General features: G+C 34.2%; 2 protein-coding genes and 1 non-coding gene across 3 annotated transcripts; all 3 read right to left on the bottom strand.

Annotated features, from left to right (window-relative positions):
* Positions 1-27233: 27233 nt before the first annotated feature.
* LOC147063227 (uncharacterized) lies at positions 27234-131090 on the bottom strand. Its single transcript, XM_085959756.1, has 10 exons — positions 130343-131090; positions 55243-55399; positions 54847-55012; positions 47035-47168; positions 36904-37063; positions 36083-36251; positions 35883-35960; positions 34736-34853; positions 30628-30803; positions 27234-29484 (listed from the first exon to the last, which is right to left on the bottom strand). The coding sequence occupies exons 1-10, from the start codon at positions 130519-130521 to the stop codon at positions 29265-29267; spliced, it is 1557 nt and encodes a 518-aa protein (XP_085815882.1). The 5' UTR covers positions 130522-131090; the 3' UTR covers positions 27234-29264.
* Positions 53714-54298, bottom strand: SmE (Small ribonucleoprotein particle protein SmE). The gene has a single exon (XM_085959757.1). It carries the CDS (start codon positions 54201-54203, stop codon positions 53910-53912), a length of 294 nt encoding a protein of 97 aa, XP_085815883.1. The 5' UTR covers positions 54204-54298; the 3' UTR covers positions 53714-53909.
* Positions 131091-131740: 650 nt separating the features above from the next.
* Positions 131741-131812, bottom strand: TRNAH-GUG (transfer RNA histidin (anticodon GUG)). Its single transcript has one exon. It is a non-coding gene; the product is annotated as a tRNA-His (tRNA).
* Positions 131813-144179: the final 12367 nt, after the last annotated feature.

Raw genomic sequence — 144179 nt, 5'->3', positions numbered from 1 at the left:
TTTATTGAAAACCAAATTATATTCGTTCGGATAAAAGAAATAATACTTTAATTTTAATTATTATGATCATAATATACACACAATATGACATGGATTCGACAGAAAAAGAAATTGCTATTATATTGAACATACATAATTTTATCTGAGAAAATGTATTATAACCAATAGAAAAAATCTTTTCTAAAAGTAAGACACCCAGCAGGAATCAAACCAGCATCTCTCGGGTATCGCGCCCATGCACATAGAACACTATGCTAAAGTAGTCATACTTAATTGCGACAAATTTTAGCTAATGGCTTTTAATACTCTCTGAAGCGCTTTCCAAATTAAGCTACTATTAGCGATCGGCTTTTGTATTTTAAAGCAAAGTATGTATTACTTTAATTACTAACCGACGTCACGGTTCACTCATCAACCCACTGATCAACCCACGGATTGCTTCAGAAAGTATTAAAGGCCATTGGTTAAAATTTGTCAAGATTAAGTATGACTTCTTTAGCATAGTGATCTATGTACACAGGAGCAATACCCGACATATGCAGGTTCGATTCCTGCGGGGTGTCTTACTTTTTTCAAAAAGATTTTTTCTCTTGGTTATAATATATTTTCTCAGAAGTGTTTTCAAAATTATGTATGTTCAATAAATTATTGAAATGTTATATCCTTAAATCTTGTGAATTATTCGTTGAATAAAACAATAGTTAATTAAAAAAAGCTATATTGTTTGTCAATGTGTGTTTGAAGTCATTGTATGGGCCTTATAGGTTGAGCAAATGGCTAACATTCATTTCTCGTAAAAACAAAAATTGTCAATACAAACCTCCACTCTGCGCAGGCCCATATAATCATCCGTATCCGGAAATTTGTACGTAAACAGTTCACCGCAGGACACTTATTCGTGCACCGCAGTACGTGAAACATGAGTTCGTGTAACATTTAATCAAATAACGAGTTCTTCGTTGAACATTTCACCGTGGAATACATTTGTACGTATGCTACAACATGTGGAGATGTCTTTACTATGTTAGGTTAGGTTAGGGTTAATCTAATTGGAACAGTACTATTTGCAAACTATCGCCGCATTTTGTAAGATACGTACAAATGTATTCCACGGTGAAATATTCAACGAAAAACTCGTCATTTGATAAAATGTTATACGAACTTATGTTTCACGTACTGCGGCGCACGAATAAGTGTCCCACGATGAACTGCATACGTACAACTTACATGTAACCATAATCATCTTAGGATCGGGCATGGTCAACAAAAATATTATTTGGAAAACTAAAACTCTAGGTGACAAGGTATTTTTAAGTGTTGTTTACTTGAAGTACCGATTCATGAAATTTTCCATTTGGAGCACTGCTTCGATTGATTTCTTTAATGCAATTCTATCGTGACATACCTAGATGAACGATGCACTTTTATGACCGCGATGTATGATGCGTTCAAAAATTACTGACAGGGTATGTAGGAATCCAGATTTGGTAGCACTTTGACGTAAATGATCTCTGATTCACAACTGACGCCAGGAATGTGGGAACAATTTATATTGACTCAACTTCACGTCATAAGATTATAATACTGTCTTGGCTACAATCAATAATGGATCTATTGATATTGAAAATAGCAGGTATCACTGTTTACCTCTAACATATGAGACGTAAAGTGGCATTACCTAGTCAAACTACACAGAGATGTATTTGATTTCATTCCTTCATACTTATACATTTATACTTCATACTTATACATTATACCTATAAAAGACAATATTTATATTATATTATACATTCATTTTTATAATTAATTTTCTGTATACTTATATAGGTTTGTAAAACAATTCGTCAGCTGAATGCAGAACTATTCTTACTTACCTACATTACAAATTTTTGAGGAGAGAGTTTTTTGAAACAACTTACTGAAATTATTTATTATCTTTATGGATAAATAATTGCATCATATTTTAGTAAAATTATTGATGAAAAAAATGATGCATACACTTGTCCATATAAATAATAAATAAGTGAAGTAGGCTGTTTCAAAAAATTCTTCTGCAAGATATTTCAAATGTGAGTTAGAATAGTTCTGCATTCAGCTGACGAATTGTAAAACTGTGCCTTATAAAAAACACAACTTCAAATTTTTCAAATATTTATTTACTTTTTACATATAGTTAACATTTCAAATTATTAATTTAAGACGTTCACAACATGACATTTAGAAACAAAGAAATATTATTAAAACAGTATTATATAAAAAATAAATAGATCTGTATTAAGTTATTGAACAGTAGAAAAGTGTAAATACAAATAAATATAAATTAAAACGGTAAAAGGAAGTACACCGAAATAGCTATGCAGACCCTATTTTAAGAATGTATTAAACAACGTCCACTATAAATTTAATACTCCTCCTCACGTAGGTGGAATATATCAACATCGGTTATTGCCATTCCAATCGGCATCACCAATGGCAGGTTAGTTCTGCTCATTAGGAGAACAAACAACTTATGCTCCCGATTTCTAAGATAGTTATCAGGCACACACAAGTCAATACTACCAAGAATGGCAGAGTTCTCATTTACACCACAGTCGAAAAAAATACGTGGCCAAATATTGATATCTTCTAGCAGTATGTAAGCATACTTAAGGCCATACTTCAGCTGGGGCAAGGTCTAAAACGATCGTGACTACGCGACGCGAAGATTGTGCAAATGACGTGTGCAGAACAAAACATAATTTGTCATAAAAAGTCAACATGCGTCCATTTAATGTTGTTTATTGTTCTATTACTAATAATAATAATATATTCATTGACATGTTTTCTTTTTCAAGTAAATGGGTAACGTTTTTTAGTCATCTTAACACGATTTAAGAATTAATTCCCCCGTCGCCATCATAAAACAAATTGACGTGTTCACAGCTCGACTTTCGCTCTCGGATTGCCAGCCAGTCCAAAATTTCGTCGGACCTATAGTTGAAAATTATTTGCCGTTTCACTGAAGAGAAAGCCAGTTGGAACTTGCAAGCTTTAGCCAGTTGCTGACAATTTTGATTGTGAAAAGGTAATTTATTTTCAGTTGGATTCAAAATTCGCGTTATACTCGTAGAAATTCTACGAAGTAAATCACCTGAATTTCTCTTGTTTGCTCGTCTTTCCCACCAATCTATCTCGTTATGAATCCCTTATAAGTGTAACTCTGCATTACATTGATACTGATGTATGGAGGCGCACGCCAGCCATAAACAACGAAGCGATAGCCTTTTCTTGGTATGCAAAATAGGATCAAGGTTGTTCCACTCACAACACTACTGCGAATGTTATTTGTATTCAAAAGATAACAAGCATGCTCAGTAATACAAAAATTGTATCAAATCTTACATAATACAATATAATATATATTTTTGAAAAATTTAAAAAAATATTTAAATAATTACAAGATAAAAAGAACTTTTTATATATTTACAACGTTTTTAAATTTTCTGTTGAATTATTATGCTCAATATGCTCAAACTTGTACTTGATATGAAGTAAATAAAAAACAAACAAACAAACAAATATAGAATACTGAAATGTCATTTTGACATTTCATATTGATTTCCATGGTAACGCACGTATAATATATCTATAATTTAGTTGCTAGGACCCTAGACCCTTCTAGCAACCAATAATAGTGTTTTACTTTTTACGGATTTCTTCCGAATGAAAATGGTTTCAATGAAAGTATTAAAAGTATGCATTGGCATCGTGTTCTGATATATTCTAAAAGTTTTAAATGTCTAGCTAGTCGGGAAGTTAGTTAAAAATCGATTGCAAGATTTTTACTGGACAAACAACCACCGGACAAACAAGAATACGAGCTAATAAAAACGTAAAAAGAACAATGTTTACTTATAACGTATCATTACTAAATACTAGTAAGTACCTACTTACTATTAATATTATAAATTCATAATTTCAATTTAAATCCAAATACAAAAAAAAAACAAAAGAATTATGGTGAATTTATTTATTTATTGCTAAATGGCGCATGCAGCTATGAAAGAAAATATAATGTGAAACCTAACCGTAAAATAGATCATACAAAACGATAATAATAAAATATTACAGGCAGGTAAAATAATAAAAACATAATATATTATCAAAATACAATTTATCATTAAATAGGAAATTTAAATAAAGAAAATGCACAATAAAATCGGCATATTGTATTATGAAAAACAAATTCAATAATAACACAACAAAAAAGATCATTTACAGCCAGGGAACTCAGAAATAATGGGAACTTAAATACCTAACGGGTAAGGAGAAGCAGGCAACCGATCTTGAGTAAGGAAGAATACGGGATAAATTTAAACACGTGTCAATAATACGTCATACGTCGAATACTGACAACAATTACTGCTCTCGGTTTATGCATTGACGCTCATTTAATATTGGTGTATTACACACACTATTGCGTGGTTCATTTTCGTAGGATACTCACACATTCAAAACCCTGCGCCAAAATTTACTGTATTAGTATATAGCCAATAGGAAATATATTTATTATCTGTTGTGTGTTTACAGCTGTGCTTGAGTACCTGAACGGAGGTATTGTATATATAGCAATAGAAGAACTATTCGAAAGAACTCAATAGTTATGGATAGTTGACGATTGAATTTACTATCTTAAACTTAACTAAATAGTCTAGCTGTTTGTCGCCTTGATTTTAATATAGATAGATTCGTCACATCTAAAGAATTACTGTAGTTAATGTAACTATCGTACGAATGTTAACATAGATCGTGATAATTATTGTTATTATTACAATACACAAGACTTCTATCGGCCGCTATTGGCAGGAGGCTATCGAGGGTAGTTTTTCATACTCTTATATCGAAGTATTAGCACTTATTGTAACAATTACAATAACTTAGTTTTGTTACAATAAGTGCTATGTTTTAACAACACCTCTCTTGGGTGTGCCAAATTTTAGAGCGGTATAGACAGTTTGCCGGTTTAGACGGCTAACTTATTGTAACAGTTATAAATAATCTTCGATGCAAATATACGAAAAAATACTCTCGATAGCTGCCAATGGCAGTCTTGTGTATAGAATAGATGCGCAGAAATTGCAATAGTTGGTTTTGCAAATTATACTGAAAAAAAATATATGGGATGATAAATGAAGATATTTGACACAAAAAATGCTAGATTTCCTGGAAATAATAAAACCCAGCTACAAGGCCTGAACAAAAACGATGCATGAGTGCGAGTGAGAAAGTATTCGGCACCCTTACAATCTCTGCGACACGCGATAGAGTAAGATAAAAGGTCTACTAGCTACAAGCTAGTTTCCAAAAGTATCGCCATCAAATCGGGGCGAAACGCTTCACATAGCGTCGATAATTTGCGAGCTCGTGTTGCTAAAATTGATATTTTTGTGTTAAACATAAAGTCAGTGGTAAATATTTTTGGTTAATTAAGTAGAAAAGATGGTTCTGTGTGTTGTCTTAAAATGTGGTAGCCGTACTGATAAACAAGAAGATGGTATTACGTTTCACAAGTAAGTTGATACATGTTCGTGATAATTTATTTGTATTTTATTATATTTATTTTAATATCAGTGACCTAGTGTTTCCTTAAAATAACTTAAATTATGGATATCTTTATCTAATGGTTGCATTTTGACCGCTTAAAAATACTATATAACGTAAAAAAAAATAGAAAATTATATTTTAATTTTGAGCGTCTAGTGCGAGCACTTTGGGCGAGCACTAGCGAAATGGTCTATGGTCTCGAACATTTGTAGACGAATGCGTTCGCTCGCTCACAAACCGAACGCAAGGAACGCGGCTTCATTTAGCAATGCAACGGGTGGCGTCTAGATGTATCTATAGTCTAAGCCCAGCTACCATTATTTTGACGCTTAGTCAAAAAGTCTTGAGGAAAAACAAGATTTTTGTTACTACTTGGGGGAAAATGAACCTCTTAGTGTACGAGGCTTTTTTTAGCCTTTCCCTTGAAAATATTTCTGTATAAATGTAATGATCAATTTCCTTGAAATATGTTTGTGAATATATCATATATTGTGTGAATGTGTCAATATTGTGAAGAATGGTCTTTTGTTTTATCCGCATGTGTACGCTACACACTTTTCACATAATATTATGTAGGCCAGCGCACCTAGTTGAATGATTTTATGCACGCATTTGTTTTAATGCCAAAGATGAGTTTGTGTACATGATTAACAATACTGTGCTAATTAGATAGTTATTTCCACTTTAACTACTACACGCGTTACATACTATTTTACCATTAGATGCTCTAACAAAGTTATCGTTCTGGTCAGGGACGGATTAGACCGGAAAATTTTCCAGTTAACATACAAAGTGAACCTGAATAAAAAATAATGAAAAAAAATAATGAAAAAATAGTGAAAACACGTCTTGTTAAATGCATTCCATGCAAGATTATGGCATTTATGGAATCACGCTTTAGTTTTGGACTTTTTGGCGTGATATAAGAAATGCCTTTTAGTAGGAAGTTGGACATACCACACCGGCATGTCCTACTTCAGGCATATCAAAACCGGCAGTGATCTATCACATAATCCCGTTGTCATTTTCCATTTCTAACTGTGTTATATTTGAGTGAGGATACAAATTAAACAACAAAACTCCACAACGATTAAAAAATATTCAATTTCCCAACGTCGTGAAAATAATGAATTTTGGTAATCTTTTGGATAAGCATTCCACTCATCGTCAAATTATTATCCTACTATGCAAAGAGCCTACTATGCAGTAATGTAAACCTACGCCTCAGTTTAAGGCGCGGGAATTCACATCTTCTCTTTCTTTCACTCTGAGTGAAGCAATTCGAATATAATAAATAATAATGGTTAAACATACATTATTTAAAAACACTTCTATATTATATAAGCACACGCAAAGGTATTTTTGAAAAACAATACGACACACAGCAGGATTTGAATCTGCGCCCCCGGAATTCGTGCCTACGTGCCCTAACCATTTAGCTATGCGTATCTTAACTACAGTTTCATAAACCATTTCCGATTTTTTTTAAATTGTTGATTTTATGAACATTTCACTTTTTGTAGAAGCGAATTCTTCGTAAGTAAAATAGTAAGTACCTACCTACAAGTCAATATTATCATCCAATGACGTCCATAAGAAAAGTGCCGCCCTTAAGCAGACCTAAAATGCCATCCCCTTTCGTTTTCAGCTTCAATTTCAATCTGAAAATTTGTGAGGTAGGTACGTACTTATTTATGTTGTTATTTATTTTCGACAATTTTAAACAGACAAATACACACACAATCTTAAAATTTACACATACACACCATCTACTGAAAATTAGAGCATTTCCACAAAACCTACTCTCAAAAATTTAAGTTAATAGCCCCACCAAACCACACCCGCCCCGCACCACACCGGTCTTAATCGGGCGTATCATGGGACCCAGCGTTACGATATGAAGCATCAATATTTTTTATGACTGGGAATGTCTCAGGAGCAGTTACCCAAGACTAATGTCGCCATGTACCCAAATGTGCTTTGACTAAATTTATATGACTTTAAGTTAAGGTACCCATGGGAGAGGTGAGAACGTAGAGGCAATATTAAAAATTGTAGTAAGTAACAAATTAAAGCTAATACAAAACTGCCGAACATTCTAAGTGAAGAGATCTAAACGTTGGCAATATGATGCCGCAAATTTTCTAAATGCAATAAAATTGGCCTTTGTGGCGACCACTCAAACAGTGGTGGTTTAATGTACGTGGAGGTCTGTGGAAGTCTGTGGCGCTGACAGGTTTGAAGACACCAAATTTGCCTTTGTGATAAACCGTCAATAACATTCAATATTAAACAACTTTACAGTAGTTATGCCATCAGGATTTTTTATGCTTCGAAGGCTTATCTTTATGCAATGAAGCGACCGCATTGTCTGCTCCATTGAAAACCGACGCCGCTCTTAAAAGTTGTAATACATTCGTTTCTTCATTCGTCGCCCTTTATAATGAGCCGTCATACAACGTATGACCTGGGGGTCTACGGGACGTCACTGATGTCATCAATAGAAGCGAATGTTTGAGTGAGCAGAATCCTTAGTAGTCCAGCCAATGAATATAAGTGAATGTAAGTCCTGAAGTCAAAAATTGTGACGTATTCCATGCACTCTACACCCATCATTTGAGCACTCATTGACTGGACTATAGGTAAAGTTTAAACAAATTTTACGCGTGTGCACTTTTCCTATGCATATTGTATTACATTGTTGGTCCGCCACGGTATTTGAAATGAACTTTACCGATCCGTTAATAATTCTATTTCATTGCTTTCCGTAAGTCATTTATGAGAAGCAACCAACGTACAATAATATTGTTTTTACAATGTTTCACATATTAAATACATACATATTATTATTACGTCTTCTAGTCACCGTTGGTTCACAAACTTTTTATTCTCCTGCAGTCAATAGATAAGTACATTTATGTATAGATTAGATAGGATAAAATTGATTTAAGGGCGGACGTGGTCAGCGTGGGTCAAAATGGAGCTTTTTTCTAATTTCAAAGCATGATCCTGGACATTCCTTAAACGTTGTAGATAATCTATTTGTGTGTTTTTGTAAGTGTTTTTGCTTTTTATAGCTTGACCACTTGGGAATGCCAAAAGAAATGGCGTATTTCAAAAAAACACTACCTTATTCTTAGGTCAATAATTATTATAAAGCAATCATAATTCATAGGATGTTTATCACACTTGAATGGTCAAAGACATAGCTTATAATTAGTATCATTAGAATTATCATCAAATGTGTTAATCTTGCTCATTTTTTGAACAATAAAATGCCTAATTCTTGTCAAATTTGGCGTCACAGAGATTATCAATATAATTTTTTATAGTAAATATTTTACTAAAATTATCTCGTCATAAATTATACTAATGGTTTTATAAATGCGTTTAAAAATTAATAAATGTAAAAAAATTTAACACCACTGCACATTTATGTACTGAAATATGACTATATTCTAAAACATTTAAGCGAGAGATTTAAAAGAATACTATGTTATGTAACAAAAATACTTTATGCAGTCGTCAAATCGTCGCTATAGGATTTGTTTCCCGAATATCCATTTTTGTCGAAATCGACATTTTAATGCAGTTCAATTTCTTTTATCGAACTCTACCGTAATCATTTATAAAAACAATATATTTTTATCTAGGAACAGAGATATTTTTTTAAAAAACCCGAATACGCCATGTTAAGTTACAATTACTCCGTGGTGTTCTCCCGAATGTCCAACTATTCGTACCTGAATATCCAAGTTAATTTCGGTCGAAATATATCTCTGGCTGAGTGTTTATTTCCCGAATATGACTTTAGCCAATCAAACCGCGCTCACGACGTGCATCTCGCTCCCACATTCACGCTGTCTAGCTCTAAAACAATCACGCCCACTTTCATATTTTTCCGCCGTCTGGAGACTTCTTTCAAATTTCGTCTTATTGATATTATTTTTAACGTTACTATTGTTTTAATAGTGAATTCATCAAATTTGAAGAGATCATTCATAGCTGATACATCACCAGTTCGCCCTGAACTTACAATAGAGTTGTGGAAGTGAGTATTTTAACCTAAATAACTGCATTTTGTTTTGATAAATGACACAAAATCCCAACGGTTATATGAATTCTACAGTATGACCCGGCAACTACTATGACGTAAAAAATAATTATTATTTCAAATTATTATTAATCAAACATTGTTTGTCTTTATTTTACTTTTAATCTAGGTATTTCTATGAAAATAAAGGCGATGCTATTATTTATTTTTGAATGCGCTGATAATTAATATTTTAATTTAATATGTATGTTAGTAACTATTTATTTGGTGGATATTATATACTTAGGATATTGGTACATACTTAATATTAGCAGCCAATGGTAATTAATTTATACATGCTATTATTTTGTGTTGTTGTTCCTTACAATAGTAAATATATAATATTTATTTGGTGGTTTGTAATAAGTTTAATTGTCAATTATAGAAATATATATATATATATAATAATATACAGATATATATAAATAGATTTTTTTTTTTGGAAAAAGTATAAATATAAAATTGTTAGCAAGTACGAGTAAGTACCATCATAAAATATTGGAGAAATGACCGTGACGTCGGTTAGTAATTGAAGTAGTAGATACCTTATAATATATTTTCTCAGAAGTGATTTAAAAAAAATATGTAAGTATGTTCAATTATTAGAATGGTACATTCTTAAATCTTGTGAAATATGCGTTCAATAAAAAAAAAGGTTAATTACTTAAAAACTATTTTATTACTTAATCCGAAAAAAACCGAAAAAAGCGATTGCCGCGTGTTATTATTACATACGAACTTGGGTAATTACGATCATTAAGTATTTAAATAGTAGAGGTAATTATTAACAATTATCGTGTAAATAAATATAACATTTGAGGCGCGTACTTTTTGACCACTCAGTAATCTGTGGGCCGTGCAGCAATACGCTACGGTCTTAAATCCCGAACATCCATGTTTTGTCCCGAATATCCATTATTCTGAGAGAGCGCTAAAAATTTCCCGAATATCCACAGTGAGTACTTGTAAATAAAACGCATTTTCTGTGCATTTAATGATTTATACCAGTATATTATTCTTGGAATCTATTCTTAGATAATGTTGCAATCATACAGTATAGAAAGAATGATTGATACATCTACTGATATTAAAATATACGACAGTGAAATTTGTTTTTCGTCTCCTGTAAAATTGACATTTGGTCTATTCGGGAAACAAATCCTATAGCGACGAAATGTTTAAAATAAATATAAAGGATAATAAGGCTTCAAAATTATATAAATATATTATCTACAACGTTTAAGGAATGTCCAGGATCATGCTTTGAAAATAGAACAAAGGCTCCATTTTGACCTACGCTAAGCATGCCCCCCCTCCCCCTTCATGTACAGAGATGAAACCTAAACCTATGAAAGTAAGGCAAAAAAGGACATCTAGGAATACTGCACTGATGTTCATACACACTTTCAGGATTATAAGGCTTAGTGTTTTTGTCAAGCCAGAACTTACTTCAGATTTTATAAGGAAACTGCAGAAGGCTGCTGAAAGAAAAATTAACATACATATGGGCATAAACAACTCAATCCGTGTCAGCATATTGATCGGCGATATTAAATATTCATTTCCCGTAGTGTCCAATTATGGCAAACTCAGTAGATAGCTGATTGCAATGATTGTTTCCGCGATATCCATTTTTCCACATAGTCAGCTATATCCGATGACGCAAACTCCACATAGTACCTAACTGACTCAATTATAATAATTAATTATTTCCTAAATATTATTTTCAAGATATTATTTTGATTGTGAGTACATCAATAAATAACGAATCATAATTCATTGGACATGTCACTCGAATACGTATAAGTTCCTGGTCTGTTAGTATCTCAGTCTCGGAATCGCTCCGCACAACATCTCAGTCTACCGATATCGGACCTCGGAACAGTATCATAAGTATTGTAACATAACTACTGTAACATACTCTTGTACCGACTGTTGCTGCAAATAAAACTCGCTCCTCCATCCATCGGAGCAACCACCAAATCTCGACTTTTCATCTCTCCTTCTGACGACCTCTTCATCCATCCACACCATGGCTCCTATATACCAAACTATTTTTTTTGTGAAGAGAAATAAACAGTTACATTGCTTATAAATACATATAAAATGGATAAAAGCAAACGTGTTACTAGTAGTAATGTTTTCATAGACTAATATAACCTAATTAATATTCCTTGATTTAATACATAACATTCTTTAGTCAACAATAGCGCAGTTTGATGAGCATTTCATGTATGACCTACTAGTTTAAATTGTCGTAATTAAAAGGTTCGTAGCATAATTGATTAACGCGTAGTTGGCGCGATACCAGTTGTTATACGGGTTCAAATCCCATCGAGCATGTGTTTAGTGGGTATATTTCTGAGGTGTTTTCAAGTTATATGAATACCTATTCAATAAAAAATATATAATAATATTTAGTATGGCTTGAAATCCTTTTCATTTATATCGCTAGTATTCTGGTGATTTATAATAATATGTATGTAGTTAAACATTGTAATTTTGTTTTAGAAGCATCGTTTTGACCAGTAAGTTGAGCAATAATCACTCGGAAGACAAAACGTCATGCAGATTTATTTGTTTCCATAGAAACCTTGGTTATGATTTATTACCTGCTTCGCCTTCGTGGACTGGATTTTATTTTGCCATAATAAATAGCCATCGCATATTGCATTATTCTCAATTTTATTGTCCTGGCGCACTCACGGAAACAAAAACATTGCTAACTACAATCATCGTGTCATCTTTGAACGGCAATTATTATTAGTTGGTAATTTTAGTTTTATTTGAAACATACAGTGGCAGATTGGTCGCAGGAAATTGGGGACTTATTGCGAGGGCTTATTGTGGGGTGTAGTAGTTACATGGGCCCCACATTATGAAGCGGGCCCCAAGGCTAGGATCTTTGGTGGGGCCCCCTACCTATCATTGCTATGGATAAAGGCAGTGTGATGCTCTACAGTAGCGTTTTCCAAATGTTGTACGCGGTAAAATTAATCTGTATAGGTATTTAGTGTTTTATTGTACATTTTAATACATCCATTGGAATTATGGAGATGTCGAGTATTGATACACAATTAAAAATTGTACCGTACAACCACATTATTTAAAATAATAATAATGTCAAGGAAAAAAGCGCTGCAAGCGACTTCTTTTACTATTAAAGCAAATTTGTAATGTGTGTTTATCTCATTTATCTGGCAGGCTCGCCTCGGCGGGCCCCTCCTGAGCCCGGGCCCCCAGGCTAGAGCACTGTCAGCCCCCCCCCCCCTCTTGTGGGGGCCATGAATAGTTGTGTTTGTCAACTACCCCCGTTAACATTATCGTGTCCAGAAATTTGTAAGTATACAGTTTGCCGTAACACAGTTCATTGTGAGAAGTTCTATCGGAAATAGATGACCGTATAAAATATATAAATCAATTCCTTACCTAAATAAACCACTTCTTCGTCATGTCGGGTCTTCAATAGCTCAAGTGTGTCGCTCCAGAAGTTAGCGAAGGCATCACCATTTTCCTCGGCTTAGGATCTCGTCGAAATTGCAGTTTACTGGGTAAGCCTTGCATGAAAAAAGGTGCTCCATGCTTTGCATTTCACCGCACTCGCAGGTTTGGTCATCGGAGAACCACCACTTCGCCATGTTGTCTCGAGTGCGCCCTACCATGGTTCTCAGTCTGTTCAGGCCTTTCCATGTACGGTACCCGAGACTGGCTCCGGGTGGGAGATGCTCTGCTAGCTTTACTCAATCTTCGAGACCCTCAGAGGCTAGGTTCGCCTCACACATCGCAAATAGTCTATCTTTTTTGTAGCTTTATGGCGACAACCATACTTCTGACCGTCCCACCCGAAGAAGAATAAACCACTTAAAAATACGTTATAAAAACACCGGAATAAAAGGGAACGACAAAAAAAATAGTTGCGTTAGTAAATAATTAGAAATACAATCATAATGTCGTATAAATTATATAAAATTCTGGTAGGTATCATGTCGTACCTATCAAATATCTGATTAGAATGACAGCGTTATTATCAAACATTTGATGCCAATCAATATCAAATGAATGTTCTTATTGAATCTAATAAAACTGGAACAGTAGATACTGTCTGCAATGCACCACGAACAATTGTTTTTTTTATCTCAATGTTATACGGGAATTTCTTTCCGGTAAGATAGCTCACAGAAAACTGTGCTACGGCAAAATGTAATTCGTACAATTTGCATGTAACATAATAATATATGTTCAGCCAGGTTGCGTTTAGATGTGTCGATGCAGCGCCATCTTTATATCAATAAAGCCTGAGCATATCTTTTTGCACAAGCAACGAGTGGTCCAGTGTTCAGGTGTCTAAATCAGATCCCAGATTGCTTGACATATTGATTCGCCCATTCTCGTTCAAATTCTCAATCAAATATATTAATAAATTATAAATAATATACATTCCTGTTATTCATCAGATGTCAAAGTCAAACTAGTCCTTCACACAAAAACCGGTGGTAATATCGATTTCTTAAAAATATGTAGCACTGATCTATGCATTACATTTGTAGAAGTTATGTTAATGCTAGTGTATTATTTATCATGTAACCTATCTATTCAAATCAAACCATTCCCTGTGTGAACACGACAGACGTGTCAGTATGAACACTCTGTAGAGAAATGACAGGCAATGTCATCCTTAGACAACAATGGGAGAGGTGAAAAAAGTAGGACCAGTCGTTGTGAATGTATCGGCTTTCTACTTGAGTCGGCAATGGACAATGTGATATTATGTAGGTCTATAGAAAAAGAAACGCGCGTGAGTATTTATATCATTTTGTATTTTGTAGGAAGCACAATAATATTATATTTCTGCTGAAATTACATGACAGGATGCACAAAAGTATAGTATTCTATGATGTACACGTACAGGTTTATAATGATACTTTTAACTTGATATTTTAGGAAATGACGAGAGCCTCGTAATGTCTATATATTGAAGCTGTCTAGACTCTAGACAACTGAAGTTTTTGACGTTTCCGTCTGCTTTTTGTACATTATTCTCATTTTTAGAGAATAGGCATGTCAGTTGTAGAGTTGTATAAAATCTCTACAGGCCCTTAGTGCCCATACGCACTTGCGGCAGGCCACCTCGCGGCTAGCCGCGGCGGCCTGCCGCCTATCGTTTTTTGTATGCAAAGTGCGATATGCGGCAGGCCGCTGCGGTTAGCCGGCATACAAAAAACGATAGGCGGCCTGCCGCAAGTGCGTATGGGCACTTAAGGTAGCATATGACGGAATATTTATGGGGATTGCTTATTATGCCTCCAGTATATGGCACCCTAGAATAAAATCATTATCTAAAGTAAGAAGTACTTTAATTAGCGAACAGCGATTCTCGCTGATCTCATCGACAAAAGCCTACAGGACTATTAGGCGTCCTGTACTGGCAGGGGTGCAACTCCTCAACCTGCATGTCCGAGTACGAGAATCGACCACCCTCCTATTGAGAGGGATCATCTTCACCATCGAAGAAATCTGAAGACTTTCATACAGGTATACTAACTGTCAGCACGTCACTTACAGTCGAGGTAGTCGGTATCCACCAAGTGATGATAAATTTATCTGTTTTTTCCAGATGTGTCCTGCAGGCATCAGATGAGACAACTAAGACCAACACACTAAGAGTTCGCAGCCAAGCTGCACCGTTTTCATTAGATAGGGCATGGGCCGGAATGTACATGCGGGCACGACTATGAAGACACTGAACACGTCCTCTTGGACTGCTTGCTGACGGGATCCGACGTAGCGGAGCTGTTTTTCATTGGTTGATAGTGCTGATACTAAGTTCCATAGTACAAATATGCACGTAATGCAGAGTGGAGAGGGATTAGAGTATTTGTGTCGCTAGATTTTAAAATCAGCCAAGTCCATAATATATGAATAGGAGGAAAACAGCTTTTTGTTTTCTCAAATACACAGTCACAAGGGTGAAAGTTTATATTATTTCGAGTATAGAATATTGAAAATTAATAAATTCCACATTTTGATAATGCAGAAATGTTAGAAAGCAGTAGTTCTTCAGCAATTCACAAAAAAGTCAAAAATACCTGAAGGTGGACTTGGCTGATTTTGAAATGTAGCAACTCATTTGATATGTAACTAATTTTAAATAATAGAATGTATGTCTAGTCTAGTATAATGGGGGATGGTTTCCAATCCTGTTCTCCTAAAGAATTTGAATTTCCATGCGCCTGTCAATTACCTACGTCGTCGCAGCCATGATTTATTCTGGATCGGAACCGTTTCCTCGTGTCAAGCCTATCGGGCACCATTAGCGAGGGGTGCAATACTAATTATTGCGCTCCCCAAAGACGTAGACATTTTCAGTGACATGCTATGTATTTTGTTTTTATTTTTCTGTATAAAATTGTACGTATGTTTTTATTATTATTATTATATAATATTCTCTTCTTCTCTCTTGTGAGGGTAATATTTGTAAATCTTATGTTGTGAACGCCTTGAATTTAGATTTTTTATGTCCACAATGTTTTATTTTCTTAAATAAACAAATAACTAATATAGGTATCATTATTTTTAAACACTTTTACCCGGTGCACCTCGTGAATTGATAAATCTATAAATTGGCCCTTCTGTCAAATAGGTTGTGTACCGCTGGAGTAGAGGATAAAATTCTGCCTTGCTAAGTAAAAAGACAGTGTTTTTGGTTTTAGTGAAATGGTAACCAAAGTTTTAAGCTACCCTTTCTCTTAAATTATGTAAAATATTAGATTGTTTTGACATAATCTCTAAATAGACGTCTGGCAAGCCAAAATCTGTGAAGCCTATCCTACTCTAGCCTAGCCTATCCAGCAATGGTTTATTTAACAGAAGCTAAAGAATTTCTAACCACAATATTATTTAGTTATCAAAATCTGGGTTCTAATTTACATTTCTATTACCTACGCAAAATAAATTATTAGTACATGAGACTAAACAAATTTAGTCACTTTTTTTTAATAAATTAAAGAATTAAATAAGTCATTAAGTGTTCGAGTATCAAGCCTGATGAAATGTTTCGATAAGAAGACATATTGTCGCTCACCACGGCTTGATTGATTGGTACTACCTTCACAAGAAATACTAGTCTGTTCAGTATAGTAATGACTGACCAAAACGTTAATTATATGTTTTTTAATAAATAAAATCTAAGAATCATTTAGTTTATTATCAGTGTTAAATACATTTTATAAATTACCATGAATAATAAAATAATTTAAAGTGTAAACGCTACATCTATTGAAAAGACGTAAATTTTTACAGAAAAATCACAATTTTTGTTGAAATATATAGTATATTTTTTTTAAATAATTATTTGCATTGATTACAGTAGGTGCATGCTAATGTTAAAATAACATCAAATATTATATAATATAAACTAGTATATAAGCCTTTTATCCGAGAGCTCCGGATTCTATTCTCGGTGACTGGCGAGGATACAATATATGTATGTGATTTTTTTCTCCTGGGTGTTTGTGATTGATTCATTTCAAATTAGAGATTGCAATATTGGTATTCCAGTATTTATCAATACCAAAATACCGGGTTTAAAAATCCAAAATACCGGAATTTTTGGTATTAAGAAAGCACACTCATTTACGGTTTTGAAAATGAATTATAAGTTATGTGCTGCTAAAATGCAAATATATTGACTGAATCTAACAGAGGTGGGAAAAAAAACAAATTTTATCAAATATATTTATATAAGTAATTGCCGCGATGAATTATCATAATATTATTTCGAAATAGAAAACATCCGTGACAAAAATGTTCAATTATTCTATAATTATTATTGGCTGTACAAGCGTTGAATTTAAGAAGCTTTTCCTGCAGCCGGACTTATTTGCACTTGATGAACTTTTGAGGGCTTTTGTTAAAATTATCAATATATTCAAATTATTTGTAAAAAATAATTGAAACTTTTAGAATATATCAGAACACGATGCCAATGCATTCTTTTAATACTTTTAGCCATATTTAAGCAGAATTGAATTCATTTTCAATTAATTCTGTTTTGTATGAAAAGTTATTTCGGAAGAAATCCGTAATCCAATCCAATATTATTGGTTGCTAGGGGTCTGGGGTCCAAGCAACTAAATTATGAATATATACGTGCGTTACTATGGAAATCAATATGAATGTCAAAATGACATTTCAGTATTATTTCTATCAAGTACAATTTTTTTTGATCGTTTAAGCTTGTCAAGTCAAGTTTATATGATTCAACAGAAAATTTAAAAACGTTGTATATAAAAAGTTCTTTTTATTTTGTAATTATTTATGTGCTATGTTTTAAAAATAATTAAGTACCTACTTAATTATTTTTTTCTCGTTTTTTTTAATTTATTGATTACGTATTATCTACCTACTCTACAAAATAAACAAATTTTTCAGATAAAATTTCAGGATTTGTGGAATATTCTATTGTAGAAAAAGTATGGAAAGCCCTCATTATATGAAACGGATAATGCTTTTACGAAAAGGTTTACAACCTTTGCGGATTAACTATCTTATTTTATATGAAAAAAACGTTAAATGTGAAGGTTCATATTATTAATATGCTTTGTTTTGGGCGAGATTGGTGGTTTTATTAAAAAATGACAATAATATTTTTTTCTGCGATATTGCGCGTTCAAGTATAGAACAAAGTATACCGCGTCATCTAAGAGCAATGGTACCTGTTCTAGCGTGTATAGCAATTTGTCAACGGTCGTGTCCGAACCGATCGGTCCATTAAGTGCTTTGGGCCAGCGCTAATTAAACCGTCAACCATGCACGCGCGCACAATTCCACCCAATCGAATATAATAATAATTATTTATCAGCAAAAACAAAAGTGTTAAAGAATTTTTCCTTGGCGGCGGTCGGCTTCTTTCATAACCAGTTTCCGATATCTGGCTTAATTTATTTCCTCGCCGAGCTTAAAATCTAATACCCTCAGTCACCTTTCTTGGCGCGAGGAAAAAATATTATTCAACTATCGCAAGTAATCTATATTGATCCAGAGCGTTGCGTATTTCAATCGATTTATATTACAAAATTCACATAAATCTAGGCCAAAAATTTAAATGTACTAATTAATTTAGTTGTTCTGACAGACGTGTGAGATTTATTGTTATAAATTCTCAATCAACCGAATTCAGTGACTAATAAATTCGAGGATTGTGTATTAAATTTCGTAAATGCAAACCTGATAGTTTTTTTATGCATTATATTAGCATTATTTATTCAGAATAATTATTATATTATTCTTCTTTTCAACTCCAGTCCATATGCGGAGAATAAATGGACATCACCATGGCGCCACCCAATTAAATTAAATGAATATTTAATTTTTAAGTAAACCCGCAGGTAAAGCAAATCGTCACCTTACTATTAAGACCTCGTAAGTCCGTTTCACATTAGGAGAATCACGACAATTCTATCAGAATGAGAAACATATTTTTCTTATACTTTTGTCCTTCAAAATATTGTTTTAATTACATTTTTCCTTCCACTCTACACTCTTTTCATTTATACTTTATTTAGGTTTAAATAGTACGATGACGAAATATTTCGCACGGGTTTTCTGCACACAGTTCCAATTTTGGAATAACATTGTTTTGAAGTAAAACTTGATGACAGATAAACACAAGAAAGAAAATAGCGTTGTTTTTATTCGCATTACGCTCTAAATTGTAATAGGAGGGCGACAATTTTGGTGTGGCACCCGGACGACAACTCACTTCGGCGCATCCCTAAAGGTAGTGTATAATATGCTTCATAACTTTTGCACTCCGGCTCTACGATGAAAATGATGTAATCAGGTAAATAGGCGTATTAGTGTAATAAAAAGTGCAAAGTTATAAAATCTAGAGCTACTCCAGCGGATGAATCTTACAGCAGAACAAAGAAATATAATATACTTTTTTCTAAAGTCACAATCCTTCCCTTCACCACCCGCCATATCTCCACACACATCATGGCATAACGATCTGTTATGTCCCTCGGCGAGGGAGGCAAAGGAAACAGGTAGCTTGTCTTGACATCGACCCGATGTGGCGTGATGGTATAACCTTTCCTTCGTCTCCTTACCAAAGACAAGACTTCTGTGCAACTTCTGATGTATGTAATACTCGTTCGTTTCGACCATGTCCGTTCCTAATAGGAACATATGGGCCTCCACAGACTGGAAGGTTTATCTTAACAGATTTTTGTTTTTACGAGAAATGGATGTCAGCCACTTGCTCAACCTATTAGGTCCATACTCTGACTTATACACAAATTGAAAAACAATATGTGTACTTACTTGCCAGACCCAGGATTCGAACCTGGGACCCACGACGCTATAGAGCGACGCTTAAGCCGCGCGGCCATCGTCACTGAGTATTTATCAAGTTTAGAATATTATGTAATAAATTGTATCATATTACATGTTTATAGTTTATTAACTCTTATAACGTGTAAAGTTTGGTAGGTATAATATACTTACATAACAAAACATAACATACACTCCTAGAATATGTGGTCTCGCCATCTTGCAATCTGCTGAGTACCTGAGCGTCGAAACGAAAGTGACCGGCTAAGAACTTAGAAGTCCAAGTTTCCCGAAGTCAGCCAAGACCCACATTGGGTTGCAGTGCCAGCGATGACGTCGTGACAAATTACATCTTAACAGTCAATTAATAGCATTATTTAGCCTTCTTCGTTCGAGTTTATTTTAAGGCATGAAACGTTTCATCAAATTCACTCGATTAAAACCAGTTTAGATTAATTGAAACGATTTATTAAGCGTGGTGTTCACGCAGACCACATAAATCACTTGGCAGTATTTTAACCGTCGATTAATAACCGAGCTTTAGCATGTTGATATGTAGATATGATACACTGATATTTTTTATTGGTAAGTACACATTGGAGAGAGTTAATAGTTTTGTTTTAACAATATTTTGAGTAAATCAATTATATGCGTATTTGGGTAGACCCCGTACGATTGGTCATAATGTCCGGATGATTACGAAAACAAATGAATATTCAATAATCGTCGATTTGATCAGAAGCATTAATATGTCCACACCCCTTCAGACACTTTAGCCGAATGGTACCGAACACGCACCTATTGTCGCGAATTTCCGGACACCTGCGCATCTATTCTATACACAAGACTGCTATCATCCGCTATCGACGGCTGTCGAGGGTGGTTTATCATAATGTATTGAGGTATTATAATTGTCACAATAAGTTATCCGTCTAAACTGTCTATCTCGCTCTAAAAGTTAACACAGCCAAGAGAGGTGCTGTTAAAACACAGCACTTATTGTAACAATTATAATAGATACCTACCTCAATACATACATATTATGATAAACTACCCTCGATAGCTGCCGATAACAGTCTTGTGTATAATATAGATGCGCTGAATTAAATGTAGTTACTATACCAGGGATGGTGAACCTATGGCACGCGAGATATTTTTGCATGGCACGCGAATGTTTAATTTTTAAGAGAAAAGAAATGACTATTTTATATATTTAAGAATTTTTTTTTACAAATAAATATTATATAAGTACTCACTTATATAAGTAATATTTAAAAATAATGATGACGGTTCCATGACAAAACAGAACAGTGACAAAACAGAACATGATAAAACAGATCATGACAAAACAGAACATGACAAAACAGAAAATGACAAAACAGAACATGACAAAACAGAACATTGACAAAACAGAACAACGATAAATATAACTATGACCTTTCAGGAAAAATATAAATTTAATATTGAAATTGTCCTATCGCTATTATGTTGATAAATTTTTAATAGCACAGATTTTCAATACGCCATAATAAATCAAATTATAAACATAATTTCTGCATTCCTAATCGCTAGAAAGCCTCAAATAAACGGGTGTTGTAACTCGGTGTTGCCGGCAAGCTTAGGATATCTCATCTTAATCAATATAATAATATGTTCAAAATGATTGAGTGACTAGGTACAACGAAATAATGACCTAACCTAACCTAAATAGATTCCACAAAAACTAATGTTTAACTTTCCCCCTGGCTGTTCTGTTTTGTCATTTTCTGTTTTGTTATGTTCTGTTTTGTCCGGTTACCCTTGAAATGATAAATTATTTTGGAAATTTCCTACTGCAACATTATGAAGCAAGTTTTAATTTGGTTTATTCTACATATCTAATTATTACCTTTTTAACACTTCTTTTGAAGGTTAGATGATTTATTTATTGGAAATTAAATTATTTATAAATAGGAAAATCTAATTAGGTGCCTAACTCGTTATGAAACTCCTAATTGTCAATAAAATGATACAATTAATTACGCGTGCGAAGTGAGCTATTAGTGTAATCAAACTTTGGGCTGAAATACTTATTACTAGAGTTGTTATTAATCTCCCGCACAAAATGAGAATTTCTGACTGGTAATTTGAAAAAGGTCATTGTAGCTAAAGGGTTAATTAATACCCAAATCTATTTCGATTGACAATGGATAATTTGTATGGTTTACATCATCATAAGGGCTATAAACAGGGGTGAATATCTTTTTCATGTTGAAAGGCCGCATTATGTTAGCTGTCACTTGATAAAGCTGCATTCAAGAAAATTCGATTAGATATATGTACTTACATCAAAATGTACGTAACTTTTTAAAAAAATCCAACTAATGTGTAGGTACTTACTTCCCTAGGTACTAACTTTCCAAAAATGTAAATTTGAAATCGACCACATTGAATGTCATTTCCGTTTAGACCAGCGGTTTCCAACCTGGGAGGCGCCAAAATTTTTTAATAAATTAATTTTTATACCATAATATCTACAAATAAAATATTTGGAGCGGAGAAATTTAAAAATGGCGCTTTTGCAAACGCTCTGTTTCGGTAATGCACAAAACGACCGCTGGTTGCATGAAAACAATAACCTCAAATTTAAATGTCACTCGTAGCTAAAGTGTCAACTGAAGCGTGTAGGCAGGGTGTGATATTGTTTTTTTAAATTGTTTTTGACGTGATTTCTTTAATATAATATAACAATAATACATGTCTTCACTTTTAAATGATTTCTACGCCAGATATATTGAAGCAAACAAAAATCTATTTCCTGAGTTCTTGGTTAGTTTGCTAATGCATTTTTCATATTATTTTATTAATAGTAAAAAAGTCGCCTGCGGCGCTGCTTTGTTTCAGGGCTATTAAATATTTTAAATATATGGGTGAAAGATCCTGGCCTGTGGGCCCTATTCAGTATGTGGAGCCCATGATAGAATCCATTAATTTTTGTCAATGAACGATGATGAATTTGGTTGACTTCTATTAAAATTGATTGTGGTAATAAACAAGCTCATTCGTCGCATGAAAAAAAAAAATAATTAAAAAATGAATTTAATATAAGTAAGTAGTAAAAACTTGTGTGTTAAAAAAGGGTCTGTATTATTTAATGAAATAAAGGGGGGGAGGCGCCAAGATTAGATTTTTTAAAGGGAGGCGTAGTAACATAAAGGTTGGAGACCACTGGTTTAGACGGTATAGTTAATAGTTCTATCAAAAATCATATCCTAGGTAGAAAGTCGAAATTAATTGTTAAGTGTGTTATTCTTGGCTCCTTTTATTGCCAAAAATCTTAATTTTATGTAGTCACCTTGTCTATTTGAATAACAATATGATCAAATGGTTCCAGCGTAATAGATGAATTAATCTACAGTGTGACCTACGGAGGGGTGGAACTACTGCACTCAGGAATATCGGAGTCAATTGGGAAGAACGGAAACAGAATGATGGATAGGAGTCAGGTAAAAGTAACAGGTACAACAAAATTAATGTATGACTACATAAAAATAAAAATTCGGTATTGCTTATATATATATATTTTTTTTTATTATAATTTTTTAAAAAGACAAAAAAAATCATTTAAAAATGGCAAGAACTCATAATACTGGTAGTTAATATCATAATTATGTATAATAATAATGTAATTTTTACATATATGTCATATCATTTCAATACATTTTCTTATATATATTAAAATTATATCTAAATCTTACAATGAAGAAGTCCGTAATATCTAATTTATTATATTAAAATTGGAGTAAGCAGTTTAAAAATGTATATTCAAGAAACGACATTAAATTTTTAGACCATACTAGAAATAATTATAAGATAAAAAGAACATTTTTACGTTACGTTACATCTGATGTTTTTAAATTTTCTGTTGAATCATAATAAACTTGACAATTCTATGTATTATTAAATACTTTTTTTGTACTTGATAGAAATACTGAATAAATATAGAATACTGAAATGTCATTTCCACATTTTATATTGATTTCCATAGTAACGCACGTATATATTAATAATTTAGTTGCTAGGACCCCCTTAGTAACCAATAATAGTGTTTTACTTTTTACGAATTTTTTCCGAAATAACTTTCCATACAAAACAGAATTAACTGAAAATGAATTCAATTCTGCTTAAAGATGGCTAAAAATATTAAAATAATGCATTGTCATCGTGTTCTGACATATTCTAAAAGTTTCAAAATGTCTATCTAGTCGGGAAGTTAGTTAAAAATCGATCACAAGATTTGGACTAACAAGAATTCGAACTAATAAAAACGTGGTAATATAAGAAAATTAGCTAACACTACAGAGAATTTGAAAACTATAGGGTCAACTTATATTATGAAAGTATGGCTTCGCTAAAGAAATCGTATATAGCATAAATAGTTGTTGCAGTACACAGTAAAAGTCACTGTCAGTAGAAACATAATTTACATAAAGGCATGTGAAAAATAGAATAAAGATTTAGACATATACAGGCTATTGATTTTCCATAATTATAGTAGTATATTTTTTTTTTGATATTCAATATAAATAAACATGATGATGAACATATGAATGATGATGAACATATGTGATATGAAGCCCTAGTTACCCAATGTTTTTAAATAATTAAGACAATTCGAAAAATAATGGTGACTCTAATTAATTTTATTATGACTCTATGTTTCGAATACACATTCACAAATAAATTCCATAGGAGTTTAAGAGTTTAAAACATCATAAAACAAAGTTGATCAAATCTGCTCTGAAAATTTTGCAAAATCGGTTCTGGCCATTTATAAATAACGTTACATTTCCTCGCGAATTCAGCATTTGTCATTACCATTTTATGTTGGTTAATAATATGATGAGAACATAAAATTATATATAATATTTATGTAATTGTAGTAGGTATGCAATGAAAACTGTGTTTTGTGACTCGATGACTCTTTTCAGTTGTTTTTTTTTCGATTTCTTTGTTTAATATGACTGCTGCATTATTGAAGAATAGATAAAAATAAAAATCCAATAGTCTAACTGATTTAATTGGCTACAGCCTCGAATTATACAGAATTATAAAGGAAACACTCCAATATATAATTATTACTAAATATTATTTGTGGTGAAACAAAATGGTCAATACATAATTAATTCTTTTGTAATTTCATGGTGATTATTAATTTTTTTCAATATCACAGTGAGTAGATAATAGTTTTTATTTAATAAGCTGGTGAATCTATCTGTGTGTGTCATTGTCCACTTAACCATTTGTCCGGATCATGGCCCTCACATCCTGAAGCGGTCCCCCCTACCTATCGCTAAGAATAAAGACAGTATAATGCTTTCCAAACAGTAGCGTTTTCCAAATGGTGTACGCCGTAAAATTAATGTGTATATTTAGTGTTTTTTTGTATATTTCAATCAATTTTTAATATATCCATTTGAATTATGGAGTTGTCGAGTACTGATACTTACACAATTAAAAATTGTATCGTACAACCACATAATTTTAATTAATAATATTATTGAAGGAAAATAGCGACAAGGAGCAGGCAACTTTTTTTTACTAGTGAAGTAAATTTGTGATGTGTGTTTATCTCACTTATCTGGTCGACTCGCCTGCCGGGCCCCCAGGCTACGGCCCTTTCAGCCCCTCCTTGTGGGGGCCATGGTCCGGATAGTGCACTATTCAATATTTTGTGACAATTAAAAAATATTGCTTAATTCCCAATCTATCTCTTATATTGTCTTTGGTTTTAAAAATATTCCAATGATAAAATTTTATTCCTAATAAATAACGATTTTGAAACTGGATAGGTTAATTAAAATCAGAACATTGAGGGTAATAGCGCCTGTACACGTGTATGGATTTACTGGCAGCAATAGTGCGTATTTTAAATTATCGTGACAATAACTGTTTACACGTAAAAGTGCTCACTGTCTCTCCAATCTCATTCCTCAAGAGTAAGCAAGACGCGATGTTGTTGTTTTATAGTACTATTTGACAGGTAGTGAAAATCGGTTAACCTCAAAATGAATATAGTTGGTTTTATTGCCGGCAGGTTCGCCACTATCAAAACTAAATTCAGAAGCTTTCAAACTTTTTTGATTCATGCATGCAAGCTTGCAACTGCAGGATAATACATGTTTACCCATAGATTTTCTTGTTATGGCCGCGATAATATTTACTGTCAACAGTAAACCCATGCACGTGTAAACGGGGTATAAGGCCTGAGTGGCAACATTTTGCGGAGTGGGGCGTGCGGCGTGCATGGTAAACAACTGCACACAATATGCACGCCGCACGCCCCGCTCCACAAAACGTTCCCACTCAGACCTTATGCTAAGAAATGTGTAGATTTATGATCAAAAATAATTTATTATAATATGTACTTAACCTTACAATATGGGCAATATTATTATTTTATCAAGGCAAGAATTAATTGTCCTATTAGGACATGTCTTAATTTGAGCAATTTATATCAACTGGATATACGTACAATATGATAAGCTTTCTTCTTCAACTCATTTAAGTAAGGCGTTGACGAATCGTTACACTCTGGTGTGCATGCAGCTCTTCAGTCATAATGCGTGAAAATAAAACTAAGATATATCCAAATTTGCTAAAAAAAATGCCTCTAAATTTCATTATTTGAGGATAGCGGTTTTAAGCCTGAGGGAATCTTTTCTGTGAAGGTTTCTAGAATTTCTAAATAGTGTAACTATTCTACCGTTATTGACCTATAATTTTTTTCTCTATTTAATATTGATATGCACACTATTGAAATGAAATTGTTGTACTTAACCAAAGGGGTTACGGCAGCTTCAAATTTATATTTCTCGATATGTACTTCATATTAAAATTTGGAGAATAAAAAATGCAATCCGATTTCATAACACATTTGGGTTATTCTAAATCAGTGGTCTCCAAACTCAATAAGGATATGAGCTAATTTCAGAAATTGAAAATGTCTGGTGAGCTACTACTTATACATATTCTTCCTTCTTTATAATTTTTTATCATCGTCCTTTATCGTACCATACACAATATTATTATATTACTTAATATAAATTAGGACATCGGACTTCTAATAAAACATAAAATGCTTAGATACTTGAAAAATATCTTGAATACGTGTGCGTAAAAGTAAAAATAAATAGTGAAAAGAATGGCATTCACTTTCGTCACATTTTTTTCAATTCTTGGCGAGTACCTTGTCAATAATTATCAAGATGTACATCTGTGAGTCCACCTTCATAGTGGAAAACGTTGATTCACATAAGTAGTTAGTACAAAACAATGCCTTCATTTCATTTCGGAGTCAAATAATAAAATTTGTGAGGCAAATTTATAATTATGACAAAATATCCTACGCGAGCTACCGGTAGCTTGCGAGCGACTGTTTGGTGATCACTGTTCTAAATGATCTACCTACAGAACGTAGGCACGATTTTATCTTGCGGGTATTCTTCCTCTTTCACTCTTTACACTGATAATTATAACCAATCTCCAAAGTTGTACGCCATCATGTAAATATATATTATCTATATGGTACTTGAAAATAAGTATTTAAATTGTTGTGCCAATTATATTTGGCTCTTATGTGTCAAAAGCTTTCCAATCACGGATCTAGTTACCTACACAATTTGTAAAAACATACAATATTCATCTATTAACATCCTATGTAGGCAAGATTACAAGATAACTTCACTAACTTCTATAATAAAATAATACATAAATATCCATCCATTTCTTAAAAGTAAAATCTATACAATATCAAAAGTCTGTAGGTCGAACAACTTCTTGGCTGAAAAACCTTAACAAACTATTCGGTCACACCAGATAATACAGGACCAGATTGAGTAACTACAATGGGTTTGAGCAAGGAAAATTCCTTCTAGATTTGATTATTCTTCTTCTTTTCCTATCGCAGATTATACAACATCGAGGCTACTTTCACCCTTGATACAGCTGTTTTAAACAATCAGTGACATCCCTAATCAAAGTGCCGGTTTAAGGCAGACTTAAAATACCATCCACTTTCATTTTTATAGTCTCAAGTTGTATGCAATTTTGTTTGGGTGTCTATCGACCTATTCTATTACCAAGTTATCATCTACTAAGGATTAAAGCTTTTCCACGAAATATTTTTAACCGGTTCTATGCCTTCAGCGAGTTATCTCGCTCCATGAGGCCGTGATCGCACATACAAATTTTGCGAGTTATCTCGTTCGACTTTGAACTCAAATTACTAGCCACTGTCGATTGATTTGCATAGCCTAACAAATTAAACACACAGTGACATCTGTTTGAATAATTATGAAATACTAAGCTACAAATTATCAGTATTACAGCGATTATAGTAAGAACTTTGATCTACATACAACATGTGTCGTTAAATATCTGCGGCCTGTCAGATACTGACATAGTAATATCGCGAGGCATAGAAAAGGTTAAGTATGCGGAGATCTGAGGTATTGTGAAAATGTTTACTGTGTGATAAGCCGCTATTGGCTATTAGGTTGCACGTTTTACAATATAAAAAATAAGAATAATACGTTAGGTTACCAGGATTTTTAATGCTTCTATTATTTTTTAAACTTAGATGTCACCGTTTTTTTATGAATCATCTACTTCGTGGAAAACCGTCACTACTCTCAAATGTTTCTTTGTTTGCCGCCCTTTATAATGTGCTGGCTCTAAGAAACACATGACTTGCCTACTCCCACGGGACGTTACTGTAAACAATGGTTCTGTTCTTCAATTTTACCATACAGACGAGTTATCTAACCAGAAAACCTTTCCTCCACCAGTATTCCTATGCTCTTCTATTCTTCCTTGAATGATCAGTAGCAACCACCTGTTTTACATCCGATTATGCAAGATCTAAGCAATACAGAATACAGGTAATATTGTTGACATCTGATCACTGAGACTGACGGTCTGAAAGTTTTGGTGTAAATAGAAACTGTTTATGCATATCATTACTATTATGGCTATTGCTGGCTTATGTAATTACCTTTTTTTTGATCCTCTTTACACTCTGTCGCCATACGAGTCTATTTATTGAGATAGTTTGATCATTACATAATGTCTTTGAGAATTATCACATATTTTTCACAGGAAATATTCAGTGGAACTATAAAATACTAGCGTAACCATGGAATTATCAATTAACTGATGATATATTCTTGAAAATGAATCACTTTGGATACTGACATGAAGATCGATGCAGAAGGCTTTATTGGTATCGTTCATGTTTGAGGCCTTTAGGTGGGTGTGTCGATTCAATAGTGAACACTTCATAATTGACAACAGTGAAGTTGTAATCTCCCATGAGGCTGGCTGAACTCGCGCAATCTCCATCGTAAGAATGAGGCAGGTTGGAATAACTCTCCATGTTAGTGTTGCAATTGTGCGAAATCAACAGGTCTGCCCCTGCGCCAAATATGGGGCCACATCTAGAACAAATAGAATATCGATTTTTAATTACATTTGTATATATATTTTATGAAAGCTTCAGGAGAACAATATTTTACATATTTTCAAATATCTTTCAATGTGTGAAGTTTAAATCTTTCCTATCACAACAATAAGTGTTTAAATTTGCATTTTATTATTATGGTCGTGTTCTTATTATGTAATACGTTCTGTCAGCAGTCAATCCACACATGTGTAAAACAGGCTATTACGTATATTTTGTTACAGTGACTAGAGAAAAAACAATCAATAGGATCAAAAACAAAATGTAAGATTTCATAAAAGGAACAAAAGAGCATTAAGAGCAGTGTTGTCAACTATAGAACTGTCATAGATACAATATCAATAATATTTTGGGATGAAGGCCCTCCTCCGACGGAGCAACTCATACGGGTCATAAATAAAAAGGATTTCAAGTTATACACATTTATATTTTTTATAAAAATCGATGTTTTTTAAAATAGATATAAAAAATATTAAAACTATGAATTAGTCAAAAATCTCTTAGGCGATGCTTAAAAAACTTAATAAACTAAATTTTAATAATAAATATGACCATAAAATATATGTAATAATAAGATGCGGTCCGATTCAACCAGTTTATCTTTGACTTCAAATAAAAAATATTTTTCTTTTTAATGTTTTCAGATACATATTTATTAATTAATACAGTTTAAATTGTAAATTATCAAAAAAAATCTCAAATTGCAAGCTTTGTATTTTTCCGCAAGGTGCCTCTTTAAAAAAGGCTCAGTAAAGGCTTCACCTTAAGACTGTGTGTCTCATAATAATAACAGCTAAAATAATATTGATACAAAATAATAGTATAGCAGAATATGAGATTTAGATCAGGATTGAGATGGCAATGAGTACAATTGAATAATGAAACATCTCTTCTAAAATTGAGACACTCCATGGAGGGCGATCACGTCGTATATCGTAACCGTTTATGGTCTACGGAGTCAATGCCTGAACGTTAAAGGAACGGACAATAAAAAGACTGAAGGCTTTCGAGATGTATTTATACCGGCGTACCATGAAGACATCCTGAACTGATCGCATTACCAATGAGGAGGTTTTATGATGAGCCGATAAGAATGAGATAATAGATATTTATAACTTACTCTGGGTGATAACAGATGGCGTAAGGTTTCTTAACAATGTTGTACTTTGCGGGCGAATCAGAGTTGCCGTGCAGGGAGAAAAGGAATGCCTTATCGGAAGGAATGTAACCTCCTTTATGGCTAGTCTTGTGCCAAGCCACGTCGCTGAAACCGCCACACACATCTCCTCGACTACCCTATTAAAACAGAAGAAACACATTCAATATTAGACAATACTGAGATAATAATATATTGATATGTAGTCATTTTCTTTTCTTTTATAAGTATGGTTCTGATTAGATAAGCGACATTCATGTACGACTCATTAAAAACATACAAAGTCAGGAGTTGCCTATTAATTGGTTTAACACAATCTTCTACGCATATCCGTCATGACTAGGGATCCCGAACTATTTTCGATACTTATGAATCCCGGGATTGGTAAACATAATCTTGAAACTTTCGGGATTGATTTTTTTATCAATTTTTATGGAAAATAAAATAAAAACGAAAATATAACAGAAAAAATACTTTTAATAACATTTAACTACATTAGAAATAAACTGAGTTTGAATGAAGTTTGATTTATTACCCATGTGTTACCAATTCATTTTATTTTTTCAAATAAATTAATAAAAATGAGAAAGATTGGAAAGAAAACAATGTTTCGCACTTTTGTGATATTAATTTGAGAAATAGAATAAATAAATCAAGAAACATTTAGTTAGACGTTTCTACCAGAAAATGCTATTCTGGAGACCCACTGATCACAGGGGAATCACCGGATAATAAATAACCATTTTTTGCTGCCTTGCGCAATCGTAACAACATCAGAAAAAACTAAAAAAACTAACACTTCATGTTAGCTTGTATTTATTGTCAACACAATATGTTATTTTTTATTTTAATTGAACTTGTATTTGTATTTGTTATCTTTTCATAAATAAATATAACTGTTTTACTCTCACGTTATCATTTATATTACAATATTATTTACTCCATTACACCTATGTATTTCCAAGATTGAACGTGCACAATATTAACAATAAATGTCTTAAATAGTATAAATTATTTATTTATTAATTGTTGACCGATTTTATCAATGTTTTTTGTATATATAAAAATTTTATAAAAACTATCGAAAAAATGCCAATCCCGGGATCGTCAAATTGTAATCCCGAAATCCCGGGATCAAAAATTTGGCTCGGGATTGGATTCCCTAGTCATGACTGACTCATGATGGCATGGCTTAAAGGCTACATTTCCACTTAGCGAATGTCATTTGTAAACTTTTTTAACACAGGAGCGAGTCAGAGCGTTCTCTGTGAACACGTTCGAGGAGATATTCTATTGCCCGTGATTCGAATGAACTAATCAATCAGAACGAATGAAATTGACGCTATGACTTACGTTCGTATTTAAATGATTCAAACAGGCAAATTAAGAACTTTTGCACTATAATTATGATATCATGCTTATTAATTATTATTAGATAAATTACATGAACAGAAAATGAGTTACAGATTCACAACGACTGCTGTGAGCAATCGTCAATCATATAAAACTATCATGTGACAATTCAGATACCTATGTTGATGTTGCTGGTATTAAAAAATGTTATAAGAACTAAAATGTTTTTTTCCTCGCCTTGTTGTCTACTACATATTATTTATTTCGTTCTTTATAGACTTTATAGCGAGGCTAATACTACAAAGTTCTAAGTGTTCGTCCTTGAGAAAACAAACCCACGTATTCTAAGCTGCCTTATTGTTACTTTTGTTTCACCAAGGACAAACACTTGGAACCTTGTAATTCTCCACTCACAATACCATTGTCGTGTGAGAAGGAAGGGCTAGGCAAACATGTTTTAAAGAATATATGCAGACCATGAGAAAATGTTCGGTATTTAAATTTTTTTTCAAAATTTCAAATTTCATTTATTTATTTTGACATAAAGTGAACATTACAAATTAGTAATTTAAGACGTTCACAATATGACATTTAGAAACGAAGAAATATTATTAAAACAGTACTTATCTATTATATGAAAAAATAAATTGATCAGTTATAAAAGTGATATAAGTTATTAAACAGTAGAAAATTGTAAATACAAAAATTATAAATTAGATACAAGGCAGTACAAATGAGCTTAGCAGTCTTTAGCAGACCCTATTTTGAAAATTTATAAAACAATGCCCGCCTGTACTCATCCTTACGCAGGTGGAATATGTCAATATCCGAAGTGATTTGGTTGAACTAATGACATTAATATGGACGAATCATCTGGAAAAAAAATGACACTCACTTTTTTGTCGGGTCTGCCGAATGGCATAATCTGTTCTAACGCCATTACAATAAAGGTGATATTGCTATAAATTCCTGATGCTTTTTGTTGGGTCTGCCAAATGGTTCGGTTCGAACGGGTTCGCTCAAATGAACATTGACATTAGAAACACTGCTCTAACGCCATTAGAATAAAGGTCATATTGCTATAAATTCCCGATGCGTGATATCGCATAATGGAAATTGCGTGACGTCTACCTATACATGCGAATGCGCAAATTTACTTGCTAACTACTGTATTGAGTGCGTCGTCCATTAATAATGTCATTGGTTCTAAAGCCATTTACAATAAAGGTGATATTGCTATAAATTCCCGATGCGTGATATTGCATAATAGAAATTGCATGACGTCTACCTATACATGTGCGAATGTCGCTATGCGCGAATTTACTTGCTAGCTACTGTACTGAGTGCGTTGTCCATTAATAATGTCATTTGGGTTGAACGGAGTTATTGCCCTCCCAATTGGCATTACCAATGGCAGGTTAGTTCTGCACCTTAAGAGAACAAATAACTGATGCTCCCGATTTCTAAGAGACTTATCAGTGACACAGGTCAATATTACCAAGAATGGCAGAATTCTCATTGTCATCGCGTAAGTCGGAAAAAATACATGGCCACATATAAATATCATCTAGTGTTTAAGCTCCAGTATGTAAGCATACCTAAGAGGAAGCCAGTTGGATAAAGCCACGGATACATCCATACAACCTCAAATAAAGGAGTCTCAAAACTTTCTTTTGAACTCGCTCCACAATAACAAATATCGTAGAATTAACAAAAAGCTTGTTTTTAAAACACTTATAAAACTTAAAACGCAAATCAAACTAATTTACTACATTTTGTTTCTAATTATTATTGTGCATTATTCAAATAATCAATAACACCCAAGCAACAATTATAAAGCCAAACATCTGATCTTACGGTGGTAGTGTCATCGTAGCATTGGGTGGTCCATGTCAAAGCCTTTGGAGAGAGTCGTTGACTATTATAGTCAATGAATAATTGGACGAAGCATATTGAAAATAAAATGACACTCACTTTGTGTCGGGTCTGCCGGATGGCGAAATTCATATTTTAATATCGGTATCCTACGCTCAAATGAACATTCTGCTTGCAAGCGGTCTGGCGACACCGCTGGGTCTGCCCATACAAAATTTCTGACTGTCAGGTTTCGACTCCACCGTTATTATTGTGTTACAAAATGCCAATGTGCCTAGTTAAAAATTGTAAAAAAAATCTACTAAACACTCCAAGAAAGATGGGATATCACTTTTCATGTGTTAGTATTATTTATTATTTATAAAATGCCATTTTAAGATAATGTTTATTCAATGCAATTGAATGACAGAAACTATTGGACAGTCGCCTGTGATGCGCTGGGCTCACTTGCGTCTAATCTCCGAGAAGTCGTAAGTAACCGACGCAATGAGTCATGACACTAATACGCCATTACAATAAAGGTTGTATTACTATAAATTCTCGAAGCTTGTATCGCATAATGGAAATGGATACATCATATGGTCACGTGACATCTACCTATACATCTGTGAATGACTTTCATGCACAATTTCTCGTGCGCGCCGGTATGAAGTGAGTTGTCCATTTAATATGTCATTGATTATAATAGTCCAATTGAGTCGGATAAGAATAGAAATTTTTCTATTTCGCTCCGAATTAATATGATATTTTTACGATACAGACAATGGGACCAGACAGTCAATGTGTAAAACGTTGTTTTTTCTAGTTTGTGAAATAAGGATGTTGAAAAATGGATATAGCTAACCATAACAACAATCATTGTTGGCGCAACTCCATCGCAGTGTGCATGAAAGGCAGCAGCTGAAAATGCGTGAGATGACGCTCGGAAAACAAGCCGCCATGTCTGTTTGGGTACACCATACCTGAAAATATATAAAAAACCACAATATAATTAACAAAGCTACAAACCAAAAAGGTTGAAGAGTACTACAATCTAGCATTTGACAGTAAATCGAGAACATTGTTAGTATGGTTGAATTATCGGTACCTACCTACCTACCAAACTATAAAAAAAATTGTATTCTTCGCGTTTGCAACATTTTTTGTAAATAAAAAGGAAAATCATGGCTGGTCATTGATACCTTGCATTGGTTTTCGTAATGTTACTTACGATTTTATGTGATGTGTGAATAATAGTGCCTGTACATGTGCTTAGATTTACTGGCACCAATAATGTGTAAATTAAAATATCACGATAATATCTGTTTACTAGTAATAGTGCACAGGTTTGGCACGACCGTTCTACTGCACATGCGCATACGTAATGCAAATTCCAACTATCGGGTGAAATTTCAGAAGCTTCTAAACTTTTTCGATCCATGCATGCAATCTTGCAACTTGTACGATAATACATGTTTACACATGTGTTTTCTTGTTATGGCCACGATAATACGTACTATCAGCAGTAAATCCATGCATGTGTAAATGAGATATAATGTTAATTCATTGTATAAGAAATAGGTACTTCCTTTAGATTTTAAGACCAATGCAAGACAGGCACAAGTTTGCTACCAATGAATCTGCAATATGACATGACTTACAGTTAACTTAATCATTACTAGGTAACCTTTTTTTTATTCTGCTGTGAATGGCAAAAAAAATGTGAAATTTACAGACAAACATGCAAAAGTTGCTATACATATTTCCAGGAAAATTTATACAGTTCATCGAAAATAGCGAAATGATGTTATTTTATTAAAGTGCGCATTTTGTATGATGTGGACTGTCGAAATTACATTTCATTTTATATCAATCTTTGCAGTAGTGTGCGTTGAGTTATGAACAAAATGATTGTGTATGTGCATTGGTTTAGTTACTTTATAGTTATATTTTTATCCCCTGAACAATACGGTTTTGTGTACATAGCGGGTGTAAAAATATTTAATACTAACCAGTTATTAAGAATGCTTTGTAGAGGACTTCTCTCATGTTGCAAAATGACAGAACCGGGATATAGATGCAATGATAACCTGTAACAAATTATTTAGATTTATTATTTTCGGTATTATAGATAGATATTGTGTAGGTATTCGCAATTTAAAATATCAATGTTTCATAGTGAATAATGATGATTATTTGAGAAAATATTAACCTTGGTTGCAGTCTTTTATCATGATCGGTGTGTGGATTACGGGCTCTGGTTCCCGGAGGTGGTGGCCCTCCTCCGGCCCCGCGCAGGGCAGCTCTTCGGTAACGCTCCAAAGACACTTCCATCGCCACTGCTCCAGTCGGTTCTACCTCTTCAGCAAACACTTGACTATCTAAAAAATACATTTTATTTAGAAACATACTTCCATTAATAATAATTTCATTTTGATCCAGTTCATCAGGCGTATTATGGTATAATTACATATTTCAGTATACTCATTGTATTTAACCGGTTCTATGCCTTTAGCGAGTTTTCTCGCTTTATGAGGCTGTGATCAACAGGCCGCACATACAAATTTCGCGAGTTATCTCGTCTAACTTTAAAGTCAAATTACTAGCCACGCAGTAACAAACTGGCAAAGAATACATTTGGGCATGTGGATAGTATCTTCAAAAGTGACCTCTCATTGTGTCTAAAGCGTAAACTATTCAACCAATGTCTGACTGCTACATATTATACATGTGACACATGTATCATTAATATACAGGAAATCCAAAAATTATGAGTTATGTATGGAAAGGTGGATGTTGGGCATAACACAGAAATAACAACAAGAGTAGGTATTGTGATAGAGGTTACCAGCACATGATATGACAATGAGTCTGACATGCCACTCGGCAAGTGTATAATCACTGAACAAATGCAGCCCTAATTGGATCGATTAACTAATAAGCTTCCGCAGAAGTACTTAACAGTGAAGATCTATGGAACGAGAAAAGTGGAAGGAGATATAAGAATATTGAAAAAATATTTTTATGCCGTACCAATCAAAAGTAGACGAACATGGGCCATCAGGGGAGCAAGATGCTGGCAGACTCTTGCTCTTTCTTCTTCGGCCCAGTGAGCTGTCGGTTGAGTGACGCCAGCTTGATGCTTTGCCCATCCAAGAGCGCCCCGCCACACATCTTCTTCTTCCAAACACAACTGAAAGAGATATACATGCATGTAGTTCGAAACTCAAAGTATTTGACTAATTAACATTTTCGGAACTGTTGAATTGGTAACAACTTTAAAAATAAATATAATTAAAATAAATATCTTTATTTTTCGTGTTGACAGCGCTAAATATATTGTTTGTATATTCAATGAAAATGGTGGCCTGTAGTTGACAATATTGCTTTGATTACCTACATACTTGCTGTAGTGTATGATATTTTTCATATAAATGATAATGAAAAGATAATGTTCATTGCAAAAACGCTCTTTGAGATTTCTAGCATCAATGCAAGGCGTTTTAATGTCAGTGCAGCTTTATATCAGCCTTTCATATAATATACAGGTTCCTTTTTCATAGAAGTTTTATAAATTGTAGCAATGAGAGAAATGCCATTTTTAACCCATTCACTGGTACAAGACGTCTGTGTTTGGTCAGAAGAATAGATGCAGAAATATGTTGATGGCCTAATGTTAATATCCCATAAGTGACTTTTTACAAATTGTGTAGGAAGCTAAAAAAAGGTAAATATTTAATATCCCATATCTGAATGTTAAGGAGAGACTGAGAAGGGTTTGCGATGTAATAGAGTTCATTAAAAACCTAAAATGGAGATGGACTGGAACACAGCTCAGAGAAGAGACAATCGTTGGACAAATTTAGTCATCCAGTGGTATCCAAGAGGTAAAAAACGTCCGCAAGGTAGACCTAAAAGCCGCTGGATCAATGAAATGATAAAAATCTACGGAATCTACGGAGCAACGCACAGGACCGAGAGAAGTGGAAACAGCTTGAAGACGCTTACATCTAGCAGTGGATAGATTCAGGCTGATGATGATGATCTGACTGTTAATAGTTCACACTCTTGTTGTAACTGCATAGCATGCCATTAGCCCATAACGTAAAAAGTGGTAAAGCTAAGCACATAACGCCTGATATAATGATAACATCCAATAAAATGTGACATATTATATATAAAGATAAACATCCAAATTTGTTATATTACTTACGGTTTTACCTTTTAAATAATTCGAAAGTGACATTTTGAAGCTGAATTCAACACATGTCATGCAACACGCTTGACAGCTTAGAGGCAAGATACGGGCTATTACAGGCATATTCCTGGAATGTTCAGATAGAGGAAATTACTAAAATGGCTGTATCATTTTTGTTAAAATAACTACAGAGATGGGAATTTCGCAGTCGATGGGCAGTATTTTTGTTGTTTTTAGTAGGTACATCAAAGTTATTTTCGTCATATAGGTCAGATATGGGGTATTGACATTAGACCATCAATGTATAGTTGTGGGGTACTGGCACAGTAAAGTTTACTGGTAAAAAATCTCTATACTTCATAGCTATGCTCTCATAGGTATGTATCTTCCGAGTTTTTATTATTTTATTAGTAATTAGATTGTACTACAGTGGATCAAAGAGCATGTCAAGCGAATATCATCTACAAGTATAACCTCCAACTTAACCTTCCCTTGACGATACTAATAAATTCTGTCTGTTCCGGTGATGTCACTTTCAGCTACCGTATGAGTCAGTGGCGCACCCAGGATTTAATATTGGGGGGGCCCAAGGAGGAGAATGTAAATTAGTCCCATAGGCTCTTTTCCTTCTTCACAGCCTAATTTCTCGTTTATCGATCTTTTGTCTATTGCAATCGGTGTACCTATACAATGGTCCCCACATCCAGAAACGGGCCCTCAGGCTAGGATATTTAGCGGGCCCCCTACCTACCGCTAAGATTAAAAGCAGTGTGAAACACTACATTAACGTTTTTCAAATTGTGTTTTAGTTCAAATTAAAACTTAATTATACAATTAAATTACTTATACAGTGAATTATTGGCGATTTTTAATACATCTACTTTAATAATGGAGCTGTCGAGTATCGACACATAATAATCAAAAAATATATAGCACAATTATATAAGTAATTGAAAGTGTTCGACTTTTTTACTATTAAAGCTAATTTATGATGTGTGTTTATCTCACTTATCTGGTCAACCCGACTAGCCGGGCCCCCCCACAGCCCGGGCCCCCAGGCTAGAGCCCTGTCAGCCCTCCCCAGCAATGACCTACTCCGGAATTCGGGTGGACACCGAGAATTTTTTGACAGTTCCATTAGGGATTGGTTTTCTAAAAAAACCTGACATTAGTGTATCGAAATTGCTGTGTTAGAAATTAAGATCTAAGAAATTTTTCTAAAAAGGGTGCCGGAGAATTATTACAAATCATTTTTTTGCCGTGTTTTTATTTTTCTAAGCCCAAAGGTATAGTTTATTGGCTTTCAATTTCAATGTTTAAAATCATCCTGATAATTTTCATGTTTGGGGGGTGCCATAAGATCCTGCAGGTAGATTGTTTATGAAGAAATGTCAATGTCTTCTAAAATTTTCACTATCTTAAAATAATATTCATATCGCATATTTTGAAAAAAATGTATTAGGCTCGCATAGAACGCTGCAGGTAGATTCTTTTTAAAAAAATGGCAATGTCTTCTAAAATTTTCAACTATCTTAAAATAATATTCATATCGCATATTTTGAAAAAAATGTATCAGGCTCGCATAGAACCCTGCAGGTAGATTGTTTTTAAAAAAATTGCAATGTCTTCTAAAATTTTCACCTATCTTAAAATAATATTCATATCGCATATTTTGAAAAAAAAGTATCAGGCTCGCATATAACCCTGCAGGTAGATTGTTTTTAAAAAAATGGCAATGTCTTCTAAAATTTTCACCTATCTTAAAATAATATTCATATCGCATATTTTGAAAAAAATGTATCAGGCTCGCATAAGATCCTGCAGGTAGATTGTTTATGAAGAAATGACAATGCATTCTACAATTTTCACCTATTTATTACTACGCTAAAATTAATATTGATATTCCATATTTAAAAAAAATGTATTAGGCTTTCATAATATAGATAAGGTAGATTGTTTGTGAACGAAATATAAAACCATCATAATGTTCTATTTTTCAAATATTATCGGTGCACTGGAAAAAAAGTATTAGGCACTCATAAACTTATGTAGGTATATATTGCTTTATAATCAAATAAAGACAATTCGTTTTTATTATTGTTTAATAGTTACCATGGTAATTTCTTTTAGAATTTTCGCATTCTTACTAAATTTAAATAATGAATAAAGATATTTTCATACTAGGCGAATGTATTAGGTTCTTATAAAATCCCTGTATAGTGTAGGTAGTAGATGATGGTTTATGAAATACAAAAGTAGGTGTCATGATACTATTTACTTTAGTCTACATTCTTATAAAAGCACTGGAAAATGTCTAGGCACTCATACAACCCAGGCGATGCTTTTTTTTGAAGTTATACTTATATTGGCGCGTTTAGGAAAACAGATCAGAGTGTATTTTTTGCGTGTGACCAGCCGCGATGTAACACATAATTTTTATAATTTATAATGCATTCTGGTTGCGTAATACTTTGAAATATAGATAGTTCGATGAACCAAAGAAACACTTTTATTTATTTTGTGAACCTGATTCTAAATCACCACACCAGAGCTAGCCGAAGAATCTAGGTTATTACAAGTTTTGTTTTTGTTTAGACGCCAAAGAAGAATAACTTAAGTACACACACCGATTTATGCAATATTTTTGTTTGTTTGAAACTAAATACTGTAATCTAAGCTCAAATTTTGTGGTGTGAATACGCAAAATAGATGCGATATGGTTGTCTGTTAATTTTGATCTTAAGTTTGATTTATTAATGCTCATTGTAGAAAATGTTTTTTCACAAATATAGGTACTTCCAAATAAAGAAGCGTTTTTAACTATATTTGGATATACCTCAAGTAAAAGTCCTTTGTATAATTCAATTAAAATCTTATCATGATATAGATACATACTACGAAACGGCCACAGGGTCGCCCTAAAAGCCGCTGGATTGACGAACTGGTAAAGTTCGGCGGAAATACGTGGCAGCGAAAGACACAGGACCGAGAGAGTTGGAAGAAGCTTGGGGAGGCCTTCATCTAGCAGTGGATTGACCCCGGCCGATGATGATACATAGTTCATATCACAGAATAGATTAATAAATATCATTCCGATAGTCTATTCCCCAATACATTACATTTTGAAGCAGGTTTTTGAATGTGTGAGTGTCCTACGAAAATGAACCAAACATTATAGACATGCAATAGTGTGTGATGCAACCTTCAATACACCAATATTGAATGAGCGTCAATGCATACACCGAGAGCAGTTGTCAGTATTTGACGTGTGACATTCTTGACACGTCGTGTTTAATTTTATCACATATTCTTCCACACTCGCGATCGGTTGCCTGTTACTCCACACCAGCACCGTCTTTAGATTAATAAAGCCTGAGCATATCTTTTTGCACAAGCAACGAGCGGTCCACTGTTTAGTTGTCAAAATCAGATCCCAGATTGCTTGACATATTGATTCGCCCTTTCTCGTTTCAAATTGAATTATACAAACATCTCAAATCAAAATATATTAACTATCAGTGTTATTTATAAATAATATACATTCCTGTAATTCATCACCAGGTCAAAGTCAGACTAGTATTTCACACAAAAACCGTTGGTAATATCGATTTCCAAAAAATATGTAGCATTGATCTATGCATTACATTTGTAAAAGGTGTGTTAATTCTAGTGTATTATTTATCATGTAACTTATCTATTCAAATCAAACCATTCCCTGTGTGAACACGACAGACGCGTCAGTATGAGCACTCTATAGAACAATGACAGGTCATCCATAGATAACAACGAGAGGGGCGGAAAAAGTAGGACCAGTCGTTGTTAATGTATCGGCTTTCTAATTTAGTCGCAAATGTCCACACTCAGAGTTCCCTGATAGAGTATATGCTTCATAACTTTGCACTCCAGCTCTAGGATGAAAATGATTTAAAATATTCTAAAAATTTTTTTTTTACATGTATTGTTTGTCTATTTATTTATTAGTAAATAATATATTATATTAATACAAGTAAATATCATTTGATCTAATTTTATGCGAGGTAATTACGCAAAGAGGCTTATCAGTATAGTAAAGAGTGCAAAAAAGTGCAAAGTTATAAAACGTTTACTCTGGCAACCCTTCGATATGCAGTATTAACTAAATTAGCCGTGCAATTTTAGAATATTAATGGAAGGGGTTGCATTATTTTATTCTGCTTTAGGGCGGCACTTTACCTAAAGACGTCACTGTGTCTATGTGCTTGGTCAAACGGAATCTTTGATGGAATCTACTATTGTTATTGAATATATATACAATTATAGTTGATTACAGTGGCGCACCCAGGATTTATTATTGGGGGGGGGCCGAAGGAGGAGAATGGAAATTAGTCCCATAGGCTCTTTTTCTTCTTCATATAAATATTTTTACATAATTTCACAATACACGGCGATATATTTGTACAGTTTCTCCTAGTTTCTATTAAATTGGAGGCATAGTGGCGGTAACCGTTGAGCGTGTCATCAGCGACTGGCGGATTGGAAGTGAACAGCGACCATGCTGAACATGTGAACCTAGTATGCTGAAACATTACTTAAATAATATCGGCTGTGCTACCCGCTTGGTCTAGAGCAGTGTTTCCCAAAGTGTGGTACGCATACCCCCTGGGGTACGGGAAGAGTTTGGTGGGGGTACGCACTGCACCGGGTTATGGCTACGCCTGGTGCAACAAGCATTAATACAACATCCATGCTTGAAGGTTTATCGCATGCGGAAGAAGTGCAATTGTTGGAATTATTAGCTTCAGACGGATTCTTGCAAAATAAATATAAGGAGTGTACTTAAACATCATTTAGGTTGCAAATGCAACATGTGTATCCAGTTTTAACAGAGAAATTCCTGAAATACATTTCCTTTTTCAACTTCATATATGTGAAATTGCTTTTTCAGCATTTGTAGACATTAAGTCAAAAAAAGGAACAGCCTTAGGGTGTGGAACGGCATCTCAGATTAAAATTAATAACCAGGGATCCAAATTATGATGATCTGTCGTTTTAACATAAATAATTTCATCCTTCTCATGGTTTATAATGAATGTTATTTTTTATAATATAACTTTTATTTATATTTTATTATGAATGAATTTTATTTTTCGTTTATTATTATTTTGTTTATGTACTACAAAAGGAATATATTTTGATTGTTATTAAAGTACTTATATGCATTTTTCTTTGACGAGGAGTACTCAGTGTTACGAAAATTATAGAAGGGGTACACAAAGTTTGGGTAATACTAGTCTAGAGAGCTACAATATTTATGTCGAATTCCACCGAAAAAAATATTCTTTTGATTTACACCACCACCGTAGTGGGTGTAGTCGTTCTTTTCGCCGAATGTTTATCGCAGATTTTTGGTTTTTTAATATTGAGGTTTCAACATATTAATTAAAAATGGACAAAAAAAGTATTATTGCTTTTAAATTATACACAACCTACTCAATACAACACAGCCTAATATCTCGTTTATCGGTCTTTTGTCTATTGCACTCGGTGTACCTACACCATGGCCCCCACATCCTGAAACGGGCCCTCAGGCTAGGGCAGTGGTCGGCAAACTGCGGCTTTTTGGCCCCTTGAGTGCGGCTCTGCCACAGATGCTCTCTGCCATATTTGACATGGCTACAAAGAAGACGCAAAGAAAATGGAAGAGGATAACCGTAAATGTAATGTTGAATAGACCGAGACTTCGCGTTTATTCAAAGCTTAAATGGCTTACCGACCTTTATTTATATGTTGGGAAAAATTAGCGCATTCAAATTTAGAGAGATACTACAACTAAAAACTCGTAATTTTGCGCTAAATATTCTGTCGATGATGCAAGGAAGAAAGCAGCTGAGGAGAAGAGTCAAGAAAAATAAAGTTCTGTATTTAATTAGGTACTGAATAAAATCTTTCAACAATGTTAATATTGCAAGTTTTGTGGTTAGTAAAAAGATTTCCAAGAGAGGAAATCAAGAATAAATATTGAGAAATCGATTTATTGATGAGAACCTGGAATCGTGCTTAAAATTAAATCAACAACATACGAACCTGACTTATCCACATCCATTATTCACATTAAGTTTGTCAGTCATTGTTATGATTCAATTTTATGGATACCTGACATACAATTTAATTTTATAAGATCATTCTTACGTATGATATTCAGTTTTATTCAGTGTACCTACCTATAATTTAATTAGGACTTAAAACTTGGCCTAAAGTTTATTAAGTAAATTAGCAGTGTACCTACTTACTACCTACGCATATAATTTCAGTTTAAGAAATTTGGCTCTCAAAAGAAATCTCAATCGCTGTACTGTTGATATTTGGCTCTATTGACTAATGAGTTTGCCGACCACTAGGCTAGGATATTTGACGGGCCCCCTATCCACCGCTTAGATTAAAGACAGTGTAAAACACTACATTAACATTTTTTAAATTGTGTTTTACTTCAAATTGAGGGTACTTATACAGTGAATTATTGGCGATTTTCAATACATCTACTTTAATAATGGAGCTGTCGAGTATCGACACATAATAATCTGAAAATATATTGGACAATTATATAATTTAAAATGTTGTGATGATGTGTGTTTATCTCACTTATCTGGTCAACCCGATACGCCGGCCCCCCACAGCCCGGGCCCCCAGGCTAGAGCCCTGTCAACCCTCCCCAGCCATCACCTATATCACTCCAGGATTCGGGTGGACACCGAGAATTTCATTAGGGAACGGGTTTCTAAAAAAACCTGACATCAGTGTTTCGAAATTTTTGTGTTAGAAATTAAAATCTAAGAAATTTTACTAAAAAGGGTGCTGGAGAATTACAAATCATTTTTTGCCGTGTTGTTTGTCTAAGCCCAAGGTATAGTTTATTGGCTTTCGATTTCAATGTGTAAAATCATTCTGATGATTTTCATATTTTGGGGGGGGCCAAGGCCCCCTGGCCCCCCCCCCTGGGTGCGCTACTGGTATGAGTATAGACTAATATACTTTCGCACGAGATTGACAATATTACAATAGATAAAAAAGAAATGCTTATAACAGCAACATAGATAAATATAACAATGTTTCATCATCATTTACCATTTGTTTTATCTATAAAATGATCGAAACGGCATCAAAGTTAATTACAATCATGACTATAGTTCTATACATTCTTACTACCTACAAGAAGGCTGGTCATAATACTGTCTTGATCGCACCACTTACTTTCATATCTCTTTCTCTCAATTGAGTAGGTGTCTCTTTTTCACTTATACTTTTAGATCTATCTCTTTTGTTCGCAATGGGATACGAAGCTCTGTTTACAATGTGTATTTATCAGTGACGAAGGCTCCATAGTAGGTGATTATTTGAAGCCTACCTTCTAAGAAAAATAGATAGAAAGTATTTAAATTTAAATACTTAAATAAAAAAATGTGCGGGAACCAATGGAATATATCGTCAGAATAATAAGTAATATTAAAAAATATATATAAATGACAGCCATCTATCGTCAGAATAATGTAGAATAAATAAATAATAAGTGACAAACCAGCGCCTCTAGCAAGTATTGAATTTGAGCTTATTGTATGAACTGAGTCTCAAGGGCATCAGGGCAGTCTGCTTTTATTCATACGAATCATATAAAGGTAGAATATTTTTTAAAAATAATTAATAATTTTATCTCGTGATTATTATTTATAATTTAATTCAGTCGTAGAACATATTATAAGTATATTATTTTTTTGTTTAGTTTGTCATATCGGGCTGTTGATAATATTTACCGATGATATATTTTTAGGCGTATGTTACGTGTAGGTATAGGAAAATACATAATGTATGTATATTCATTGCTAAATTCTATATCGTCAGTGAGCTATTGAAATTTTATCGATTTAGTGTGACGTTGACAGTAGTGTGTACCTATTCATCAGTAGTAATATCGTATTATTGTCTTATTTCCCGTGAGTATACCTGACGAGTGTGCTCTTTTTCTTTGATCACCAAAGCCTACCTCTTTCCAAAAGTCACCCTTCGCCACTGGCATTTATAATTTATAACAGGTAATTTATATATGACAGACATCTAACAATTATATTTACTGGTCAATGCTATCGATTTTGAATATAATAACATTTTAATTAGATGGAATATTGATGATTCTAGAAATAGCTAAAATATTAAGATGACAAAGTGTATATTAACTGAAATATTTGCAGTTTATTGGGCTGGCTAAACTAAGCTGACATTACAATAACAGGAATGTTAAATAAGAAAAATGTTTACAGTCAAAATATCACATTACATTACCTACTCTGAGCTTATGCCGGCTCTTACATCTAATCTCGCCTCGTCTGCCGCACAGCCATATATTAAACCTTCTAGGAACGTCATTTTGATGTTGCATATGAAGACCGCGCACACCTAACTACAGTCGCGCGTAATCTCTCGAAACGTATATATATATTTGGACGCGGCAACCAGCGGGCCGGTATAGGAATGATCAATTAGTAGGTGTGCACATGCGTTCTGGCATCTTCGACTCACAGTCCGAGACGCATAGGATTTGTTGATAGCAGCGCTAGATATTTTTCTCAAACTAAAAAATCGCATTCGAGCAATCTGCGGAGCTCCGTTTGGCAACATGCGTTTTGTGAATGCAGACGAGACGAGTTTTGATGTGCGATCCGGCTTAGTATTATACCGACCGTGAATACTTTAAAGAAGGATATAATTTAAAGCTCAGACAAAATTGAAGACGTTTTTATAAAAACAATATTAGTCAGTCTATTTTTACAGAGGATAGAACATATAGATACACATATATATATTATGTAAATATGTCCTGACAGCAAATTTTATTGTAGCTTCTTTGATTCACTACAAGATGGCACTATTCTATAAAAAAATATTGTATACAAGTCTTGATTATAAATCAGAAAAAAACTACATACATTAATACTTACGTAGTCTGAAGATATCAACTTTATTACAGCATCTTTAGGCAGATTCAGGAAAGCGTTTGTCTTCATACATTCCGAAGCATTTTCTCCAATGTACGATATACATTTCTCCATAAATGTGACAGCACTCTTGCAACCTGGAGTGGAAATATTTACTTTAAATCCCACATGTACTTATCAAATAATATTGAATATTTAGAATCACACATGCATGTCGTAAGTCGGTGTGCAAACTGAGAGCTATGCAGTAACCATACATCTTGCAACATTATTTATTTATTTATTTGAAAAAGACACGTTGAGTTCATAACAAATTATTAATTCAGGACGTTCACAACATGACATTTAGAATAAAAATTACAAGTAATCAGTTCGGAAAATCAGAAAAAACAAAGTGGAGGAAAAAAAGAAAGCAAAAATTATTTTTATACAAAAGAAATAAAATTTAAAAAAACAACAATGATTCAAAAAGTACAAATTAAACAATAAAATAGAATTTAAAAAACAGAATATATAATGGATCGCCAAAAATATCTACATCTCTAGGGAGTGCATTGACCAACCGCACAGCCCTCACTATTGGTGCCTGGTGAGCCTGACATGAGGAAACAGCTTTCACCCAAAATAGGTCATGGCGACCACGCATGTAATTGACGGGTGCGTAAAAATTTAAATTTTCTAAAATGTCGGGATTGAAAATGATACCACGTGAGAGCAGGGAAAAATGCTTTAAGAGCAGAAGTGACCTACGAGCTTCAAAAGAATGAAAGGCGAGCATGCCTTGAAGAAAGTTAGTCGGAAAAGACTCGTTTGAGAAGGTGTCAAAAGGAATGTATGTATCTAATGGAGATTTTCCCACGTTATTTGATGCAATAATGAATGATAGATACTGTTATTTGGTACTTCTTCTATTCCATAGATAGAGTAAGAGATTAAATTTTAATTAAGAAAAAGTGGATTGACCGCTTTAATGACATTGCTAAGCATTGGCTAGCACGACTATACCTAATAAATTTATAGCTCAGTGTGTAATTTTCAGACGGTACACCTGTTGTACACTAATTGGCCATTCGATATAATTAGCATGTTATTTAAATAGTAATTAAATGCTCCGCGGTGAACAAGTTGGAAAATGTGTCATTATGATGGTACTTCTTTCTGATAGGGAATCCTGCCAAAAATCTTGTCTAAGACTCACGCAAGTTCCACTCTGTCATAATTGCCATTTTTCTATGTAACAATGATTTTTCAAATAATCTTTTCGGAGTTTGTATAAAAATTAGTAGGTCATTCATTAAGTACTAGCGCGTAGCAATTAATGTTATAATTAAATAGGGTAATTAACTGGTTAGCAATTAACGAGTTAATATTTAAACTCTATCTCTATAGAAGGTTTTCTTCAACATCTTTGAATAGGTAGGTACTACAGTTCATTACAAATGCTTCACAAAAATAGTATCATATTCATTTGCATGAAATTATATAAAAATTGAACTTAGTTGATATTTGTAGAGTGTGACAACTGTGCAATTAATAGGTACATAAGAACTAACGGTACTATTCGGTTATCAGGAATACAACGGAAAACACATATTGAAAATACCCGATATACTGGATTATTTGTTAGTTTAGGTTAGGTTAGGTTAACCTAACAAATAATCCAGTTTATCGGCTATTTTCAAAATGTGTTTTCCGCTGTATTCCTGATAACCGAACAGTACCGAACTAACTTTAAATTACCATTTTCACCCATAAACGGTGGACATGCGCCACCTCACAGTGGGTAAGACATTTTCACAAAGAATAGTTGTTCGCCACTCACTTAACCCATTAGGTCTTTGCTCTTTCCTCTGGATCAAATCAGCCCCTTAGGGTCGAATAAAGGTATCTCATTTTCATAAAGAAGATATCAAGTCTCTTTCTCATTTACTGTAATGTTATTTATGTCCATTACCATACGTAACTCAAAATTGCTAAAAATGGAGATGTTTCTTTGACACTATATAAAATATGTAGTCATCTTAGATTATACTAATGGAGTGATGACTGGCTGTATTTTAATCCTTTTCACGCGGACGGTACACCTGTTGTACACTAATTAATTGGCCATTCGATATAAGTAGCATGTTATTTAAATGCGGTAATTAAATGGTAATTAAAAGCTCCGCAGTCAACAACTTTTAAGCATTAATTTCAGTATTTTCAGGTAAAAAGAATACCACCATTGTCTTCATAAATGATTATTTCTGCGAGAGTCGACTTACTTTGGCCGGCAAGTGATTCAGTGGTGCATGAATAGATACCATATCTGATACAGTTATCTGGTGGTTAGCAGGAATACATGGCAATCAACAATAAATTACTGTAAGGATCCAAGGTGAGGCTTTCATCCAGTAGTGGATACTCCAGCTAATAATGACGACATTAGATCATATTTGTTATCCGTCATTAACCTTTTCTATGCCTCACGATATTACTATGGCAGTATCTAACAGGCCGCGGATTTTAAACGACAAACATTGAATATAGAGCGAAGTTCTTACTGATACACCCCTGTTACAGGCGGGCTTCTCCCGGTGTAAAATAATCATTTAGTAGTCATAAGTCGAAACGTAACCCTGACCTCTAGAAACGGCTTCATAAAACATCTAATCTGATTCCTTGCTCAACTACGTAATTTTTTTTATTCATAAGTAAAGGCCTTCGTCCGGTGTGTGAAAATCACATATTGGGCGGAGGTGTAATTAAGATAAATTTAATTTAATTTAAAAAGTATAAATGATGATGGATGAAAGAGATAATTTTAAGATTAAATATAAGTACATATTCAAATATAATAAATTTTGCCGTGCTTGCCGGCAACGTTCAAATTTCCACGCGCCTGCGCCGGGGTGGTCCTCGTGATTCGTCAAATCAAAAACATCACGCGATAAAATTTGGGCAATCACGAGAGTCCTTTTTGCTGGACGGCGTGGGTACGCGAAATTTGAAAAAGAGAAAAGAGTTAGTGAGCGTCCCTTTTCCAACATGTACGGACCTGCGAAACTTATTGTTAAAACAAAATATGTAAACGTGTAAAGAAAATGTAAAATATAAGATAATACTAAGTTACGCACGAGAAAAACGTGGTTTCATTTAATTTCTCCTCAATTTAAAATATCTTTTTTTGTGAATCCGGGGTTCGATGGACACCTGAGCTAGCCGCTGGAACCCCGGGTATCTCATTACTATAATCTTTTTTTTATTTTTTTAGAATTATGAATAACCATGTCCTTGCTTTTTCGTACAAGGTGGTTGTTAGTGATTTTGAACAATCACAAACACCCAGGCTTTGAGAAAAACACATAAATGTTTTTGTCATGACCGGGAATCGAATCCAGAACTCTCGGTTGGAAGGCCAACGCCTTACCCACTGCACCACGAGAGCCGCCCTTCTTACTATAATCGCTGTAATACAGATAATTTTTGGGTTAGTATTTCATAATTATTCAAACAGATGGCATTATTTAATTTTTTAGATTATGCAAATCAATCGACAGTGGCTAGTAATTTGAGTTTAAAGTCAGACAAGATAACTGTTTTTTTTATGATAAAATTTGTATGTCCGTCCTGTCGATCACAGCCTCAGAGCGGGAAAACTTGCTGAAGGCATAGAACCGGTTAAGAATGCGACAGATCTACAACTGTCTCCATAAAAATCACCACATTCTAATTTGGTACCCTCTGCGTGCGCCAATGATTTGTAGTTTACATCTAGTGATTAATCAGTGAATTTTTGGTCTGCCTCTGCTGCATCTATTGGAATACTCAATATTATTCTTTTTGTCTCTTTATGGTAGTTACCGTCCACATGACCTAGCCAGCAGACTCCCAATCTTGGTTGATTGAGCAGCACAGACCGTAGAGCTCAACATTATAATTTTCGTCTAATCGTTCTAATACCCATTCTGGATCAGCCCATAAGTAGACAAAGCAGTGGATTTTTGTTTAAAAAATTTGATGCCCACTACTTAAGTGGTGATTTTACTTATACGATGATCACAACCGTATTGAATGTGTACATTCAAACAAGACCGTCTTTACCTGTACAACGATCGCACTGAACAAATGCGATCATCACATAAACGAATTTTATGTGCTACGATTCCGCCTATATTATACTTACACCGCAATCACTCATCTCAATTATTGGGTAACATTTATTTTGTGGAATTACTTTTTAAAATAAATATATTTTTTAAAACAAACCTAAGAATTTAATATCAATTTAACCGAATGCAGTGCCCTCGCATTATGCTTTGCTTTACTTATAAGCGCCCACTTATTCATACGTACAAATAGATAGCCGACATGAAAACGCTATGATGAATCTCTTGTCAGGTTCTCGCAAGAACAAAACATAATATGCCAAGATAGGATAACTGTCGAAATGGTCCCATAATAAAAATTGATCTGAAGGACCTCATTGGATGTGCATGTATCCTTCCAGCATACCTACAGTTAAACCATATTGTAATAGGTAAGAATATAAATCCATCTGCCTTTGGGAGTTGATGAATAAAGCACCCTTGCATACTTAAATGTTGCAAAACAGATAAAATGGAACTTGTCAACATATCCGATCTCATAACCTTTTACACATGCATGAATTTACCGGTGGCAATATGTATATCAATGAAATACAAATGTAAACATGTATTATCGTGCAAGTTGGAACACTGCATACATGGATCAGAAAAGTTTAGCAGCTTCTGAATATTCACGCGATAATTGCAACCTGCATGAGGTAGAACGATAGTGGCGAACCTGCCGAAAAAAACACGAATGACACCACGCAGAGCATTTTGAGGTTTACCAATTTTCACAAACAGTCAAATTGCACCATACGTTGACAATAACGTGTCTCACTTACGCTTGAAGAATGAAATTGGTCAGGTCCACGACCACGGTGGTGTAAAAAGTTCAGTTGCCTATGCTGCTGTCTAAAAGTAGAGATTATTTGTTATGGCACGGGATATGTCTATGTCAATAATGTGTAAATTAAACTTAAAATAACTGTTCACACATAAAAGTACTGACTGTCTCGCCAATCTCATTATTCAAGCGTAAGTGAAATGCGTTGTGGCCATTGTGGTATTATTTGACAAAATTGGTAAACACCAAAATGCTCTGTGCGGTGTAATTCATATTTTTTTCCGCAAGTTCGTCACTATACTGCTCATGCGCATGTTATGCAATATATGATACCGTATGAAAATTCGAAGCTACTTAACTTATTGACCCATCCAGGCAGTCTTGCAACTTGCACAATAATATGTGTTTATATTTTCATTTTATTGTTATGGTCGCGACAATGTGTACAGTCTGCCATGCATGCATGTGTAAACGGGCTGATACCAAGTACCAATACTTCTTCTTTCGATATGACAGGCCTAATCTTGGCGAGCTACAGTAGCTATTACCCAGCCATCCTAGAAAAAATAGCTGGTGTACATAGTAAATAAAGACTACGCACTTCGTAGCTATAAAAAAACCTGTGATTGGTAGGAGACCAGCTCCACCAAATTGTTTCAGATGACAGATATCAAAAGATCACCCCAATGGTAGCCAATCTTTGATTGGATTTAACCAATGACATTATTAATGGACAACGCACTCAGTACAGTAGCTAGCAAGTAAATTCGTGCATAGCGACATTCGCACATGTATAGGTAGACGTCACGTGACAAAGTTTCGCAATTTCCACTATGCGATATCACGCATCAGGAATTTATAGCAATATCACCTTTATTGTAATGGCGTTAGAACAGTGTTTCTAGTGTCAATGTTCATTTGAGCGAACCAGTTCGAACCGAACCATTCGGCAAACCCAACAAAAAGCATCGGGAATTTATAGCAATATCAACTTTATTGTAATGGCGTTAGAACAGATTATGCCATTCGGCAGACCTGACAAAAAAGTGAGTGTCATTTTTGTTTCCAGATGCTTCGTCCATATTAATGTCATTGGATTTAACACATTAAGATTGAAAATTCACATAATTAGAAATGGAATTCTACTTATTATAATCCATTTGTGAACAGCAAAAATATCTGAAGTAATCAAACACGTAGTCTTCTTAATTTAATTGGTTCATTTTGTGTACACAACAAAGCACATATCTGTAAATGCACAACGCTTTCAATTTATTATTGGTTATGGTTGTCTGTTTTGGGTTAAGTTACCTCATTCCGTGCGTCCAACGCAACTGGTGCGTTGTCATTAGACACCATTACCATGTTAATTAAATAGTAATTAACTGGTCCGCAGTGAATGAGTAACTTAATGAATAGGTGGTATTAATTTGAGAAGTATTTGCAGACTGAATACATATTATTAATACTGCACTAATCAAATGTATGAAGTTTCTCAAAAACTAAACACAATGCTTACGGGCCCTTTTAATTAATTTTGTAATTAACGTGTTAATTTGCATTTGAAAAGTAATTAGCAAAAACACAATTTTGTGCGGCCGATAAGCTATGGGTTAATTGTACCTTGATATTATTTATATCATGGAAACCAATGTGTAAATTTATTTGTGCTTAAGGTAATGTATAATAGGTCAGATTTAGCTTAGGGACAGATGGACGCTGAATAAAACCCACAAATCATGCAAGTAAATGATAATACCAACTGGAATAGAAGTTAAAAAACAATTATTTATTTTATGAAATAATTAAAATCTATTTTGCCACCATAAATTTGTAAAAAAACAATACTCATTCACTTCATTTTATTGTAAGTTACAATTGATTGACAGTAATTGTTCTTTTCACAATGTTTTTGACATCCACTCGGCATGAGACTTAACCTAAATTCACTGATCACAATGTTCCTATAGAATTTTCGTGGCAGACGGATTGACATTTTGTATAAGCGTGATATTATCCCCCTTCATCATAATTCTTCCCAATGTCTTCCTCACTAGTGTTTTAGTGTGGTATTCTTCTGCATCGTCCAAAACAAGATTCATGTATTCGTCAAAGCCGACTATGTGCCCTTCGATTCGAAGATGCACATTCTCGTACAGCCAAACTTGCACGCGGGAACGGTTTTGAAGAAATCGGAATATAAGATTAATGGGTTGAACCATCACCTTTTGCACTTTTGGTGGGCCTTTGTATGACATTTTGATATTTTATTCGATATTGTTATTACTACAAAACGTTTTCGAACGACAGATAACCGGAAAATGGCGGCTTTTTTACGTTCATTCGATGCTATGAAGCTAGTCACAAAAGAATATGTGGGTAGGCTGAATAACATAATAGTTTCGTGGCCGTCTATAATACGTGTATACGGAGTGCTTCTACACAGGCGTTACCCATCAAAATTGTTCCACTCACAATATTGCATTTATTTTGACAAAACAGGCAAACAGTCTACAATATTTCTACATAAACAATGTTTTAGAAAAGAAATATAATTTATTATTGTCAGTATTAGTTATTACTTTTAACCTGTCATACTTATTTAAAATTAAAATATTATTTTAATATAAACTGTTCGTATTTTTGTTGGGCTTTTCTGTCAGGATTATTGCAGCACTATGTATGTGTATGAAAATTTAAAAACTCAACTAAATTTGGAAGCTTTTGCAAAGGTATGAAATCTCCTCGTTACCTACCGATTTACTGTTTTTCATTATTGTAAAAATAAAATTAACTAAATTACAGAAAATACCATAATAAATAGGTCCACTATGCCAATTTCGTTCCATAGAACCACTGAATATATAAATACCTATAAATGAATAGGTATATTAGTTTTACCTGATTGTCTTTCTTGGATATCCATTGCTGCTGCCAAAAATGTACATGCACTAGCAACAGATAAAGTCGACGTGACATGATCTTCACAAGTGGATCGCAACTCTTCAACGCCAAGATCAGAGGCTAAAGTCATCATTTCAAAAACTCCCGAGTCTTGAAGGAGCAACTAAAACAAAATAAAATCAAATGCGGTAGGTATCACAATACCATTGGAAAGAGGTTGGACGGTAAATAGAGATGTAAATTTTTTTTCGGATTGGCAACACGATACTACCATGGACGCAAGCCTACATTTTGTATAAAACTAATGTTCAGTTTAGACACAAACAAAATAAATATAATATCGAAGACTCAAACACAAAATTAGTTTAGACGCAAATCATCAAAGATACAAACCTTTCCTGTGTAGACGTACAGAATGAATTGTCTGAATGTATCCGGTAGAGTGTGCTGCAGTCGGATGGGAGTCGGTGTACCAGGCCCGGAAGGCGAAACTGTGCAACCGGGAATACGACAAATTTCGCCGCGTTTTGTGTTTTGGAAACTTTTACATCTGAAAAATAAACGGAAAAAACACTAAATTGATATAAGTAATATTATCCTTTTTTATAGGTTAGTTTAAAATGTTATTTTTACACGTAGCCAGAACGTATTGAAATAAAAATGTCAACAGATTTACAGACATTCTAGTCAAGAGGTGGCACGGATACAAATACAAAATACAAGACAGTGTCAAAATTAATATTAAATTTGATGTTGGCAAGGGAGAAAAGACAATTCCATGTTGTATCCCTGACTTATGACTGACTGCCTTAGGAAAAAATTCCTTCTAATCTTAATAAATCATTGAAATTTATAACGTTTTGTAGTAGTACTAAGTCATACGGGTATGGAAAACCAGTGGGTCTATTCTATACGTATCGACCGCCACAGTGATAAAGTGATAAATATTATCAAACTTAGGGCAGGTTTGTATCAAAGTATTAGCACTTATTGTAACAATTACAATAAGTTGGTTGTATTGTTGCAATAAATGCTATATTTTAACAGCACCTCTCTTGCTGCTAAAATCAACTATCAATAATATCCGATAATAATGACAGCGTTATTAGCAGATACAGGGCTCGAAATGGTCTGGAGCACACAGGAGCGCCGTTCCGGTTCGTGAAATCTGTAAAGTTATCGCTCCGTCTCGTGGATAAAATAATTTGACCGTCTGAGCTAGATAATATGCCATATAACAAAAAATCTAGCACACTAAATTTGATAACCATGTTAATAACCTCAGAAAATTTTCGAGCCCTCCGGTTCGTAAACTTTTCCATTTCGAGCGCTGAGCAGATACCTACTTGATACCATCAATATTGAATTAATTTTCTTATTGAATCTAATAAAATTGGAACATTAATGTCTGCAATGTTCCACGGAGATCGAGTCTTTTTTTGTTCTCAATGCTACTAAGCATTCTCTTTCCGGTAGGACAAGTCACGGTGAACTGTGATGCGGCGGAATGTAATACGTACACAATTAACATGTAACCAATTTCCGTTTTTAATGGCTTTTACAAATTCCGACAACGGCTTATCATCTTTCGCCCAATTTTTATTGACTTACTCCAAGAACAATAAATTATTAGTTTGAAAATAGTTATTTATTCACACAATCACTTTAATTTAACATCAAGACGTTTCCTCTTTGGCGGACAGTTGCGGGCAGCAAGTGCATTGCCCGACCAAGCGTTTATTATCACTGGATTGTGTCTTCTATCCCATAGTCAACATTACGTGTGTTGTTTTGTTATAGACATTTAAAACCAAATAATTAGCCGGCTCTCACATATAAACTCGCGTCGTCTGCCGCACAGCCATAAATGAAACCTTCCAAGAACGTCGATCCGGTGTTGCATAAGAATAGCGACATTCGCACGTAATATTCGAAACGTATAGATATTTGAATGCGGCAATAGGCGAGCTTGTATGGGAATGATCAATTCGTAGATGTTTGTATGCGTCCTGGCGACTTCGACTCGCAGCCCGAGAAGCATGCACAATCTGCGGAGCTCAATTTGGCAACGTATATTTTGTGAATAACGATGACGTCACATCAACACATTCGACACGTTGCAGGCGAGACGAGTTTTTATGTGAGAGTCGGCTTAGTGTTCGTTAGATACAGGCCATTAACATGTCCCCTCTATAGTGCCAGTCCTATGAATTACTAAACGTAGATCTAGGCCAAGTGTATTAAATTGAATGTTTCGTCAATAAACTGTCTGTAAGTCATTTTTACAAAAAAATACTTGGCATAATTTAAAATAATATTTGAGTTTCAAATGTGTATTATGTTATAGCCCCACAGCTTTGAGTCTATCTTTGTATTCTTATCAAGTATTAATAAGCATGCATAATGAATGGCTGGGAATGCATTTGATAAAGATTTGTTTTATCGCACCATTGTTCTTATCAATCTAAATGACTAGAATGCAATGCATCTTTAAATTTCTTTCTAATGGATATTGTTTTATAGTTATCCACTTTTCTTATCAAACTAAGAGAATGCCATGCGTAATATTAATAATGTTTGTTCAAAATAGCTGTTCAATTCAGTTTTAACTCAATCTTAAAGAAAGACGAATCGACTGCATTCAATCGCTGTATCAAATCAGACTGTAAACAAGTTATTGTCTAAATCTAAAACATAATCTATTATATTATAATATATTACCTTCTAATAAAGCCAGTTTAAACATAAAAGTTGTTTATATGAAGTTGATCCCTCCGTTCCATAACAAATGGGCCATAACTATAATAATTATAAGTTTTCATAAAGTTATGGATACCTACGATAATACATTATGGCCTGGTCGTTTCCAAAGCAGACCGAAACACTCAACAGTTCAGCAAACACCCAGCCAGTAGATATCTTACAGTGAAAACATATTATTCGTCGGAAAATCGAGTTGTCAAGTGTATTTCCAGATGATTTTCCAGCGGACTGTTTGCAGAGCTCTTATAAAAACACTTCCGGTGGGTAGTCAGAGAGTTTCCACAAACACAATTTAGTTTCCATCATTTTGAGCAAATAATAGGTGCGCTGTTATACAATGCAGTCTGGTCTGAATAGACGGGAAGATGTTTGCCAGTAGAGTTGTAGGTATTATTATTATTTGCATGAAATTTTTCAAATAAACTTATCGCTCAAGTTTGTTCACGTTTTGATGATATCGTGTATATCTTTCAGGCTTAATTACTACAGCCTGATAACTGTTAGCCATTTTATTTTTATATAGAACTTGCATACTGATACCGCCTAAACCGTGGCATCCTCAGAGGATCCAAGGCCATGAGGCCTGAATCATCATTGGGCTGATTCATGCAAACATGAACAGATCGACTGCGAGGCAAATTTCTAGCCCGTAAGCTTAGATGTATGGAAATTTATAGTCACCCTTTTGCAAGTTCTACAAAATTTAATAGAATCAGTCTAGCCCTTACTATAAATAAAATCCTGCATTTTTTTATACCTACATTAATTCTATAAGCAAGCCAAGTAAAACCTAGCGTCGTTATAAATTCTATACTTAGTCAATTTAAAAAATACTTAGAAGCAAGCTGTAATTTTAAAGCCAATCAATAGCAAACGATTTTGTAGTTACCTATATAACTTAAAACAATTGTCAGCACAATATTTTAGATGCCAAAAATAGTAATTATTAAAACCTATCATTTTAAATATTATTACCTACATTTCATCCAATTTTGACCAATATTGGAAGCAAAGTTCCCAGCCATACAATGTACCTAATACCTAGAATATCTGATTTGAGAATATTTTGAAAAAAAAAATGTATTTGTATACCTAGTTCAAATATTTCAAAATATGTAGCTAACAAGCAAAAGAAAAGAAAAAGCAGAATCATCAAGCCTTCAAGATTCCGCCTGTCATGGATCCGCCGCAGTTGGGAAACTATCGCCGGCCGACTCATCGCGCATCATCAGTAATCACGCACGAGGATGCTGCCGAATAATAGCACGCCAGACCAGTTGCAAAACTAAGGACTCTCGATGTTTCCCCGACCAGCTGCATCATCAGTCGACCCTGGCCCACGGACGGATACGTCGAGGAAGTTACTGGCTCCAACTGTCTGCGCGCCTTGGAATCAGCCCTGGCCCAGACATGCAACACCAAAGTGCGTAGTCGCTACCACACTTCGGAAGAGTCAAGCAGCCTTCTTCAGCAGAGAAAAGCACGCCAGACCAGTTGCAAAACCAAGAACTCTCGATGTTTCCCCGACCAGCTGAATCATCATTCGACCCTGGCCCACGGACGGATACGTCGAGGAAGTTCCTGGCTCCAACTGTCTGCGCGCCTTGGAATCAGCCCTGGCCCAGACATGCAACACCAAAGTGCGTAGTCGACGCCACCGGCGCATCATCTACCACACTTCGGAAGAGTCAAGCAGCCTTCTTCAGCAGAGAAAAGCAGCCTCCAGCAGCAAAGCGAGCAGCCTAGCAGCATCCTCAACCAGCCGTAGCATAGCGTCATAGGTTAGGTAGTTTCAAATAATGTTTGTGTTTGAACGTGGTGTAAAGTCAGTTTAAATATACAACATTTTAGCGTCAGTTTATACCTAGTAACCTAAGCCTGTGTAAAAAAAACTTTAGCCTGTGTCAATTACGTGTTAGCATAGTTTTTTTTCATGTAAAATTGCCTGTCAGTGTGTGTAACTGGAGGCATGGCAAGCAAGCAATCAAAAAGTGGTCGCGTGGTATGCATCTAGGTGAAGTGTTGTTCGATCTTCGGACCGGCGTTAAGAGAGGCTGGGCGCGACGCCCTCCTCTCTCAGCATCCTTATGGTAGGTCCGGAAAACTGTGGAACCACTGACCGCAAGGCGTCAAAGTGCTGTATTCCCAGTTTGACCGGCCACCGACGGTTCGGAGGGGCTTCGATCCTTTAACGCAGGAGATGCAACCACCCACATATCAAGCCGCCGCATTGTCCAGTTACACACGCTAAAAACTTTGTATCGTGGTCGATCTTAATCGGCCCAATTACGGTTCAGGGCCTTTCCCAGAGAGGTCGCTTGATACCACCTAAACCATGGCATCATCAGAGGATCCAAGGCCATGAGGCCTGAATCATCATTGGGCTGATTCATGCAAACATGAACAGATCGACTGCGAGGCAAATTTCTATCCCGTAAGCTTAGATGTATGGAAATTTATAGTCACCCTTTTGCAAGTTCTACAAAATTTAATAGAATCAGTCTAGCCCTTAATATAAATAAAATCCTGCATTTTTTTATGCCTACATTAATCCTATAAGCAAGCCAAGTAAAACCTTTCGGAGGTGACAATACATATGAAGCAACTCGCGCCTGGTTAAAAATGCGGTTACATGTAAATTGTAGGTAAAACATTTCACCGTGACACAGTTCGCCGTGAGCTTTCTATCGGAAAGAGATGATCCTATAGATACTATACTATAGTATCTATAGAATCCAATTTTATTAGATTCAATATAAACATTAATTATTCAATTTTCATAGCTGATTTTGGTAAAATTCATAAATTCAAGAATGAAAACCTAACCTAACAAATAATCCAGTATATCGGCTATTTTCAAAATATGTTAGCTGCTGACTTCCTGTAAAGTGTAAACCGACAAATACCGTGTTTTATTTGAACATGAATTTTATGTCAGTAGGTACTAGACGACCCAAAGAGGTTGGACGGTCTTCAATATAGGGCCATATATTTCAGATTCAACATATCACGGTGAAGTGTGATACGGCGAACTGCATACGTACAAGTTTATGGACACGCAAAAATACATGTTGTTTTTTTCAATGTGTATTCCAGCAGTCCAAGAAACCAATGGATTGGATAAATGGCTTACAACTATTCATCGAAAAAATACTGTTTATACAACCTCTACTATGTATAGGTCTATACTCGTAGTATGCTCCGCTTAAACTCAAAATGGTAATGTACTTTTACTTTATAATTGTCTTTTTTACTGATTGTTCATGTTAAATAGTTTCCAACGTTTCCAATGCAGGTATTCGTGCGAATATGAATCAATTACCGATTATACAATAGTAGTTATGAGTATGACCTCTTCTCCATCAAAACTAGATCCTTGAATCAAGCATTTTAGGCATCAATCAATGGCGAACAGGGCCAAATTTACTATAGGACTAAAGTGGCTACAGCCCAGGGCCACCCGAATTGATAGGGGACCCGGAGCCTTCAAAAACAGTTGAAAAATCTTGAAGCGTAAGAAGTATGTGTCTCCCGCACTTGGCTCGACAAATATCTCTTCATCTTGGTCGTGCACTCATGGCTGAGGATCGTGACCACATTTAAATTTCGCCATCCTTTGAGCGACCAAAACTTTCCATCCTTCTCGATCTTCCGCTTCTCTCAGGGCAGAATGGATGGTGCCCCCAGTCAGCTCTTTCACTTGGTCGCTCCATCGCGCAGACGCTCTTCCTCTGCTTCGCCTTCTCTGGAGGCTACCCAAAACTACCAGTCTCTCCAGGTTGTCCGGTCCGCGCCTGACAATATGTGCAAAAAACTGCAGAATTCTTCTCAGACATATCGTCGAGAGCCGTTCCTTTAACTTCAGTCTCTGGATGATTGACTGGTTCGTCCTGTGCTCCGTCCAAGAAATGCGAAGCATTCGGCGCCAACACCACATCTCAAAGGCATCAATTGTATTCCGTTCTTTTGCCTTCAGGGTCCACGACTCGACTCCGTATAGAAATATCGAGAACACTAATGTTTGCACAAGCATCATTTTTGTGGCAATCGAAATTCACCGATCCTTCCATTATTTAAATTGAAATTATTGATTATTGAAACCAATTGCAGCAAAATATATGCCACTTGAAGAAATATTTACAATGCACAAATATATCACACGCTGTCCCTGATAATATGACACATACTCATACGAATAACATACAAATAAAAAAAAAACAATTTGTTAGGCTATCAAATAAATAAATTATTGAGAAAGGTTGTTATTGCATGTCAGTTTGTTATTTTTTCATCGTGAGTATGTATGCATAATATAAACTAGGATATTATTGTTAATAATTGAGTGGCATATATCAATGGAATCATTCTGCATTATACCAATAACAATTCAGACGATGCAAATGCAATTATTAAACCCGAATAAGTTGGGGTTTTGGGTACCAATACATATTAGTCCAGGACCCCTTCAAGTCACTGGTAGTGAAGTTTCCGAGATTAATCAATTCACTCAGTAGAGACGTAGACGTTTTAAATATGTTGTGTATTTTGTGTTAAAAATTCTATTGATTTTTTTTAAACGAATCGTTGCTGTGTTTGTAATATAACGTGTTTTACTATGACCTGTTCTGTTTATCAGTTGTGAACGTCTTACAATAATAGTTTGTAATGTACGTAATATGTTTAAAAAATGAATGGGAATTTTATGCACATTAAAACATTGCATTATTATCAAATCCATGATACCTTTAAAATATACGCCAAATTATGCAATGTTTTTTTCTCTATGTCACATTTTCTGTCGAGCTCAATTCTCGCCTTTTTCACAGAGACAAGAAATTCGGTACACAGGTAATAACGGTAACAGTACATTTTATTAAAGGGTTCTCTATACAACGTTCTTTAAAAAATAGTAACTTTTTTTGTTAATATCGATCTGAAACCTTCAGTAAAAAAGTCTACATATTTTAGACGGTTTTAAGATAGCCCATGGTGGCTGAGTGGATGTCGTAGGTAGGTCACGAGTTCGAATCCCGGGTTTGGCAAATTCACATGATATTTTTCAATGTGTGTTTGGACCCAGAGTAAGGACGTAACAGGCAACCATTTCTCGTCAAAACAAAAATCTGTATATACAACCTCCGCTCTCTGAAGGCCCGTATTATTATGACCCTTTTAGGATCGAACATGGTGAGGAAAAAGTAAAATAAGTATGGATGTCGTCGATTTACTTTTTGAGATACTGAAAGTTATACATTGTATTCTTGAACGTCGTCAATCCTTATTACAACGTTTTTATTAGCTCGTATTCTTATTTGTCCGGTGGTTATGACTGTATCCAGTACAAATCTTGCAATCGATTTTTAACTAACTTCCCGACTAGCTAGATATTTGAAACTTTTAGAATACACCAGAACACTTGCCAATGCATTCTTTTAATAATTTAAACCATCTTTAAGTTTAGTAGAATTGAATACATTTTCAGTTAATTCTGTTTTGTATGAAAAGTTATTTCGGAAGAAATGCGTAATGCAATCCACTATTATTGGTTGCTAAGGGGTTGGTCCTAGCAACTAAATTATTAATATATATATATTTATATTACTATGGAAATCAAAATGACATTTCAGTATTCTATATTTGTTTGTTTTTTATTTACTTCATATCAAGTACAAGTTTGAGCATAATAATTGAACAGACAATTTAAAAACTTTGTATATAAAAAGTTCTTTTTATCTTGTAATTATTTATATGTATAAATTTATTTAACTGGGTGAGTATGCAGAAGTTTATTCTTCTCTTTGAAGGGTGACTTTTGTTGGTGATTCAATGTTTGGTTTGTCCTCACAAAAGGGTTAGAAAAGTAAGTCAAATTTGAAACGTTTACTGTTTCAGTTACTCTTCTATCCTTTCCAATGGCGTATCATTTGGGAAATATAAAGTAGGTAAGAATATAGGATACTTAGTTTTTTTTTCAATACAGACGCAGTTAAATAAAAATTGTCAATCTATTGCCATAATGTATTATTGAACTAAGAAGTTGGCAGATATAATTTGTATGGTCTTCGAAATGTTTTACAATTATTTATTACTTAACAGATCAGGAGATAATATTCAAAAGTAGTCAGCTCCATTTTTTTTACTGGCAATGCTAGACCACACTATAAAGTCTAAAAAGTGCTTGAGATTATGTGATTTTTAGAACATCAAATAGCTTGAAACCCCTACTAAATTTGGTACTCATTTTCAATGTGTAGATAAATCCATCTGATTTATTTTCAAACAGTGTCAAATCCATTTCTACCAATTAGGACATAGCAAAGGCAGACGTATTTTTGCTAAATGCCATACATTATGAATGCGATCAAAGAGACGTAGATACCTATTTGTGTAGTACATACAAACCTTTTAGGAAGGAGGAGTGAAAATATCTCATTTTTTCATTTTGTTAAAAAGTGGATTTGACTCAATTTAAAAATTACCTTAGCATAAATTTTGGGTCATTATATTAGTGATTTAACTGTTAATATTTGCAAATTTTCTCTCTTATATACCAACATTGCGATTACCTCGTGGCTAACTATTTATTTATGACCATAAACACACATGACCTCACATAAAAACTGAAACTAAAACACATTGTGTAAAGTCATCATAGGGGATATCTGCACCGTGTTCGGAAAATTTTATGTATGCTTTACCATCACAATTTATTTATCGTAAGATATTGTATCGGAAATAGATCGCGCTATAATATTGAGATCAAATTCATGTATAAATAAAACACTTAAAAATACGTAATAAAACCCCACCGGAATACAAAGGAAAGACAGATGTCAAATATAAATATAATCATATCGTATAATTAAAATCCTTAAAAATAAACGGAATGTCTTTTAATATTACCTCGGGGAACCCTGGGGTTCCGAGAAATACCATTTAGAGAAGACTACTTTAGAACATCACGCTGCCTTCAACCTTAACGATAAGTAGAGGTCCCGCCAAACAGTCTGGTCTGAAGGCCCGCTTCAAGATGTGTGGGCCATGAATCAGATCAACCCCGCCATAGGATGTAATGCCGCGATAAAAGAAAAAGATCGTCTAGGAAGAAACCTAGGGGTTTCTACGTTCCACGCCACTGACAGGCACCTATATGTGTATATTATAATATCCTTGGTCCTCTTTTCATACAGTATATTACTTAAAGCGGCGATTCCATGGCTATTCACTTTATATTTTTGTTACGTTGCGGAGTTTCTATTCACTATGACAGTCCAAAAAGCAAAAAGAGCTCTGTTTACAGTTTATTTTCAATGCCTACCCTGAAATGTTTGAAAATATTTTCGGAGAATTATATTCACGGATAAAAGCATAAACGGATAAAAAAGGAAACATGATACATGATAATGTTTACATTAGATTAGGCAGTACCCGATTAAAGGTTAAACTGGTATTACATGCGCTTGATTTCCATTGAGAAAAGTTTTGTAATTGATTTTTTTCGTCATTTTCAAACGACACAACAAAATTTTACTTTGATGTGTCTAATAATAATTAATAATGCGATAATTAAAAACAATAATTTATATGGGTTCAATCACGTCATATAAAGATAGAATATTTTTAAAAATAATTAATAATTTTATCTCGTGATTATTATTTATCAGTTAATTCAGTCATAGACTAACATACTCGTGTTTATATATATTATTTTTTGTTTAATTGTTTGTCATTTTGAGATGTTGATACCACTATATTTACCGATTGTATATTTTTAGGCGTATGTTACGTGTAGGTATAGGAAAATACATTATTTATATTCATTGCTCAATTCAATATCGTCAGTGAGCTATTGATATTTATTCAATTTAGTATGACGTCGACATTCGTGTGTACCGATTCATCAGTGGTAATATTGTATTATCGTCTTATTTCCAGTGAATATACCTGGCCAGTGTGCTCTTTTTCTTTGATCTCTACAGCCTACCTCTTTCCAAAAGTCACCCTTCGCAACTGCTAAATCTCGAATCATCCACAACACTATGATCCCCACATATATATTACGAGACATGTCCAGTTTTGCTCGTTAATTATATTGTAATAAAAAACAAACCGCTTTATATGCAATGTTGTTATATTATTTACGTGAAAATATACATTGATTGAAGGTGTAAGTAACGTAACAAAATAACATGTGTACGTGGCAGGTAGGTTGAATGTGCACGAACGTGTTGCACGCAACTCGACGCGGAGAACAAAGCCTCCTTCGAGTGAATGCTTCGAATTTCGCAAAGAACCTAAAAGCTTTTTACGTTTACGGTGTTTACCAGTGGCGCTAAATGAATCAATAATAATTAGAATTACTAATCGATTGTTAAAATATGTTTCAAAATGGTTCACAAAAAACTTGATCAAAATACGTAGATAAGTAAAAAATTGTTTTCAAATTACCTTGAAAAACCGTTTGACATGATTTTTCCGCTTCACCTTTAGATAAAAATACGTAAGTTATCAATACATTTTAATGTGTTAATCGATATTTAACACTGCATAATTAGAAAATAATTATTTTCACTTTGAGTATCTATTAATTGGTGTATCTACTTATGTAACTTTTTCCGACCATGTCCGATCCTAATAAGATCATAATATAGGCTTCCACAGAGTGAATGTTTGTATTAACAGATTTTGTTTTTACGGGAAATGGATGTCAGCCACTTGCTCAACCTATTAGGTCCATACTCTGAGTCATACACAATTTGAAAAACATTATGTGCGCTTGAGCGCGCGGCCACCGTGCGGCCATTCAATTTATCAAATAAAATAAAACATAATATAACTATAACTCATTCCAGATAATTCATTAACAATCATGTTTCGCTTGCTACAGTAAACCATTTTTAACTGTTACAAAAATTTATTCCCACAGCTAGAGTTGGGTATTTCCCGAGAAAATCTCCCGAGGATTTTCAGAAAAGAATTCTCGAAAATTTTCGAGATATCGGGAAGTTTAAAAAAAAACCTGTAAAAATCATAAAATCAGTGTAAAAACAGACAAATTCGAAAAAAATATGATATTTTTTTTATCTATGTAAAAGACAAACAAAATAGATGTAGGAAAACAAAAATATGTAATTCAAAACATTACTTATTAATATAGAATTTCAAAAAACGCAGACTGTCAATCGCTGCGTCTGACAATCGCATACGCTATTGGGACACAAAATTCCCTGATGTTGCAAAAATTGCGCTCATTTTAAGTCGACGTTGCCTTATGGTAAATGCCCGGATCAGTCTTTGAAAGTTTTGTGTAAAATCGTTTTTTTTTCAATTAATATTTGATAATAAAGAAATCCCAAGAAAAGATTCTCGAGATCCGGGATTTCCCGAAATGTTGAAAATTTCAATTCTCGAGAATTCCCGAAACCCAACTCTACCCACAGCTATTTATACTAATGAATGAATTTTCTATTAAAGTGACATAAACAATAAGTAGCGAAATTACTTTTGTGTGTATTCAACTTGGTTTTATTTTTGTACAATTTGTATCTAAAGTTAAATGATGTTTGTTTTTGTAAGGCGGATATTTTTGACTCACCCAACACTATATTGTATTGGACATAAATGAAACCAAAATATTTCACATACATAAAATTATCTCGCATTTAAAGTGACCAATCAAATATGCAAGTACAAACTTATTAAATCACACGACTGTGATTCATAAACATAAACGTGGATAAAATGTACTTGTTGATTTAAGTGTAGGTAAATATGTCATGATAATGGGTCGGTGAGACTTGTGAAGCAATGCATTATTATGGTCGAAATTATTGTTAGACCTAAACAAGCCAAGTTGAATTTTATAAATTTCAAATGTCCCGCCAGTCACACACATTAAGAAAAAATACCGAGAGAGGTGTCGAATCAGGCGACGGGAGTACTCTTGGGCCTCGACAAGGTACTTGATTGAAGTTTTCTTGTAGGATTCTATATTTAAATTTAATAATACTCGATGTTTTAAAATATAAATCCACGCCATTGTATTTTCACTGAAAACCGGGCAGATGTTTATTCATATCCTGCCCATCCCCTTTCTAAAATTTATGTTTATATAAATGGTACGCCGAATGTGCGAAATTCACTATTACATGAAATGGGCAAAATTTTGCCTAAATCATGAAAAATGCAAGCCCGTTGCCTTATTACTATATTAAACAAAATATCTGCCGAGTGCGTGAATTCGGCAGTATTTTTTCTGCCTAGTTCATACATTGGACAAATTAGATAGTAGCGCTACGGTGGTGTTTTTTGCAACTAAACTAAATGTGTCAAATGCTCATGCATTGGTCAAAATTTACGTATATTACCTATCTATGGTCAAAATAGATTGTGGTGTTTTTTACTTTTGCAACTAATCAAACTAACCAAATGTGTCAAATGTCATTGATTATAAATAAAAATATACCAATCAATAACTACAATGACGTTCATATCCATTTACTATGCGCAAAAAAAAATCTAGAACTATATGATAACGGAAAAATTTTATTAAAAGGTATTTTTGCGATTTGATTCGTGCTTGGGTATCAATCGTGCAATGCTCGATTGTATGTTTGTGATAATTTGTTGACACTTGTTAGCTAACCTCAAAATGGACATTCAGTCTAATAATAATAATATTATATTATGTCCAATTATAACTAATAAAACCATCCGTATTAAATTTACTTTTTCTACTGTCATGTTGATAGTTTAAGAATTCCATACCCTGGCGAATTCACGTACTCGGCAGATAATTTACCTAATTCATGAATAAGGCAACGGGCTTGACTATTACATGAATTAGCCAAAATTTTGCCCATTTCATGTAATAGTCAATTTCGCACACTTGGCGTAACATATATAACCGTATTAAACCATTCTTATACTTTTACTGGGACCATCTAAAAACTGTTTGTCACTGTGGTAAAATTTATGTTTCCTTTCAAATACATCACACCCTCGAAATGACATCACGATGAATATTTTTCTACAGTCCATTAAAAGTAATATAAGGCCCAAGGGTTACACTACCTACAGCAGTCTAAACGATTATTTTTTGAAAATACATAACTTAATCGTTCTTTAAAAGTAAATATTTATCTATTGCCGACACTGCTTAACGAACGGCTCGCAACAACCAAGGAATTTCCACGGGCGCTCGCTAATCGCATTTTCATCCATTCGCAGTGTTTTTTGTTGTGAAAACAACGCTGGGTTACCCGTTCGCGTGCCGGTGAATTTTCCTGAAAGAATTCGAAGCCATTGCGCTTTCGCCGGGAGTTTTCCGGGAAAATTGACGGGAAATCGCGTTACGCAATCAGCGCATAATTTTTCAACCATTATTTGCCATTACTCTGTTGTAGATATTCTGGTATTTTGACAGAAAATAAGTAGACCGCTCGTAGATTTGAATAAATACGTATGTAAGAGATTTTTTTATACAATGCACAAATTTTGAAAAAGCAACCTTCTTCATGTATAGTCGCTAGCAATTACAAAGTATAGTCGTTAGCATTAAGTAGATTGGAAACTAAAGGCTAAATTACATTGGCGGACGCGCAGACCCAACCCGATCTAACGATCCACGCCGAGCGTCGTGGCCAACGTTTTTACACTATTTGCAATTACACGCAACGATTCAATCGCGTTGGTCGTTGTTTTTGATTGTTTAAAATAAGCATAGTGTTACTATTATTAAAAATATAGGTTGACCGAAAACTATTTCTTCGTTAGATTGGTGGCTACACTGAACAGTATTCCCGCGCAAACATACGTTAAAACTGAGCTGTCAAATCTAGTGGGCGGTGTTCGAATATCTTCATATTATGTTCTCGGCAATATTTGCTTGGATCGGGACGACGGAAAATAGAATTTATCTCACGATCGCTCCCAATCCTTGAAAACCATAGAGAATAGATTTTAACAGTCGTGGCAGACGATCGGGCTAGACACAATCTGCCAATGTAATTTGAGCTTACGGAGGTGCTGATGACAGTAATGAAGGGTGCAGGTAGGCTTTTAAGATCCGCCTTAAATAGTGCACATTAAACTTTGTTAGCCATACGTATTTGTTTTTATTGTACCAAGACTACTATTTACAGATGGTGTTAGTTCGTTTTTAAAAATCAATTAAACCTGTGCTTATTACTGCTAAAACCGAACATAAAATATATAAGTACTTATGTAACTTTATTGTTGAAAGAAAATTTCCGATTACACTTTCAAAACATTTTCAAATGTAATTATAAAAGAAAAGGTTTCAATTGACACCTTGCAAGACCCAACAAAACGCTAGAATTTGATTTTAAAAGATATATAAGAAATAGGTCGGAGATGATTCGGATGCCGGATGGGGTTTATTCCAAGGATGCCAGGCACTAACCTTTAATGATGATTAGGCTGGCTCTGTGGTCTGATTCTCACACACTAGTACCTACTACCACTCCTGCGATTACTGATTATTGAGTCACCATGTGCGCGGCAATTGACAGTCAACATCAGTGCTCGTAATGACGTCTTAATGTTTTACAGGTTACAGGTGTTTACATTAACAAGGTTCAATAATGACTGCCTGTTAATAGTAGGCCTGGCAAGGATATTTGTGTTAAGTGGGTAAGACATTTATATTATATTAGGGCCGCCATATATTTTCCTTTCGATAATTCGTCAAATGATTATTTTCTGACTGCCTTTCTACAAGGTTTCTAAATCCTCACTTTTCACTCGCTTGAATCTTGTAGGTCTCTTCTGCTCTTGAAACACTTTTGCCTGTTATCGCGAGGGATGGTTTCCAATCCTGGTATCCTAATGAATTTGAATTTACCTGCGCTTGTCAATTACCTAAGTGGTCGCAGCCATGATTTATTCTGGATCGGAACCGTTTCCTCGTGTCAAGCCAATCAGGCACTATAAGCGAGGGGTGCAAGACTAGTCAATGCGCTCACCAAAAACGTATACATTTTCGGTGACGTGCTATATATTTTGTATTCTGTATACAATTGTATTTTAGCAAGTTTTTACTATTATTACTATTATTCTATATAATATCCTCTTCTTCTCTCTTGTAATGGTAATATTTGTTTTTATGTAAATCTCATATTGAGCACGTCTTGAATTTAGATTTGTTATGTCTACAATGTTTTGTTTTCTTAAAAAAATAATTAATTGGCCAAACTAGTATAATAATTAAAAGATAGCAACACCACTAAAATCGTCCAGTTATTTTTTGTGTATGTATTTTACGTTTTAAAATGTTATACCCCCATTACAATAATTGTCTGATTCCGCAAATGCCACCTATATGTCTTCACAATAATCTGATTATTCATACAATTGAACTTCAATACAACTGCAATTGTATTAATTCACAACTAACAATAGCCTCTAAGTTTTATTCAATAGTCATGAAAATGCTGATCTCTGATGCATCATCAGTCTCTCATTCACAGTGACACTATGAACTTAGCAGTAATTGAATGGCACTTGCAGTATTTTACGCGCAGCCGTATCAATTATGCGATCGCATTATCCGCGATTTCAATAGACCCGTTGATTGCTGAATAATTTACCAGACAGTCGTCAACTGTTTCCTTTAATTACTGACAGTCTGGCCTAGTGAAGGGTTGCCATAATGATAATGTAACTAAAATAGTTTAAATTAATTACTCGTGGATTAAGTATACACACTTTGAAAGGATTATTCCGACGGCTCTGTCATTGATTTAAACGTGGAACGACGGCGTGTCAGTCATTTGCTGTAAACCAAACTTTTTAAGCGTTTACGCGGGCCGGATCGAAAGAGACACAAGTAGAAATTTCAATACCGAATGAAAATACTAATACCGGTTTTTCGGTATTTCTTAATGAATACCAGTATTCGTTAAAGTATAAGTCAGTAAATATAGACATTAAAAAAATGTATTGATCATAATATTGTAGAACTGGTGATTTTGACAAATAATTTGAATATATTGATAATTTTAACTAACGCCCTCAAAAAGGCTAGTTCATTAATTGCAGATAAGTGCGCGGCTGCAGGAAAAGCTCCTTCAATTCAACGCTTGTAGGTACAGTATTTCAAAACAATATTATGTTAATTTATAGTGACAATTTTATAAATAGGTACGTATATTTGAAGGATTTTGTTTTATTATTATTTCACCTTTGTTGGATTCAATCAATATACATATTTGCATTTCAGCAGCACATAACTTATGCACTCAATGTAATAGGTAATACAGTACAAAGTAGGTAATGAAGAAATAACATTACTTAAAGTCATTTTCAAAAACGTAAACGAGTGTGGTTTCTTAAGAGTATTTTTCGTATTTTTTTCAAATATGATTTTTTCTAGTGGGTATATATCTGAGATGTTTTCAAGTTAGGTAGGTTCAATATATGGCTATTATTCAATATTTGACTACCTACATGATAATATAATGTATAGGACGGAAAGGGGTAGAATCAGCTTAAATAACAACTGGACAGATTCAGACCATAACATTATTATCTAGCAAATATTACTTTATAAATCTTTTCATTATATTATCATTGGTTAGCTTGTTTACATAAAGAAAACCGTCAATCTTTCAAGAATCCGGAGGGATGGTGTCTCAGGCGTTTAAGAACGAATTTTTACACATGCACGTACGCGGGATAAACAAAAAGGGTGGTACAATACCCCCTGGTCTAAGTATTTGTAATTAACATATATGTCTCATGCTTGGGAAGAGAGGTTGTATGCATTCCCACACTTATACATAGAGTTGGGTATTTCCCGAGGAAATCTCAATCTCGAGATTCGGGATTTCCAGAAAAGAATACTCGAGAAATCGGTATATTTAAAAAAAAACTGTAAAAATCCTAAAATCGATGTAAAACAGACAACTTCCAAAAATGTATGATTTTTATTTACGTAAGAAGACAAACAAAATAGAAGTAGGAAAACAAAACAACAACAAACAAACAAACAAACAAACAAACAAACAAACAAGGAAAACAATTCAAAATATTACTTATTAAAATAGAATTTCAAAAAACACAGACTGTCAATTGCTATGTCTGACAATCGCGTACGCTTTTGAGACACAAAATTGCGCTCATTTTGAGTCGAGGTTGGCTTAATTGTGTTAAATGCCCAGATCAGTCCTTGAATTTTGTGTTTTCTGTCCACTTTTTCCATATAGAAAATCGTTTTTTCAATTAATATTTGATAATAAAAAAATCCTGAATCCCGAGAAAAGATTCTCGAGATCCGGGATTTTCCGAAATGTTAAAAACTTCAATTCTCGAGATTCGGGATGGAAAATCTCGAAAATTTCTCGAGAATTCCTGTCGGGAAATTTCCGAAACCCAACTCTACTCATACATGTTTAAACTATTAGTTTATTTAATATTTTATATATATTACATGGCCATAGCATATCAAACTTTTTAATAATAACTAGGATTTGCAATACTGGTGAGTATTTCAAAACCGGTATCCCAGTATACCGAAATACCGGTCTTAAAAATCAGATAATAACGTTATATTCTATATTGAAAGTGGAAACAAGATGTATTAATATTATATAACGTAGAAGTTTTAACGTGATTGTATTCTTTTGTCGGATTACGCGATGTCTGGTTTACTTCCATTGCCCTTCAATGCCATTGGCGACCTGCAATGGCACGTGCTATAAAATATTAATATTTTAAAGAGATTTATATGTATATTGGTAAATATGTCTGTTTTTTCGTATATTTCACGAATACCGGAATTAATACCGGTATTCAATAAAAATACCGAAATACCGGTAGGTATTAATATTTTCTTTCGGTATTGCAATCTCTAATAATAACTTACATAACTTAGTATGTATGACAAGATTTTTGGCAGAATCTATCAAGTATCTTTAAAGGTAACCTCCCATGCGTCAAGTATTTAACCAATGTGTGCTACCAGTGGTCACGAATGTGTCTAAAATAGGGACCCTTTATTTAAAAGAAACACTTAGATTACCACAACATAGCGTGGGAGCATGTTGGGTATATAGCGGAAAGACCACAAAGAAAAACCAATGGATAAGGAGGCAGATAAGAACATTCGTTATGATAGAGATTGCCAAGAAGATGGTATTGTACAATTGTTTTAGTGGACAATTGCTGGAAAAATGCTGAAATAAAATGGTAGGTACTAAAGGGGCGCTAACGATCACAGGGATGCCCTAAAACCCACTAGACGAACCTATAAAATTTGATCGATGCACGTGGCAGCGAAAAAATAAGGGATCAAGAAGAGTGGAAGGAGTTAGGGGACGCCTTCATTTAAGGCCATGCATTAGTTGAGGCACGGTCTAAAAATATCGTTGCTAGGCGATGTGCGGATTGCGGGTCGCGGGTGAAAATGACGCCTGTCAAACGAAATATTATTTCTCATATAAATCCAACATACGTCCATTTTATGTTCTGTTTATTATTCTATTAGTATCAATAATAATATATTCATTGACATGTTTGCTTTTTAAAGTAAATGGGTAAAGTTTTTAGTCATCTTTACACGATTTTAGAATTAATTGGCCCGTCGCCATCACGCAGCAAAGTGACGTGCGTCCGACTCCACGTTTTCTCAATGAATGCGAAGCAAGTACAAATTTTCGTCGCGCGTACAGTTGAACATTATTTGGCGTTTCACTGATGCGTCACCTTAACAATAGATTCACCCCGGCTGATGATGATTACATATAATTAAGATAAAATAACATCGATGTATTGAAAGACACCTAACCATGTTGTTACTAAAAAGTCAATGTCCGGATTAGATATAAAACTTTCATTTCACGTCCCAGGAAAAGCGCGCAATGTAATCAATCATTATGCCGAACAATAAAATGAAACTGCACTCCAACGGAATGGAAAAGCGTCGCGGAAACCTCGCTTGCTTTCCCGAACGATACCTACTCCACTCTACAGATTTGCGTCACAGCTTATTAATGATGTTTTCGACATACAATTAGCTGATTGCGAAAAATATCCCCTGAATTAGGACTCGTAGCTTTCGCCTGTTTGCAAACTGATTAAGTATACTTACTATATTTATTCAGCGTTAGGTGCATATTTTATAGTTTGCCTTACAGTTTCATAGATGGCCATTAGGAAATCAATATTTTTTGTCCGCTAAATTCTCTAATGCGCATATTAGCAGCAGCTATCTTCATATTATTATATTTCTTACAATTCTCGTTTGTTAAACATTTAAACAGTTAAACAAGCAGTCTGCAATTTAAAAAGATCTTTATTTAGCTACGATTTTTCTTCGACTTATACGAAGTATAATTAATGAGAACTCTGCTATTCTGGGCAGTTTTCACCTATGTGTCCCTGATAACTATCTTAGAAATAAAGAGCATCAGTTGTTTATTCTCCCAAGGAGAACCAACCTGCCACTGGTGATGCCAATTGGGAGGGCGATAACTAAGTTCAACCAAATTGCTTCGGGTGGTGATATATTCCACTTGAGTGAGAGTGAGTTTAGGTGGCGCTATTTTAAAAATTCTTAAAATAATGTCTCCTTAGCAAAGTCGGTGTACTTCCTTGAACTTCTATAGATATAAGAAGGATACTAATAAGTAAAAATACAGAACCAGCGCTTGACAGTCAAATAAATGACGTAAGCTGAAACTTCTTTAATATTAGGTTTAATTTTCGTTTGAACAAATTATCTATAATAGAAATAATTACCCACTTAAAGCGTTGTGGGCCAGTTTCAGGAAAGTTGTACCAAGCGATGCGTATCCGCTACTGGTGGTGTGTGAAAGGGAAAAACATCGATATGTGGGACGGAGAAAATTTTTGAGATCGTCTCTTGGACCCGGCCTGTTGGTTACATATAAATTGTACGTATTACACTTCACCGTAGCACAGTTCGCCGTGAGCTTTCTTATCGAAAAGAGATGTCCATATTTGCTGTACGGTCATCTCTGATTTTGGCAAAATTCATGAATCCAAAAATGAAAACCTAACCTAACCTAACAAATAATTCAGCATATACACGACCCAAAGAGGTTTGACGGTCTTTTATATACGACCATATTATATTTCAATACAACATTTCACGATGAATTGTGATACGGCGAACTGCATACGTACAAATTTCCAGACACGCGGCCTGCTACCTAAGATACTCGGACATCTACGTTTTAAAATTTTCTCGCTGTAATTGTTTTATCTTTAATAAACGCCGTTCTCCGCCACGTATATTTATTATAGAGCCCATCCTGTACCGTTTCCTAGTCAAGGCACGGTGCTGCTAAGAAAGTCCAGTTGGAGCATTATCATTAAAACAAATATTTATATAATAAACTATTTCTTTTACAATTTTCAAATATTTAACGCAATTTGATATATATTTCATATGTAAAATCTTCGCAATTAAGTAGGATGCCCGTAGCTTAATTCGAATGGAAACTGATGCGAATCCAGCGGTTACAGGTTCAAGTCCCGTGGGGAATCGTATTTTTTTTTTTAAATATGTTTTCTAGTGGGTTTATGCATGAGTGTAAATTATGTATGTTAAATATTTAGATGTTATATCTATGTATCATGGAATGTGAACGTATCGTGAGCGTGAAAGCTGTTTGCTCATGTCAGGCTCACCAGGCACCAATAGCGAGTTCTGTGCGGCTGGTCAATGCACTCCCTAGATATGTAGAAATTTTTAGCGATGCATTATGTATTCTGTTTTTAACATTCTATTTTATTGCTAAATTTGTATTTTTTTATTTTATTTCTTTTCTATAAAATAATTTTTTGCTTTGTTTTTTTTTCTCTAGTTGATTTACTTATGTTGTGAACGTTTTGAATTAATAATTTGTTATGTGCTCAATGTGTCTTTTTTAAATAAATAAATATCTTAAAAATGTAGTATTGATATATATAAGTAGGTACTAAATTCAGTGACGTCCCTAGGCAAAGTGCTGCCCCATATCGTAATTAATATCCCGCCCCATCGATTTTTTCGTATAGCCAGTCTACTATAGTAAAACAATTTAACTCCGAATATGCACAGATAACATTTCTTCTACTGCGCACGAACTAGGCAGAGTTAATGTGATTATTATTACGGTTTATATCGAGGAATGAATTATAAACATAAAACATCAGCATGAAGTTTACTAGTTTTCACTTTAAACGAGTCTGTTTCTTTCATTCGACAATCTCTAACTATGCTTAGTTTCCTGTGAAAACTATCGAAACTTACGATAATGTGGTGTGTTTATATATTCACAGTTACCTTACAACTTACATGAATAAAATACAATATCAAAAAGTGTTCAAAAGTTATAATATTCACACTTTTCCTTTATTTGCTGACCCTAATGAGCGAATGATTTGCCTTCTTTCACGAGACGTCATTGGTATAAATTGCTTCAAAAAAGCACTATTAAATACCTACGGCGTTTGATAATTTAACAAAACAAAATCTACGTCACACGAAATAAATGTATCCATTGTGTAAAACGCACCGATTCTGAACCAATTGCCGGTCCTTATCAAAACTCGATTACAATAAAAAAAACGCAATTTGCTGGGAAAATAAACGAAAATACGACAGAATGGCACCGACGTATGCCGCACAATACACGAGCGGCTACCTACAAATTAAGCTCGCCGGCAATTACGCTGAAAGCTAACAACACGGTGAGCTTTCACAAGGATGGCAGAAACGCGCGTGGTTTTGACATTCTTCTTCGACGCGACGGCCATTATTGTCGAAAGGCGATTTCATTGTTGCAAAATAGCGACGCGGGAAAACTCACAAGAAAACGGAGGACAGTAGCGGAAAGGTTACTTTTTACGGGAGGCGATCTTTTTTAATCTTTCCCCCAAAGCTCACTTTAACGCACAAACAAATTTTTTGTCAATGCTTTTAAAAAAACTTTCCGACCGTTCCCGATACGAACTTTTGTTCATACAGATTTCGTCGTCGATTTTTCACTGGATGTCCTAAAAAAGAGGCTTTCAGATTTTATCTTTAGTGGAAACTTTTAAATTTTACCGTTGATTTTTTTTCTGGAGACATTAAAAAAACCCAACGAAGATACTGCCAAACAATCAAGTGTTGCCATGTTCGGGCAAAAAATAGTATTCCATCAGGAGTAAATAAATAAAGCGCTCAAATTCGTTCTAGTATACTATCTAAACTACATTTAATTTGATAGCAGTGATTTCAAGTGTGCAGTGAAGTACCAAAACGTCAAAAAGTGGACTTGGCACGGACAGTTATGCTGGTAAAAAATAAAATAATAGTATACGGAGTCGATAAGGAGATTGATCAACAATAAAAGAGAATACTTCAAACGGTATACAAAAAAAAATTAACAAGATAAGATGTCTCGCTCGATTCAATGAGCTGATGAACTTGCCAAAGAAATACTTCACTTCAGGTATTTATCGCATTTGACAACTGGAGAACCACACTTAACACTAGAAATGGGTATCAATAGTGTAAAGTACTTAGTTTCAAAATAAAGGATGATCAAATAGGTCAGAGCTAATCAGACTAAGCTGAAGCGGAGAGATTGTGAGTGAAGATTATGAAGTGAACTTAGGGTTAAATCCTATTCCGTCTGCATAACGCTTGCAACTTCTGGGCAAGTGGGCAGTGTCATATTATGTGGGTATCTTTTCGAAGTCATGGCCGCTACAATAAATAGTAAATATATACAATTTGTTCAAGCACATGTATCTTAATTTGGACCTGGCGTCATACTTTAATTCTACAATTCTATAGGATAATGTTAGTAAAGGTTTTTTAATCAATAGCTATTTCAGTTGTCACAATATTGTCAAGTGTCAACAACTTGTCATTTACTTACAGAAAGCCTTAAAAGACACTGTCTCGTACGGCCGCCTTGCTACAAGAACAATCTACACGCTGCGGGTCTGCAACTAGAGCTAGACGTTGTGATCATCCCAATTTCTGTCGACTGTATTTAAGTAATTAGTTTTTAAATATGCGATATTATTGTTTCTCAGATGTGTAACAAGTTTCCAAGCCAGTACCATAGCATTTATTTCCTAACATTACATTATTATATTAGTATGTTTCAATATAATATTAGTATGCATTTTAAGTATTTTATTGAAGTACATATTATATTGTTTAAGTACATACATTATAAGATTCATAATTTTGAAAACACTTCTGAGAAAATAATATTATAACCAATAGAAAAACCTGCATCTCCCGGGTATCGCGCCCACGCACATAGTTCACTATGCTAAAGGAGTCGTACTTAATTACGACAAATTTTAACTATTGGCCGTTTTAGTACTCACTGAAGCGCTTTCCAAATTGCGCTACTATTTGGCGATCGGCTTTTGTATTTTAAATCAAAGTAGGTATTACTTTAATTACTAACCGATGTCACGGATCACTCCAGGATTTTTTGTTCGATTCGATTCTTGTGGGGTTCCTTACTTTTTTCAAAAAGATTTTTTCTATTGGTTATAATATATTTTCTCAGAAGTGTTTTGAAAATTATGTTCAATAATTAGAATGTTACATTCTTAAACCTTGGGAATTATTCGTTGAATAAAAGAATAGTTAATTCAAGATATAGGTATAATATAATTAAGACCAAAGTGGGCACGTCACTGATCGAGGGAAAAGATTTCGACTGAACTGTACGATATATGTGCACAAAGGATTTCTCGCAATTACTGGACACAGCCAATGCTCGAGGGATGAAGTCGACTGGCCGTGACACATCCTCGCTGCGTCATAATAATTGCAAGGGAGTATATGACAGGAAGACGACGGGAAGAAAACTCCCCTTTCTGAAGGAATCTGAAGACATGAGAGGTGTGAAAATGGGGTTGTACAACAAAGCAACTGAAGACGAGATAATAGGATTTTATTTTCTAGTATTTACAGGTAAGTACAATTTGTTTAGATAACAATTGTCATTATGAACAAAATACATAGTTGGTTCATAAACAAAGGAACATTATTATAATATAGATTGTTCGAAATTTGTTTCAAAACTGTTTGCAAATATTTAAAATGTTGTGTTTTTTTCTATTCTGCTGCAGATGGTGGGGGCATTGTTCACTCACATAATATGTTTTTAGTTCTAAACAGAAAATGATCCATAGAAAAGGGAAATTCACCTTATATATTATTATAATTTCATTTAGATTATTTAAAAAGTCATGATATATCGTTGTTTCTATCGTTTATTTATTTTATTATCGGAATTTTTTTTCGAGCGCAAGCATAGAGCTTTTAAGTCATAAGTTATAATAATTGCAATCAGACGCGTGAATAATGTGTGATACGAAGTTAATGTCACGCCTCTATGCTAGACTTTTAGCCATGGAATTTTTGATAGCCAAAATTCCTGTAGAAGCGATGCAATTAAAAGTAAATAGGTATAAAATATATAATAATTAACGCTTTTTTTCAATATTTCGACGTAAAATTTTCGTGATTTATATATTATGATCGATTCGATAAGACGAAAAAAGATTTTAAGTAATACGTACACAGCTTGATTTTATAGAAAATACAATTTTCTAAATTAAATATAAAGGGTCTAGGACGATTCGGCACCGGGACAACTGAGCGCTACGCAATCTAATGAAATTCTAAAATAAATAAACGTTCGTGAATTATAGGTACTTTTAAAATATTAATGAAGGTAATATTATTATTTATAGGTATTATTATATTATTATTGAATACTTGGTGAGAATTTAAATATACACACGTAAATAATGATTTAATTGTGCATAATGTTTAAGTTCCAACGACAAGAGAGTTCTTTTATTTTTATATAAAACCTCATGAAAAACATTGTGTTAATATCAAAATGAATTAAAACTATTAAGTAGTAGATGGAAACTGATTAAAATTCCTCGTCTACTTTTTGTATAAAATCGTAAGGAACATCTATATCATTCGACAGTGCAGCGCCTAATTTTCCTGGCGCCCAGTTGTCCCATTCCCAATATAAAATACCTGTATTAAAATGTGAATTATAAAAAATCTCTTGTGACTTCCGAAAGAACTTAAAGAACATGTAATGATAGAAATAAGAGACTCTTCCACGAGGGTAGGTTACATATAACTTTTTTTTTAATTGTAAGCTTGTCCACTTATAATTGTTTATCTTGATAAATTAAAACATTTTAAATGTAAATCATCGGTAAATTGTATTTAATTTCATTCTGTGTATTCTGACTACCCCTTTTCTCTTTTACTTGAGACTATAATATGGGTAATATCTGTGGCTTTATCGAACTAACTTTGAACACATTCTGTAGTTTAAAGTTAAAAGATATCCCTAAACATCTGTTGTTTATATTCATGAAAATAAAAAAAAACAATTGATTTATACAATATATGTGATAAAAACTGAATAGAAAAAAACGATTATCAATTTACCCGACTGTCTACTTTGGATTGTCAACATAAGCAATCATCGACACTCGCGGGCGACGTGAGCAGGACAATACGACCCCACGATACTTTACCCCCCGGAAAACATCCAGGGGTATGATTGGAAAATTCTTTCCGCTTGTTTACGGAGTCTAGTAAAAATAGATTTCCCGAAAGCTTAAAGCTTTTTAGCTTTCTAAAGGATAAGACAGATTGAAAATCTAACACTCGGAATTGCAGTATTGGACGGACGCGTGTTTTTGAAGATATAACGAGACGACAAATGAGTACATATTATACTCTTGAACTATTTATTATATTGTGAATTTGTTGAACTAATTCATATAATTTGATGCGTTTAAGTTGTTTAAGGCTATACTTCAGTTGAGGCATGGTCTAAAAAGATCGTGGCTAGGCGATGCGCGGATCGTGCAAATGACGCGTGCCGAACGAAATATAATTTGTCATAAAAATCCAACATGCGTCCATTTAATGTTGTGTTTATTGTTATATTACTAATAATAATAGTATATTCATTGACACGTTTTATTTTTCAAGTACATACGTAAAGTTTTTTAGTCATCTTTACATAATTTAAGAATATTTCAATCCGACGCCATGACAAAACAAATCGACGTGCGCACACCTCGACTGTCTGTCTCCGATTGGCGACGAGTGAGAAATTTCGTCGCACCTACTGTTGAAAATTATTTGCCGTTTCACTGAAGTAGGTACGCTCTTAATATTTTTTCTACTTAGCTCATTCCGTGTAGGTATACGAATATTTTTTATACACTGCTTCTATTTCTTTGTTTTTTCGTTACTATTTTGATCGTATTCCATTATTTTTATGTCATGTTAAATTTTTAATAAGTAATGTTCGCTATAATATGTAAATAAACAAAAAAAAATAGAATTTCAATATCAATCTTTAGGGCCTGAGAATATGTTGTTTGTTATGACTAAATTAACAAAGGAAACCGTCCTAAATAAGACAGTACTTACCTATTACGAAGACTACACTGACGTCCCGAGATGGTATGCAGACCATGTACTGCGTAAGGGCGGTAGATAAAGGAAGAATATAACTATTGACAGCATATTTTGTTTGCGACGTTGGTATTATTTCCCTGTCATATACATACAGTATACCAGTGGCGAAGACTCCATACTAGGCGATTATTTAAAGCCTACCTTCCTAAGAAAAATATTTTTAAATTTATATTGACATATTAAATAATATAATCACATAATAATATATTAAATATGCCCAACGGCATCTATCGTATAATTGTCATAATAATTTTACGATCGTTTCCCCTATTTCAATAAGCACCATTCATTTATGGCATGTCTCGAAAGTTTAAAAAAATAAGTGACATCTCGTTTCGCTTCACATATTCTATGGTTTATGTTCGCGTGAATCGAACGTTTTTTTATATGAAGTTTGTTTCTCATAATTTCAAGACGTCTGGGGCGGCCCATAGAAATCGGTAAGCTATTTTAGGAGCGCTTACGTTTACATATTACGTAAGTGCACATTTATGATAATTTTAATAATACTAATTTATATGGGATTCAATCACATATAAATATTGATTGTTGTTAAAAATATAAAATAATTTATCTCGTGATTTTTATTTATCAGTTAGAGTTAGTTCATTCATAGACTAAGATAATTTATTCAGACAATGTAGGTACCTAAGTCTGTGTTTTAAATATAGAAGTATTTTAAAATATCTAGTTTTACGGGTTAAATTAAAAATTGTTATGGAACAGATACACAACAACGGATTTTTTCAATGATGAAAATATATTTTGAGCGTATCTTGCGTTTATAAATGTTTAGAAAAATACATAATTCAAATTAATTGCTTAATTTTATGCCATCAGTGAGCTTTTGAAATTTCATCAATTTTTGTGTACCTATTCATTAGTTGTAATGTCGGATTATCTTCTTATTTCCCTTTAAATATATCTAACAAGTGTGCTTTCTCCACAGCCTACCTCTTTCCAAAAGTCACCCTTCGCCACTGCAGTATACATATAATGTCAGAATTTCAAAGAAATTTATTGCATTTGTCCACCCAAAGTATCTAGGTATACGAAGTAGTTGGAAATCGGGCCTAAAACGTGACTTAAATAACTGAGACAATTGACCTACACAATAACCTAACAGAAATGTTGTAGGTAGGCTTTAGCTAATGTTTTTTCTATAAATTATTGAGTAAATATGCAAAATATTTACAAAATCTCAACTGTATCAGGTGTATAAAAAGTTGAACGATTAAATTCAAAATATTGCCTTATTTTGATAGGCAATAAATTAAAAAAGTTCGGCGAGCTTTTCACAGTAAAAAAAAGCATTCGCACGTACTTTGAAATTAACAACAAAGGCCTGCTAAAGCATTTATCAAGAAAAATGGCATAAAAATTATGTATACCAAAGGCAAACAAAAGCGTCAACAAAATGTGGCTAATGTCTAACGGCATCAGCTGCCATGTGGCGGCTCGTCACGATAATACACTTTTCCGTGATGTGAATAATTAAAAACGTATAAATATTGAGTGGAAAATTAAGTCTCGCTAGTTTGTTTTCCGTGGACACGGTCAGCATTAATAAGTTTTGCAAAAAAATGGCAATTATAAAAAAGAGTAAAAAATTTGACACATTTATCTTATTATTATGTGAGACAATTTATAAGTGGAATTACTCCCTAAAATTCAGAAAAAATTCAATCATCCTGGTCACAAATTCCATAAAAAGAATAAACCATGTGAAAGTAGGTTTTTTTTCCCACCATGTCCGATCCTAATAGGATCGGAATGCCTTCACAGAATGGAGGTTTGTATTAACAGATTTTGTTTTTACGAGAAATAGATGTCAGCCACTTGCTCAACCTAGTAGGTACTGAATATGTGTATTTTAATATAAGTTCTGTAGCGGCGTGACTTCGAGAAGAAACCCATAGATGGCGCTGCCCATTGACTGGACGCCGCAAGCGGTATGTAGACGGATTAGGATTTAACTCTACGTTAACGCCGTAATTTTTATGATAGCAACCGAGGCCAACTTTGCGGCATTCGAGAAATTCGCAGCGTCGTATGGCGAGCGGAATAGTCCCGTCTCGTGACACTCAGTATGCGGATACATAGGGCGCTTAACGTCAGCGGACAGCAGAGGCAGTCCAAAAAGATTTTTTTTCTCTTCCATAACTTCCTTCTTTAAGCAATACGGTGCATGGTTGTAGCATCAGTCCCGTACGGCTCCGTTTCGGGACGGAATGAGCAGTTAAAATCACTTTTTACATACGTTTATAACGTCATGGAAGGTGGCCGTGCATATCCACGGCTGTACATACATGACGGGTGGTGATGGGAAAACACAGTAGTCTTACAGCCAGTCAGCTTAGTCTGATTAGCTCCGACCCTTTTCATCATACAGGTCATCTATTTTGAAACTACGCATCTTAAGCAATCAAGTTTCGTTTCTAGTGATAAGTGTGGCTTCTAGTTGCCAAATGTGATAACTACCTGAAATGAACTAACCCTTTTCAAGTTCATCTGGTTATTTGGTCGAGCGAGTCATCTTATCTTGTTAATCTATTTTCGTGTACCGTTTGAAATATTCTCTGATTGTTGATTAATCTTTGTGAACTCTGAATAAATACTAAAACCGGAAGTGTGTCTACTTGATAAATAAAATACATACTAGAGTACATATTTAAAACAATACTATATTTTCATTATAACACTATTTATCTAGTATTATCTATCGACCTTAGAAAATGCTGAACCTACGTACATTTTTTTTCCAAATATTTATTCAAAATAATGATAATAAAATAATATAATATATTAATAAAATCTACAATTTAATTTTGATTATTAAATTATTAAGATAAATTGAACAGTTCTTATTCCACAGCAGGACTACATTAGTGAGGATCGTGACCCAGATGATTCTGCCATCGGATAGGCGATGATGAGGTTTTCCCCCACTCTTCTCGACATTTTATGACACGTAAGTCATATGTCAGTGAAACAATCGTCGATAAATTGGCATCCGATTGCATGCTTTAATATTCTGACCTGGCATCTTTAGAAGACATGACAGCGCGGACGACACAAACGGACACTAATGATCATAATAATTATAATTGATAAGCCACGTGTTGTTTATATAATTGTTTATAGAATAGCTTGACTTAAAGTGCAGGGTGTCTGGGAAGATCTTGAACGATAGAGAAGCTGAAAATGTTTATTTTGCCAGACTTTGCGAGATTCATACCAGTATGTCTATTCTATACTTATCGACCGCTAAAGTGATAACGTGATAAATATTATCAAAATTAGGGTAGGGTTGTATCAAAGTATTAGCACGTATTGTAACAATTACAATAAGTTGGTTGTAATTGTTGCAATAAGCGCTATATTTTAACAGCAGCAAGAGAGGTGCTGTTGAAATATAGCATTTATTGCAGCAATTCAACAATTACAACCAACTTATTGTAATTGTTACAATAAGTGCTAATACTTTGATACAAACCTACCCTAAGTTTGGTAATATTTATCACTCTAGCGGTCGATAAGAAGTATAGAATAGACCCACTGCTACCCACAACTTCAGAAACATGTATATTATATCACAGATTCGATTTTATCGTATTCTAAAGACGCCGTACCGTATGGCCACTCTAATATTTATCGTCTTGACGTTCATGTTGTTATAACAATTTGTAGTAAATTCAAATAAAGCTGACACAAGGAAATCAAAAAGCTTTAGAAAATTCTCAACACGTAAAACTTAAATATACTTCATTAATTATGTTTGTAACTTTTAAATACATACTGATAATATTTACTTGTACTTTTGCAAGTAAAGAATCTTTTTATAAATTTGATTAATGATGATATTTTTTAGCAACGTCTCTCTTCTTGCGGAAAGATCTCTGACCTCCGCCAGAATAGAGCCTGTTTGCGCGGCTGCCACTGGTTCCGGCGATTAATCAGAGGATATTGTTGACACGTTACCGCACTAGTCAAAATCAGTTCATCCTTACTTTCTACATTATGTACGTACTTGTAAATCAGTGGCGTTCGGTGAAATATAATCAAAATAATATAATGTAAATATCCAATTATTAGAAATTCATCAATTATTAGAGCTCATGTTTATTTTCTACATTATGTACTTACTTGTCAGGCGCACATACAGAAAAATGTTATGGGTGAGTTCATTTCTAAAAATTATCAATAATAAATAGCAAGTGTCACATGGCCTATAATTATTAGGATCATAATCGTCTGTGTGTGGTCCCAGCAATCTTGTCTTTTAGACCGTGATCACTGATCACAATTGCATGCGAAACATGAACCCCCAGAAACTAGAGAGATCCATAAACTTCAATTGCCATATCGTACTATGGAGAGGTAGGTACATGCTGGGGATAACGTGAAAAGACAAAAATGAAATGATTGGATAAGGGAAGAAACTAGGATATGTCGTAGAGCTCGCTTAGTTCTGCGGAAGTAGGTACATGGCAACACAACGCACAGAGCTGAAAAAGTGGGATTCACTTGAAAAGGTCTTCCAGGAGCGGATAGATTCAGGCTGATGACAAATGACTCTTTGTGTCGTGTGGGTTCAGATGATGATGAAGAATGATGAATGGAGACTGAAGACTTATAGCGTGGATTGTGATTGTATATTTATTGATGAATTGACAAGTTACAGTTTAGGTCGATAGGTACAATAAAACATAACAAATATTTATAAGATATAAAAAAAAACTTGTGCGATATGTAGCCTGAAGCTCGGCGATACTGAGTGACTTTTATAAGATCAAGATAAAAACAGAGTGTGATAATCATCCAATCGTGATAGCCTATTTATTTAACTCCTCACAATTGAGTAATGCTGACACTGAGTATCCCATGCCTTCAGTGAGTAGAGAAATATTAATAAATATTACTGAGGTAAAAGTTCTTATTTGCAATCGGAAGTGAAATGTGTATGCTAAAAATGTATATACTAAGCAATCTTATTTTCGCCGTCAGCGTTTCTCATTGAGTAAGCACTATCGGATACCGCTGACGGCCTGTGAAAATTTTTCAGCAAATGTTTGTTCTCACAGGACTAGTTGATCGCGATAACACCATAGTAAAGAATACACAATACAAAAACTTAATATTACTGATTCCTCACAAAAACCAAACTCTGTCTTGCTAAACCTGCTGGGGTAGACACTTGTACACCGTACGCTAACTCAAACTAAAAAGAATAAAATTATTATAAGGGATGTATATCTAGCAATATACCCCTTCCTGTGGCCAGATACTGCCAGCGTATGCGAAAAAGCAGACAAAAAGTCGTCCCCGTCATCGAAATATGACGCCGATCAGGAGAGAATCCTCACGCGTGACGTAATCGACTCGAAACCAATTAATCTTCATTACCAGAGGCGCTCGTCACGGGAGCTGCTGCCAGCCGGCAATTAGTCAACGTCAGTGGCCGGGTCCGGTGGGACGAGTGCGTGCCGTGTCGCGCCCTCCTGGGGTTCGCCATCGCTGTCACGCGCCGCCACTGGAATCGGAGCACCGTGTTACGACACTTAGCCAGCGAGCACATTATGTTTAGAATCATGCTTGGAAAATTCAATTTTTCCAGCAGTGTTTTCTGAAAAATGTACAATAACTAGATACCTATTTTAAAACTGACGGTTTGTCGCATTAATAAAACATAGTACACGTGTTTAAGTTCCGTGCCATTCTGTGGCGTTCCTCATTTCAAAACGGAGGGATTGTTAGTGCACAGTTTTAATACGTGGACAAGAAGCTCTTGTTCGACAATATAGTTTTAGAGTTTTAGACATTGCTATAGTTACAGCTGATAAGCAACGTTCCCTCTAATTTTCTACTGTGTGTGCGAATCATCAACGCATCTGTGCAGGGTTGGAGTCATCCAGTGCGGTAAATATACACCCCCCCCCCCCAAGAACGCACACATCTAATTTCTTTTTTAATGATAAAGTTTAAAATTTAAGTCAAAGTTCGACGAATTCGAACGCATAATATTCGGGAATATCTGTGTATTTAGATACGTGATTATGAATATCTTGTACAGAAAGTGTAGAAGCTTTTATTTTTATAGCCAATAATAGTACCTACATTATCGATTAACACTTTGACTAAATCGCAAACAGATTTTTTGCGCTCAGCGATCTCAATCCAACTCTTTCGTTCTTCGGGTGTTTCCGTCAATATTTTCAAAAGTCCACCTATTTTCAATGTTTTTTAATTTTGTAACGGCATCCCGGTGTACTTTTTGACTTAAATGCCTTTAAGTTTAATATACAACCTCCATCCAATCCATTTCTTTCGTGAATTATCCTTGAAAATTTGCTGCGGAGCAAATGATGCGTTTGACACAATCATCTGTTTCCGAATAAACAAATATATCACCAATATTTACTTTTTGCGAATGCATTGAAGATGGCATTTCTGTTTCGACGATTTCAGAGTGTCATTCCAATTGTCAAAGTGGAGGTTTTATGGTATTTTTAGAGCATAAGCCTGGACATTCCTTAAACGTTGTAGATAATCTATTTAAATAAGTTTGAAGCCTTATTATCCTTTATATTTATTTTAAACATTTGATGACTGTATAAAGTATTTTACCATTTAAATAATACTGTAAGAACTGTGATGTTTTCACAATAAGGACTACTATGAAACTGTACTGACAATGTTTCTAGCAAGTTGAAACATGTCAAAGACTAGAAAATGTAGAGGATGCGGCACATAGGTGGTCATTGATTGAACACTAAAATACGTATCTTTTTTGTATACTTTGGCATGCGGTAGAGCGGGACGGATATGGTGATCTCTTCTTGAAACTTTCTTTTACAATATTTTTGTGTGAGGACTGTGCGGGGGATGAAAACATGTGTGCGGACATATTTTGTTATTTGGGATTGGGATTTTAGAGGGAACATTTCTGGTAAGTATGTCTTTCATTCTAACTGTATTTATAAAGTTTTCGATGGAGAATTGAGGTTTTTTTTTTTTGAATTATTAATAACTATGTCTTTGCTTTTTCGTACAGGATGGTTGTTGGTAATTTTGATCAATCACAAATACCCAGGCTTTGAGAAAAACTCTAAATATTGTGTCCTCACCGTGAATCGAACCCAGAACTCTTGGGTGGAAGGCCAGCGCCTTACGCACTACACCACGAGAGCCGCCTAGATATTTTAGATTATATTTCGTATTGCTATTTATAAATCATTTTTAAAATGTGCACATAGCTCGTATTGATATTTCGACGACTTAAGAATTCTAATCACTTAATATGAAGTAGATTTAGTAAATAATTTACTTGAGGGTTACTTTAAGTATCCCGACATATTACAAACATATAAAATATTATCTGGCTGGGTATCAACAAGAGGAAATGAAAACGGTGACGGCCGTTGATGGATGGACGGCGGCGCCCGCATTTTCCGGAAAATTCTGTAGAAATCGACGCTTTTCATCTCGTCTTTTCGTCTAACCGATGAAGCGTCTTCAATCTTGTGATATTTGGCATCGATACAAGGTGATTGAGAGATGGCTATCAATGTGTCGAGAATCGCGGAAATTTATCTCACGGAAAATTGGTCAAAGAAAATTGATCGTGTAAAATTGGCCGCACGGACAATCTATTTTGTAGCAGTCAATGACTATTGTTCGCAGTGAAATCCAACATTGATTAATAAACTATTTTTTTTATTTATATGTAGTGTCACCAACAGGGCATTCTAGCAGTGGCAAAGGCTCCATACTAAGCGATTATTTAAAACTTACCTTTTATTTTCAAGTATTTAATTTAAATAAATAAATATCTATATTGACTAGGTAATATAATAAAAATATTGAGTGTCATCTATCGTCAGAATTTAGAAGTAGAGCGTTTAATTTAGTCAAGTCTCGAATCAAAAATAAATGACGGATGGTCACAGACGTGAGTGCTATTTTTAGAATTATGTCAAACATAATCCTTCCCGTTTTGTCTACCGCTATTGCGTCGCCAACTTCATATATGTCTGCAAATTTGTTCCAGATTTATAAGCGCTACAGGGCAAGTTTACACTTTACGTTGATTTGTTTATTGTCGATGACTATCTTTTTAAGCAAATAATAAATAATAAGGATGCTTCAAAAAAAACTTTTGTGTTCAATCACATATAATTTATAAATTGTTATTATAAATTAATATTGTATTTCGTGATTATTATTTAGGTTACTTCAGTCATAGACAAATATAACATGCTATTAATAGTTCATGTCATATTGACATTTCAAAGACGGTGTAAATTTTTATTTTATAATACAAAATTCAGTGTATTACTGTGTTTTGAATGTGGATAAATTATCTCATATTGTACCGAAATCATTCGTCAGTGCTTTAAATATAATTATTTATTAAATTGTTTAGTATTCCGATTAAAATTGAAAATTGTTGTGCGACCGATTGCATTTAAAAAAAATCATTCCCGAGTTTGACGTTTCTTCAAAAATCAAAAATTATCAAAGCTTTACCTTCCATGGGTTTATTTAGATTTGAATACAGCTAAAAAAACTTATTAGACATTTTTACAACAATTTATATGATAAATATTCGTTATACATTAAACAAACTTTTTTTGTTAGCCATGCGTATTGTTTGCTAAAGAAAAGTCTGCGTGGAATTCTACTGGCATAAGTGATTTAAATAATTTGACGAATTCAGCGGTGAAATATATGACCAGTGTGTCGTTGTCATTAATGTGCACCTATTCACTAGTAATAATATCGTAAGTATTATCTTCTTATTTCCCTTAAGTTACCTGACAAATGTGCTCTTTTTCTCTGATCTCCAAAGCTTACCTCTTTCCAAACATCACCCTTTGCCACTGCATTCTAGCATATCACTTTACTTCAAAATCAATATAAAAGTAATAAATATGATAATATATCGTATTTAGGCAGTTAATTATACCGAGAAGTTAACTGTCAGTCGAGATATTTTTTTACATGGCCACCCATAACCACCGCGTTAACCGCGAGCTATCAAATGTCATTGAGTAACACAGTTAACACGTCCTACTTGATTCCAAATGCATCGCATTTTAATTTCGAAGTTTTTACCTACTTTAGTATGTTAGTTAGAATTAACTGTATTCGTTATCAGTGTGTACTTACCTATACTGAGTGCGCATAGTGCCTAAAGATGCCAAAAGGCGAATCCAGAGTCACAAAAAACGACTCTAATGGAATAATACAAAACTTAAATCCATTAAAATTTAGAATGTATTATCTCGAACCTTTTCAATAGGAAACTAAAAATCAATTCTATAGCCGCGTATAGTATACAATTATTATATGAATGTGCTTTATCAAATGTGTAATTAATTAGTACCGAAATAAATGTGTTTGTTTGAAAATAAGGTTCCGGTTATCAATTTTCCTATAGTATACATTTTATGAAATTTTCACTTTTTACTACACTGATATGCCTCTTTGCCTGATTACCTCACACAAAATTAGATGATATTCACTTGTATCAATATATGTAGTAATAAAAAAATAAAATAGATAAATATATTATGTAAAAAAAATATTTTCAGAATATTTTACATCATTCTCATCCTAGAGCCGGAGTGCAAACTTATGAAGCGTATACTAGCCCTCGATTCCAGATTGTGTCCAGTTTTATGCCATTCCCCGAAAAGTATCTTAAACCCTAGTATCACACTGCTTACCTGGTAAGTTGTCAATTAACAACAACATTGCCGATGTAAATTGATAATAAAATACAGAGAAAATTCAGGCCGTCATTTGGTAGGCTTTAAAACTTTGCATGCTTTTGTGACTTAAGCAATCTTCTTTGAGGAGCTTGAGATTAATTTGATCAATTGTGAAGAAGCTTTAAAACATCGAATTAAAGTAAAATTACTAAATAAAATTATACAAAATTATATTATTATGACAGTAAATATTATAAGACACGAAACAATATGTTAATTAATATTATCTTTATCTTATTTGATGGGACATTTCAATAGAGAAAAAATAGCATAAGCGCATAGCTATAATAGCATAGCCCCTCCCCCCTTTATTTCATTAAATACATTTTTACACAAAGTGCTTTATTCTTCAATTCGATTGAATCAAAATTTAACAAAAGTTTTTGTTTTCATATAGCCATTTTTATTAGTCAGGAAATACACTACAAATAATTATAAAATAAAATTCTACATGTGAATTATCATCAATCACACACACACCACACAATCACATCAAATTGTATCACACAGCCACATATATTATAAAATGTTAATATTCTGTAACCGACTTTTTTACGAATAGAACGAATTTGTGGTGTGTGGTTGTCTCACTTAACTGGTCGATCCGCAACGCCGGGCCACAGGCTGGAGCCCTGTCAACCCCCCTCTTGTGAGGGCCATGCAACAATAGTATAGAAATGAAGTATAATAAAATTAGTCTCCATATCTTCATACAGGTTTGCAAACAACCTAAGTTTTATATGACTGTTTTTTATGTAGTTTATAACTAGCTGCCATTTTATAAACTATGCACTTGTAAACTGCAATCCTGTGGCTACATTATTGTGGTAAACTTTTTGCGTCTCCCTTTGCAACACTCCGCGCCTCCCCAGGGAGGCGCGCCCTCCAGTTTGGAAATCGCTGGTATAGAATACATGCCATCATAAATCGTCAGGTGTTCGAATTTATAACTAAGCTCACCATAGTATAAAAAGTATTGAATGATTATGTCAAATGTTAGCATATGTGGCGCCCTCACTCAGTTGACAACTTATACTAGTGGATCTATATATTTATAATCTATATCGCTATGGCATTATTAATTGATTACCTAAGAAAAAAACTTGATTTTCAGCACAGAACCTATACGACAATTTACCATTCGTAGTCCAAGGTGGGTTATGTACGAGGGTGGGTCAATAATTCCTTAGAAAAAAGCATTAAAACAGGTTTTATTTTTGTATTTTTTTTTATTTCTCAACATAATTTCTTTGGAGCTCAAAACACTTGGTCAGACGTTTCTCAATTTTTTTTAAACCGTCAGAAAAATAAGTTTTCGGAAGGTCCTCAAAATAAGCATTTGTCCGATCGATGACTTCTTCATTTGAAAAAAAACGTTGTCCACTTAGCCATTTTTTTAAGTTTGGGAAAAGGAAAAAGTCACTGGGGTCTAAATCTGGCGAATACGGTGGGTGGTCGACCAATTCGAACTTCAATTCTTCAATTTTAGCCATTGATCGTAAACATGTGTGAACACGGGCATTGTCCTGATGAAAGAGGATTTTTTTCCTGTTTAAATGAGGCCGTTTTTCTTCAATTTTGTTTTTTAGCTGGTCCAATAAAGATGCATAATAATCCCCTGTTATTGTTTTTCCTTTTTCCAAATAGTCAACGAAAATAATTTCACGTGCATCCCAAAATACAGTAGCCATAACCTTACCAGCTGATTTTACGGTTTTCGCCTTCTTTGGACATGGTTTGCCTTCGCAATCCACTGCTTTGACTGTTCTTTCGTCTCGGGAGTATAGTGGTGTATCCATGTTTCATCTACAGTCACAAAGCGACGAAAAAATTCATCCGGATTGCGTTGCATGAGCGACAACAGGGCTTTAGAGGCCACCACCCTACTGCGTTTATTGTCGACTGTGAGCAAACGCGGCACCCATCTTGCAGAAATATTTTTCATGCCCAATTTGTCATGTAAAATAGAAATGACGCTACCTTTTGAGATCCCTGTAACCTCAATTATCTCACTCAACTTTAATCTTCGGTCACTTAACACCATATCGTGGATTTTATTGATCATTTCTGGTGTAGTCACCTCTACAGGACGTCCTGAGCGTGGTTCATCCTTTGTTGATGTACGACCACGTTTAAATTCATTTAACCAGTTATAAATAGTTGCAAGTGAAGGAGCAGATATGCCGTGAACTAAATCTAACTCATTTTTTATTTCCTTTGCTGTTAACCCTTTTATATTAAAATGTTTAATAACAGCTCTAAACTCAATTTTCTCCATTTTCCATTTTTCCATTTTCCACAAGCATTTTTTTTTTAAATGTACGAAAAACACACAACAACCCGACCAATCTGATTGAAACTTCGCAGCATACTGAATCGGTAGTGCCGCTGCATGAAAACAAACCGCTTGCAGTACTAGTCGCGCCACCTGTCGGCTTTTCTAAGGACTTATTGACCCACCCTCGTATCTATTTATTCTGTAACCAGCATCGGCGAAGGGTAGAGGTAGGCTATTAATACTTTGGACGCTGAAGACGCACCTGACGCGTAATGACCAGGAGGCCGATCGATGTAATGAACGTGCATTTTAAAGGTGGTAATTAAAAAATCATTATCTAGTCAGCAGCGAATGAGTTAAATTAAAATACGACCTAAATAGTGCGCACTAAACTTTATAAGTCAAACGTACATATTTGTTTACATTGGACTAATTCTACAATGTGTATAGTGTTTTATAGATAATATTTTTTTACTATTATTTACAATGGCTTTGTAATTAATTATAGCTAGTACTAGCGTCATCGCCATTTTAATGTAAATGAAGTATGTATATATTGTTATGTATATAGTTGTGAAAAATCCATGTTATATCAATTTATGTAGGTATTTATATCACTAGATAATATATACATTACATTTTCTTTTAATATTTATTCGTATATCCTAAATAAATAAAATAAAAATCTGATATCACACAATGTACATAGACTCTCAATGAAATTTGAAAAAATCCTAAATTTACGAGTTTCCCATTTCGAAGACGTTAAAAAGGAGTAAGTAGAGATTGTTCCTTCAATGGATTCCAGTCTATTGGTCTTTAAGTACCTGTGTAGATATTATTTACATCAATTTATTGACACTCATTACTAATTTCTTGAACCGCAAATCCAAATACCACAGTTTACATGTGTATTGTTTTTATAAATGTGTCTTTGGTCCAGGGCAAGCGCAATCGCGACTAATCCGTGACAGGTCGTACATAAAAATCATATATCCAAAATAAGGCTTGTATCTAAAAGAAGCCTTATAGCAACAACCGTACCTTTGCCCATCTCACCCGAAGAGAACTGACTGTGTTCTTCTAAAGCAGGGGTGGGCAAACTGCGGCCCGCCGGGTATTTTTTTGCGGCCCGCCATCATTAATTGTACTTCTAATTACGAATGATTTTTTTATAATTTTTAAAAAATATTGACAATAGATTAAAATTTGAAGAATTTGTTGTTTCGTAAATGTATTATCTCAGTACGTCTTCCTTGCGTCTCGTCTCACACTATGTAACTGTAACCACTATTTCTACGTTGAACATCGTGACACATTTAAATACTTTTAACTCCGCGTTGCAAGGAAAAAAAATATATGCCCATGATATGGTAAAAAATTTGAATGGATTTCAATTAAAACTCAACGTGGACCACTTTCCAACTTTGAAGTTGCTGAATATACCAGAATATAAATTTGAAGAATATGGTAAAATTATTAAAGCTCTGAATGACGATTTTTCACAAAGATTTGGTGACTTCCGAAAAATTGAGACAAGTTTAGCAATAATAGTACGCGATCCATTTCAATAGATATTGATAGTGTACCGACAGAGCTACAACTTGAGATTATTGATCTGCAGTGTGACACTGATTTAAGAGAATTGCATCGTCGTGAAGAAATCTCCAAATTTTACAATGACCTTAATTCAGACAAATTCGACCAACTTAAAGATTATGCAAGAAAAACGTTCGTTATTTTTGGATCAACCTATATATGTGAACAAACATTTTCGACCATGAACCTCAATAAAAATTCTTTACGATCAAATATCTCCGATGCCCATTTACAAGCAGTTTTGAGAATATCAACTACAAAATTATTTTTTTTTGTAATGTTTATTTTTCGTAATAATAAATAGTGTATAATATCTAAAAATGTCATTTTACTTGCGGCCCGCCGCTCATTTTGAATTCTTGAATTTGGCCCTCCATCTAAAAAGTTTCCCCCTCCCTGTTCTAAAACATGGGTGGCCAACCTTTTCAGCAGCCGGGCCAGATGCTAAAAATGAGATTTCCTACCGGGCGCACAACCGATTTTTTTTATAATACAAAACAAAAAAGAAATATATACTTATTAATAAAATGAAACAAAAATGAGAATCAAACATATTTATTAGATTAGACTTTTTTTAATAATAAAAAATAAACAAAATATTTTAGTGAGAAATTTGATTTTGTGTGGCAGAACTGAGTGCATCAATATCGATATCGAGTGAGGTTGTTTCTACACGTAAACAGTTTTTCAAATGCACATCAGTGATTCGTGTTCTCACTCGGGATTTGATATGCTTCATCCGACCAAAAAGCTGTTCACACGTATGTGTTTCCAATTAATAGCAAAGTTATCATTAGAGCATGTTTGTAAAATGCAGGATATTTCTCCTTGTCCAAATATCTTTTATAAAACTCTTCCAAACCAACCTGATGGAATTCCTCCTTTCACAATGTTCCATTTGTAAATTTCTCGGTAATAAATTCACGTCTACGGAGAATAACGTTGCAAACGCAGCAAAAAGCACACGGTGCTTTTTAAAATCTTAAGCCAATATTGAATCTCAATTTGCGAAATTAGCACATCTAGTGGCAGCATTTTTTTATATTATTTTTATTTTCTCACTGCTCCACGGGCCGCGGGTTGGCCACCCATGTAATCTAAAGCAACAGAACTTGTCCCACCCGGAACGAGTCTCGAGTGCTGGTTATGCAAAACTCTTAATAACCAATGGCAGGGCAGATCTGAGATTATAATATGTGAAATGAGGTCTAGAGATATATATGAGAGAATCTGATGATAAAACCTGTAAGTGCAGTAAAATGGAGAGCATGGAATACATAGCTATTTTCTTGCATTCCCACTGAAACGCAATTTCAATGAGATAGTAGAACCCGAGCAAAATTGTATTGACTTTGCTAACTTTTTTAACGTGACTTTGTAGCAGTTTATGACCCCACACAAAGAGAAAGAATAAGGCCCTGCAATAATTTGGATAAACAGATCACTCGTAAAAGCAGTATTTTAATATAGCGTGTCAAGAAGAAAGTTCTTCGGCATCTTTATTTTAATGTACGTGGTACGTGTATAACTATTTTCCTTTCGATAATTAGATTTTTAATTTGCCTCCACTGAACGGTTTGTCCAGTTCTAAAGTAACTAAAAATGATACGTTAATATAGTTTACTTGTGCAAAAGTATCTGAAGTCATGAAACTATGTCACACTATCATTTTACCATAATAACCCATCCTGATCTCTCCAGAGACCTGACGCCCATTGTACCTATATATAGTTTGTAGTAAGTACTGACTTCCTTTTCAGCATTTTGTAAAATTCCTTACAATGGTAGATAAATATTTGTTGAACCGCATTAATCATTGAAATATTTACCGATATTTAAGAGCATACTTCAGTGAAACGGCAAATAATTTTCAACTATAGGTGCGACGAAATTTTGGACTCGCTGGCAATCGGAGAGCGAAGTCGAGCTGTGAACACGTCAATTTGTTTCGTGATGGCGACGGGGGTATTAATTCTTAAATCGTGTAAAGATGACTAAACAACGTTACCCATTTACTTGAAAAAGAAAACATGTCAATGAATATATTATTAATATTAATACTATCGACTGTAGATACTTGATGGAATTTGAATTTAAATTGTAATGGATTCAAGCTCTGTACTATTCCATTTAAGTGGACAGTAGTACAGAGCTTGAATCTATAGAATATATTATTATTGTTACTAATAGAACAATAAACAGAACATTAAATGGACGCATGTTTAATTTTTATGACAAATTATATTTCGTTCGGCACGCGTCATTTATACAATCCGCGCATCGCCTAGTCATGATCTTTTTAGACCGTGCCCTAGCTGAGGTATAGCCTTAAACTTATAGTCTTTATGAATGTGCAACTTATGGTAATTAATCTTACAATAAACGTTTGCTACGCAGTCATTTTATATTATACCTTCTCTTAATATGTATCTCTTCGAGGAGTACCCAAGAGAGCGTGGTATCGATAGGAGCTTTAAACAAATTATGTTTTAACAGGTCAAAAATAATATTGTTAGATTTTCCTATGCAATATCGGAATCGCTCAGCGAAATGGAGTCTTTACTATATATAAAAATCCATTTCATGTAAATGTTGAATATTTCGGCACAGCTTTTCCATTACGGGGGGAGAAAATGTGTTATCGCGAAAATGTGAAATGTGTAACATTGTGAGGAGAAATCACAATCAATCTTGAATGAATGCGGGCAGAGAAAAAAACACTTTTTTGCCCCAAGAAAAGCTTTCGCACAGAAAATCTCGACCTTCTTCTCCTCGTAGTTTCTTTAGCCTTCTTTTTCGGAGCCAGGAAGCCTTAAAATAAGGCCCGCGGACATGTGTCATTAATTCTCAAACGAAGCGATTTAATACATAACATTACTATCAGAAACTAATCTGTCTACTTTCAATTTTAAAATCTCATCACATTAGCAAAAAACTTTTCTAAAAACATTACCTGTTTATTTTTGGATCGATTAATGTACTTATCATGTTCATTAGATTCCTTTTTACCACGTTTCTCTTAGCTCGTATTCTTGTTTGTCCGGTGGTTGTTTATCCAGTATAAATCTTGCAATCGATTTTTAACTAACTTCCTGACTAGCTAGACATTTGAAACTTTTAGAATATATCAGAACACGATGCCAATGCATTTTTTTAATACTTTCAGCCATATTTAAGTAAAATTTAATTCATTTTCAGTTAATTCTGTTTTGTATGAAAAGTTATTTCGGAAGAAATCCGTAATCCAATACACTATTATTGGTTGCTAAGGCGGTGGTCCTAGCAACTAAATTATTAATATATACGTGCGTTATTATGGAATTCAAAATGACATTTTAGTATTCTATATTTGTTTGTTTGTTGCAAAATAGTAAAAAAATGATTTGTTGACAATTGCCTTATTTGTCCTAAATTATTAATACATAGAGTTGTCAAGTTTATATGATTCAACAGAAAATTTAAAGACGTGGTATATAAAAAGTTCTTTTTATCTTATAATTTAGAAATATAGATTCACTTATACTAACTAGTAACTAGTGATGTCCAAATTAGAGAAGATTTGCCAACCCCACAGGCGAAAACATACACTCAAAAGTTGTAACATTATTTGGATTTTGGATTGTTTCCTTTATTTGTTATTATATTCTTCGCCCCTAAGTAGTGCATGATCTACATACTCACACAAGAAGTCACTGGATGGCAGTATACTGTATAATAGTATACAATTTTAAACAATGCAACTTTGAATTCTGATGTTTATTTCTTGGGTTAGCAGTGCATGTATTCTGTTGCCTGTTCCTAACCAAATGATTCTTTCTTCGATTAAATTCTTTGAACGTTCTGTTTATCTTTTAATTTTTTGATACTAGAATCGAATTTATTCCAAGAATCCATCTGTTTGCAGGAATCGAACTTCTCCAGGCGCGACCGTTTGATAAAATACTTATTTCACATTCGATAGAATTCCCTTAAAACCCCTGGGTTCCCGTCTTAGGATATCACGTTCGCATGGCAATACCACACGCCGCTAAATGCGGACGTGTGCGGACTGACAGACTCGGAAATAATAAACAGTTTCAATAATACATATTTTCTTTTCACTTAAATTGATCTCGATAAAATGTGTTTGATCCTTAATATTCTCCTTTCCACTTCTTATGATATGTTTTAACAACACGTACAGACTTTTGAGGTTAATGCTCCAACGAATCATCACAAGGAAACGTAGGCTTGGAAAAATGTGAAACTGATAACAGTTCACCGCATGACACTTATTCGTGCGCCGCAGTACGCAAAACATGAGTTCGTGTAACATTTAATCAAATGACGAGTTCTTCATTGAACATTTCACCGTGGAGTATATTTTTACGTATGCTACAACATGTGGCAAATTTTATGTAATGTCTTTACTAGGTTAGGTTAGGTTATTGTTAATCTAATTGGAACAGTACTATTTGCAAACTATCGCCGCATTTTGTAAGATATGTACAAATGTATTCCACTGTGAAATGTTCAACGAAGACTCGTCATTTGATAGAATGTTATACGAAATCATGTTTCACGTACTGCGGACCACGAATAAGTGTCCCACGATGAACTGCATACGTACAACTTACATGTAACCGTATGGTAGAGGCGAGTTTCTTTAACACAGATTTAAAAAGGGGCCTCGGAATATTGCATCAGCTGAATGCAGAACTATTCTAACTCACATTTGATTTTTTTAGAATGGAGTTTTTTGAAACAGCCTTCTTCAATTATGTATCATTTATAGAAATAAATGTATAAATCAAAATTCAATAGAACGGTTGATGAATACAATGACGTAAGTATAAATTTGTTTATATAAGTCATAAATAACTTAAGTAGGCTGTTTCAAAAAACACTTGATATTAATCGGTCCTAATTGTGCGTATCACGGGACCTTACGTTTGGATGAAAAGCATCAGTATTTGTATGACTAAGAATGTTTCAGTAGCAGTTACCCAAGACTAAGGTCGCCACGCACTCAACTGTGGTTTAACCGAATTTGCATGACTTTAAATTATTAAAACTGCCCGTAGGAGAGAAGAGCACATAGAGGTAAAATTAAAAAAAAATGGTAAATAACGAAACCTATTACAAAACTGCAGTACAGAAAACATACATATTAAACTCTATTAAAGTGTGTCACTCATTTAATGCTGAGTGGTGTAATTGCTACATCTGTTTTAATAAAGACTAAGTGATTGACCATGAAACCTGTCTACTTCATGTTTATTATAATTATTATACAGTTTCATTCTATAGAATAAGGATGACATTATTTTTGTAAAGCCTGTATTGCATAGATGAATACAAACGTAAGAGCACGCATGTTTGGGAAATTCTCACGGTCTCACCTCGTGGTTTTCACGTACAGCATTGCAATACAACCTTTTTTGAGTGCCGCTGAGAGATTATTAGAAAAAAGGCTTTCGGTTTGAAGTGAGAACATTTTTGGGTCGTGAATGATATTTACTTGAACATAACTAAAACATCAAATCCATTTTCCCACAGTAACAATCTGTGTAAGGAAAATCGGACATGTATAGATTTATTTTCTACGTGAAAACCTGCCACACCGTAATGCCAAGATTTAAAATGGAAAATTGTTGAAAAAATCTTAACTTCTGCACAATCTAAAATGAATGGCTTAAAAGGTATCTAAATTTATTATAATATTCGGAACATAATAAGGAGCTCCGTAGAGTGAAGGTTTATAGACTTTCTTTACGAATAACTCAACATTAAAAATCATAAGTTCAAGACGTTGACATCATTATATAATGATGATGAGCTGATACCATCATTTGTGTATAGGTACTACAAATTCAATTTTTTTCCCATACCGTGAGCGTTACAAATTACAAATTTAAGACGTTCACAACACACAAAAACAAAGAAACAGTGTAAAGCAGAAATACTTATATGCAGTATCATAAAAACAATATGAAAAATAAAGTAAAAAGTACAAAAATTATAAAACATGGAAGCACACCGAATGAGCTAAGTGGACCCTATTTTAAGAATTTATAAAACAACGTCCACCTATACTCATCCTCGTGTAGGTGGAATATCTACATCCGAAGCGATTTGGTTGAACGGAGTTATTGCCCTCCTAATTGGCATCACCAATAGCAGGTTAGTTATGTTCTTCGGGAGATCAAACAACTGATGGTCCCGATTTCTAAGATAGTTGTCAGGTACACACATGTCAATACTACCAAGAATGGCAGAGTTCTCATTTACACCATGTATAAGTCGAAAAAAATACGTGGCCAAATACTGATATCTTCTAGCATTTAAACTACAGTATGTAAGCATACCTAAGAGAAAGCCAGTTGGATAAAGCCACGAATAGTATCTGTCGTTTCAGGTAAACTAATTAAAAAATAAAATGCGTATCTTATATTATTCGTACGAAACCGAGGAGTTATGGAGGTAAGGAGTGGGAGCCATGACCACTTCCAGAGCGGCATCATAACTTGTCGTGTATACTATCGCCTCAGGTAGATGAATAACAAAATAAACTGCGTCCCTCATATTATGACGTAAATATTCAGAACTACTGTTCACACAGTTTTTCTAAATAAATAAAGAAAACACAGCTCATAGACACCTGGAAATATGAATCGGTTGTTAGTGACGTAATTTTCTAATTTTGTTTCTAGTGAACCTAGCCGTGGCCCGACGCCCCTTCGTGCCAACGCTTTTCACCATAGTAACCTATCTTTACCACGCCGGATACACTGGTATGGATGGATTCATTGGATCCACCGGTTATACCGGTTCAGAAATATTTGTCTGGTCGCAGTAATATTTAAATAGTTTTACGCCCTTCACATAATATCGTGCATTTCGCCAAACCAACGGAATTAAATCTCTGGACACCCGATCACTTGCTCAACGCTATACATTATATAATGGTTATAAACAACTCAATCCATGTCAGCATATTGATCGGCGATATTAAATATATTACCGGAATTACAATTTCTCTAATAATGTAAATTTCCCGGAGTGTCCAATTATTGTAAACTCAGTAAATAGCTTACTGCGGATTGTTTTCACGATATCCATTTTTCCACATAGCCAGCTATATCCTATGACGCAAACTCCATATAGTAGCTGACTCAATTACAATAATGATTGATTGAATCTCGACTTTTCATCTCTCCTTCTGACGACCTCTTCATCCACCACACTATGGACTCCTATAGTGATGACCTCCCACAGTGATCACCCAAATATATTATGTGGTAGGGGTAAGTTAAATTAACAAATTATATATAATATAACAAAATACGGATTACACTACAATTTAAAAGGCGAATAAAAGTACTCTGAGATTGGAGTATTTCTGAGAAATGGATGTCGTCCGGATCTTCGCAGATCCGGTTTTCCCGCCAAAATAAAACGTCCCCACAATGGCGGCTGTGTATGTACCGTAGAGCGGTGAATGAATTCCATTAGTGTGCGCTGGTAGTCGACAGGGAGGACCTCCATAGGGCGCTATCAAATCCACTTAAAGTCTCGTAATTCTGTTGCGAACATTTCGCGGTGAGAAGGCGAGCGAATAGGGATGTTGTCATTTGTCGAAACTGATACTGTCATGGCGGAATCAATACTTTTTTAATACCGATTACGGGAACGGGACGAATTGACGTTATACACGCAGTCAGAGAAGTATTTATGAACCGAAAAATAGTAGCACACAAGATATGGATGTGGAGAAAACCAAATATGTAGTTGCATCAAAGGATCGGGTGGGTCGTGCGACACATTCAGGATGTACAAAAACGCTTTTGAAAGTGTCAAAAATTCGTATACGTGGAGAAGAGAAGAATTGTGTTTTGGGGGTGATGAGGTGAAGGTGGTGTGGGTTGATTGAAGACAACGGTAGCGTAGATAGATGTAGAGTTTATTGCCTGGAGTAAAGATAACAGTAGGCACAGAGTAATCGCGGTTAGCTAATTCTCAGACCGAGCCGCGATCCGATGGTGACGACTGCCGAACAATTGTTAAGACGGAGTGCGAGTGACGGTGGGTAAGTGTCGAGTGACGAGTGACTATTGAGTAGTGACCGTTGCCATCATCATCCTTCGCTATATATACAACTTAATACTACGTTATAAGAGTAATTATCTATCTAGGTTGGAATTTCATAAATCATAATAGTCATTGTTGATCTAGGTTATGATTGAGAAATCTGTTGACAACTGACCATCGCAACTTCGATTTGTTCCAAAATATTGAACCGATACTTGAAATGCATCTTATAAAAAACTCTAACAATATCAGTGTAGATAATAATAATATATCGCTCTGAAACCCGGTGCATCATCAAAAACATGGAAGTAGTGCATCAATGATCCATAGTTGGGGTGAAGACGGAGATACAAAATCGCAAATCATACAATCTACAAAATTAAATCTCCATGGTTTAACCATGTCTACGGGATGGACGAATCACGCAAAGTGGACTACAGGTAGGAGAATAAAGGGCCAACTGGTCGATCTGAAACCATCCGGACTACTATTTAAGATGTCCTTCGGCGCCTAGGCAATATCCATTCTTGCTACATTGCCCGCCCATCGGAATCCACCAACTTCAACGAATGTGTAGATACAATCATCCTGGATAAGGTTGAGGATCTCGGAAGTTACTTCGTATTCGCTATTGGTTTCCTTCTAATATGGGCATTATATTATATCCCTATAGCATTTATCTCTCCCAGGGTCTTTCAGAGATAACTAGATTAGCTATATAGATTAACTAAATTATATTTTTCCTTTTACTGTAGGTACTCACAACGTTTAAAAATCTAGTCGCGATAATTAACGCAATGCGTTAATCAATATTTGCAAACCAACGAGATTTATTAGGTTTACTTATAATGTTACATACATATTTTATAACAGAGTTGAAAATTTAATAGATGTCCTGGGAAAAAGCTCCGCTGATCAGATGCATGTAAATTGTACGTATTCACCGTGGCACAGTTCGCCGTGAGCTTTCTATCGGAAAGAGATGACCGTGTATTATACGGTCTCCAATTTAATTAGATTCAATATGAAAATTAATTAAATTTTCATAGCCGATTTTGGCAAAATTATTGAATTTAAGAAAGAAACCCTAACCTAACCTAACAAATAATCTAGTATATCGGCAATTTTCAAAATGTGTATGCTGCTGTCTTCCTGTTAAGTGTAAACCGACATGAACCGTGTTTTCTTTAGACATTAATGTTATGTCAGTACTATACGACCCAAAGAGGTCGGACGGTCTTTAAGAGCAAACGTCAGTGAAACGGCAAATAATGTTCAACTATAGGTGCGACGAAATTTCGGACTCGCTGCCAATCGGAGAGCGAAAGTCGAGCTGTGAACACGTCAATTTGTTTTGTGATAGCGTCGGGGGAATCAATTCTTAAATCGTGTAAAGATGACTAAAAAACGTTACACATTTACTTGAAAAAAAAACATGTCAATGAATACAGTCATTGTTATTATTACTAACATAACATTAAATGGACGCATGTTGAATTTTTATGACAAATAATGTTTTGTTCTGCACGCGCTGTTTGCACAATCTTCCCGTCGCGTTGTCACGATCGTTTTAGACCGTGCCCCAGCTGAAGTGCCTTAGTATACGGCCATATATTTCCGATAGAACATTTCACGGTGAAGTGTGATACGGCGAACTGCATACGTACAAATTTCTTGACACGTCGCTGATATTGCCCGTTTTTATGTAGCTTAAGAATAATTGACGGCGACATTTCAATAGCCCATCTCTACGGGCGTAGTAAAGTGAGCAAAGGGTGGGGGACATTGTGATGGAAAAGGTTTCAGCAAAGGAAATCTTCGCTCAACTTCTGTGCTCCGGATTAACGAGATTGGTTTGCGACTTAAATGTTTCTGTCGCCATTTTGTCATTTTCAGACAGGATACCAAGTAAAACGATTTTATCTACGTACTTACATTGACAAGAAAATCTCAAAGGTACGAAATAACAATACATTATTAATGCTAATAATTAAAAATAGCTTACCTTTTATGTTTATGCTGTCAGAAATTGGAACATAGGTATCTATATACTAGATTTTAATAAAACTTTTGAAATCCATGTTAACTTTGTCAGTGAATTTTCATATTTTCCTCTGGTGGCGTAATATAAAAAAACATGGTTTGTGAACTATTTTTATTGACATGAGTTTAAAAGTTTAAGTTTGTTTATGGGCAGATATAATATGTTAGTCTCGACCAACGACGATTTCCTTTGACGTCTTCGTCAGAATATTTTGAAGGGGGCCTCGAAACAGTTCAAAAAAGTCATACAATTATTAAATTATAGTGCATTTTCAACTGAAAATCAGTTTCAGTTGAAATTCAAATTTCAGTTGAAAATGTCCCTCTGAGGCGGTCGAAACTGGTCCTAATCTATTTATTAATAGTGGAATAAGTACTACAAAAAAATTGCGTTTTATTAAATTAAAACAACAATATAATGCAGTTCCACCATGAATTGACAGTTAACAAAATAAAATAAATTTTTAAATTATACTAAAATCTTTAAAATATGCGTATTTATCACGAATTGAGTAGGTATAAAGTACCCAAAAACATAACAAAATCACTGCAGATCAAAGAGGCCTATGCAATAACTACTCAAACATATAGGTACATACCTGTACACAAAACAATAAACCGTTAACAGTAGGTAGGACCAATGGTGAAGGGTGTAGGTAGGCTGTCGAGATCTGATATAAATAGTGCACACTGAATTTTATCAGTCTTACTAATTTATTTTCATTGAATTAAGAAAACAAATTTCAGATGATGTTGGTTAGTTTTTATAATTCAATTAAACCCTGGCTAGAGCAAACCATAATAGATATTAGATGAAAAATTTTCATCTATCTACTATGGTTTGGCTTAGGCCAGGGATGGCACGCGAGATGATTTTGCATGGCACGCCAATGTTTTATTTTGAAAAGAAAAAAATGACCTATAAGAAAATACAAAAGAGTTCCACAAATAAATTTTTAAAAATGGCGACATAGCCATGCGTATTTTCTTCGGTTTTTAATATTATTTCTATGAATAATATTTACCTATCGACGCGCAAACGGAAACAACGAAATGCATAAATGACAGATCGCATTGTATAAAAAATAGCATGCAAATATTACAAATTTCAAGAATAAGCATTACGTTTGTAAAATTAATGTAAATATATAATTTTCTAGGTCGGTCCTTAGGCTTTATGCGTCACACATAATATTATCGCACTAACCTCATCAGGCGGCGGGAGAAGAAGTCTCGTGAACCTCTGATTTTTATCGATTTACAATGCTTGAGACCAAGCAGGCGATAAAAAATGAAAATATTCAATCAACAAACCTGATGAAATTTATCGACAGTCGTTCAAATACAAACAGCTGATTGCTATTTTGCCTCAAACATTATCGGTAAAAATGGAAGAATATATGAAAGAAGCATGGTTAAAATGCTTCCACGATCTATTTGAACATGGAAAAAACTATCCAAAGAATAAAAGATATAAAAAGGCTAGAAACACGGCGAAAGATAGAATCTATGAACACAATTAATTTTCCAACTTTCATACGAGAATTCTTAATTTTTTCTTTCTTTTTTTCCCTATGAAAAACTGCCGGCACGTCAGACAGTCGAAAAATAATATTTGGGAAATTTTGGCACGCGTACGTAAAAAGGTTCGCCATCCCTGACTTAAGCAGTGTATAATCGAATATGTATATCAAAATGTATCTACAATCTGCATTAGGTATTCGTTCAATGAAAACACATAAGGTGACATAAGTATGGCTGACAAAGTTTACAGTGCATTATTTATACCGTACTCCACAGCCTACATCCACCTAGTATGTGTCATCACTGACATCTTTAATAATTATTATTTTTAGTTACAGAATGTCATTCTAGAAAAAAGGTGCATTGATAATTTATTTTTACCAGGTACGTTGGAAATTTAAATCTACGAGTACCTAAGTATGTTTTATTTTATTTTTTATTGTATGGTGGGTTTTAATCTCAGGCCCTATCGTCCCTAAGCCACTGATCTAGGTTATTAAGCTTTAATACAGGAACTTCTCACAACGTTTTCGCATGACATCAAATTTGTATTAAGAAACCATAAATAATTTCGTATTTACTTCTTCGCAATAGGTAGGTAGGTATACTATAATATTTCTCCGTCTAACAATATTCCATTCAACGACAGTAACTTAATAAAACTTAATAAAAATAAAACACAGAAAAACTCTCATGCATCCTTTAGCCCGTGACTGTTGACAGTGTTCACAGTCCTTATGTCAAAAGGGGTAATATTTGATAATATATCCAACTTTACTTGCGCCCCGTACAAAATTTTATTTCGAGAATACGTTTCATCCTACCGTTTATTGTTTGCGATGCTCTGAGATGGAATTCAATATTTCAACATGAATAAACAAAGGTTAGAAGATTTTCCAGAATGTATTTCAGAATTTTCGGACTTGTTCGACCGTGGATTTATTTGACTGTCAACAGAGCTCAGAACTACTGTGCCCAGTGAAACAAAAGAAAAATATTCATATTTCAAAAACTCATAAGTAAAAGAATAAACGAATGTTTTAAAATGAATTATTTTGACTAGACTTGAGGTGTCCACTCTGGACGAGAGGCAGAATGTCCTTCTCCGAAGTCGTGGGTTCGAATCAGGAGTCCTGCAATAATTTCACATGTTGTTTTTTTAATCCAATCCAGAGCATGGTTGCAATATATTGAATGAATGACTAACAGCAATCTTCCGCTAAAAATATATTGAGAAAACAGCTTCCGGAATCCATTAATATCCACGCCATATTATTAAGTAGGTACTTGTTCAACTTTTTTCGTGTCGCGACCCCCTTTTGTAGTAGCAAAGCAACCTGTGACTCTCCGCCATCTTTATTGAACATACTGGTTGGGCCAATTATGATCGTCTCTAGGTATATTTCCCTACTACCTCTAATCATCACTATTGTTGCAAGACCAGGCGCAATGAAGTTACGAGCAGTGACGTCCCAAGATAAAATGCCGCCCCTAGACAGCGCCAAAATGCCGCCTCATTTTTGTATACATTATTTTTATCATCCTTTCAGTCCAATATCTAAGAAATATTTTGTATGGATACATTACTAACAAAATATCAGACTTAATATTCGCAAATCTTCATGTGTCGTTTCTGGTCACCAAGGACGTCGAAAGGCAACGGAAGTAAACTAGATATCGCAGTGAGCTGATTTTTTTAATGGAAAGATATTTTCGTTATTACTAAGTTTAGGTAGCTATTTCTATATATTCCAAATGATTTTCTTCGATATGCCGCCCTTCGAATAACTGCCGCCCCCAAGAGACGCTCAATCTGCCTACCCCCATGGGACGTCACTGGTTACGAGTCGGTAGTTGAACGATTAATATAAAAACGTCAGTCACGGAGCAAGATCATCAACAGCATTAAAGATCAATGCCTGGCAATCACAATAATTCCATCTAAATCAATTACAGTATATTTATTTATTTTTCAATATATTTTTCAAATTATGTACGTTCAATAAAGAATACTGCATTATTAAATCTTGTGAATTATTCGTTGAATAAAAAAAAGTTTAATAAATTATTAGCAAGTGTGCAAGTACGTTATAACAAAAATCAGTAGAGTTCGTTATACCGGATAGTACCTAATTAAGGTAATTTTAATACTTATAAATAATACTTCTAAATTTTAAATTTAGAAATCACTGCAGTGATAAATGTAAAAACCAGTAGTCAACTTCATCGCAATTAGATATGACACACATAGCTTAGTAGTCAGAGCACATGGACGCGAATCACAGGAGACGCGAGTTCGAATCCCGCTGGGTGTTATGTAGTGGATATACATTTCCCCGAGGTGTTTTTAAATTATGTAATTTATTCATTTAAGAAATAAATTAATTATCATAAATCTTCTCTCATTTTGTCTATGTTTGCAAATATGAATCAGCAATCATCACATTTTGTTCATGTTACTAATGATATAATAATATGTTCTATTATATTATTGTTCTACGATGATTTAAAGCATTAATACTAGGTAGATATCTACTTAAGTTATAAATGAAATGATTTAGCGAATATACGCTTCAAATGATAATTTATATCAATTTAAAATAAACCTTTTAAATGACTTATTTTTATATATTATTATCTTTCAAAGGAAAAAGGCAACTGCGCTTAACTGTTCGCTGAAAATAAAAACTCGTAATTGAAATGCCAAAAATAGTTTTCGAATTTATCAATTTCCTTATCACGCGATTCGTTTTTCCGGCTGTGAGAGGCAAAGCGTCGTCGGGTGAAGCGATCAAAATTTTCCGACGAACCGTCGCGACGACATCGAAGTGAAAATAAGTGAGCTCAGTGACGACGGAAACTGTGCTTTGGTGATTTCTTTGTATCGGTTAGTAATAAAAAAAGTAAATAAAAACAAGTATTCAAACCATCTATAGCTATACCACAGGGAAATAGTCTGAATTTAAAAAGATGCTAAAGGTAAACATTTCGTATCGAATCTTTAAATACAATAACAATTTTACGTTACATTAATAAATACATATTATACAGGCGGCCCTCGCGACTTTCGTACGTTCTACTTTCATACAATTCGATATTTTGTACATTTCTTAAAATTTAGATTTTTTTTGATAATGCGAAAACTGTTGCTGCTTCTGTGCAGTCCCTCCTATTTCTTCTGCTTTCTTGAATCTCACTAAAAACCTCTGTAAAACGAATACTAAATTGAGCAACAAGAATTAAATGCCATACAATATGAAAGTAAAAAAGAAGAACTGATAAACGCATCGTCAAGAAAGCGTTTATCTCAAGTCATTACCAGCCTGAATCTACCCTCTGCTGGATGAAGGCCTCTCCAAGCTGATTCCACTTCTCTCGGTCCAGTGTGTTGCATTGCCACGCACTTCCGCAAAACTTTTCTACCATTTCATCGACCCAGCGGCCTCTAGTTTTATCTTGCGGACGTTTTGTACCTCTTGGATACCACTGGATGACAAAATTTGTCCAACGATTGTCCCGTGTTCGAGCCATATGTCCAGCCTATCTTCATTTGAGGCTTTTAACAAACTCTATCACATCGCAAACCCTTGTCTGCTTATAAAAGTCTTTAAAAATTATTTTTGAGAATATGGTTTTATTATGTTATTCATATTCGATTTTTTTTTGGTGTTACAGCGTTATTGCAGGGGTTTAGGATTACCGTATCCGGAAATTTGTACGTAAACAGTTCACCGCAGGTCACTTATTCGTGCGCCGCAGTACTACGTGAAACATGAGTTCGTGTAACATTTAATCAAATGACGATTTCTTCGTTGAACATTTCACCGTGGAGTATATTTGTACGTATGCTACAACATGTGGCGAATTTTATGAGATGTCTTTACTTTAGGTTAGGTTAGGTTAGGGTTGAACAGTACTATTTGCAAACTATCGCCGCATTTTGTAAGATACGTACAAATGTATTCCACGGTGAAATGTTCAACGAAGAACTCGTCATTTGATAAAATGTTATACGAACTCATGTTTCACGTACTGCGGCGCACGAATAAGTGTCCCGTGATGAACTGCATACGTACAACTTACATGTAACCGGTTAAAGCAACTGTAGAGCGTCGGTACTGAATCTTCCAAGATGAAGAATGTTGTTGAAAGAGGCCAAGAGCCGCCAAGTGTTATAGTGCCAAAATGACGACGATGAAGTAATAAATAAATTAATAATGGTTATTCATAGATTACCTAATGTTAATGTGTCATTGTTAGAAATAAGCAACAATTGTTTAAAATTCCGTTGAGAGGTGAAAGTCTTCGCCTCTGTAAAATAGCTACAACCATTCACAGACATACCCCCGTTTTAGACGGCACATCGGTGTCGCGCTCGATATAATATAGGAGTCCTTTGTATTCGAATAAAGGGGCCTTTGTATTAAGTTTATGAACGCCCCAGATCTAATGAGTCGACGCGTTATTTCGCGTTATAAATTAGAACATACAACTGGCTGCGGTAGTAAAAACAAGTGTATAGGCGGCATGAGAATGTAGCGGCCGACGGAAAAGTGTACAGGACACGCGTTAACTCATTAGCTCTGGGGCGTTCATAAACATCAATACAAAGGCCCATTTATTCGAATACAAAGGCCTCCTATACTATATCCACCTACTACTATACCTAATACTACACCAGTGTCCCGTCTGAAACGGGCCTTATAGTGCCAAAATGATGAAGTAATAAATAAATTAATAATGGTAATTCATAGATTACCTAATGTGTCAGAAATAATCAATATTTTTTTTAAATTCCGTTGAGAGGTGACAGTCTTCGCCTCTGTAAAATAGATACAACCATTCACAGACATCGTTTGCCGGTATCATGACGCGGTGAAAATATTTGCCACGTGAGCGATTCGGGGTCCGACGCTCCCTCGGCAAACAAATAACGGTTATTTTTATAAGGCGCGATTGCTTTCCACGCCTTGAGGCTACCGACAGATCTTTTCCATGCGGGGATTTCCATCGGCGATATTGACCGACGCGGGGGCGGCCTGTTTGCTTTTCCCGAGGAAAACCTTTCGCAATACCTAACTAATGATCGGTCTCAAAAAACAGGGAGGAAGGCTGTTTTTTTTAAAAATGCCGCCGTGGGCTGTTACACAAGAATGCATTATTACATCGTATTATATTTTGCAGTGGTTAAGACTCCATACTAGGCGATTATTTAAAGCCTACCTTCTTAAGAAAAATATTTTTTAATTGCATATCATACATATTTATATAATCACTTGATTATTTTCGTATCCGGAAATTTGTACGTAAACAGTTCACCGCAGGACACAAACAGATTGTTTTGTAATCTGTATAATACGAGGGTAGTCCCAGAAGTACCCGACCTAACAAAGAAAAAACAAAAAATTTGGAAAAAAATATTTTTATTTCTCCACGTAGTCTCTTTTTAGGTCGATACACTTTTCCCAGCGATGTTCAATAGCTTCGATACCCTGTTTATAGTGAGAATCGACGAGCTCCTTAAAATAGCCATCAACCGCAGACTCCACCTCTTCATTGTTGGCAAATCTTTTACCACCGACCCATTTTTTCAAGTTTGGAAAAAGAAAATAATCCGAGGGGGTTAAATCTGGTGAATAGGGTGCGTGAGGAAGCAATTCAAACTTTAATTCATTGATTTTGGCCATCGCGATAACGGATGTGTGAACTGATGAATTGTCCTGATGAAACGAAACTTTATTTTTCGCCAAATGCGGTTGATTTTTCTTGATTTCATCACTCAAATGCTGCAATAAGTTTGCATAATACACGCCGTTGATTGATTTTCCTTTCTGAAGATAATCAATGAAAATTACCTCACGCTCATCCCAAAAAACTGACACCATGACCTTGCCTGCAGGTGGAACTGTCTTCGCCTTCTTGGCAGCCGATTCTCCCCTTTCAGTTTGACTGTTCTTTTGTCTCAGGTGTGAAGTGAACCCATGTTTCATCCATGGTTATGAATAGACGCAAAAACTCTGCTTTATTGCTGTGAAACTTTGCCAAACACTCGATTGAAACATCCTCACGATGCTGTTTTTGTTCCATTGTGAGTAATCGCGGCACCCACCTTGCGCACAGCTTTCACATGTCCAAATTATCAGTCAATGTGTGATGTGCAGCACTTTTTGAAATGCCTACCATGTCTGCTAGCTCGCGCAATATCAGTCGACGTTGATCCAATACCATTTTGTGGATTTTCGTCACCATTTCTGGCGTGGCAGCTCGTCCGATCTCGTTTAAACTCAGCCACCCAATATGTTACTATTTTAAACAAAGGAGCAGACACCCCCAGAGTAGAATCTAGCGCCGCTTTGATATTGGTTGGACTGAAGCCTTTCAAATAAAAGTATTGTATCACATAAATATGACCAATTTTTTTCCATGTATACAAATTCACTGAGAGCGTTCACTGTTGATGGCTGACAAATAATTACTGAAGAACGTAGCGTCGTCAAACTTCAAATTTAGGCTTTATAAGGTTGGTACTTTCTATCATGGTTATTATTCTCAAACAACAACTGCTATCTATACGTCAGGTCGGGTACTTCTGGGACTACCGGTACATTCCTACATAGGTGTACAACATCTGTCGTTGGCAAAATTAAATTATTTTTATAAAATATAAAATAATCGGTTACATGTAAGTTGTACGTATGCAGTTCATCGTGGGACACTTATTCGTGCGCCGCGTACGTTATACGTTTTACGGCAGTTTCATATTTGGCTGATTAATTAGATTGATGAAGCGGAAAGGCCATAAGTAGGTACACCATGATTTGCTTTACTATTTTAAATCTCGCTAACCCATTCATTAAGTCTTTACTATCAGGAACAGCAACCTCATATTAAATTCACATTATTATTTATATTACAACATTATTTACTCCATTAAACTTATGTATTTCCAAGATTGAAAGTATACAATATTAACAATAAATGTCTTATATCGTATAAATTATACTAGATTTATTTTTGACCGATTTTATCAATATTATTTGTAAATATAAAAATTTTATATTAACAATGGGAAAAATGCCAATCTTGGGATTGTCAAATTGTAATCCCGAAATCCCGGGATCAGAATTTTGGCCAAGAAAATATTCACTCAGATTAAACAGTCAAATTTGATATTATTGAGTTATCAAGGCATAAAACGTTCTACCGTATATATGCATATAAATTTTAATCAAAGAGAAATCGTATGTCAACTTGGTACTAACTTTGCACCCATAATCCCGTAATACTAGTAACCTAATATAATTTTATTAGTTAACCTACCTAAGTAGTTTGCCTAACCAACTATCGCGGTAACTCAACTTACAACTTAATTATTCTATCTTCTGGGTGGTATCGATGTATTTTATATATCAACCGGTTCGCACTATAAAAACGTTGATGAAAACTTATTATAAAGAAACGGAGTTTTAATAAGTATATAAAAGTGAAGATAGAAAAAGGTTACTATCGCTGATTATTAAATTACATATATGCAAGATATTAATACTATCAACCAAAGGTACTTCATGGAATTTTAATTTAAATTCTAATGGATCTAAATCTTAAATTCTAAATCCATTAGAATTTATATGCATGATTTTTTGCGTTGCATCTTTGCAGTTTTGTTCTCAGAGATTTATTTTCTATGGTAATTTATTACATACTTCACCTTATTATGCTCTACAAGGTTGCGTAACATTCATCGGTCCATCACCACGTCTTGCGCCTCTCACCATGTGAAGTCTATAGCGCGTAGCTCGCTTTTGTAGCACCGTTGAAGTGATAAAATCCTTGCGTCTACAAGGATGCGGACTGTCTCACTCTCTAGCCATCGTAGTCGAGTGCGTAAGACATTTGGCTTTCATTTGGGGGCTCCTGATTTGATTTCCGTTGAGGTTAAAATACGTGAGGATGGACATAGGAGGACGTTGTTTTATACATTTTTAAAATAGGGTTTACTTAGCTCATTCGGCGTACTTCGATATCTATACTTTTTTGAATTTACTCCTATTGTTCTAATGCATCCGACCATGTCCGATCCTAATAAGATCATAATTATGGGCCTCCACAGAGTGGAGGTTTGTATTAAAAAATTTTGTTTTTAGGAGAAATGGATATTAGACATTTGTTCAAGCTATTAGGTCCATACTCTGACTCGACTCAAACATAAATTGAAAAACAATAACTATGTGTATTTGCCAGACCCAGGATTCTAACCTGGGACCCACGAGGCTATTCGTATAATTCTTTTTTTTAATACTGTTTATCTGTTTCACATTGACTGCTGACTATATAATTATACATTTAAATAGCATGCTAATTATATATAATGGCCACCTAATCGTTACACGCGTCTTTAGCGTCCAATGTATTAAATAATGTCATGTTGTGAACGTTTTGAATTTGTAAATAAATAAATTTTAATATGTATGTAATTTAAAATCTCAAAGCCAGGGTGTTTGTTTCACTTGTATTACTGCACTACTTTTTCACTACACTAATTTCATTAAGTGCCTTCACCATTTTTTTCATAATCCAGTTCTCATTTAAGTGAATAAAATAACAACTAGTTCGCACAAACTAGACATATTGGCGCCGCTGTATACATCCGGCAATATTCAATAGCGCACGGCTGTATTAAATTTTCCATTTCGTTTCATAACACTGAAGCTTTTAGCAAATATTCATCATGCGTGTTTGAATAATAATCTGCTATCGCAAATATTAATCGAAATGAAATAATGTTATAACAGATAACGCGGTACAAAAGCAATATTTCCTACTAGCTAACAATGAAAACCCGAATCTGCAACAATAGCTGATGTTAATATAATATTATATCGTGGAGAAACTGCGACATTACAATAATTAAGTGTTGCCACCGAGAAATGTATTCAAAACTTTAAGAAATTTCCTCAGTGTACCTATCCATTCGAGATTAATGGCTTCGGATTAAACCTGCGAATTAAAGTTCAAACTTATCTTTGACAAATTACATCCGATGTTTCAATAAATTAATGGAGTTGGCCGTAATTGTGTTAGTCGACTGCCACATCAGGGGGGTATATTTATGATTCAATTAAAAGTTTCGAATACACCATCATTTCGTAATAATGAACCAAAGTGTTCCCAAATGCGTTCTTGACGTTTAAAATATTGAAAATAATCGACAGTCTAATCCTAACCCAAGTAGCAAAGTAGGTATATTTTTAAAATACTCTATACCAGTGGTTCTCATGTGCGGCCACCAGAGGATTTTGCTGCGGCCACCAGCGCTTTACAGAATAATATTTCAAAAATTTATTTATAAAATTATGAAATTGGTTGAATACACATGACTTGTCTTAAATTTCTTTCCACGCTCAAATGCAGTGACGTCCCGTAGGGGTAGACAGATTGAGCGTCGCTTGCGGGCGGCAGTTACTCGAAGAGCGGCGAATCGAGGAGAATCATTAAATATATATAGGAATTGGTACCTAAACGTAGTACCTAATAACGGAAATATCTCTGTATCTTTAATAAAATTGTAAGTTTCTATTAATTCTTTGAGAAGACCTATATTTTAAATAAACCAATATCTTAAGTGTATTTGAAAAGTGATGACAGCAGTGACGTCCCTGCAAACTAAATATTTCGCCCTCTTTCCATTTTTAGAAATTAATATAGATTCACTTATACTAACTGGTAACTGGTGATGTCCAAATTAGAGAAGATTTGCCAACCCCACAGGCGAAAACATATACTCAAAAGTTGTAATATTATTTGGATTGCTTCCTTTATTTCTTATTCTATTCTTCGCCCCTAAGTGGTGCATGATCTACAATTCAGGGATAGTCAGCTTGGTCCCTACCGCCCACTAATGGGCGTTCCAGCTTTCATGGTGGGCGGTGGGGGTTTTAAAAACATTTTCATTATGTTTTCAAAAAAATGCCGTCTTATATCTAAATATGTGGAAAATGATATTCAATTTATTGATACCTTTCCCTACCTAATATCTTGTGGAATCAGGCTTTAGTGCTGTTAATCATAATTTTTATGACCAAAGAAAGACCCCGCCTGAATATTTCCGAAAGAGGATACATTCGTTTGTTCCTCACAAAAATTGAGCCAGATATCCAGTATTTAGTTTCACGGCATCAGCCTCAGGGATCTCATTAATAATTTAATTAAATAAATGTAATTTCATTAGACTTCATGCTTCTATGTATGCAAAGTATAAATAAAAGATAGATTTACCTATAGTAAGTTGTCTTATAAAGATTTATTCTGCCAAACTTAGCGAAAGTCTGACATAAAGTATTTGCTTGCTGTAACTCTGCTTTATAAATTTTATAAAGTATAGTTACTTCCATATTTTATAATCACCATTACTGTGGAACCGGTGGGCAGTTAGAAAATTTTACTACTAACAGAGATACAAAAGTGGGTGGTAGGAATAAAAAGGTTGACTACCCCTGATCTACATACTCACACAAGAAGTCACAGGATGGCAATATACTGTATAATAGTAATCAATTAATCAATGCAACTTTGAATTCTGATGTTTATTTCTTGGGTTAGCAGTGCATGTATTCTGTTGCCTGTTCCTAACCAAATGATTACACTGGGTTAACAGCACTCACTGCTTTGAAACGTTGGGTCAGAAACACGATAAGCATATAATATGACAATATCCTAGTAATCATCCAATACAACCAAGAGCCAGTCAATGACGTGGAAGTAAGCAGATCACGCGTTGCTTAAGTGTGGCATATCTGATGGATCGATAAATTAAGGATATTATATCAGTATTACTTTAGGGGACAGGTTTCGTACACATGATTATTTTTCAACCATGAAACATGAAACGCTGGTATGTAGATGTCTATGTCGGAATTAAGGGAGAAATGTCGGCATATATGTATGTCGCTAATTAAAGAACTAATTGAAATATTTCAGATTTTGAGTATATTTTATAGATATAGATAGAGATAATATTTTTTTGCTACAAGGCTAAAGAATAGTTATGTACTTTATAGGTAGGTTTCTCGGTGGAGCGTTAGTAAATTTGTGTAAGTATTCAGTGGTTCGGTGGAGGATAGATATTGCAGATGAAAGACGGCATTAGTTGTTTGTGATGATGAAAGGAGGTGAGAATTTATTTACTGTTTCGAATAACTACAAAGACACAATCATCGATGCAATATAATAAATAGAACGGTAATTCGGTCCACTATGTCTTTAAAAGAAACTTGTAATGAACTGAGATGTCCAATCGATTCTGAACCGCTATTTATTGAATGGCGCACTATGAAATAATATGTTAAAATGATTATGAAATAATATTAATTCGTAATGTTATGAAATTGCAGATCCGCTATCTCATAACATTACGAAATCATATTATATGCAGGTACCGATTAGTTGTACGTGAAACATGAATATTTAATAAATAATATTATAATTGAAACCTGGGTTACAGGAATCCGATGACAGCCATATTTGTGTATCAGATTTTTTTTAAATTGCCTATTCAATATTAGGTAATGAATTTAATATTAAAAAGTGGTATGGAGCGGTATTTTGAGTTGGCCGATGGGCGACACTTTACCTAGGGACGTCACTGAACCCAGCAATATAAAAAAGTTATGTCTTTGAATGAGTATTTTTATCAATAACATTGACGAATGGATTAGCAAGTAATTGAATAATCTTCAGTGGAATCATAGCGTACACACTATAAACTAACTGAGATACCAATATACACACAGTGAAAATTAAATGCAGGGGTGAATTGAGAAACGCCGAAGCAGTGTTCCAGAGCCGGTTGAGCTAACGAAGCAGGCGGGCGGATTCCGAAAGGCGCCTCCGCCCCCCTTTGTATGGTAATAACTTGTCCATTAGCAAGGAGACACGCCACCCGCCTATTCTCTCATGTTTCACCATAAGAGATGGGCGGCAGCGAGCTTTAATTTTACGGGTCTAATAAAAGCTGTACTTGCTCACTAATAAGATCTCGTTATGGTCAGGTAGGTACCTAATAAATATACGTACGTACTTGAATATTAATATTTAGATGCCTACTGGGAAAATGTGGGATATTTTTTGTGTCCCGAAATTGTGGAAGTAAAATTATTGCAGGGCTTCTTAAAAAATACATTAAGTACTTATACTTTTTTTTGTTTTGTACTTTGTTAAAACAATGATTCGTTTTTTAAATATGTACCTGCACCATGCACAGTACTAGCGGTTTCACATGTGGACATGTGTCAAACCACTGGTGTGTCGAGTGGCTGCATTTACACATAACTGAATGGGCGCATTCAGACGTAGACACAAGAGTGTCGCGTTCATTTATGATATGTAAATGCGGTATCTCGACACACCGGTGGCAGGCCATAGGTGTCCCGTGTGAAATGGTTCTAAATCGTGAACGCTACTTGCGAAACCAGCTGGAATGATCCGAGAGGAAAATTCTGCGACGATTATAACGACCCCGAAATCAGGATACGGTGTGGGATCAAGTTAATGATGAGTTTTACCAGATGTATCAGGATTCGAAACTCTCCACTTTCATAAAACTTCAGCTGCGCATACCAGATACACGAATACTAAAAAATAGTCCTCGTTGGCAAGAGCTTGTCCAGATGACACGAGTCTCGCCGCGATACGTCGCGAGTGCATGTGAACGACTCGATGAGGTCATCTGCATCTGTATCATATCGTACCTCGACCTCGCGCGAGAAGTGACATGCGGCGGTTACATATGGGCGACTCAATGAGTTTACAATGTACCTGGAATGCGAGTTTTAAGGCCTAACCGAAGTGAAAAGAGACCACGAATGCACTGAGACAAATCATCAAAAATCAATCAAGGCATCAAAAGATGAAGAATATTTTTTGATGTTTCCCAAAAATACTTCACGTGGGTAAAATGCGATTAATTAAGTAAGTTAATTGATATTGTGTCTGAATATTCCTATACGATGTTGGTATGTATATAGGTACACCAGAGTAAAACTCATAGTAGTATATATTTAGCAGTGGCGAAGGGTGACTTTTTGAAAGAGGTAGGCTGTGGGAGTAACCATGCATGTCAAATATATTTGCGGGAAATAAGAAGATAACCCAATATTACTACTGATGAATAGGTACGCTAAAACGAAGAAATTTCAAAAGCTTAATTGGTTTGTTATAATTAGTTCATAAAAATAAGCAATTAGCTTGAATTACTTATCTATTTTCCTAAACATTTATAAACGTAACATTTACGCTCAAAATATATTACCTCATCTATGAAAATATCCGTTGCTGTATTGTATGTATTATGTTCAATAACAATTTATAATTTAACCCGTAAAACTAGACATTTTAAAATACTTCTATATTTAAAACACAGACTTCGGTAGGTACAATATCAGATAATATCTTAATTGTCTAACGAGTGAACTAATAAATAAATAAAAATCACGAGATAAATTATTTTATATTTTTAACAACAATCAATACATATTTATGTGATTTAATCCCATAGAAAAAAAAAATTTAATTATCTTCTTATTAATTATTTTGAATAAATGCGCTCTCGCGACGTAAGCGCTAACGAAACAGCTTGTACATTTGTATGCGGGACGCCAGACATTTTGAAATAATGAGAAAAAAACTTCATATTGAAAAACCCGTCGTTTCACGCGAAAATAATCCTATACAATATGTGAAGCGAAACGCGGTGTGTTCTATTTTTTAACTTTCGAGAGATGCCATAGATGGTGCTTATTGAAATATGGGAAAAGGTCGTAAAATTATGACAATTTTACGATAGATGTCTTTGGGCATATTGAATATATTATTATCTGTGATTATATAAATACGTCAACATGAAAATAAAAATTATAGAAGGTAGGCTTTAAATAATCGCCTAGTATGGAGTCTTCGCCACTGATTTAGAGTAGTATCAAATACATAACCCAATTGATAAAATATGTGAAAAGAAACAAAAAACATACCAACACATATTTGATAAGTATTCGTCCACTCGCAAGATGACCCTATAGAAATATCCACAGAATCCACGATTGTACGTTAAATATTTCACTGTATCGTGCCGTGAGCTTCCTTATCCGAAAGAGATGACCGTATGGCGTATTCCACACGGTCTCCAATTTTATTCGATTCAATATGAACATTAATTCAATTTTCATAGCTGATTTTGTCAAAATTCATGAATTCAAGAATGAAAACCTATCCTAACCTAACAAATAATCCAGTATATCGGCTATTTTTTAAATTTGTTTGCTGCTGGAGTCCTGTAAAGTGTAAACCGACAAGAATCGTGTTTTATTTAGGCATGAATTTTATGTCAGTACTATATTTCGACCCAAAGATGTGCGACGGTCTTTAATATATGTCCATATATTTCCGATACAACATTTCACGGTGAAGTGAGATACGGCGAACTGCATACGTACAAGTTTCCGGACACGAGAATCCAAACCACAGCCATCATCATAATAAACAATATCAAGAAACACCTAGTTGCCACTAAGAGATGCAAAAAATGTAGAATCTCACTCCATACCAGTGATATTAGAATAATAAGTTAAATCACTATAAATTAAAAATATTAATATAAATTCCATCGAATTCCATTGAATTCCATCGAAAATAGGCATGTACTGTCAACGATGAGGATTTTCAATTTATTGAAGGAATGTTATCAATTTTTAATAAAAAAGAAATACATTTTCTGCTACACTAGCATCTGTGTAACGAAGTCTCAGCAGCAGCGTCGATTTTCTTTAACGCACATGACGCAATCGATTCGTTAAAACATATTAAAATGGGGCTTCGAAACAGTTCAAACCGGTAAATTATCGTCGCTATAGGATTTGTTTCCCGAATATCCATTTTTGTCGAAATCGACATTTTAATGCAGTTCAATTTCTTTTATCGAACTCTACCGAAATCATTTATAAAAACAATATATTTTTATCTAGGAACAGAGATATTTTTTAAAAAAACCCGAATACGCCATGTTAAGTTACAATTACTCCGTGGTGTTCTCCCGAATGTCCAACTATTCGTACCTGAATATCCAAGTTAATTTCGGTCGAAATATATCTGTGGCTGAGTGTTTATTTCCCGAATATGACTTAAGCCAATCAAACCGCGCTCACGCCGTGCATCTCGCTCCCACATTCACGCTGTCTAGCTCTAAAACAATCACGCCCACTTCCATATTTTTCGGCCGTCTGGAGACTTCTTTCAAATTTCGTTTTATTGATATTGTTTTTAACGTTACTATTGTTTTAATAGTGAATTCATCAAATTTGAGGAGATCATTCATAGCTGATACATCACCAGTTCGCCCTGAACTTACAGTAGAGTTGTGGAAGTGAGTATTTTAACCTAAATAACTGCATTTTGTTTTGATAAATGACACAAAATCCCAACGGTTATATGAATTCTACAGTATGACCCGGCAACTACTATGACGTAAAAAATAATTATTATCTCAAATTATTATTAATCAAATATTGTTTGTCTTTATTTTACTTTTAATCTAGGTATTTCTATGAAAATAAAGGCGATGCTATTATTTATTTTTGAATGCGCTGATAGTTAATTTAATTTAATATGTATGTTAGTAACTATTTATTTGGTGGATATTATATACTTAGGATATTGGTACCTACCTAATATTAGCAGCCAATGGTAATTAATTTATACATGCTATTATTTTGTGTTGTTATTCCTTACAATAGTAAATATATAATATTTATTTGGTGGTTTGTAATAAGTTTAATTGCCAATTATAGAAATATATAGATATAATAATATACAGATATATATAAATAGATTTTTTTTTTTTGAAAAAGTATTAATATAAAATTGTTAGCAAGTACGAGTAAGTACCTACCATCATAAAATATTGGAGAAATGACCATGACGCGGGTAGTAATTGAAGTAGTATAAAGATATATAAATAGATTTATTTTTTTTTGGAAAAAGTATTAATATAAAATTGTTAGCAAGTACGAGTAAGTACCTGCCATCATAAAATATTGGAGAAATGACCGTGACGGCGGTTAGTAATTGAAGTAGTACCGTATAATATATTTTCTCAGAAGTGATTTTAAAAAATTATGTAAGTATGTTCAATTATTAGAATGGTACATTCTTAAATCTTGTGAATTATTCGTTCAATAAAAAAATAGTTAATTACTTAAAAACTATTTTATTACTTAATCCGAAAAAAACCGAAAAAGCGATTGCCGCATGTTATTATTACATACGAACTTGGGTAATTAAGATCATTAAGTATTTAAATAGTAGAGGTAATTATTAACAATTATCATGTAAATAAATATAACATTTGAGGCGCGTACTTTTTGACCACTCAGTAATCTGTGGGCCGTGCAGCAATACGCTACGGTCTTAAATCCCGAACGTCCATGTTTTGTCCCGAATATCCATTATTCTGAGAGAGCGCTAAAAATTTCCCGAATATCCACAGTGAGTACTTGTAAATAAAACGTATTTTCTGTGCATTTAATGATTTATACCAGTATATTATTCTTGGAATCTATTCTTAGATAATGTTGCAATCTTACAGTATAGAAAGAATGATTGATACATCTACTGATATTAAAATATACGACAATGAAATTTGTTTTTCGTCTCCTGTAAAATTGACATTTGGTCTATTCGGGAAACAAATCCTATAGCGACGTTATGTCAAGATCATAAAAAATGAATTTCACACAAATCAAGTACTTATAAAATACTAGCCAAAGCATAAAAAAAAATCATCACAAATAACATCAAAGATCCATACCATAACCGCAATAGATATGTACTCGAAAAAACACTAACATTATTATGTGTCATCGTCAAGACCTCAATTCTAATTATTTTCAGTCAACTGATGTGATTTTAGCTTAAAAGCTGAAAATAGCTGAAAAGTAGTCAGTGCGTCTGGCTTCTATGTTCCTAAGCCTAACAAAATGTTTTCTTTCGTTTCGAAGAGTATTCAAGATTGCGTTTGACAAGGGTCCAAATGGTGGAAACGTCCTGATCAACCCTGCACTTGTGGGTTCGTAAAACTTCGAATGTTATTCAACAATATGACAGTAGAGATATCCCACATTTACCTATAAACATCAGTGAATAGCGTCCCTTTTAAAGGTATTATTGGATTATATTTTGAGGGAGGCAGAGTCGAATTTACAAAATGTAGGTTCTAAAAGCCATTGTGATCCTGTTACAGTGTCCTTTCATATCTATACAGCGGCGCGTAATGAACTTAGTCTTCTAAAAGGGGAAATGTTTCGGGGAATCCAGACACGGAGACCCTAAAAAATTTCAATGATTAAATTTAATATTGTTTTACTTTTTATTGATTCCCGGAGAAAGTAAACAAACACCCGTCATTCAAAAACATAATACCTAACTTAAAAAAGATCGATTATGATTTCCTTCTGTTCATAAATTTAATTTAAATCAGGGCTTTTTTTTAAAAAAAAAAGGTGCCGGAACTCACTTCATGACAAGCTTTTTACTAAATAAAATTATATTCAAATGTCACTTAAATGAAATTTAAAGGAGCTATGCCACGAAGCGCACAAAAAAGGTTGATTTTTACGATAATTTTTTATTTTAGTCAAAACAAAGCTACAGAAACAATAAAATACATACTTTATATTTGAAATATATTGTACAAATAAGACTAAATAAGACTAAATTTAAAATATAATTGTAAATACATATGTAATGTATTTATTTATGAACTTGAATAAAAGTTTAGAGTGATTTCCAAAGTTTTTTCCAATTCTCGTCTGATACATCATCTCGATTCCTTTTCTTAGTGTTGGAGTCTAAGGCCGAATGTCTTCCTTTAAGTAACCACCTATCAACATATTTTGAAGGATCGAAAAATGTCAAGGGTGGGCCCACGAGTTTGATGAACAAGAGTGCCGAAACTGTTTTAGTGTTTAACGAAGCTCTTGTTGGGGTAATAATAAGATTCATTTGCGAAAACCCCCGTTCACATTCACTTGAAGAAATGGGAATAGAATTCAGAGCATATACCAAACGCAAGAGTTTTTCAGAATATGTCTTTTCGAGAATGTATTCGCGAAATCCACGAATCATTTCTCGTTCATCTAGTTGTAGCCTGATCGAAATGTTTCTAATTTCCATCTCTCCAAATGTCAACCGATTATCAATGTCTTCAGGCCAATATTTTTGGTCAAGTACGCGAGCCCAAAGTGCAAACTTAACATCTTTATTATCTAGCAGCCTTTTTTCAATTGAGGTTTTCAACGTGGAATAAAATATTTTCGGATCAATAGGAGGATCATTTTTAGAAACTTTTTCATGAAGTAAAACTCCACGAAAATGCAGATTGCTTATAGCAGCTGCAGCACATTTATAATAGGGTCCAAAATTCTGTTTTCTTTCTTCAAAAACTTGAACGAGTTCATTTATTTTTCGATTTGCAATGTAAAGGTTCACATTGCGATTTTGTAGGTCCAAACTAAGTTCCGACAATTCTTGGAGAGCGTCGCACATCAATGCTAGATACAATAAAAATGCTGTTGATGTTATTTTGTTCTTTAAGCCACTGTAAGTACACTTGTCATTTTTATCTCTTGTAGGGTCATTCATCGCTTCTTCAAAATGACGCACAAGGGATTCATAATTATTCCACACAGCCGAAACTGAACGAAAACTAGATGCCACCCATCGGGTACTTAAAACTCTTCCGATTTTCAGTACCTCTACGCCTAGTGATTCTGCACATAAATGCAACTCTCTATTATTTTTCGGCGACGCGTGGTATAAAACATAAAGTTTATCAATAATTGATTTGAATCTATTGATCCCTGAAATTTTCTTTACAACATCACTTACTGATAATTCTAATCTGTGATTAGTACAATGCCAAACTATAATAGAAGGAAATTTTTCTGTCAGCAATTTTTTCACTCCATTTTTAGAACCTAACATCACAGCAGCGCCGTCGCATGCAACCGAAACTAAATATTTTTTTAAATATTCTTCTGTCATCCCATATAAATCAAGAGATTGGAGTAATGATTCAAATATTCCTTTCGCCGTTACGTCTTTAAGTTCAATCAAATCCAAAAACAAATTAATTGGTGAATTCATTCCAACACTTTCGACACAGCATCGAACATACACAATGAGGGTGGTTTTTTGGCTTATGGTGGTAGACTCATCAATTATCAAAGAAATTATATTTTTCGATTGAACAATTTCTTTGAAAACATTTTTTCTCATTTCATCACATATATGATTTACAATGTTAATACATGCGTTAGTGGAATGGAGAATATGACCCATTTCGATCCCATTTAGTTCTTGGAGATTAATTTCACTTTCAAACATATTGAATGATTGATTTTCCTTAGCTACTTTATATGCAGTTCGAAAAATGTTTGCTGTTATTACTTTTTCGCGAGATAACGATTTTAAAAAAGTATTTTCAATCTGCTTTTTTTTGGCTTCAGAAATGATTTTTAACGCTGCTTTGTGTGCAATAGATCCTCTGAGATCGAAAAATTTTTTTCGAAGTGACCCCAATTGTAGCTTCCTCTCTTTCCCAGAATACGTGATTTCATTATTGGCCCATTCTTTGGATATTTTCATTCCCATTGTCGTTTCAGTTCCAAGAGTTCCAACGTTTCTGCAAATTGTGCAGCAAGTTTCATTTTGTGTACGTTTAACCATTCGTTTTTTGAGCAAAAATCGTTTTTTTGATCTAATGACCAGCAGTCTGGCCAATCGTTTTGAGTTCGACCTTGATCCCCGAGATCAGCTCGAGATGATTCAGGAACATCTACATGTACCGATATTTCCATATCTTCTGTCATCGTTTCTGTTACTGTTTTGAGCTTTTTATTTGCGGAATCGGCGCCGCTGCCGGTGGTTGAGAAGTAACAGGAAATTTTTTTCATATTTAAACTTGGGGTTGCACTAAATAATATATAAAATAGTTGCACAACACGTAATCGTAACACAAACTGACTAAACAAACGTAAACAACAATATACGCAGATGCCGCCATGCGATAAACGTCAAACTGTCAAAATCATAATACGCAAAGACATACGTATGAAGCTAGTTACATACGCAGGTTTGCTATTTAAACTATACGGTTACTTCACTAACACTAACACGCCAACATTCAAAATGGCTTCCACCTGTACCTTATTTTATCATTTTAATGAATTATTATTGTAATTACATAAGCGCAAATATTTTTTCGTTTAATTGATTTTGAAATAAAACCGTGAAAAAAGGTGCCGGAACGCCGTTCCACCGCGTTAAATGGAAAAAAGCCCTGATTTAAATAATATCCTTTTTATTTCGTGTATAAATATACAATTTTATTTAAAAAGAAGTAAGTACTTGCCTACTCATTATTGGAGATTTCAGAACAAATCAGGAATCAATAAAATATGCCTATTCCTATAAGATTTGAGGGCGTGTTTGAGATCGCTGTCCTTGTGATGTTTGACACAAGTGACCATGGCCCGCATAAGGGGGGGGGGGCTGACAGGGTCCTAGCCTGGAAGCCCGGCGTGACGGGTCGACCAGCTAAGTGAGATAGACACATATTATCACAAATTTTATATATATATTACAAAGTCGCCTGCGGCGCTATTTTACTTCCATATATATATTGTACGATACAATTTAATGTGATATGGTGATTCATATACATAAATGATAGTTCACGTGTAGAATTATGAAAACGCTACTATCGAGTATCACACTGCTTTTAACCTTAGCGATAGGTAAAAGGGCCCGCCAAAGATCCAGGCCTGAGGGTCCGTTTTAGGATATGGGGGCCATGCAGGTATCAAAAAAAACTTCTCAACGCCCCCCCTGGAAATCTACGTTCTTCAAACTTTAAACGATCAAACAAACAAAAAGATGCATTGACAAATTGACGTTTGTTTATATACCTACCAACCTACCTACTAAATTAACATAAAAAAACAATTAGTAATTAAATCAGTAACCAGTGATAATACCTATATTATACCTAAGTATAGCGCTGACCGTAAGCAGCTCAAATTGCCGTTCTTTATTACCTGTCGTGTCAATTTATAAGTAATTTTAATGCCTTTTACATTTATTATTTCTGCATGGCTGTCTTAAATGGATAGATGCAACAAAAAATAATATACTTACACGAATAACTCAGGCAATTTAGCGCCGCAGGCGAAAATTTTGCAGTCTCCAAAGGAATCTACTCACAAAAGTAATATCATTCGAATTCCTTCCTCAATTTTCCACCGGTTTTTAATCTGTTTAACACACAGAACAGATTAATAAATAGAATTCCGATAGGCTATATCCCAATATACTACATTTTTATGCAGGGTTTTGAATGTGTGAGTGACCTACGAAAATGAACCACACAATATGAGCGTAGTTATACACAAAGCAGCCAAGCCACAATTTTGAAAAAAATGAGTTATTGTTATTTCCATAATCTCACACGTTTGTTTTACGTTCTGCACAAATCAGCCAAGCTGCTGTCATACAAAAATCTCATATAAATGCGTTTTAAAGATTTTGCAAATCGCAGAATATGACATTTTCGATTTGCATAAAGCAACCAAGCTGCTGTCATACAAAAATGTAATACTTATAAATGCGTTCTAAAAATATGCCATATTCGATCTGCAAAAAGCAGCCACATGATAATATTATGTACTTACCTAATTATTAAAATCCTGACTGTAAGGTGTGTTTTCTACATTCAATTAATTTCTCAATTACATTATATGTTTTTCATTTTATTATATATAATATCGTCACTGTTCTGGCAGAAGACACTAATTCGATAAAATGACATTGAGTTAGTTATACCAAAATGTTCCTTATTTCAAACTTTACCGTCTGGAAACCTTCTAAATAAATAAACATTCTTTATTTTAAAGTCATCCTTTTTTTGATTACCTACTTAATAAACTCACATGATAGACCATTTCAAACATTTCAACAACTGCAAAGTCAAATTACTCAAAACTAGTATTCTCCAGTTAGTGTTTTCTGCCAGAACAGAGACGATATACAGATTTTTCATATAAAAATTAGTGCCAGGCAGCTAAATATTAATGTATAATTTGCTAGTTTTTCGAATTATTTTCAGAATAATTATGAAATTCCCATAATACGTGAATAAACATAGAAGGTTTTTTTTTAAGAAAATAGATGCAAAAATAAAATAAGAGTTGGCTCCATTTAAGAATGAACATTCTAAAAAACTTGTTTTGCACAAAACAGCCTGGACTGCTAAAACACCAAAATTTCATAGATTTTATGCTTTTATCTCTTTATAAGTTACACAAAATCATATAAATATATAATATCTATCATTCAAAAGGTATAAATATTATACATATGCTTTGTGGATTTAAAGAAACACAGTTTACATAAAAGTGCTTCTATCTCTGTTTGAGGTTTGTGTGGCTTGGCTGCTTTGCGTATAACTACGCTCCACATTATAGACGTGCAGTTGTGTGTATTGCAACCTTCAAATACCGTAAATACACCAATATTGAATGAACGTCACTGCATAAACCGAGAACAGTTGTCAGAACGAAGGACAATCGTATTCTTGACACGTGTTTAAGTTTAGCCCATATTCTTCCACACTCGAGATAGGTCATCGGTGTGGTCACAATAACTATAATCTTAGGAGTATTATTTTATTATACTTCTAACATGGCAGCACGATAAATTATGTAAATATATCGAATTTAATATCATGACGTACATCCCTGCATAAGTATTTTTACAATATTTTGGCAGTGAAGAAAATACATAATATATCTATTTTATTATGTAAATTAAATATCTTACCTTGCTGCTAAAATAATCCTGTGTGCGAAAACTCTTTCTTCCTGCTGTCCCAAGAGAAAAACAACATCTGCAGTATCCTGGTCTTCGGAAAGTCTCTGTAAATCTCTCAACAACCCTGGAAGTCCAGCCCTCTCGGCGCCCATTGTGGGACAACAAGCACCACCTACTCGAGTTCCCATTTCACGCACTCCCTATTTTTTAAGATTAATATGTATCTATCATTTGTTTTTAGCCCTTCGCAGACAATTATTATAAAATTCATCGAAATCATTAGCCCGCCATTTTGCTTGCCCTCATTCAAATTTCTCCGCGCTCTCGTACAAATATTTGCCAAGAGATGGCAGTGTATTCAAATAAACAATAAAAATAAAGTTTATAAAACGGTATTCACTGTAATCGTATAATCGAAAAACAAATGAATTAAACAGATTGAAAGCAGTTTAGTTAACTTTAAATCATACTATGGAATGATTTTAAATATACATTAATCTGATAAACTATATAAAATATCGGCAAATTTCGATTACATCCTGGTTTGCTGATAATGTAACTGAGGAAGTTTATTTATATAAAACTACACAAAAATACACGTTCACAACCGAAAAAAAATATTAACCGCTTTGAATTTTACCAACTGGGCGCACAATATTATGAAATAAACACATAAATAAAAAGAATTCAGACACTGTTGTTTATGTTTTTCGGACATAACCTGTCGGAGTGCACCAACAAACAACCGAAACTTTTTGATTGGTCCATGAACATTTTGTGTTGCCAAGTAGAAAATTAAGGTAACAGGTAAAAAAATCTCAGGTGACCTCATCTCACTTGTTCATCTCGTCAGGTACCTGCCTATAATTATAAATAATAAAATAATTCTACAAACTATAAGTAATAGACAAACATGACGGTGCATAGAATAAAATTGACAGGATTTTCCTATTTCTTACTCTGTTTCCGGATCTATTAATTGTTTTTTTAATTCTTCACAGATTTTTTAAAGATTCTAGGTACAATATTCTTATAAAACATTTTGACACAAGGACTTTTCAACTAGTCAACTATATTTTACTAAAATGAATTTTCGCTAGGTACCTATAACTAAATTTAATATAAACAAGTTTTAAAAAAAATATTTTAGAATAAAATAAATAACACCTAAGTAGTAGGTACCCGACCTACATACTATTTGTTTTTATTAAATTGCAAAATATTTAACTTACAAACAAAATTTTTCATGACTGTTATGTTATAAATTTTCATATAGTTTCCTCGTCATCGAAATTTTCAACGAATAGTGTGTCTTATATTATTATTAATTGTATGGCATGTTTTAAATTAAAAAAAAATATAAATTAACAAAAAAGTATAGGCCCGCCGAGACAGCGATCTTACCGCTGCCGTGACCAGGAGTCGAACCTGGGTTACCACGGCCACAACGTGGGGTCCTAACCACTAGACGATCACGGCTATCGGGACATGTCCGTTGAGTGACAAAATAAGGTATATAAATGTAGTTTAGTTTTCATCTCTTTCTTATATTCTCAATAAAATTTCTATAAGAAAAACTGTTATTTCCGCAGAGAAAATTATCAATTTTACTGTTGTGTATCATTTTCAATCGTAATATAATTAGGTAAGTACATACCTATTTCTATTTATTCTAAATTTATAATGTGAATAGAATAATAATAAAATTATATTTATAGATAAAATAATAAAATTATATTTATAGATAAAATAACAATATTATTATGTTGTTACTATGAAAATATTATAATATAATAATATTTCTGCCGCATTAAAATTTATCAACGACATCTGTGTAGGGAATGTAAAAACATTTGATCTTGTATTATTTTTTTATTTTGGTGGTGGTACAGAGTAGGCTGAGTACATAATTATTTTTACTACAATAAAATTATAATATAATAATATTATGTAATTACTAGGTTTTTTGTTTCCGTGAAAAATGAAATGGGTACCAAATTGATGATTTCAACACGAAAATTGTCTTTTTCTCAACTAGGTATATTTTTTACATTTTTTACTATACCTACTACCTAATCAGTCCATAAATACCTTTTTATAGTTCTACTAGAGACATCTAGCGACATCATATGAAACAATTCATAAACATTTACTTATCATTACATTTTTGTGTGTCCAATTAATTAATTATTTAATATTCAAAGATAAACAGACTGGTAATTTAAAAAACATTATTAATGTACCTAAATATTATTTTATGGATACGCAGGTACCTACCTACTCATAAATTATTATCTATAAGAAAGATTTTTCAATTCAATTCAAATTATTTATTTTTACAGAAATTTACAGAAATATCAATTTAAAGTAAGAAATAAAAAAGAGATTGATCAGAATAGACATATTATATTATAGTAAGTTATTAAACAGTAGAAATGTGTACATACAAAAAAATATTAATTAGATAGGTACAAGGAAGTGCACCGCAGGCTCTATTTTAAGAATTTATAAAACAACGTCCACCTATACTCATCCTCACGTAGGTAGAATATATCAACACCCGAAGCAATTTCGTTGAACATAGTTATCGCCCTCCCAATTGGCATTACCAGTGGCAGGTTGGTTCTGCACCTTGAGAGAATAAACAACTGATGCTCTCTATTTCTAAGATAGTTATCACACACAGGTCGACACTGCCCAGAATGGCAGAGTTCTCATTTATTTTATACCTCGTATAAGTCGAAAAAAATACGTAGCTAAATAAAGATTTCTTCTAAATTGCAGACTGCAGTATGTAAGCATGCCTAAGAGAAAGTCAGTTGGATAAAGCCACGGATAGTATCCATACAACCTCAAGTAAAGGAGTCTCAAGAATTTCTTCTGAACCCTCTCCACCATAAGGCCATACTTCAACTGATGCGGTGCCCAAACAATAGACCCACTCTCAGGTCTGCTTCGTACTAAAGAATTAAATAAAAGTTTTAATACCGTAACATCCGAAATGACCCGGGAAGTACGCATGACGAAGCCCAACATTTTAAGCGCCTTGTTACAAATGGTAACTATATGGCTAATAAATGTCAATTTACTCTCAAACGTAATGCCAAGATCCCTTATAGATGATATTCGTGACAGAACTCTGCCATGCATCGAGTATTGGAAAAACAACACTTTTGAGGCTCTGGTAAACGACAAAAGATTCCAATTATCAATATTGAATTCTAGTTTGTTACGCCTGCGACAATCTAATATATTATCTATATCAAGTTGGAGCCGACGACAATCGTCCAAGGTGACAACTTCCAAAAAGAGTTTGAAGACATCAGCGAACAACAAAAACATAGCATTTTTTATTACCAATGCTATGTCATTCATTCATTCATTCAATTCATGCTTCTAGGCACCTAGGTAGGTACCTAATGTATTCTACTTCTTTCTACAATTTAACAAACTTTAATTTTACTATGAAATAGCTGATTATGTAATGTATTAATATTTTTCGTAGTCATATCGAATACTTCAGAATGGTCACAATATAATCAAATTTGATGTTTGAATAGTGACGTTCCTAGACAAAATGCCGCCCCTAGGCAGTGCCAAAATGCCGCCAATTATTTTTATACTTACAGTACTTTTTAGCATCCTTTCATGACTCCAATATCTAAGAAATGTGTTGTATGGATACATTACTAACATGATAAATATACCTATACCTATCACTAAATCTAATTTGAATGCCATATCTGCTTCAATAGACAATGTCTACGTTTTCAGATAGGTACATTTAAAAATTCGCCGGACAACTTCCAAACTAGCAAACATATTTGGATAAATTTTTAATTATATACGTAGGTATGTAACTATTAACTTTTTAATAGAAATATATTTCCGTTATTACTAAGCTTAGCTTAGCTATTTCTATATATAAATAATGATTCTTCTCGATTTGCCGCCCTTCGCGTAACTACCGCCCCCAAGCGACGCTCAATCTGCTTACCCCCACGGGACGTCACTGTGTTTGAATAGTTCAAATAAGTAAGTATATTTCTGGTTGAATAAGTTTACGGGTAGGTACGAAAGATTTTAGCCTATTGATGAAATCATCATCATCCTAATCGTCATTCGGGGTCGATCCACTGCTGGATGAAGGCCTCTTCTAGCTCCATCCACTCTTCTTGGCCCCTAATAATTCACTACCACGTAAATTCACCATAGCGAGGGCTGTGCAGCTGGTCAATGCACTACCTAGAGATATAAACATTTTTAGCGATGCATTAGCTATGTACCTATTCTGTTTTAAAAATTCTATTTTATTGTTTAATTTGTATTTTTTTTTTATTTTATTTCTTTTCTATAAAATTATTTTTTACTTTTTTTTACTCCATCTTGTTATTTTTCTCTAGTTGATTTACTTGTACTTTGTATTCTAAATGGCATGTTATGAACGTCTTGAATTAATAATTTGTAGTGTGCTCAACGTGTCTTTTTTTAAATAAATAAATAAATATTGCCTTGGGTCGCAAAACGAAACAAGGGGAAGCTCTACAGAATCGGCCTTGAGAATTGAAAATATGATTTTTTTACAATATGTGGTCCATAATAACTGGTCTACTAGTTAATATAAAAAGGTTGCCGCCAATATTTGTCTCAATAAACTCCCTCCAAGTGAAGCTTGTGAAGTGAAGCTATGGGGAGACCAAAAAATAGTACTTTCTAATAAATGTTACTAAATTCAATATGTTTATCAGTTCTTTGGTGTGAAGTATTGCAACTGATATGATGGATATGATAACTTTTTTGATTATGTGTTAGCCAAGATATAAACTTAATAATATATTAATAACTTTTTAACCTGAAATTGTCCGAGAACTAAATATACGAAGGATGTTGACATACATATCTACCTACATTTTTATTTCATGTGCTATCCAAAAAACATTACTAATGAATAGTGTTTATTTGTAATGTTTAGGACCTACGTATTAAAAATAATAGGTATTGTTTAATTCTAATGCATATTTTTTAAAACGTAGAATTTAGTGTCTGCCTATTATAAAAAGAAAGTGACTTTTTATTGGCTGCGCAACTTCACTTTTATACTAGTGAAACAAGTGGTAGGAAGAAGCATTATTGTATGTAAAGCCAATGGGCGAAATAATTTATATCATGAGTGCCTAAAAATAATTATTAACATACAGTCACTAGACACATTATTTTTTTATTAGTCCATCCGACTGGCGGGCGACGCCAGGGCTGTCGACGCAATTAATTATATTGTACTTTTTAAATTTTATTTATAATATATTTTATTCAAGTTTTGTGCATCTAATGCCGGATCCACACTGGCAACATGTCGCGCGATAACCTCGATAAATTTTACGATAATTATCATACTTATCGTAAAAGTTAACGAGGTTGCCGGCGACATGTTGCCAATGTGGACTCGGCATAATATTCACGCAGTGGAATGGACTTGTTGTTCCTGGGGTCAACTAATTCAAGAAGTAAACACCCAAGATAGAATTTTTCCAGTTTTAGTTGCATTATATTCCAAAACTGATTTCCGATTTTATAAATGGAAATTTCTTGGTGTACATAGTAAACAAACCAACGAATAAAAAAAGACAGGAAGGAACATACTGATTCATCGCCATAAAAACTGGCAACCAAATTCGCCATTTTGGAAAGCGACGACTTTGCGTAAACAAATATCGCGTGGTCTGCACGTGTGCGGTAAACTTAAATATTATAATTTTGTGTATTTTATGTTTGTGTATCATGCATTGTTGGCCATATTTTCCGGTCTTTCTTGATTGCCGTGACACAATATGTTCCTTCCAGTCTTTTTTATTCATAGAAAAAAACAGTATGTTCTATTAGTTATATAATGTATTATGAATCTGTAATAAAATAATACCCAATTAAAATATTTTCAAATTGAAAAAAACACATTTTCCTAGCTTTGAGTCGTGCTCACTCATGAATGTCATTCTTCATTTAGGTAGGTAAGTATATACAAATTTTGATGTTATCTTGCAAATTAAACAGGTATCTGACCTTTTCACTATATTATACATGTACCTACATGCAAATGTAATGTTTTCAAATAATTGATATGGATTATATACCATCGTATTATTTTCTCGAAATCATAAACATACTATAATAGTATTTCAGTATCAACCTATGCTCAATTTGAATTAGGTAATAATAATAATAATATACACGTAGATATATCAATAATATGTTTGCTACGATATCCACCCAAGTTATCAGTATGTACTTACAGGTTTGATTAAAAACTATGACGAAATTAACATTTTAAAAATATTAATCCATATAATATTTTGACAGCCCTGTTTTCTGATCGGCGGACACGTGCAGTTGTTTATCAAATAATAATGTGTAAGAAGGCCGACAATACCAATAATATATATATTTTTTTTAAATAAAATCTCCGATGATTAGTGATTTTTGCGAAAATATCGATTTAAATTAACGTCCTAACGACGCCGATGTCCTTTTGATACTAGATTATATTTCAATCTCCTTCTCTTGAGCCCCTTCTTTTACACTAATCTGTATTACGGCTCAGAAAGGTAAATAAACTAGATTCTAATATGATAGACAAAAAGTGAGAAACTGTCGATAAACAACACTAAAATAAGTACCAACCTATATGAAAATATTACTTTTATCAGAATTTAAATGAGTTGTGAAGAAAGTTGAATGAAATCCTGCAGTAGACCGATTAGTAATAACTTAAGTAGGCTATGGTTACATGTAAATTTTACGTAAAACATTTCGCCGTGGCAGAGTTCATCGTGAGCTTTCTTATTCAATTCATTTCAATTTATTTAGTATACGTCATATTGTGGACATTCCAAATTATAAGTTTAAGACGTCCACAATATGACATAAAACAGTATTATAAAGAAGAAAGAAAAAGAAAAGTAATGAAAGGGATAAAAATGAAAATATAAAAAGAGAACATAATATAAACATACAAACGCAGTGAAAATACAATTATACATATATAGTATTCAAAGAGGTATCTACACCGAGTTTGCTAAGGAGACCCTATTTTAAGAATTTATAAAATAGCGTCCACCTAAACTCACCTCACGCAAGTATATCAACACCCGAAGCAATTTGGTTGAACATAGTTATCGCCCTCCCAATTGGCATTACCAGTGGGAGGTTGGTTGTGCACCTTGGAAGAATAAACAACAATCTGGGTTACGGCTCAGAAAGTTGAAGACCCTGATCTAATATGATAGACAAAAGGTGCGAAACTGTCGATAAACAACACTCTATAATAAGTATATGGAAATAAGTGTATGGAAATATTACTTTTTATCAGAATTTAGATGATTTGTAAAGAAAGTTGAATGAAATCCTGCGGCACACCGGTTGGTAATAACTTATGTAGGCTGTAGGCTGTATGCATGGCACCCACAAAGGGGGGCTGACAGGGCTCTATCCTAGGGGGGCCGGCGTGGCGGGTCGACCAGGTAAGTGAGAAAAACACACCACAAATTTGCTCGAAGAGTAAAAAAAACAATCGCTTGCGCCGCTATTTTTCTCAAGAAATATTTACATTTTAATATACATGGCTATGCGATGCAATTTGATGTGATATGATGATTGATGTAATTAAACGATAATTCATGACATGTGTATAATTTTATTTTATAATTATTTTATGTGTGTTTCCTGACTTACGAAAAATGGCTATTTACCCAATATGGCGAAGGGTTGCATGTTACTTGGCTACTGCAAAAGGAGGTCGCGATCAATGCTTCATAATAATATGATGATTTGTGCCGACAACTCAATAAATCAACTGGATTTATTTATCGCTGAATATACACAGAATCACCTTAACTCTGGGGTTCACTACTGTTGAAAATCATACTACCCTTAACCATAGCGATAGATAGGGGGGCGCCATAAATCCTGGCCTGGGGGCCTGCGTTAGGATGTGGGGGCCATGGCTGTTGGTATACGAATAAGTAGACATGTCGATACCTGTCATTATCTTGAAATATTAATTCATACTTATGTATTATATTATTATACTTAATATCGAATTCTGTCAATGGCGCCGATAAAGGCTCGTGTATGCGAGTGGAAAGAGTTAAAGCTCCGGGCGTCGGCGGCATCGGGAGATTTGTTTAAATTAGTCAAATTAGGCGTCACTTTGGAAAAGCGATTGGAGAACTTTTCAGCCATCTGCCGCCAATTAACGGTAACAACTTTTCTCTAAGCGGTGCGGCCTCCGTCTCAATTAATTGAACATACTTCTAATTAAGACGACGAGTACTCCATTCAAACCATCTCAAACGCAGTGACGTAGATAGAACTATTAGGCCCATGTATAAATCACACTCGCGCCCTGGCCGTATTTCTAAATATAAAATTTCATAACATTACCTCATTGGTTTGTATTATTTAAATATGTCTTCACACAAAAGCATCCATTGGTTATAGAGAAGATCAATACACCAACGAATTTTAAAACGTCTTCTTCCTTACTTGTATGTTCGCAAAATCACTAATAGGTTATTATTAAATTAAAATTAAACCTATATTTTCTATTCTAATGGATTTAAGTTTTCTACTATTCCATTTGAGTCGTTTTTTGCGACCCGGGTTTCGCCTTTTCTTCATGCACTGTGTACACCGTACACTCACCAACAGGCAAACACATACTGACAACGGATACAATAATTAAATCTAACTTATATAACAAAGTAATACAATAAAGTAGGTAGGAATTTTATCACCTAACTATTAAATCAAGGATCATAATAAAAAACATAACAAACAATTGTTTAATAGTTGATGTGTTTGTAAAAAACCCTACCTTATCAATAATAATACACTCGATAAGCGTATAATAAATCATTAAAACCTAATAATAGATCATTAGTAATTGTAAACAATAAAAATACTACACTCAAGACGTGAAAAATCGTCCATTTTGGGAACAATGGTAACGTATTAGGAATTAATTTATTTCCTATATTAACCATGTCCAATTGAATTCATTTGTAATCGATTATAAATATTGACTAAAAGTTCTTTCAACATTAGCCAGCAACGGTTACTGGAAATGTAAAAATAACACGAAAATTTAATATTACCTATTGTAAAAACTGTCTACACAAGTTCCTTTTGTAATAAGTAATTCTGAAAGATGTCAGAATTTACACGAGTAAATAGTGCAACTGGAGAATGATACTACTTATAATATTTATTTTTTTTAAGATTCAAATAATAACATAACCAAAATTATGAATGATTATTGCGTGTAGCACGATCAAACTTTTGATACTTCTACACGTTTTATTTTAATCTTCAATATATAAAATATACATATACTATGTACCTAGATATACAAATTTTATTCATTACAAAATATATTGGACTGAGATTTAGGTCCCTCTGGCTAGTCGGGCCCCAATAATTTGTATTTATTCTTGCGATGAGGCATCTACGGCACTGTTTAAACGGAGATAAGTCGATTGTCATTGAAGTATATTTTCTTTTATCATTTCAAAAGGATATAAATTTGTTTGTATTATTTCAGCAAAAGTAGTAGGTAGAAACCTACTTCCAGAATACTAGTCAAAATTTAATAGCACCCTAGCATCATCATCATCACGGGCGCGACAACCCGGTGAAGGTCTTGGCCTCCTCCAACAGCTGCCTCCACATGTCTCTATTCAATGTCCATATCAAATCCAACTGGTATTTTTGAGACTTCCTCATCAGGAATAAAATATTAAGATACAGCAATATACTCAACAAAAGCTTTTTACCCTTTTGAACCATCCAGTAAATGTAGTGATTATTTCAGAACACCTAATCAAAAATACGTTCAATTTCCCAATCCATTTAATCGCTCTCGATTCATTATTGATGGCAGAAAGTTTTTAATCCTTTTTAATAGGTACACTAGTATCTTTCTCCTTCTTCTGTTCTCACAGACATAACTTTAAAAACTCGATACGTAATAGTTGACAATATAAATTAATCGATATGTAATATAAACTCTAAATTAGTGTTTCTTAAATTATTATAGGTACACGGGAATGATCATTTAAGTATGTACAACTACATATTAAAAATATTTAATAGTCCTAAAATAAAGTAGCGCGACCTTTTTTTTTACTTTTTTTTACTATTACAGTAAATTTGTGATGTGTGTTAATGTCACTTAGCTGGTCGACCCACCACGCCGGGCCCCCAGGCTAGAGCCCTGTCAGCCCCTTCTTGTGGGGACCATGAAGTAAATACTTGCATAGAAAAATGGACACAAAATAAATACAGTTTGAAGAATAATGTCATTAGAACTGTTTAATATATTATATTAATGTCGTACAGTCCATCATATAAAACCGCCTTTGGTGGCAGGATACGAGTTATGCATGGCAAAGAAACTGACATTCTAGAAGCCGGAAAGCAATCGCAGACCTGGTTCAATTCGTCCGAGACAGAGGGTTAGTTTCAAGTTAGATTTATGTAAGTATCTTGGGCGTCCTAATCTGGAGGGCAGCGGCTGTAGACAGATCTGGATGGAGGCGAATCTAGAGTAGGCAACAACATTTTAATTTGTGATGCTGACATATTGTGTAATTACCAAATATAAAATAAAACATGATAAATAGCGTGTAAATGCTGTGGATTTAACGGAAAGATAGTAAATATACGAACATTAGAGTTCTAATTGAAATTCGTAAAAGGAAAAAAACCGTGCTAAAGAAACGTCTTTGAGCTGTCTGCTCTGTTTGATCATGGAAAGTTAAGTCGAAAGATTTAAGTTGAGGAGTTGACGAATGGAGGACATACTATTCTAAGCATAGAACGAGACCAAGCCAAGAAGTTATACACTTTTATTATAAGAAGAAAATTAAATGTTGGTGCAAGAAAGAGGCTTAAGTCGGCAGCTTAATGGAAAAAAAAAAACAATCGGCCACCAAGCGAAAGTTGTTTGTAGAAACTCGATAGAAAAAATCCGAAATAGCATTGTTTATGCCCACAATAATTTTATTATATTATAATGATTATAATTATATTATAATGAATCAAAAAATTTTCTAAGCCTTCTCTATTTATTCACGCACTCCGTTCGGTTGCATCGGTTTTAAAAATATTTCAGGATTTACCTTTCATTTTTCTCGCAAAAATCTCCTTTTATACCCGACTGCGTGGCCACATTATCATATAAATTTATTCCGAATTCAAAGAGAACGTACATAGGGTGTACTCTTACTCCCCTACCCCTAGTATTGCATCGACCAACTCATGTCTAGATGTGACATGCTTCCAGAAAAGCTTACTGCATTATCAAACTGTATAGCATCACCTCAATCGTTCTGTAACTTGCCTGATGAAAACATCAGCTTCTTGACTCTGATGGAGTACCTGTTATTGTTGTTTGTCATAATAATTCATTCGGAAATACTGTGGTTTCCCCATGCTTATCAGAGTGATCTCTTTTCGTCTAACTACAGAAAAAAATACGAAATCCCCACCGGACTTGAACCTGTAACCACTGGATTCGCGCCAGTGTGCTTTTCCAATTAAACTACGGACATCCTACTTAATTGCGATGTATTTAACTAGTAGAGTTCTTACATGCAAGGTTTATAAATTTGCGTATGACTAAAAGAATAAGAGGTTATTAAATTATTAGCGAGTGTAAGTACGTTGTAAAAACTAAATATTTGGAGTGATCCGTGACGTCGGTTAGTAATTAAGGCATTTAATTGATATCTAAAATGGATTTTTTCTATTGGATATGCATGAGATATTTTCAAATTATATAATATTATGTTCAATATAATATGAAATGTTATATCCTCAAATCTTGTGAATTAATCGTTGAGTAAAAGAAATAATCTTTTTATATTATGTTTTATTTAAGTAAGTAGTTTTATAAATATCCAAAAGTAGGCGGAAGATAGTCTAATAACCTAACCAACCTAACCTTGTACCCGAATGTTCTGCCAGTGAGCCATTCCAGATAAGATCACACCAAAATATTATCGTCATTAGCAGTCACTATTACATTTATAATATTAATTATTATAAGCTGCCATGTTATTTAAAATTATAACCAGTTCTTCACCCACATTGTTGTTTATTGGACCCGCAACCCCCTCATTCCAAATCACTTAATATACTTCACTGCCATTCTTTTTTTTATTAATAAATAATAATAAAACTACAGAAATAGTAATCCTACCATTTTTATTGTACGGCATGTCGTATCTAGGCAGGGATATTTTTTCAATATTCTCTTGTCTAGGGAATTCTGTATGTCTGGTAGGCGTATAAGATTTTCAATGTATTCAGGCCAGTATATAGATAGGTAGCTAGGTACTACCTTAGTATTTACCTCTCGCCAATTTTTAAATGCAAAGAGTTTGGAATATGAAATCGGTAATAAAAGAATGAGAGCACAGTTAATCTAATTGGAACAGTACTATTTGCCAACTATCGCAGCATTTTGTAAGATACGTACAAATATTTTCCACGGTGAAATGTTTAACGAAGAACTCGTCATTTTATAAAATGTTATACGAACTCATGTTTCACGTACTGCGGCGCACAAATAAGTGTCCCACGATGAACTGCATGCGTACAACTTACATGTAACCCATATAAATATGTTACTTATATTATTTATTTAACCATCACCGTTTGGGAGTAGGTTTCGTGTAATTGCTCTAATTCTCGGTAGACGGTGTGTTCCTATGTAAATTTAAAGATTTTTGGCGCACCTGTCTCTTTAAGATAGCCGAAAACAAATAATAAAATAGGTACCTAACGAATTTTCAGACAGTTTGTGATGTGATGAAAATGAAAGGGAGCCGAATTCTAAGTCTGTTTAAGGGTGGCACTTTGTCTAGGGACGTCACCGGACGTCACATCCATAATATTAAAGTATGGATAGAAACATTATAGGCGTAACGAGAAATGAATGAAAAAGAGAATAAACGAGGATGATGTAATATAGTTTGCCGAAATCCTCAAATGTAAATGGGCTGGACTCATAGTGCTGATAAATCTAGTCGTCAAATGGTAACAAAAAGTAGAGAACATCCGAAAGCTAAACGTAGGGAAAGATAGTAAATTTGGGCAACATAGCGTACATTATCGAGAGGAATAAAATGAGCATGGAGAGGCCTTCGACCATCAGCGGAAGGAAGGAGGCCGATCGAGGGGCTACTACTGTGGGTAGTGAAGATCGGAGTAGAACCTTTGAGTACGTCGAGCATTTATGAATGCCATTTTTCCTATACATATCGCTGAAGCAAGTGCCACTTTGTCATATGCAGAAAAACAATAAGTATATCCTTATCTTTTCCGAGTTCGTATGAAAGTTAGAGGTCCCAAATGTTCGTTTTTGTGTCATTTTAATTACCAGTTTCTACAACGTTTTTGTACAACACTCATCACTCTATTTAAAAAACGATTTTAAAGATACAAACTTTTTTTATTGTGAAATAATCAAAAGGAAAATAACACCGGAAGTGCGTTTTTACTTGGGTCCACCATTTCAATATATTTCCCAACGATTTTAACTGTGGTTTTAGGATGAGACAATTTCGTATTTCCTTCTTATTATCGCAAACCTAATGACCGGTTCATATGTATATTATACATGTCAAGGCACAATAATTGTTTAAAATATAAACTAAAAATTTGCATATTACAGAATAATAATATTATATTATAGAAAATGAAGTCCAATTCTTAAATCTCAATGAAAGCAAGATTGTACTATTTGCAGCAATAAATAATGTATAATTTTATTAGGTACAAAACGTAA

The sequence above is a fragment of the Rhyacophila brunnea genome, unplaced genomic scaffold (assembly GCF_057557595.1).
Source record: "Rhyacophila brunnea isolate RB1 unplaced genomic scaffold, BYU_Rbru_1.0 scaffold_9, whole genome shotgun sequence".
In the NCBI taxonomy this organism is placed as follows: domain Eukaryota; kingdom Metazoa; phylum Arthropoda; class Insecta; order Trichoptera; family Rhyacophilidae; genus Rhyacophila; species Rhyacophila brunnea.
Note: the sequence above shows the minus strand (reverse complement) of the source record. Positions and strands in the feature narration are given on the sequence as shown.

Coding starts and splice junctions, on each gene's coding strand:
- SmE (XM_085959757.1), bottom strand. CDS start 54,203: ATGTCATACAAAGGCCCACCAAAAGTGCAAAAGGTGATGGTTCAACCC.
- LOC147063227 (XM_085959756.1), bottom strand. CDS start 130,521: ATGGGAACTCGAGTAGGTGGTGCTTGTTGTCCCACAATGGGCGCCGAG. Junction 35,961..36,082: donor GATAAAAGACTGCAACCAAG/GTTAATATTTTC, acceptor AATTTGTTACAG/GTTATCATTGCATCTATATC. Junction 30,804..34,735: donor CAACAATGATTGTTGTTATG/GTTAGCTATATC, acceptor CTGTTTTAATAG/GGTAGTCGAGGAGATGTGTG.